General features: G+C 42.0%; 11 protein-coding genes across 62 annotated transcripts in view; 3 read left to right on the top strand and 8 right to left on the bottom strand.

Annotated features, from left to right (window-relative positions):
- Nucleotides 1-3,426: 3,426 nt before the first annotated feature.
- Nucleotides 3,427-9,272, bottom strand: LOC118511011 (scoloptoxin SSD14-like). 2 transcript variants are annotated; one of them, XM_036053533.1, is made up of 4 exons: nt 6,448-9,272; nt 4,797-5,534; nt 4,301-4,726; nt 3,427-4,230 (listed from the first exon to the last, which is right to left on the bottom strand). In XM_036053533.1, exons 1-4 carry the CDS (start codon nt 6,462-6,464, stop codon nt 3,693-3,695), a joined length of 1,719 nt encoding a protein of 572 aa, XP_035909426.1. In that variant the 5' UTR covers nt 6,465-9,272; the 3' UTR covers nt 3,427-3,692. The 2 variants fall into 2 exon arrangements, with proteins under 2 accessions (XP_035909426.1, XP_035909425.1); XM_036053532.1 differs by lacking the exon at nt 6,448-9,272 and adding an exon at nt 5,772-6,433.
- A 21,128-nt stretch (nt 9,273-30,400) lies between these two features.
- Nucleotides 30,401-31,520, top strand: LOC118511013 (brachyurin-like). Its single transcript, XM_036053541.1, has 2 exons — nt 30,401-30,530; nt 30,613-31,520. The coding sequence occupies exons 1-2, from the start codon at nt 30,483-30,485 to the stop codon at nt 31,375-31,377; spliced, it is 813 nt and encodes a 270-aa protein (XP_035909434.1). The 5' UTR covers nt 30,401-30,482; the 3' UTR covers nt 31,378-31,520.
- A 96-nt stretch (nt 31,521-31,616) lies between these two features.
- Nucleotides 31,617-52,697, bottom strand: LOC118511012 (dnaJ protein homolog 1). 6 transcript variants are annotated; one of them, XM_036053538.1, is made up of 5 exons: nt 52,458-52,697; nt 34,421-34,774; nt 34,126-34,348; nt 33,694-34,051; nt 31,617-32,597 (listed from the first exon to the last, which is right to left on the bottom strand). In XM_036053538.1, exons 2-5 carry the CDS (start codon nt 34,641-34,643, stop codon nt 32,361-32,363), a joined length of 1,041 nt encoding a protein of 346 aa, XP_035909431.1. In that variant the 5' UTR covers nt 34,644-34,774; nt 52,458-52,697; the 3' UTR covers nt 31,617-32,360. The 6 variants fall into 6 exon arrangements, with proteins under 6 accessions (XP_035909431.1, XP_035909433.1, XP_035909432.1 ...); XM_036053540.1 differs by lacking the exon at nt 52,458-52,697 and adding an exon at nt 52,365-52,428; XM_036053539.1 differs by lacking the exon at nt 52,458-52,697 and adding an exon at nt 41,899-42,026.
- Nucleotides 52,698-57,661: 4,964 nt separating this feature from the next.
- Nucleotides 57,662-65,390, top strand: LOC118511017. Of its 8 annotated transcripts, none has more exons than XM_036053550.1 (6): nt 57,662-57,750; nt 61,107-61,507; nt 62,338-62,686; nt 62,761-63,155; nt 63,250-63,371; nt 63,444-65,390. In XM_036053550.1, exons 2-6 carry the CDS (start codon nt 61,222-61,224, stop codon nt 64,218-64,220), a joined length of 1,929 nt encoding a protein of 642 aa, XP_035909443.1. In that variant the 5' UTR covers nt 57,662-57,750; nt 61,107-61,221; the 3' UTR covers nt 64,221-65,390. The 8 variants fall into 8 exon arrangements, with proteins under 8 accessions (XP_035909443.1, XP_035909444.1, XP_035909445.1 ...); XM_036053551.1 differs by lacking the exon at nt 57,662-57,750 and adding an exon at nt 58,488-58,574; XM_036053552.1 differs by lacking the exon at nt 57,662-57,750 and adding an exon at nt 58,577-58,682.
- LOC118511025 (PITH domain-containing protein GA19395) lies at nt 65,004-66,766 on the bottom strand. Its single transcript, XM_036053603.1, has 3 exons — nt 66,479-66,766; nt 66,190-66,416; nt 65,004-66,089 (listed from the first exon to the last, which is right to left on the bottom strand). Exons 1-3 carry the CDS (start codon nt 66,671-66,673, stop codon nt 65,879-65,881), a joined length of 633 nt encoding a protein of 210 aa, XP_035909496.1. The 5' UTR covers nt 66,674-66,766; the 3' UTR covers nt 65,004-65,878.
- Nucleotides 66,767-68,605: 1,839 nt separating this feature from the next.
- Nucleotides 68,606-88,392, bottom strand: LOC118511018 (GTPase-activating protein skywalker). 17 transcript variants are annotated; one of them, XM_036053562.1, is made up of 12 exons: nt 88,293-88,392; nt 86,917-87,503; nt 82,606-83,700; nt 75,332-75,534; nt 75,045-75,249; nt 73,820-73,944; nt 73,420-73,751; nt 73,169-73,337; nt 71,929-72,015; nt 71,174-71,332; nt 70,879-71,099; nt 68,615-70,799 (listed from the first exon to the last, which is right to left on the bottom strand). In XM_036053562.1, the coding sequence occupies exons 3-12, from the start codon at nt 82,727-82,729 to the stop codon at nt 70,658-70,660; spliced, it is 1,767 nt and encodes a 588-aa protein (XP_035909455.1). In that variant the 5' UTR covers nt 82,730-83,700; nt 86,917-87,503; nt 88,293-88,392; the 3' UTR covers nt 68,615-70,657. The 17 variants fall into 17 exon arrangements, with proteins under 17 accessions (XP_035909450.1, XP_035909455.1, XP_035909454.1 ...); XM_036053561.1 differs by having other exon boundaries at nt 88,252-88,374; XM_036053558.1 differs by having other exon boundaries at nt 88,053-88,368.
- A 384-nt stretch (nt 88,393-88,776) lies between these two features.
- LOC118511014 (microsomal triglyceride transfer protein large subunit) lies at nt 88,777-92,711 on the bottom strand. The gene is given in 7 exon segments (XM_036053542.1): nt 88,777-89,338; nt 89,411-89,520; nt 89,522-90,646; nt 90,649-91,488; nt 91,561-91,730; nt 91,861-91,881; nt 92,402-92,711. Coding segments are annotated over 7 exon segments (2,634 nt in total). The 5' UTR covers nt 92,457-92,711; the 3' UTR covers nt 88,777-89,025.
- A 27,071-nt stretch (nt 92,712-119,782) lies between these two features.
- LOC118511015 (integrin beta-nu) lies at nt 119,783-124,436 on the bottom strand. Its single transcript, XM_036053543.1, has 7 exons — nt 124,028-124,436; nt 123,841-123,935; nt 123,095-123,293; nt 122,070-123,025; nt 121,831-122,003; nt 121,564-121,761; nt 119,783-121,487 (listed from the first exon to the last, which is right to left on the bottom strand). Exons 1-7 carry the CDS (start codon nt 124,110-124,112, stop codon nt 120,740-120,742), a joined length of 2,454 nt encoding a protein of 817 aa, XP_035909436.1. The 5' UTR covers nt 124,113-124,436; the 3' UTR covers nt 119,783-120,739.
- A 1,283-nt stretch (nt 124,437-125,719) lies between these two features.
- On the bottom strand, nt 125,720-136,118 carry LOC118511022 (estradiol 17-beta-dehydrogenase 11). Of its 7 annotated transcripts, none has more exons than XM_036053599.1 (10): nt 135,597-135,844; nt 132,992-133,119; nt 132,643-132,922; nt 130,531-130,684; nt 128,455-128,579; nt 127,762-127,872; nt 127,353-127,478; nt 127,158-127,279; nt 126,779-126,895; nt 125,720-126,712 (listed from the first exon to the last, which is right to left on the bottom strand). In XM_036053599.1, exons 3-10 carry the CDS (start codon nt 132,775-132,777, stop codon nt 126,508-126,510), a joined length of 1,095 nt encoding a protein of 364 aa, XP_035909492.1. In that variant the 5' UTR covers nt 132,778-132,922; nt 132,992-133,119; nt 135,597-135,844; the 3' UTR covers nt 125,720-126,507. The 7 variants fall into 7 exon arrangements, with proteins under 7 accessions (XP_035909492.1, XP_035909487.1, XP_035909491.1 ...); XM_036053594.1 differs by lacking the exon at nt 135,597-135,844 and adding exons at nt 133,258-133,340; nt 133,808-134,530 and having other exon boundaries at nt 132,643-133,119; XM_036053598.1 differs by lacking the exon at nt 135,597-135,844 and adding an exon at nt 136,092-136,118 and having other exon boundaries at nt 132,643-133,119.
- A 1,449-nt stretch (nt 136,119-137,567) lies between these two features.
- Nucleotides 137,568-138,525, bottom strand: LOC118511026. Its single transcript, XM_036053606.1, has 3 exons — nt 138,392-138,525; nt 137,962-138,320; nt 137,568-137,882 (listed from the first exon to the last, which is right to left on the bottom strand). The coding sequence occupies exons 1-3, from the start codon at nt 138,392-138,394 to the stop codon at nt 137,702-137,704; spliced, it is 543 nt and encodes a 180-aa protein (XP_035909499.1). The 5' UTR covers nt 138,395-138,525; the 3' UTR covers nt 137,568-137,701.
- Nucleotides 138,526-140,481: 1,956 nt separating this feature from the next.
- Nucleotides 140,482-143,507, top strand: part of LOC118511020 (MAGUK p55 subfamily member 7) — a 12,469-nt gene continuing 9,443 nt past the window's right edge. For 2 of the 17 annotated variants that reach the window (XM_036053580.1, XM_036053591.1), the window contains exon 1: nt 140,482-140,756. The gene's annotated coding sequence lies outside the window, so the exon portion shown is untranslated. Of the gene's footprint in view, nt 140,881-140,941; nt 141,140-141,254; nt 141,347-143,040; nt 143,192-143,507 lie in introns of those variants that run through there. The other 15 variants (XM_036053573.1, XM_036053576.1, XM_036053587.1 and 12 more) reach the window with 13 other exon arrangements.

Here is a 143,507-nt window from a genome sequence, read left to right on the forward strand (position 1 = left end):
TTGATAATAATCCCTATAATAACACGCACCCCACGTGTTCTTGCTGCTTGTCAACATCTCGCAGGGTTGATGCTCATAACGCAGGATGAAAACAACACATAGCCTCGGGTAAAAGTGGTCGGAAGTAGAAAAGACCTTAGGGAAGAGAAAAAAAAACCAGCCGAATGCCACAACATGCCAACAGACGCACAATAACTACAACCTTCAAGACTTCAAGACAAAAATGCCTTTGAGCTGATGTGACTGCTGCTGCTGCTGCTGCTGCTATCAGTTTGAAATCACACACAAAAAATCGCAAACGCACAGCTCCTACATCATGATAAGCTCTACCAGAGTCTGAGGAAAAAAACACATGCAAAAAAAAGGAACCAAAGGACAACGAATTGCTGCCACCCTGGCAGCATGGTTTGGTGCACTGTCGCAAGTGTCAACCTGTTTCATCCTCCGTGCACAACAACAGGGCCGCCTGTCAGGGTGAACCCAGCGGAGCCACACGGAATCTGAAGTATCACGAATATTTTTTCGTAAATAATTTATTAAAGCTAAAACACGCCAACATCAGACCATGAAAATGTGCAGAATCTCGCCTTCCGTTTGTGTGCGTTCGGTGGCGCACGCTGGGGGAAATATGCCCCCGGCATGAAAGTGCCACGTTGCGCGACAAGACAATGGCAACAGCACCGGCACAATAACAAAAACCTTTTAAAGCTTTTGTATTGTTGAATGTTTCCGAGTGTTTGTGCCATCCGCGGACAGACGGCAGCCAGGCAGGTGTTTAGCGTCGTAAATTCATAAACTTGAGCAAATGCTTGACAGCGCTTTTAGGTTAAAATCCTACAGCATACAATTTATGACATTTCCAAACTAATGATGCGCGAGATGATGGTGCCTTGCTAAAGTTTTCGGTTACCATTACTCTAATTTTCAGGAGAAATCCTTCTTCATACGCACTTGTACCTCGCAGTCCACAGCTGATGCGTTCAACAGACGCGAACGTGTGTAAACAAAAAATCCAACACAAAAACACACACTAAAGTTAAAGCGTTACCAAGGCAAGGCAGATATTGGCGGCAAAGGAAGCGGTAAGGAGGTAGGCAAACAGTTCCAGTTTTCCCCCTAACATATTTTGCCCGAAAGTCTCCACCATCGATGGGATTAGATCGTTACACTTCCGGCGGCTTGAATGCTACGGGGACCCTAATTCGTCCCCCGCTGTGAATTCGCCGCTTGCGATCTGGCCATCGAAAGATAAACCCTGCGGATGATACCGCTTTTCCAGTGCGGCATGAATTTAGTGTGCCATAAATATGAGTAACAAAGCAGATTAAAAAAGGGAGAATTTACGCGTGAAATTTTATATTCTGCGCACTCGGCTGTTTCGCCACCCTCGTTCACCCTCATCCGGGGCGTTGGTGTTAAGGTGTGAAACAACTCATTACCTTGATTAAACGGAAAGGTACTACTGCGGGATAAGGTAGCTGAACAGGGGTTCAAAAAACAGACGGATGTACAAAACCGAGGGGTGGTAGAAAATGAGACGGTTGTTTTCGATTGTATAAACTGTTTGTATTTAAAGTTGCTAGAACTAGTGTAGCGACATAAGCATAGCTTCCCCGTGGTTTTGAGTGGTTGTTGAAACAATCTTACTAGTTTTTTCTAGTTATGGTTCTTAAAATTTCGTTCGAAAAAATCTATTCTCAGAATGTTAGGAGTGAATGTAGTAATCACATCGAATTATTTCAACAAACCGTGTGGTTGTGTGGTCCAATAGGGTTTTTCTAGGGTGTACAACTCGATCAGGTCTCATTATCTACGCGTGCGACGGTCTTCACACGACAGGACCGGAGCTCAAATCCCATTCAAATCATCTCTCCGTACGTGGGGCTGACTACTATACTACGGGCAAAATTAAGTTACAGAAAACCAGAATTGATAGGCCAAAACCTTTCGGGGTTGTAGTGCCAAAAAAAGTAGGAACAAAGTCCAATTTGATCTAGTCATACAAGACGCGCTATTGTCGAGTAAGCTTATTGCTGATATAAGAATATCCTCCAATTACAGACTCGCTGAGATTCCTGCAAAATAAAACATATCCTTGAAATAAAAAAACTCGCCTTACTATCGGTGTACCAAAATTACTGTTCCAACTCATATCAGAAACGGGTTCTTCGCGCCGATCTTGGCAACAGTGTAGGCAGTTAACTAAACTCGCAAGGTTGAACATAATTTTTAATAAAGAGGATAAAGAGCGAAAACAGAGGATTCTTTAACTTTTTATACAAAACTCCATCTCCAAATAGGACTGTAGCTAACTAAAAACCTAGACAAATTTTAGTGAAAATTTAAGCAGCAAGTACTTTTGTATGGTGATTCCAGCTTTACTTTGCAACCTCTTCCATGAATTTTGTGACATTAATGCAAATGATTGTCAAAAATTTCATCACAGTGATTGAAACACATTATGCTCAAACAGGTTTAAAATTAAAAAAAACCATTAAAACAAATAAAAGGAAAATTCCAAAGAGACAAGCGTCATTCTAGAGTCATACAATATACGGTTTGCCATCTCCAATACTTTAAACCTCCGATAATTTTGCATACTGTGTTTCGCATAAGTGTTTCAAGACGAAATGGAAATGAAACAAAAACGCTACCCCGCCAGCTTCCAATGGTGATGTATTTTGCGCTAGCTCCGGAACGACGGCGTCACGCCACATTATTCATTATTCACTGCACTCCAATACCAAACATCACATCACTGGTTTTGTTTTGTCAAAGTCGACTAAATTTATTGCTTAAATTAATTTCATTACTTACCCCTCTTGAATTAAAATGCTGCATGCCGGTGCACTTGGGATGGGATGCACTTTACGAAAATGTACCCACAAAAAAAGTCCGTGACAGCTGTAGAAGGATCATGATTCGCAGGCACGTTTCAATGTTACGGCAAGACCGAAAAGGACCTGTCGTATCAATCCTACCATGGCAACAGCGATGCTTTCCCTTCCGAACTGGCCCGGAACTGTCATACTTTGTAATCGCGTCGGCAAAGGTACGGGAACTGTGCCTATGGAAACCTGTCGCTCGCTTTCCTTTATTCCTACCATTTCAATGACGCCGAATGAGCAAAGAGATCGGGCTTTTAAAATTTATGATCTAGTTGAGTTTGATGAATTGCATGTCGCATGTGTTGTCATAAAACAAATTACATCAAACCTTTTGGGTTGCGTACAGCAGGGTAGCGTTGGGCTTAAAATTCTGCCGCCCTCTCATGCCTCCAACTCCAACACCCACCCACCCCACACCCTCTCCTCCTCCACTCTGGATCGTACGGAATCCAGCACGAGAATCAAACAGCAATTCTATTTTATCCCGTTCGGCGTGGGTTGACTTGGGAGATTAATGAAATAAAATATGAGAGCAAATTAATTTGACCGTGATTTTAATGAGGGGAGCAAGTGTTTCTAGCGCATGCTAAATAGTTGGTGTAATTAGTGCTTGTTAAGTAATCGTTTTTATGCAATGGCTGGGACGTCGTTTATACATTTGGGAACGAACGATGATAACCGTTTAAAAACGCTACCAATGGTAGTATTCGCGTATTCTTTTCAATCTTCTCTGTGAATATATTCTCCTTCTAGCTTTGCATACATTTATATTTTACGGTATCAGCAAAACATTTCAGCCCATGGCTAATAACAATTACCTACACCGGCTCTGTGCGGCCTCACCGACACACTACCACTCCGCCGTCCGTCGTAGACAGCAGAAATGATGTTATCCTTTTTAGCGATTGCCGTTAACGCCGCAAAGCCAAAATCAGCTTTCGACTCCTGCACCTTGTGACCGCGGGCAGCAAGCTCTGCCAACACGTTCGCATCGAAGCCCTTCTCATATTCGACCTGCATCGGTGCTAGCTGGTGATGGATGCGCGGTGCGTTGATGGCATCACAGAGACTCTGTTTGAAGTACAGATGCCGAAGAATAAGCAAGGTCGTGGCAGTGGTAATCCTGGAACCACCCGCTCCTCCGACCACCATTCGCACGTCACCCTGCCGATCGGTGATGATCGTGGGCGACATGGAAGAAAGTGGCCGTTTCTGGGGTACGATAAAGTTGGCCGGAGAGGGCGATAGTCCGTAAGCGTTCACAACACCTGGCGTGGAAAAATCGTCCATTTCATCGTTCAGGATGATACCGGTCGAGGGAGACACTATTAACGAGCCAAACCTGCAAGCGTTAAAGCGTAATGATTAGTCCACCAATCCAGCAATAAATTATCGCTCCTCGCACTACACACAGATAATTAATCGTGCTCGTTACGGATACGGCGTCTCCGTTCGCTGCCAGCACCGAGACGTGTGCGGTTCCTTGATCCTGCAAGCCTGCAAAATCTGCCCCGTAATAGTCATAACTGTCGAACGTCGTGTTGGCCACTATCATGTCCCGAATGTAGGCGACATAGTTTTTGTTTGTCATCTTCTGCAGTACCGTATTAACGGAGGTAACAAACCGTGGGTCGCCCACCTTCGTGCGTAGTCCGTAACCATGCTTGAAGCTCTCGACAATCCGGTGCCACGTGAGGGGATCGTTTATCGACAGATCCTTGTATCCGTCCAGAATTGACAACATGTAGCTAAGAATCGGTCCACTGCCTGGGAGGGGCATAGAATGTACGTTGAGGTTACGGCGTAGCCTAGCTCGCGCTGGCTTTACCCAATCAGGCCTGCAAAACATGAAGCATTTCTTACAGATCAGGTGTTTCACCGTGGACCAAGGCATGATGGATACGATACCTGTAATTGTAGAAGTCATTCGCCGTCAGGATGCTGCCAACATTCTTTAAATCCTCCAACAACTTGGGCAAAAGTGTACCGTTGCTACTGTACAAAGCGTCCGCACCTTCCACGGCAATCACTTTCAACGATTCTGCCAGTGCTGGTCGCTTGATGCGATCTCCCATCTTCCAGGTGTCGTTAGTAGCGGGATTGATGAATATTTTCGCCAAATCCGGGTACGTTAAGATGAGTGCCTTCTTCGAAAGCAGAATTTTCTCCAAGTAGCCCGTAACGAGGGATCCACGGGTGCATACATCAATCGTTGGCTTCACGAGCGCTTTCCAGGGCAGTTTGCCGTATTTTCGGTGCAGCTCCCAGTAGCCCTTGAGCTCGGCAGGGACCGCAATCGATAGGCCACCCTCAATGGCGGCCTTACCGTTTCCGACGTACATGTTTTTGGTAGCGGCCGCCGGTGCAACCTCCCGCGAGTCCAAGGACTCCACGATGCCGGATGCCTTATTGTAGATGGTCAATACAAAGCCGCCACCGATACCCATGCTCTGCGGAAGCGAAACACCTTCACAGAAAAGGGTGGCGATGGCCGCATCGGCTGCGGAACCACCTTGATCGAGCATACTCATACCGATTTCGGCACATTCGGCCGCGTTCGAGGTTACCGCAGCGCGCGCATTATTTGTTGACTGTGATCGGGCCGTGTGCCACACCATACACAAGGCTATCACCAAATTACGCCAGCTAAAAATATAACACCAATAATGGACAGTTAGATTAATGAAACATTAATAAGCTCACCAAACAAAAGTACCACCACCATTTGTTTTTTTTTTTTATTTTACCAACGGTGGATTATGAGTGCTAATTGTACGACATGGCTAACTTTTTATCACATGCATCGTTTCCAACTGTATCATCAGCTGCCTGAACGACGTGACATTGAAACAAGGTGCAAAGACACAGATGAGTTCGACTCACCGCTTCACGGGAGCGCTGGTGGAGGATTGCTTCCAAATTTGCATTTCTGCTATATCACCAAACTCTGCACCCCATCAACCACGGCTCGATACTGAAGCGCAGATATCGTTTCGTGTATGTTTTATACCCGGCTACTAAAGACGAAACTGTGTCGATCCGTGTCGAGCCGGTCGAACACAGACACGCTGGATCTTGTTCACCTGATACAATTGATGAGGAGTGAGCAGAGTGAAACTAACCAAACCCGCAATAATTCTCCGAATTTAGTTTCTCATCAACAGCAGCCACAGCAAAAACCCTGGATTCAGACAATGACATGGCTTTTATCTACACCTCTGGTGTAACGTAGAGTTCAGTGGCTCGGTAATTGTGTTACACGAATCGCGCTGTGGCGTAGGGCCATTAAAAACGTAAAAAATACCAATGTTATAATCCATAATCCCGCATTTCATTGAAAGAAATCGGGGAAACTGTTCTCCGGAAACAATCTCCTTTTGTTCAAGTTTACAGGTAACTCAAACCTCATGTCTGCCAACGGTACGAAATGTAATTGACAGCTGTTTACACATATACTCGTCGGTACGTGAATGAAAATGTATGTTTAAACATAAATTCATGTCTTTAGTTGCAGTGTTGTTACAGTGTTGTTAATTTAATATAATTCCTTCCATGCTACCTCTTATCAGATAACATTCTACACAGGCCAACTTTACACACGCACACACACGTTTGGTAATAATCTTTTTGGAAGGAAACAGAAACCAAAATTAATACTTTCTATTCACTGATCAATATTGAATATTCATCAAGATCTTTCGAGCACTGCCACTTTCACGTAGGATGTACATTACTCGGTATCCTCCTCTGAGCCCACTATACAGAAGACTGGCTGAACCGCACCCCGGCATCGATTGTGGAAGGTCGAGCCTCAATGTTCGCTGTCGTTCGTGTTGACCCGCTTCTCCTTGTAGGTAAAAATACTACATGTCACTGCGGCTGGTAGCATCAAGGTCTGCCGCCCGTCCGAAACAACCCTTTCCACACAAAATTCGTCCAGAGGCCAGGCCCCCAGAAGTGCGAAGCAGGGGTTTCAAACTCTGCTGCATCGCTAAACGATCGAGCCGATCAGCTTGCGAAAGCCAGTTTGTTGCGGTAGGTTTTTGAAGGTTGTTGCATCACCATCGGGCCGATACAACTACTACTCTCCGCCGTACGTGTATGTGCTGGTATGTCGGGAGTTTCTCCAATTTGTAGCTGAAGTACTACGTGCGAATACATAGGAAAGAAGTTGTCAAGCCGCGGGCTTCCAAACGGATATTGGGTTTTTTTTTGGTTTGTGATTATAGTGCAGCCGGTAGTATCGCCTGAAAACCGTCGATGCATGAGTTGTTTTGCTGTCGAGTTAAATGTGTAAGCGTACAATTAAAGCATTTTAAAGGGATTACACGTAACAATACAAACTTGGAAATACCTACAATAGAATGTAACAAGCTGAAACTTCGTCTCCATCTAATAGCACTTCGAATAAAGATTCTCTACTAAATTCCAAAGGATGCTTCTATAAGAAAAATTGGGGCAACTGTGCCACGCCAAATACTTCCATCTGTAACTGACATAAAAACTGTTTAAAAAAATGGATTTATCGTCATTTTACAAAGACCTGTTTTATATACGTTTTTTAAAAAATGGTAAAAAATTAGGTAATTGTTTGAGCTATGGGCCCAGATTGCCCCTCGTATGGAGCAAGAAAGCCACTTAGATAAAATTAAATAACTTACCACCAAACGGCCTGTAGGAAGTCACTTCTATCTACCAGTTGTATTTCAGTTGAAACGTTGCGCTTAAGAATTCGGGTAGGAATCTGGGATTCGTTTTCCAGTTGAATCCGGCCAGGATTCTAAATCAAGAAGCGATTTCTCCAGATTTTGATCAACAATTTTAACGTTTTCAATAGCTGAAAGGGTGTGGCACTTTTGTCCTTAAAGATATTTTAATTTTTGAATTTAGATTTTTCCGTGTTTTTATTTTTGTTTTTTTTTTTTTTCGGAAAACCCCACAAACCGATGTTCCTTTTGCGTCAGCTTGTGTTGTAATACCTTCTTTTTTATTTTTGCGTATTTGACATGGATGAAATAATATAGGGTTACACTCAATGTCGCTGCTCAGCAACGGTGATAAAAATAATAAAAAAAGATCTATTAAGCATGGAATTCGGTACAATATATCTACGCCACAGGTACGAACCACTTTGCTCACGGATTTGGTAACCTAGTTGAATGTTTACTAAAACAGCTCTAGATGGCTCACTTGCTCCCATGCCACACCTGCCTCAACTTCCGGTACCCTGTTACTTTTTCTGATATAACCAGAGTGATTTTGGCAATTAATTTTTCACATTAAATCCGTGCAGCCTGCAACAGCAAGCCAAAAGATTAAGTATGTTGACACACTTTCCACATGGAAATAATTACTTTTCTCTTCACTTTTCTTTGCTTTTCAAAAGTAAAGGACATAAAACTTTGCATTTGCTCACACCTTATTGCTAGCACTTCATTCCTCGAGGGAAGACTCCTAGTATTGACAATAATGGATTTCGAAAAGCACATCGTGGGTACGGGTGAATGATACTGAGCACAGAAAGTTTTCATTCAAAACTCTTTCCAAACAGCAAAATTTCTCAATACAATTAATCCTTCATCCTGGAGTTCCCTAAAAGTTTAACAATTTCATAGCACATCAAAAGCTCAACTTGTCCTATCTTGCCCTGTCAGTCGGATAAGCGGACGAGAGAGGCTGCCTTGGAGCTAATAAGACATTTACATACATTAAAATGCAATGTGAATGGATTCGTATCAAATGTATGGCTTAATATTTTAATTGAAAGAAAGCGTCATAAATGCATAACGCTCTCAAGAAATTTGATTAATTTCCATGCTTGAGCACACAAATTTACTGTTCTAATACCTGTTGGTACAAATAAAAATCACCCAATTTGAATTTTTCACTTTTAAACGCCCACCAGTAAACATCTTGAAAAGTGTGTACCAGTCATTTGTATGCTCTTAATAAATCAAATCTGATGGATCATGAGCAAAAAAACAAAAACGGTTTCCTAGCTGTTTCTAGCTCTTCGCCGTCGAACCATTCGGAAAGCTATTTCTCATGCAAAGCTGAATTCAATTCGATGAGTTAAGTGCTTACTTTCATTGAAAGCGATGAATGATTACCCATTCATCAGCTGAAATCATTCTTATGCACTTCCTATGTACAAGTTCTTAGCAAACCTGGCAATCCTGGCCGCCAGTGCTGGAGTGTGTTTTGTCCTGCTGCTGGCTTTTCTGGATCCACCAGTCTGCTGGTACCGCTAGCAGCAAGCTATAAATTTTTATGATTTACGTGGCCAACGTCCATAATTTTTCTCGCCTCTTTCAACTTTCTATTTTGCCGTATTACGCCCTTGGTCATTGTGGGCTTGGCGGAGGAACGCCACACCTGCTGATATTGCTAATTTTTCATGCTTACCTGAGCTAGGGCAAGGACATGATATTTTCACTGTTTACGGTTGCTGAGTGAAAATCGGAGCCATGCTGTAAATCCTGGCGCTGATACGAGCGCTGAACACTAGCACAACCAATCGTTCTAATGTATTGATTTTTGAATTTTGAATCTCAATGTCTTCGACGTTCGACCGCTCGAATTTCCAGGGAAATTGGAATCAAAAACGATATTTCATTCCAACTAAAAACGATACATGCGGAATAATCTGTATCATTTAGAACTTTTATAGAATTTTTTTTGTACAAGCATGCTTTTTTTGCAAATGAATCAATAACATTGCACACAAACTGTTACAATTCTTGCGTACGATGCGCAAACCACACATTCTGAATTTTCCAATATTTTCCATCCCATAACATCACCTTACTTTAAAAATCATTTCCACTAAAACCTTTTTCTTGTTTTCTTGGGCAAAACAACAAAACACCGTCCTTAACCGTTTTCAACGTCTCCCACATGTGGCATCGAACTGTGGCTGGTGGCTGGGTGGCACTCTTGCATGACGCAAATGCACCATACCTTTCAACATTATCTACTTTGCTTTCATTCCGAAATAGCTACTTTACATCGCTAGTCAGCTGCTACCTCCGAAAAAGGCTCTATTTCGGACTAGTTTTTTTTTTTTTGTTCCTCTGCAGATTGCACAAAGCCCTCGCACAGTGTGCCCGGGCGACGAAACCAAACCAAAATCGATGCAAAGTTTACAACTTCCGCGAAAGAATCATATAAAGAGGAACAAGCTGTTTCCCCGGACTTTTTTCGTGCACTTAGCCCTCGCTCTGGCTCTTATTCTCTCTGTGTGGGTGCGCTTTAAAAAGTTGTCATTTTTCTTATAATTTTATGATTATGGAATTTATTTCTTCCGTTACCTTTCGGCGTGTACGAAGGAGGACCGTTACTGGGAGGTGTGAGATAAAACCGAAACTCGCTAAAAAGACACTCGGTGGCAAAAATATGTGTCCTGTAACAAGTTTTGACTAGTACTTGGCGTGGAATAATAAATCATTTATACCTAAAATTGGAATAGCGGGTAGGTGACTAACACGAGTAAAAACCAGACGAAAGTTTTCCCGGTTTTATGTTTAGTTTTTGAATTTTAAAGTGTAATGAATTTTAGACACCGTTACATTTTTCTTACCAAAGAAGTAAAATGTGAATGTCAAAATGTATTTTAATTTTTTTGTGTTTGAAAATATATTTTAACAAATTGGTTACCAGCATGCATTCAGCGTCGGAAACAATTTAGACGATTTATTTAAATCTACCAATAAATTTATAATCGATAAGCAACACACACACACTCAACGTCCCAAAGCCCTGCGTTGGGCAAAATGGTAATTTTATTTACAACCCTGATTTTTTATTCAGTCACTATTAGCACGGTGAGTTTTTACTTCAGCACAGGCCAAGATGTTGCCGAGATCAGACGACCATCCTCGGCTTGAAGTTGAACTTTCGAGGAGAATCGAGGTTGAACTTTCGATTCCCCGCATCCATCTATCTTCGGCGCAGGGCTAAAACCTTCTTCTCGGCACATTCTAGTTCTTTTGCCAGTTAAAGTTTTTCTCCCCCACCAGACCATCGAACCTCTATTGAAAAAGAAGGATGTAAGAAGGCGAAAAACCCATCGACCCCGAGAAAACCGACAACCGGAATGATAGTAAAACGCAACCCCAAAACCATGCGAAAAATCACTCCGCCGAAGGAAAAATCTACCTAGGCCATATGGCGAAGTGGTTCGCATCGCATCGGTCGGTAAGTTAGGATGGCATTTACAACAAACGCAGGTCGGAAAAGTTATCAAAGTTATCATCAAGCATCCCCCACATTACCTTTGCCACGCCGAACGAGTAGGGAGAGGGCGAATATCTATCTAAAAAACACTCACACATACACACACACAACTCACAAATAGGCACACACAGATGGGAAAGAACGCCGTACACGACCGATCCCCACCAGCAGAATAAATCTTAAGAGCTTTTGGTAGTTTAAAGTTTTTTTTTTGGTTCGCTTCTCTTCGAAATTGCATTCAAAACCTTTGGCGCCGCAGAAGACCATATTCACCGCTCGTAATCTGTCGAATATTTTATGGGTCCTGGAAATTTAACTTCTTTCACACGAAGGATTACATTTGGCAGCATTTTAATGGTCATCAACTGCTCGATGCTGAATTTATCTGCAAAGTTAAGTTTACTATGTGGAATGCATAAAGTGGCTTCAAGAGTTGCGGAGAGTTTTTAAAGTCATAGAACAAAACCCTAGAGGAAATAATCCAATTTCTCATGACTCATGAGTCAGGATGCAAAGGTGAATATATTTTACTCGCATTGGTAGGCATCGTGAAAAATGAGTATATTTAATCCTTACTTAGGTAAGGACCTATTGAATCCGAATAGAATGTCTATAAATCCCTTAAGCAACCCTAGCAAATTCCTATTGAATCCCTGTCGATTTCCTTTGAATCCCTGTAGAATCGCTATAGCATCCCAATCGAATACGAATCGAATCGAATCCCAATCGACTCCAAATTCCAATAGAATCGGAGTCTGAATCGAATCCAGATCAAGTCGAATCCCAATCGAATCTGAATCGAATGTGACAATTAGGATCCAATGCGATTCGAATCTTTCAAGATATTGAATTTTCGAATCTTCCGAGTCTTCAGATTGTCAACACTACATTCTTGAGGATAATGCAATCAAATACTGAACGATTACTAGATCTAGTTAAACATGAAACACTCTTATTACCTTCGGAACCCGTTGGCCAAGGACGAGTTGCTTCGAATAAATTATTTAAACAAAGATTTAGTAATCCTTGCAACAGATTTAATCAAAGCGAAACCATGATCAGCTTCCCTAGGCATGTCCTTTCTTAACTATGCAAGAGTTTCTTTTCCGTTCGACATCAATCTTAATCGAACATGTCTTAAGCTTGGCTTTAATTACAAATTCCCTCACTACACACACACACACACACACACACTCGTACACTTTATCGTCATGTTCTGCTCAAGAGAAACCCTATTTACGTGAAGCTATAACAAACACTAATGTTGCTGAACGGACTCATTTCACTGCGCTACCATACTCGTTATTGACAACTTACCCTAGCTGTTCGTCTATGGTCCTTGAGCGCATCCTCTAACCATGGTAGCCCGAGCAGACCGTTTGATTTGGCACATTACACACATACACGAGAAGGGTGCAAAATTTCGGCTGCACAACGACAGGGTTTACAACTTTTGTTCTCTTATTATCGGTCCTTAGCTAGAACATTTCATCACCGCTCGGATACGATGGAATCTCGACGCACAAGGGAAGTTGTAATCTTTAAGAGTACCCTCAGTAGGTGTGCCGCTGCTGCTGCCACTGCTACTGCTCCTGCTACAGCCAATTCTTTGCCACATGATGTTCAAGAAGCGGGGGATTAGTGCACAAAAACACCTTCTTGCGTGGGATGCCGTCGTTGATTCGCACTAGGGCGTACTTGAATGGCCTATTTACAACCTTTCCGAGGTGCCCAAATGGCACACCTTTTCCCGGACCCCGGCAAAAATGAGAGATTTCGTAAAAGCATAAATTTTCTTATGAACGAGCACGGCAAAGCAGAGTGGGGCACCATGAATTGATCGAGGAGCCGTCCCACTGCTTCCCCCGCCCAGGACTACTGGGCGCTCAGGACGAGACTTGCAAAAACCCAACGAGTAAACTCCAATACGATTTGCTATTTTCGGACAATGATTTACGGTTATGAGCTTAAGGCTTCGCTCTGCCTTCATAAATACTGTTGAATCGTTTCTGGCTTCGTTCGCCACGTTCTTTTTGGGGTTTTGGCTGAACTGTCTGAGCGTCTTGCGGCCACCGTGTTTCGCACAGGCACACAGGTCGGGAAACGCGAACCCATAACAAAAGCATGGACCAACACCTTGGATCATAAGTAGCACTCGTAATTGTTGCACTGGACGATGATAGTGTAGTTGTTCCGGTGGGAACCAGCGGTAAGAGCAAATAGTGACCACCAGGTGCAAAACCAGGTGGCAAACGCTGAAAAAGGTTGTATAGTGGTGTTATGTACTAGCGACATGAATTACCCCTTGATGGCCTCTTCTGTGTCTTATAGCTTGATCAACGGACCTTCCATTCCATTGCGCCTTTGCTTGTTGGTGCTGTAAACGAAGAAACTGTGAAACATTGAAATTATTGTACCGTTGCATCGTTTTGCGAACAGCACTAGCAAGCTGTGAGAACCAAAGCCGCTATCACAGTGCTGATTGTTCTGTTGAAATTGCAAATAATTCTCAGACATGCTCAAGAGCTTCTTTTTATTTCCTTTTATTTCGTGGTTGCGAGTTTCACACTCAGATGGAAAGACTTATTATTCTTATCGTCAAACAAGCTACATATGTCAGTTGATGTCGAGTTAAACCGTTCTAGCCAAACATTTGGCCAAACATAATTGCCAAAAAAGGCAATTACATCGTTCGCAATTGAAAAACTATATCACATCGTATGTTTATGTAAGGACAAACTAGGTCCAAATCAAGTCCAAAAAAGTTTCCAGTCAAACAGTAAATGGAGAGACGGTTCGGTTGAGATTAGGACCTCTAAAGTGGGAAAAATAGTGTTAGAGCGTTTCGAAATCGAAGAATGTATTATGTATTTAATATAAACGGCAATTATCTATTGACAATTATCAATTTAATGCTACAAAAAAGAAGGCAAATATATTTATCACATTTGTTACAATATGGCTTAAATAGCCGGTCTCTACATTAGCGTTATAAATTCTTGGTGGAATATTTGTGGAAGGCCCAGGATTCTACAAGCAAACACAATCATAATTACACAGACCGGCGTCAAGACATATTTATCATGAGAGTTATAATTATAATAGTTATACAGTAAACTCAATATCTATATCAATAAATTGACAACAGAATAGCGCGTAAAGGCAATCAGCAATAGATAAACTCATCTAACGGAAACATGGCTTGTAACCACGTCTTAATGAACAACAACTCCTTTGACGTCTTCATACACAAAACATTGTCTTTTAGGGTTTGACAGAAGGGAAGCAATAAGTTGGTACCCATTGTTCGACAAGTTAAGAAGTTATGATACGGATTGTCGATCGACAGAAAAGGTCATCGTGGTGTAAAGAAGATTAAATAAAATGTTCCAATTTCAAGCATCTATATTCTCCGCCCATCGCCACCCCACAGCGTAAGCGGATGGATGCGCCATTTGGTATCATCATAAATGGCCCCCTTTGTTTTTTAGTAATATTCCATCCCTTCTAAATAATCGCTTTGCTAAAAAAGGCAAAAACGGCAAGACAACGGAAAGGAAACGATCTCAACGAGTCGCCGTACAAAACTTGCTCCAGCAGACAATTTTTCTTCTGTTTCTCCGCCATTCTCGCCACTCAAACTCGCCACTTCCACTTATCTGAAAATGTTCAAGCAACCCCCCAGTTATCTGCTGAAAGCAAAACATCGCAGGTTATAATGCTCCCCGAGCGAAAGAGTGCTTTAACGGGAACGAATCAAGAAAAACATTAAAAACATCTGCTCTTTATTATTTTAAAATTTTCCACCGAGAAAACGAGATGAAGTGTGCTTCACAACGGTTCGGTTCGGAATGGGTAGTAAGCGCAGTCGTGTAGGGGAATAGTCTAGCCAGACCTTTTTTATCCCAACCTAGTGCTACCGAATTCCTCGCAAATTTACAAGGAAACAGGATTCCCTTTATCAGATAACGTTCGTGCAAGCATCACTTCCTTATGGTTCACCAAAAGTGAACGGCAAATGTGTTCCGGACTCACATCATCCTGAAAGAGAGAGAGAGAGAGAGAGAGAGAGCGAGAGAGAGAGAATAAGCGAGAGAGGAGGATTCCAATAGGGATATATTCGAAGAAAGGCACACCAGAACAGCAGTTACAATGACTGCCACATGACTACTTCTCTTCTTGATTACTTGCTGAGATGGAGATACTTTTCCTTTTGCTAGTATATGCTTGCTCTTGGCAGTCTGTATAGAAGTACATATGGCTTGTATTGGCCGTCTCATATTGTATATAATTTACTAATTGTAGTAATTGTTGTTTGTTGTTGTACACAATTGTTGTAATTGTCTAATATTATAATCTTTAATTTTATACATTTTCTTCTTTGACTTTGTGTTATCGTAGTTCAAAAGCTCAAGTTCTGCTCACATTAGAAGCTATAAACAAGTTAATTACTGACAAAGTAAATGTCGCAAACCTTAACTCCTGTCACAAGACGAAAAGCTGGAAAAATAAATCACACTACGCTAACAATACTAAAAGCAGGATGAAAACACAGTTCGCTGATGAAACAATCCCAAGAAATATGATACGACAAGCGAAATCATCTCAAAAGATATTACCACTGCGGTAGAGCTTTCCTGCCAGTGCATCGTTATACAACACGACGAAGAGGAAGTACATCTAAACTTCGAGAGTCAAGTGAAAATGATTTAATTAAAATTTTCCACCACGTATAACCGGGCGGAAAATTTAATAATTTCCTACAATCACGAAACTATTATGACATTAACGCTTTGCACGGGACGGGGCAAAAACGTAGCGTACACTCGCGGGGAAGGCTGGAGTGTCGGAGTTATCTTGTGTCGTCAGTGGAATAACTTTTATCACATAAAAACGTATCCTTCTGCACCCGTTCTGCGCCGCCCGGCGAGGAATGGCAGGAAATGCGCACAAAGGAAGATACCATCATATGTCTTTAATCGTAGAACCACGATAAATCAGCCCTTTTGCTGCAGATCTGTTGAAACGTAGAAAAACTTTTCCCTCCAACACTGTACGCGTGGATGCTGCTACAACTATAATTCGGCATTCTAACGGCGAGCGCACAGGTTTAAACATTTGTTTGACAAAGTATTTGACGACGTGTTTTGACTCTTTTGAAACTGCAGATAAGAACTAGATATGAGGAATAAGTTGAATTAACGTAATACGAGATGTGAAGTAATACGCTGCATTCATAGTATTGCACCATATAACACATGGTTTTGTTAATAGGATCAGGCTCTCTTTCCAGTAACCCACTTCCGCTACTATTGGTTATGCTACTCATCTCAGCTTGCAAGTAAGAAACAGGCAAACATTCCCCGCGGTGTGGTTTGTGTGGTTTAGTTTCAGCTCTACATGCGTTACGAAATGCTTACGAGTCTTGACTAACTGCAGGAATTTTGCGCGCTCCTACCGTTTGCGCTACTACTGAGTTCTTCCACCGGCTGGGTACATAATCTGCGTCTTGCATATGTGCCGACGTGTGCAGGTCGCTTCGAGCGAGTGCTGAAAACCTTGCTTTGCCGCACGCACATTTCAGCCCTGTGCAAATCATCATCCTTTTACACGGAGCGGGAAGATCCACACAATGGGTTCACTAATTAAAGCTGACTTTGTTTATTGTTAGTCTAATGGTGGGTGTTCGCTTTCCCATGGTTGTACCGGGTCTGCTCGACATGGACGCTTACATGCGTCCGAAATGAAATCACCCACAAGCTTGTCCGCTGCTCCCGCTTCGGCACCGGACCTACTCTCGTGCTGGATGTGGTTTTGACATTTCAGCTGGCGTTAAATCCTTCACTTGGCAGCCTTTCGATGCGTTGCCATGGGACGGCACATAGAACAAGAACAGTCCAGGGTGTCAATAAATTGTCCGTGTACGGCATCATCATATCAAAAATAGGTGCTAGAGAAATAGAAGGAAAAATTGATTAATGGCTTCACAGGCAGGAAGGTCCCATCGATGGGAAGGTTCAAAATCAAGAGGGTAGTACAACACCGGCGTCGTACGTACTCCCACATGTGCTTACACATTGGCAAACATGCTCGCATTGTTCAGTTCATTTTGTTCTCGTTTTCGTCTCGTCCCTGCGCGCGCACACACTGCGTCCCTTCAAACTCCATAAAATTGATGATGATGAAATCCACAGAAGCCGCCGTAACGCCATGCGCCGGGAGCCCATCGTGCAGCAGCAGCTCATTGTTGATTGGGCTTCGTATTAACGAAAACACTGAACTGCACTTGATCTCTGCTTGTATCCCTGCGTGGCGCTGTACTGACGCTACACGGCGCAAGGATGGAGGATTACAACGGCAGCAGTAATTAGAATACTTCACACGATGTTCGGTAAACTTCATTTTCCATTGATCATTTGTGATCCAGTGAAGGGAGTTGGAATTAGCTATATTTTGGCTATTGTAACAGCGGGTTATCAGGGTTTTACAGAAATTTTAAATTAAACTTAATGTCAACCATACTTGCGCCATCGTATCAAAACTTATATGCTTACTATATATGGCTTTTATCGTTATCGTGCTGAAACCTTTTAAAGGGACTTAGTTTTACGTTGCAAACAACGGGACCATTGGGGATTGCCGGATGCTCGGACCTTAACCGCCACTCTAAGATTAACCTAGGGAATAGTTTTCAGAATGATTGTATAGACGTATTTGTCGATACGTCTGGCCAACGCCCGATGCAGCTACGTATTGGCTGTACCAAGTGTGGCATCTAGCGCCTTCCAAGATCAGGATAAGCAGCGGTATCATCTCTGAGACCACACAGCAAGAGTATTATGCGCTACACACTTGCTGTGTTAGCGGATGGAACAAAGATTTCAGTGCTCTCCGGCCACCTTTGAGGCCACAACTGTAGCGATTACTTTTCGTCGGCTGGCACGGGGGCCCACAAGATTTGGTATTATGCGCGTTAGCGTATTCAGAAGCAAAGTTGATTTCGCCAAAGCGTTCCTGAGATGTGGCCCGAAGATGATACGATGAACAAAGATCACTCCCAGTTACGTCAACGTTTTCTTGGAGTGAAAAACCGCGCCACCATCGCGGATACTGCTCGGCTGCCTTGAGCGATGTGAGCTGACCAGGATGTTCAGTTCAGTGGTGTGTTGAACTATGCGCACCAAGTTATGCTCTCTTAACTTACTCCTTCCAATTCTAACCTACTCTATTCTACCTAAGATGCATTTTGTTCGAGGAATCCAACTGGCCTCCTTCAAACCAAATACTAGCCCATCGCGGCGAAAATGTGGAACTCATTCAACTGCAAACGATCGGAATGTCTGATGCCTGTTTACTGCCTCGCTTTTACATGGAATCGACGACAACAAAACCACCATAACTTGAAAATTAACTTATTAACAAAATCTCATTAAAGGCAACCACCGAACGCAAAAAGTTTCCATTCTCCCGTCACATACCGTGGCCCACGACCCTAAGTACACTTCCAGACTTCTTCGAGATGAAACCATTTTTAATTTCATGCTTCAAATCAAATCATTTCGTTGGCGTACACACTATCAGCCTCATTTGACTCACCGACCGTTTGTGTGCGACAAAGTTTTGTCCAGCTCCATTTGCCACACCACAGCTTCCCCACAGTTGCTACACTTTGCTGCAGGAAGGAACTCTTGCGCCTTGCACAGCAGGCGATGTTTTTCCCGTAACTTTGGCTATTGTTGTAAATGCCCGTCTTTTTCGGCTAATCGACTTTGCACCGTCCCTTCGACAATTGTAATACCCAACCAAGCATGTCTTGCCTCGCTCGCAGTGGAAATCGATGCTATATATTTCATGTGGTACATTTTTCGCTAGTGTTGTTTGGCGCTAAAATGAGCAAGCAAGTCATTAAATCCGACAAAATGTAGCTCCGCTAGCCACCGCAACATGATAATGTAATCAGAGCTTCTTCTGACTGTGATGGTACTAGTACACCCAGGGGAGAAAACAAAAGTAACAACGCTTGGTTGATGACGGAAGAATGGGATATTCTTTCATGCTTTTCGGTGGTATCGATACCACACGGAAATGTTATCAACTTTCATCTTTATTGTTTCACGCATGCCTTTCCCGTGCGTGTGCCACACGCAGCTCATCGCTGTATTTATGTACTTTTCATTTCGGGATCGATCCTTTCGTGTACTGTACACAGTAACTGTGTGTAGGTATTGAGTTTGTATTGATTACAATCAATTCATGTAATGTTATTCAATCGATCGTGTATTCCTTGCCGGGTGACAATGCATTAAAGGTGCCTTGTGTTGATGAGTTTATGAGTTGGTACTGTTTAATCAGCTCATGCACGGTAATTATTATCAATCATAGTTTCCTCAACGGCCAGGTCTATGGACTACTGGTGACCAACAAGCACGACAACCACAGGATTAAATGTCAATTTAAACAGTGCGACACATACCGGAACCGGCCTCCATTAAGATTCTCTACTGGTCCTTGGTTCGGTCGGTACAGGAGTATGCCTCCATTTTATGGAGGCCCTCTGCTGCTTGCCTAATAGCCAGCTTGGAATCCGTCCTTGCAACGCCTAGAAACTATTTGTTGCGGGACTTTTGGACTGCCGGATCGACTTCCCAAAGCTACTCTCTGAGCACATAACATATACGTCCCACCTAGGCCGCTACGCCCTCGGATCGTTGCTCGATGTAGAGGTTTACACAAGTCAATACGACGCATAAGATCCCTTTCTTCGTCGTGTGTGCAACAATTTTATTGTTTGTCATCAACTGGAAATTTCCTGCGCCACACTTTTGAACTCTAAACGAACCGTACGTCCTTCAAACTGTAAAGTGTTTTAACTATCAAATTTGCCATTTTTCAAACACTCATTGAAATGTTTTTTTTTTTTTGTAATTATAGTATGGTAAATTGATTCAAACGATTGACAATAAAGTTTTTCAAATATTTATTGTAAGTTTTACTGACAACAAATAACCGAATGTAGATTTTCGTTTGGCACCTCACTAACCCAGCCTTTTTGATAGAGGCATCAACGCCATCACTCTTTATAAGTTTGGGGTAGACTCAAACACCTCTTCCGTCGGTAGACGGCCTGAAAGGGTTTGACGGTCTAGATCATCCGGTATCAATCTCATGACATTACCAGCCTAACAAAGCCTGGCGAGTATCATTCTTACAGCGATGCGCAACCTACAGAAATGAATCACCAGGATCTTCCATATATCCACTGAAATATTGGAACCGATCAAACTTATCGTGAGATGGCTTGCTGTGTTTATTTTTTATTTTTTAAGATTTAAACAAGTTGTAGTATCTGTAATAGCGGTAGGTCACACGGCTCTTTTAACGGATCGGCCCGGAGCCGAGTTCGTCCCTAAGGGAATCGAACTCGACTCGTTTGTGCTACGCGTTTGAGTTGATCCACAAGTGCAGCTAAGCATATGCGGGTTCGACCTGTAAGTATAGGTACAAGGAGTTCAGGCCAATCCCTCTAACTCGTCTCGTCAACAAATCGACCCGAATTTTTCAAACCTATCGGTTACCACTTCTGAACATTGCGGTTTATTGCTACACTTATGCGAAAAAGTATGATAGAAACATAAAAAAGTTTCAAAAACTATAAATCAACAAATACTCGCAAAAAAGTAAATAAAGAATCGGATATGAAGTTTTTGGCTTCAGTTCAGTTTGGCAGTTTCGGATATAATGTGATACAAGTTTGATATGAAAATTAGGACAATTCAATCAGGTTTCATTACAGTATTTTCTTCCTTTTAAATTTACCACCCATAATGTACGTGTTTGTTATGATTTTTGCGCGCACTCAGATCTATATACTCCTTTTAGGATCCGATGCAAACAAGATTCAACTCACGACAATCGATCCTCTCGGTGCGGGATATTGGAGGATTGTCTCCACAGCCGTAAAGCTCAACGCTAGTTAAATTATTTTCAAGCATGTTTTGCTGTACAGTTTTCCGCTATAAAACGATTGTCAAAGCTTAAGTACAAAAATTGTGCCAACTTCTACGAAACGTCAATGACTACGATTAAATTTAAGTCTTTATAACCTCAACAACAATCGCTTTTGTTTCAACCACCCTCCCGAAATCCTTTATGTTTGTGGGATCAAGAACACCCGCTTCAAACAAAACAATCTCCCTTCGCTCACCAGCTCGTTTATGGTGTGCAACGGTTCGGCAAAACTCCTCTTCGTTGTTGTTTACGCATCAAACCGACGCGGGGAAGCTCATCTGCATATTTTACCTATCTCCTGCCGAACAGAGGAGCCCCAGATGAGCGCCCAGGACGAGCGGGAGTATACAGCAAGTGTTCCCTGTCCGAAAGGGGATGATGTTGAGCAAACAAGCGAGAACAATATCGGTTAGAAGCAAAATAACTGGCTCAAAATAAGTAATGCAAACGATGGAGGCGACCATATGGAAGATGACTGAGAGGGAAATGGTAAAGAAGGAATTTAAATACAACTGCCCATTTAGTTAGCTCCGAGTTACGGAACGCCATGCTGCGGACCGAACGATTGGGTGGAATTTTCAGCAATCAAAATAATCGTAAAAAAACATATGCCAAATTTCGGCCCTGATTAGATCTTTATTGATTCTGTGTTTCATGAAACATGAATAAATTATTTTATTAGCCATTTTACCCATTCTCAGTCCATCTGCTAGCTTAGGGCAGTTAGAGCTACGCCCTTTGATTGTGAGAAAAGTGACGGATGCTGTGTGCAGCAAAATGCTTTAAACGATCCTTTAGTCTTCAATGTGTCGTTTGGATTTTTTTATCTACTTTTACAAAAGTTTAATCTAAATTTATTTGAAATAATTCTTACACAACACACGATGCTTTTGAAAATCACAGTATTATTTTGTCTTGCATCACAACAACACTCTCCGTGGATCCAAAGCCCGTAGTTATTAGTACACTGCACTGAAACTCCCATCCATCTCACCTTCGTTTAATGCGTTTCAACCACTTTTTTTGTTGGTATATAACCATTACTAGTAAATAGCGATGGCATCAGCAAAGGTAACGCAATGCCAATGTACCTCAGGCGTCATCAGCGGAAGCCTAATTACTAGCACCGGTTGTGTGCATGTTGTTTAGGGGGAGAAAATCGTTTAAAAATACAATAAAATTTGAATAATCTTCGCATCAATTTTAATTTTGCTCGAGCGTGACTTGAATGCTCTTCCGCTTAACATCGTCTACGATCGTGTCCATTAGAGGATGTGCAAAACTTTTAAGAATCATCATGCAACAATACGAAAAGATGTATTGACCGGTAATTTGATGCAAACATGTTCAAAATAACAAGCTGTTCAATTTAATAGGTGGTTCAGTGCTAAGTTCAAACAGATTTTGAGTCCCTAACTTCATTCGTCTCTTACACTCAGCCTACTGTTATAATGCAATTGTAGAATAGCTTTAACATTTTCCAAAATAACAACTTATTTATATTTCCTAAAGGTTCTATCTGAATATGTGATTTACATTGCATTTATCTGTAGCGTATTAGTGATAGTGAATGTCAATTAGCTGGAGTGGCCGATTGGATTTTAAATGGTTTCAAATCTTTCTTCAGATTGTAAGCGCATTTAAAATCCTTCCTAAATCGAAATACGTCCTTCGTAAATTTTCACGCTTTCGGTAGGAATTGGCACCAATCTCATATAGATAAGATTCTTTACGTACTTCTTTTTTGCTTGCTCTTCAACCTCCTATCCAACCTACCAATTTTGACTGCCTTTTGTTAACACCTTCCCATTTTACTCCTTTGGCACTAGAAGTTCAAGAATTCTGATATTTGGCCGTATTTGGCTCCCTTGATTTGATAAATCAGTCCTGCGTACGGTCCATTTCGGGCTGCCATTTCTGGCTTTCTGTGACTTTATTTCACCCGTAGCAAGGTAGTCAGCCCTGCGTCCGGGGAGACGGTCTGGATGGGATTTGAACCCTGGTCCTGCCGTGTGAAGACTCGCGCCACAGTCGCCTCAGCCCTCAGGCCACAGTTATGCTCGTAAAACGAACTTAAAGTTAACACACAAATAGCTGGTTCATATCTGAAGACTTACGATTACAAGGACTCCCGGAACAAATACTACTTAGAAAGGGATCGCGAGTCAAGTAAGACCCGTAACGTTCATACTAAATGTCGCGTGTGATTCATAATACATTACTCGGAACGAGGATTCGAACTCCATAGCCTTATATAATATCACCACTTGACCTTTGACTCTAACTATATATGGCCATGGCCAACACATCCGACGTGTTAGTTGTAGGTTCAACTTTCATTCTGCTTAGGGCCCCCAAGGGGGTCTTAATCCACTACTAGTACTAAAGTATTTTGTGCGTTATATGATCTTCTAGATCTCGTGCCTGATGCCACAACAGACCAATGACCTCTTGCCGCTAATAACGATGTACGGTAACTGGTCATCGAAGCTTAACTTATCATTAAGAAACACTCCAAAGTCCCTTAAACTGTGTGTGAGAAATATTCTCGTATCTGGTGAAATTATTGCGGTAAAATTCGTTGTAAAGTGAAACCCGTGCAGTCTTGGCGTCGTTCCGTTTGTAACTGTTTATTCATTCGTCCTAGTTCATTTTACATACATAATTCATTCAAAATTCATCCTTATTTCCTGGTTGTCAATTCGTGTAGCGTCAAGCAGTGTGTGTTTACATTATCTATGTGTGTTCTCTCGTCTTAGTTCGAAAATTTAAATTCATGGAATGTTTCGTATTCTAAAACTAGCAGTAATTCTCACACTGTGTTTTCAATTTTTGATAGCATCATCCAGATTATAACAACAAAATAGGCAAGCTACTCTATCCTGCGAAGATAATGGAAACATACTTCTTGACTCATAGCTCCAAGCTTTTTGCGAAACACCAGAGCTATAATTTCTCCAAAACGATCTGAATCAGCAGATGGTCAGCTGGTCTGCGCATCGAAAAAGAAATTTTTACATCATTGGCGTATACAGTTTACATGTTGGCTAATGGGCAGTGTATTTTTTTCCCCTTCATTCTAAACCGTCCGTTAAGCCATGGGTGCAAAATCGGCTCCAAAACCAACCATCATATGAAATAAAGATTAGGCTAAAAATAAGTTTAGATACGTGATCTTTCTAGGAATTTGCTAACATCCTGGTAGTGTTATCGGCTTCGGATAGACCGTTGGAACGATAAGATAAAGCTGCATCCACTGCATATCAGCGATCTAGTATACGTTAAATGCATACAAGTTGTGTTTACTGAACGAGTGCACTAGGTATCACTATGCTCAGCGTGCGGCTTAAGTAACATCGACCTAGAGCTGTTCTTAAAAATCGCAGACATTTTAAACGTGTATGCAAGCGTTATTAAATTATACTTGGAAAAAGAAATCACCATCAAGTCATATAAAAGGAGGAAAAGATAACACAAACATGACGGCCTAAACGTTCCATACGTTTTATTTGAACTTTCGCCTTGAGGATAATTCTTTATTTCGAAACACAATTTTGGAACGCTGTGTTACAGGCGCTTCGTCACGGACGCTTACAACATTTGGCATTGCTTGCTGCTGTTTTGCGGAATATGAACCCCTCCGAGTCATACAAACTTCTGCCGGGAGGAAAGGCATTAAAGGCATGTCTCCTGAGATGAGAGGCACCCGTTTGCGTGTACCCATGTCGGAGCGTATTGCTTAATTAATTGTAAATGGTCGGCCATAAATGGTTTAACATGCAGGAAAATTCAATTGTGCTTATGTACTCACGTGAAAGGCTGCGACAAGCCCATCTTCATGACATCAGCTTCAGCTCGGTAACCGGATCTCACACGGATGGCAGTATGTTTATCAAAGCCCATTCAATAAAACTTTAATGATAGAGGCTGCAAATCTAATGCTATCGCACAAGCCCAAGCTAGACTGCAACAGGCCAACCTATTAAAATGGCAAACGGTTTGGGAGCAAAATAACTATCCTCTTTGCTAAACCCACACTACTAATATAATTTTTACAAGTTTTCAGACAAATTTAGAATATGACTGCTGTGTTTGGAGATATTTCCATACATCTATTTAAGTTACGTCAGCTTACATGCTTTCGGCGCAAAGTACCTCTGACAGATTTTGTTTTTTTTTATTTTGATTTCCCTTCAGTATACCATTGAATAAAATCAATTGGTCGAGCTCTTCCACCAGAGTGAATGCACAGCAATTTCCCATCCTCTGTGCAATTCATAAAATAACAATTTTCCGCTTGAAGCTATAAATAAAGTGCAATAAAATATTTACGTTCAGCAGCACAATTCAATTGAGTAGCCTCGGTAGCTATGCTCAAGTGTTTTCCCTGAGTAGTGCAGTTGATTGAAGCTTGTCTCCCGTGCACGGCGCAGCTAACAATCGTTGCTCTTTTCGCTGAGCATGTTATTTTCTTTGCCGATTGTTGTACCTCATGCTGAGATTTCCCTCCGTACTTGTGTGTATGTGTGTGTGTGTGTGTGTGTAAGTGTTTGAGAAGTTGATATAGTTATATGAAATAGCAATTCTTTTAAATGACAATTTTAAAAGGGGAAAAGAACATAAGGTTAACCTGCAAGTTCCAATTTTACGTACTAAAGTTAAATCTGGGGTCAGCAATTACGAATTAAGAATAGAAATTGTGTCTCCCATTTGAATGCATGATTGTTTAATGTTGTTCAAATCCCAGTTTTATCCTGAAAAACCTTACAACACCGTTAGCAAACTAGTCACAAAATATAATTCCTATTAAAAGTCAGTAAAATGTTATATTTCGTATACAGGGGCACAGGAATTTCCCTCGGATTCTTGACCTAAGTTGTATTCCTTCTGTGCGTCCTAAGTTGTATTCCTGTTCCTTAACATTTAGCAGGGTTAATTTATTAAATCCGAGCTTAAACTAGCATGAACTATGTCTTATGCTTCGATGGAGCTACTCACGTCTCGCTGAATTAAAATAAATTATGATAAAATATTTTTTTTATAAAATTAAATTAATATTTATGGTTTCGTTGCACATTTGTTTGACAGTTTCCGAGGTATTTTTTATTTTATAATATTCAAACAAATGCAATGAAATAATTGTTTTCATTTCAGAAATTATTTGAAACAATTATTTACGCCAAAATAACTTAGCAATTATTTCCTAAATTGAAATTAAATTACACGTACAAATTTGCTTTTGGTGATCAAGTAAAAATATTGTTTTAAACAAATATGAAAGTTTAATAAAACGGGAAACGGTAAAAACGACATCGTGATAAACCAAAAATATAAATAGAGAAACCATGGAAAAACAAACCGAATAAAAATATATAAAAATTGCATGGAAAAAAGTAGAAAAGAACGTTGAGACACCCTGCAGCACTTTCTTCTTCTATTGGTGTGTTTATTTAACAATTTTTCATATTTTATTTTTCAACAAACTATTTTCCTTACCTGTTTTATACGTTCATCAAACATAATTTACAATTTTTTGCCATGTTATTGTTGTATCGGCCCGAACATGAGCGTTTAAGTATTCTGTGGACCAACTTGTCCCTAAATTACCTTCTATTATCTAACAGAGGCCATCACAGGGCAGCATCAACAGTGTAAGTGTGTCGTCATATTTTAACACCCGCTGTGCCTAAAACCCAAAAGGCGACCGCCGTCCCATCTTCAAGACGATGCCAAAGAAAGGCTGATCCCGGGTTTTCGCCCAAAATCTGCAGTCATTTGCATTCATCCACGTTTCGGCCATAAGTTTTATCGTTCTGTCGATGTGTCCTTCCTGCCCATTTTTTCCCCCGGTGGAAACCTCTTGCCAAGATCTTATTACCGTTGTCATCAGTGGTGCTCCCGCAGCCCTCTGATACCTCTTCACCTAACCATGCCAGCAGCAGTGGAGTCTGCTGCTGAAAGGGGCGAGTACCCTGAAGAATGTAAAGGCATTCGGAGGGTTTTCTGCCCGGAGAACCTCACTCTCTCTCTCTCTCTCTCTTTCTGTCAAATCAGAAGCTGGGAAAAGGCCAAACGTTATATCCCTAACGCTTAGCGTCTGATCGAATCCATATTTTTTTGATAGCCATCCACTATCCTCCTCGAAACCCTCCCATCCTTCCGCCTTGCCAGGACCGAAGTCATTTTTATTATACCGTTAGCGGTGGGATACCAACGTGTTAGCATATTCTTTTGCGCCACCACAAGGATACAAGATTCTAACAAGACGCAGCACAGACGGCACTTGGTGAATTTTAAGTACCACGCAGGATGTGGCTCGAAATCAAAATCGAATGTACTTTTACAACGGATGCTCTATCGATGATCCCTTTCCGCTGGGCCGCTGGTTATGGTACGAAGAAGATCCCGTGTGTCAGATGGGCTGGGGAATCGGCTATGATTTTCTCTAGATTTCCAAAATGGGCGAATCTGTCGAAACCTGTATCAAATCACTACTGATACATCAGGGAACACGGCGGAAAGATGTTGCCGCTTCTCGGAAAAAAACCATTCGGATGTATCTCTTTTTTCGTTTTGTTTAAAGCTTTGCCAGCCTTTAGCAGCCAAACCCCGGAGTTATTGAGTGTATTATGGTAAAGCGTCATTTTCCTTCATCGCTGGAGCAACGTTCACTGTAGCAGGGCATTATTTTCGGGGCTGCATCATTTTGCATTACATAGCCACCATCGAACAGATCGGATAGAAAACCGCCAGTGAAACCACTTCACTCGCAACTATCGGCTTCCACAATTTCTCTTCAATGTAATATTAAACAATTAAGTACGAAAAATCTGCCTCTATCTCAGGCGCTCTGGATCACCACTGCCTGCGTAACATTGCTCCGTTTTACAACATACCATCAAAGACTTTTCACGACACACACACACACACACACACACACACACTGTGGTGCTCCGGCAGGCAGGCATTCCGTACTCGATATTGAGAAGGTGGAATAAAATTGTGCGTCCCTTACATTTTATTCATCGCCATTTCGCAGCAATCTGAGCAAGAACTGAGGGAACCCCACTGCGACGGGACGTCTAAATTGTCATTCAAATTAATGTGTAATGAATATATATATCGCAAGCCACTTATCAAATCAAAAGTAAGCAAACCGAAACACGGTCCGTCTGGTGGAAAAAGTAAGGAGTGGGAAGGCACGAATCAGATCGAAACGGACCGGATATAATAGAATGAACGTAAATAAGTCGCACTCGCGTATTTTTTTATATGATTCAAGAACTGAAATCCCTTGGATGCTGTACGAACGTGGAGAGTGATCTGTTTTCCTTAATAACGAAGGCTCACGGTTGATCTGATGCTTTAAATAATTGTTGCTTAAATTAAACCGATTGCTATTTACATAGTATATGAGTTTAATTTTTTTTTCTTTCCCTTTTTTCTCCATATTTCTTACAATAACACAACACAACAACGTATCATAACTTGTGCTTTGTACGAATAAACCCAAATCTATATATATATATATGCATGTTCGACAATTTGACGCTGGAAAACGATTCTCTTGAACTCGCACAGTCCCCTCGAACGACCGATGTGCAATCAAGAAAAACCTCTCAGCATACGTAGCAGCCCTGGGCACGAGGCGATCTCAAGCAGCACTCGCTCCCGATGCATCAGACATATCGTCAGCAGCGCTCGCCGGCGGTTGCTCTTTGGTCGCGGATCAACACCGAAATTCAATAAAAATCCCGTCACCAACTCAATATTTCCCTCATTCGTTCACCCACTTTTACAAATTAATGCATAATACATGAGCGCGCCACGACTTCGACAGGCAAAGCATACGTCTCGGCCCGTTCGTTCGTTCACATCTCGCATGCGGGCCTTTCTTGCCCGAAAAAAGTTTAAGTTGGTCCAATGGCCGCCCCCCAGATCCAATCCGACGATTTCCCCCCATTTCTCTTTTATTTCTGCAATCTCGAGCCTGCATACACCGCGCAACAGACGCACGAGGGATAAGGGTGCTAGAATCTTTATATTCCTTCGATATCGTTCGGTTCTTGGCGTCCCCCACCCGTTTGTTCCTTGGGTACAAACAACGCGCCAGCAAAAAGATAGGTTAAACAAAAAGGGACAAGCATGAGATTGGCATAAATTATACATTTTTCAATGTTCTAGTCCCAAGGCACTCGGGGAAAAGTGGAAACGACCTGGCGCGGTGGATGGATGGATGGATGGTACGGCAATCCAGCAACGACGCATAGCAGATTCCGGACTTTTGTTTTCCGGAGGGTGAAAGGTAACGACAATGCAAAAATCAATAATTGCCCGACGACAGTGGGAAGAATCGCATTTCTCCGAAGTCATTTAAAGATAGCAGTTAATGTTAAATAACTTTAACGCGGCTTTTTAAAGTAGTGGCCAGGTATCAACGAAGGAGATTCCAGCTCTAGATCGTGAGTTATTTTAGTCGTACTAAAATTATTCAGTTTTGTTTTATTGCAGGATCTCGTTTCGGACGGACGGTTTTTCGGCTTCCGATCAGCAGAATCGATGTGATAGGAGCGGCCTCCAAATGCTATTCCGCTTCCAAAGGGGCAAAATCCGCCACTGTTTCGTCAAAGACTCTACACATTTCGCTTTGAATGAGATATTGGTTCAGAGATTTTTTTCTTCGATTTTTTTTTTGCCTCTACTTCCGTCATTGTTCAGGACGTCTGGTGCCACCTTTGGTGCCACCACCAACAAGCTTAGCGATATTTCGGTCAATATTACAACCAGCTAATGTTTCTTGTGATTGTAATGACTCAAAACATTTCACTGTGGGTGAGATAATCATCCAGAGATTTGTTTTAGTTTTTTTTTGCCTCTACTTCCAATGTTTAGGACGTCTGGTTCGTCCACTAGCTCAACCGGGCGATAATTCGGTCACCGTGTACAATGACACACCAGGAATGATGACAATCTAGCCGGAATCAGCAGCCGTCGCGGCTTATTTTGCTGTGTTTTCCCGAGCCGGGTTTATAGACTTCTCTCCCAATAACGCTCAGATAAGAAATGAGACTTTACAAAATACTCTTAAAACCGTAGATATGAATAGATTTTACACACTGCATCTGCCTGGTCATGTAACAGCAGATTGTAGGCAGTGGTTTAATATCTTATCAAACAAATAAACCGTCACCATTAGAAGCTGATATCAAATCGATATCACAGACTACGCCTTCACAACGTAATTCAGCAATCTCTCTCGAGTGTCAGTACTGACGCACGGCACTGCTTATGTATATAAAAGAGCAACCGGTAGCACCGTAACTCAGTCGTCGGTAGTGGTCAGTACTAATCATGAAACTATTCATCGTTGTCGTTTTGGCGTGTTTGGCCGCGGCCCAGGTAAGATCCGACTCGGTACAGAGCTTACGCTGAGTGGGAGAATAATCAATAACGGTAATCGTACGAATCCTTCGTTTCGCAGGCCCGCGAGATCGGTTACCAGTCGATCGTGCCCCAGCGTGAAGCTCCTCGCAGTGCGCGCATCGTGAACGGGTTCCCGGCAACACTCGGTCAGTTCCCGTACCAGGTGTTCCTGTCTGGCCAGACCGCTGGAGGAACCCTTGCCTGCGGTGGTTCGCTCATCTCGGCCGAATGGGTCCTTACCGCTGCTCACTGTCAGGTCGGTGTCATCCAGTTCACTGTCCGTGCCGGAACGATCAACATCAACGAAGGAACCGTGCGCACTTCCAACCTGATCGTCATCCATCCTGCCTACAACGCGCAAAACCTGAACAATGACATCGGTCTAATCCGTCTGAGCGAGCCGATGCCGCTCGGTGGCAACATTCAGACTGTTGCCCTGCCGGCCGCTGACCTGTCCGAGACGTTCCTGAATCGTGAGGCTACCGTGTCCGGATTCGGACGTGTGAGCGACTCGATTCCCAATATCTCCACCACGCTCAACTTCGTCCACCTGAACATTATCTCCAACATTCAGTGCATGGGCACGTACGGTGCAGCCACCATCATCGACTCGACCGTGTGCGCCGTCGGTCGGGACGCCGCGAACCAGGGTACGTGCAACGGTGACTCGGGTGGCCCACTGACCGTCACCGAGAATGGCCAGTCCGTACAGATCGGTGTGGTATCCTTCGTCGCTGCCGTCGGCTGTGAAGCCGGATTTCCTTCCGGCTATGTGCGCACCACTCACTTCCGCGACTGGATTCGTGATCAGACTGGCGTCTAAATTCTGAATGTAACACACGCAACACCCTCCACTGCACCACTTTAGTTTATGCCCGTTTAGTGCAATCAACTAAACGTGTCACATAAACACGAGCATCTTGCACACCTTTTTTGTAATAAAAAAAACTCTCTGTACACCTTTTACAAACGGTTTCCCAGTGTTGTTTCTCGATTAATGGCCACTGCCTGAAGAAAATGATCCCTCTTTTTTCCTTCTATCATACTACCTAGCAAAACGTATTTTACTGTCAAGAGAAACAACTGACAAAGTTTAATTATTTTATTTCTATTATTATTATGTTGGCGCGAGTTCGTGGTCATAGATTAGTTGTTTCGTGAATTCCCCTCAACTTGCGAAAGGATTGTTACAGAACTTCTCAACAAGGATACACGGTTAAGCATCTCTTCCCTACTCCGGCTTCGAATAGCGTATGTTAAAGTATCAACATGATTCTTTTCACTATCGCTGAGAAATTTCCATTCCAAACGCACTGCCAGCTCACACGCACAGTCATGTGCATTAGTAAATTATAAAACCTAGCTACTGGTTTTACCTTTAACAAGCAGAATTACACGTCTACGAGAGAATTTGCCACCATTCCCGTACAGCCACTATCATTACTCTGCATTTCAACTGACGGAAGATTGTGCATGATCGCGGTGCAAAAGCTTTTCGTTTGATAGAGTTTTTGTTGTGTTCAATTTCGATCTTTAGCAACGCTAAATTACAAGTCCAAAAAAGGCTTAGCTTCGCTCGCATTGGAACAAATGAAGGTTTATGTTGCTCGCATTAGAATGGCACTATATACAAATGCTTCGAATGGCCTGCCCGCTCGATGTCGATGGTATGCTACGCATGCTCTAGTACATCACATCACAAAATGATTCAATGGTTGTATTATGATTGATGCATTTAGTCTACGTATGCAACACAAAAGGTAAATCAAACAAGTCAAACAAACGTGTGGCGCGTGAGCGTTAACACTACGAGTTGGGAAGCATATTGTTAAGCATTTCCTTTTCCGCCGTACTAAGCTTATCGGGGAATTTAATATCGAACGCTACGAGCAGATCGCCCTTTCGCGACGGTTCCTTCGGAAAGGGTAGTCCGTAGCCCTGTATGCGCTTCACCGTGTTGGGTTTGATGATTTCCTGCTTTGTACTGATACGCAACTTTTCACCTGTCATAGTGGGTACTTCAAAAATCACCCCACAGAGAGCCTGAAACGAATGAGAAAATGGAGAAGGGAAAAATTAGTACATTGTATGGTTTTAAATTTGAAAAACAAATCAGAATAGGGCGTTAAGTTGACACGCAAACACTATCAATTACAAGATCAATTTCATAACACATTGCTTTAGCCTAGCTTTTGGACTTGGTGAATATGCCTAGTACATGTGTCATATTTTAATTTGTAACACAAGGTTTCGATCCATATACAGGATTCACTCCGATAATCGTTTCAACTGGATAGTGGAATATTGAAATCCCGTTGTGGAAGGTTACAATCATACAGTGGAATGTTGCATTCAGTTAGTTCAGTTCAGTTCAGAATTTCAGCTGAGCGATTGATTTATTTCTGTCGAACTAAATTCCACAGACTGTTTGAAATAATCCTTTATAAAATGGCAAAGTTCCTTACAATATTCCACTGTTCATATGAACCATTCAATTTGAAAATGAACAGTGGAAAATTGTTCAAAAACAACAACATTTTCGTTGGCCTGGACGTAGAGACACACAAGGCAAGACCGGGGTTCAAGTCCCCAGTATTAAAGACTGACTATTTAACTTTACCCTGAAAGACCGTAAGTCCGATTAGAAGAAGCTGCTTGAACCATAAAAATATCAGTCTTCTAGCTACACAATATTGACTAATTTGAATGTTTTATATTGGTAATGTACAGAACAGTAATTTCAAGAAAAGATTCGGTTAATGCCTTCGATAAGTGAAACAACTACTAGTTTGCTCGATAGAGCTTCAGCGGCTACCAGATAAGAGTTAAACCCGATTGATCCAATTCTTTAGATTGTCTCACGGCCACAAGCTTGGTTTGCGTCCTTCATCTGTTGTATTCTCGTAATAAAAACCCACGTTAACACGATAACACGTTTCAATCAATCTGCTACCATGTGTGTTTCAATTGAATTTAAGTCGCGAAACGTAACAATAATTGTAACTCTAATAGAAAAATCTGGTTATCATAAAAGCATGTTAGCTATCATATCTTGACAACGTCGATGGTGCGATTTGATTCACAAACGGCAGTGTATAAAACCTATCGTCTATACCAGCCCCATACCAGCAACACTTACCTGTTTTAACGTTAATCGAGCGGTGTATCGAAGATCACTGCCTTCGCGGCGAAACCAGACGTGTGGTTTGTCCCGCACGATAAATACAATGTCAGCAGGTATCTTGCCCTTTGTTTGGTCGCCCTCCTTCTGGAAGGTTACCTTTGTGCCCGATTTCCACCCCGGCTTTATGGATATGGTCACGCATTTGTCCTCTTTTTTCGATGTACCGTCCGGCTGTAAGACACGGCGCGAAATCTTCATCTTCTTCACACAGCCATGATAGATCTCCTCTAGCGTAACGTACAGATCGTGCTCGATCGGAGGATCCTGAACTTTCTCCTTTTTGAGTGGCGAGTGAACATTGAACGAGTGCGACCTACAAGTAGCGCAAAAGATTAATTTTAGTATGTGTCGGTGGTGGGACCGTTCCAGTGCCACACCGCCCCATACCTAAAGGCACCGCCCAGACCGTGCCGGTTGCCCAAACCACTGAAGGGTGTGAAGAAATCGTCATCGTTGAAAATACTGCTATTGAATAAACTATCGTTGTGCATATCGAAGAACGATCCGAACGGATTGTTTGAGCCGAAAAATTGTGCAAACGTCGCTCTGGGATCTCCGTGGAACTCGTAAGTGAAATTCTGAGAGGAATTTGATGTGCCGTTCGATGCTCCTGTGGAGAAAAAAAACGTAACGGTAAGGGAATTGCCTTGCCATTCCATGCACCCTTGCGCCCAATACTCACGTCCTTTTAATCCTTCCTCGCCAAACTTGTCGTACATTTCTCGCTTCTTCTTGTCGGATAGCACTTCATACGCTTCCGCCACTTCCTTGAACTTTTCCTCCGCGTCAGGTGATTTGTTTTTGTCCGGATGATATTTCAGCGCCAGTTTTCGGTAGGCCTTTTTTATGTCCTCATCCGTGGACCCTCTCGGTATACCGAGAGTTTTGTAGTAATCCTTCCCCATGGCACCTATTTTGTATCAAATCGTCGGCACAAAGGTTTTTGTGATAACACTTTTTTACAATTTTCGCAGCGAGATTTCTGTACTGCCTCGGTTGCTACTGTGCGCCTAGTATGAATATTACGCGATTGTAGCTAAAAATGTGCAAAACAAATAACACATTAACCTTCACACGAAACAAGTAAGGTTCACAGCTTATTTAATTGCTATGGCGTAAATGCAGATCACCATTATCATCCATGTTCGAATTACGAAAATGTTTATAGGGTAGAAATGAATCATGATGAATTTGTAATGAACTCTAATTAATGCATAAGAATAAAGGACAATTGAATTCACACTCGCAAAGAAACCAGACGTATTACATCTATCGCTCTACAATCACGATATCACAACCAGTAAAATCTCTACATTTTGGTCCTTCGAACCGGATCGTGTGTCGTGACTTGTATCCTTGTACAATAGTGAATTAGGGCACTACGTGTTACCAATTCTCATCCAGTTTTGTGCAAGCCAGTTCCGGTTGTACTAGGCTTACGGTGTAGTACAATCATCGCCCCGCTATCAAGGGCACGAACATTGAGTATCCTACTCTACTGTAAAATTCACGATACCCATCCATCGTGAATTCCTTTCGAATCATCGCGTCTGTTCGTTTCAACATCCGTGTGTGGTCACTCTGCATCAAGAGATCGAAACATTCCCACGGAGTGTGCATGTATGTATATGCGTGTGAGTGTAACTTTCGTACATCGTTAGTGCTGTGCTCAGTGATAGAACAATATTGTGAACAATCATTATCACGGACCTTCCTGCCAGCCGATTACTAGTGTGTTTTTGTGTCATCCGTGCTCGCGTGTGAAAGTGAACCGCGTTCCGTCAACCCAGACTTCCGTGAACAATCGTCCTTCTCATCCGCTTTATATTTCGATAATTGTGTTAGTGGAAGCGTCGCTTTATCCAAGCTTCGGTCGACAACCTCATCACCATCGCGCGCCTATTTCATAGCGTCATCTCACCACCATCTTGTAAAGTAAAGGTGTTGTTACTACTGCAACCGTGCTAAGTGAATCGCGTACTTGGACTTGCGTACAATTTTGCATACAACAAAGCTTTCAGTGCGTATCGAGTGCGAAATATTTCATATTTCACTATGGATAAAAAAATTAAAAATGTGCTGTTGAAGAAAAGGCAATCCGAAGCATATATTGCGCGATTAGAGGATTTTATGTCGAGGTACGATGAAAATCAAGTCGATGAGTTGTCCACATGCCTAGAACAGTTGGACTCACATCATAATAGTTTCATAAACGCGATCGGGAAACTAGAGGAACTAGATGACAAAGAAGATACTATTGAAGCGTGCATCAACGATAGGTGTGATATGGACGAACGTTATAGAAAGTTGCGTGGTTTCTTCCTCAAACATAAACCAATGGAGAACCATACAGTGAACAATTCATTGCTGCTTTCGAGCACCGCAGCTCTAAACAGCTCAAGCACAGTGAACATTCGTCTTCCCAAAGTCGAGCTACCGACTTTCGACGGTGATGATACAAAGTGGTTGACTTTCAGAGATCGATTTGTTGCTATGATCGATTCTTCGCCCGAAATCCCACCGATCATGAAGCTGCAGTACTTGCTCGGTACCTTGAAAGGTGATGCTGCTCGGCCGTTCGAGCACACATCGTTGACGGCTGACAACTATGCCGTAACGTGGAAGATGCTTCTGAAACGATACGACAACAAACGCATGTTGTGTCGCGAGTACTACCGGAGACTACATTTCCTTCCATCGGTGGACGGAACCAACGTGGATGACCTGGCCTCACTCGTGGACGAATTCACGAGAAACGTGAATGGACTTCGGAAACTGGATCAACCCGTGGATTCTTGGGACGTGCCGCTGATAAACATCTTGTTCTTAAAACTGGACTCCGAATCACTATGGGCTTGGGAACGACACTCGTCAACGTCGCCTCAAGATAAGTATTCGGAACTAATCAGTTTTTTACAGGACAGAGTTCGCATTCTACGATCAACACTCAACCTGGAAAGGAGCAAGGAGCTGGTTGCGATCACGGTGGCCGGGGTGAAACACAAGTCGAGTGCCGTGGTCAAAGGAACTACATCATCCCCATCACATCGTCGTTCGCAATCCTATGCTGTGACCACAGGGCGTGAGAAGACAGTCGCAGTGAAACCAACATCGTGTTCATTGGGTTGCTCGGACCGACACCCACTGCGCACGTGCCCAGCATTCGATAGAAAGTCGGTGAAGGATCGTCGGGACATCGTGGCAAAGCTGCAGTTGTGTTTCAACTGCCTGTCAATGGATCATCAGGTTCCTGAGTGCAATTCAAAATATTCGTGTCGGTTTTGCAACGCGCGTCACCATACACTGCTGCATATTACATCACCAGCACCAACAACCACACCTTTCGGTCAACCGAATTTTCCGGCAAAAATCAGCATGTCAGCACAATCAGATGAGGTCCAGGAAGGCGACATGGTATTACTAGAAACCGCCATAATCACCATTGTAGACGACCATGGCCAGCAAATCAAAGCACGAGCGCTGCTAGACTCCGGATCTACTTCAAACTTCATCACGGAGTCATTGGCTAAACGTCTGCAAACGCCGCAGAAAAGGGTCAACATCGTCATCACTGGCATTGGGCAAGCAGTACAGCAAGTTAAAAACTCTATCGTGGCTACTATTGAATCTCAAAATCAAGAATTCAGCACTAAAATGGAATTCTTTATTTTAAGGGCACCCACATCAGACATTCCTTCGGCTCCAATTGATGTTTCTTCATGGCAGGTTCCTGACGTTACACTGGCTGATCCAAATTACCACACTCCAAGCCAGATCGATGTGGTAATTGGTGGGGAGGCCTTCTGGGAACTGCATACAGGCCGCAAACGAGCACTTGGTCCAGGCAAACCATGGCGTATGGAAACACCGTTTGGCTGGGTGGTTGCCGGAAATGCAACGCACAAGAAAACACCATCCAATAAGACTGCGTTATTGAGTGCCGCCATCGTATCAGAACCACTCGAAGCCATGATACAACGTTTTTGGGAGCTAGAAACTGTTGATGACGGACCAGCATTCTCAGTACAGGAAAATTACTGTGAGGAATACTACACATCAACAGTAAATCGAGAACCTTCGGGCAGGTACGTGGTCAGACTCCCCCGAAATGTTACTAACGGTGCAACCCTGGGTGCTTCACGAGAAATTGCGGATCGGCGCTTGCTGAGCGTAGAACGTCGATTGAGATCCAATCCTGAAATGGCGAAAGCTTACAGTGCATTCATGGAAGCATACGAAAACCTCGGTCACATGAAGAAGCTTCCCGAGCCTGTAGATGATACAATCGAACATTGTTACATACCGCACCACGCTGTCGTCAAAGATTCCAGTACCACTACCAAGGTTAGGGTAGTGTTTGATGCATCATGCAAGACCTCGTCCGGCTACTCCCTCAATGACACATTACTAGTAGGCCCGATTGTCCAAGAAGATCTGTTTTCCATCATCCTGAGATTCCGTACACATGCCATAGCTATAGCCGCTGATATCGAAAAAATGTATCGCCAAATACTACATCACCCCGAAGATCGAAGTTTGCTACGCATACGATACAGAAAATCCACCACAGACCCAATCTCTACTTATGAACTGGCTACAGTAACGTATGGTACAGCATCAGCACCCTTTTTAGCCACCAGAACACTTCAACAAATTGCACGTGATCATCAGCAGAGCTTTCCTGATGCGGTCGATCCTGTTCTGCACGATTTCTATGTCGATGATCTTCTATCTGGAGCAAGCAATATCGCAGATGTGGTAAAAAAAGTAACTCAGATAACTGCAATGCTGAATTCAGCAGGAATGGTGCTTAGAAAATGGGTATCAAACTGTCCAGAAGCATTAGAAGGCATTCCTGCAGAAAATATAGCAATACAATCCGTTCACGAGCTAGAAGATCACTCCGTCTCAACATTAGGCTTGGTTTGGGAACCAAGAAACGACGCATTTCGGTTTCAAGTAGATTTACCACCTCCACCAATGTCGTTAACCAAGCGCCAAGCATTATCATTCATCGCGAAGATCTTCGATCCACTCGGGCTACTGGGGCCCACCATAATCATTTCAAAAATGTTTATGCAACGTCTATGGACTCTGAAGAGGAACGGAACGGCGTTAGATTGGGATAGCAAGCTGCCACCACAGCTTCAGGAGGAGTGGAATCAATACCATCAAGGAATATTCCGATTGCGAGAGGTCCGAGTACCTCGATTCGTCTCACTGGTGCAAGCACGTAGCGTTCAACTACACATGTTTGCAGACGCATCACAGTCAGCTTATGGAACATGCGGGTACATTCGTGCAGAAACGAAGGAGTATGTTTCAGTACAACTAATAACGGCAAAATCTAAAGTCGTATCGTTGACAAATACGCATTCAATAGCAAGATTGGAACTTTGTGCCGCAAGGTTAGCCACACAACTCTACAAGAAGATCATCAACGCAACGAGATTCAACATCAAGGTGTATTTCTGGACTGATTCCACCACGGTACTATACTGGTTGCAATCACTGCCGAGTCGCTGGAAACCGTTCGTGGCTAATCGTGTTGCACAGATTCAACGGGACACCGACGGTATGAGCTGGAAGCACGTCCCTGGAAGGGACAATCCTGCAGACGATATCTCACGTGGTGTAAAAGCTGAGGATCTGATCAATCGACACCGGTGGTGGAACGGGCCACATTGGTTGGCACAAAATGAAAGCAATTGGCCAACGTTTATTCCGTCTAACGATGAAGGTGAATTAGCAGATGAAGAGCGGAAGGCTGCTCAACCCATCACTTGCACCACTATCGCACGAGCCTTCTCCAACACACTCTTCGCTAGGTATTCAAGTTACCACAAACTTCGCCGTGTGGTAGCATACATATTCAAATACGTGCGGTGCCTGAGAACCAAGGCATATTCTTCACAACATCCAAAGGGGTGTCGTGCCGAAAACAAACGAGATGTAGCTGATACAGATATCGTCCAAGCAACCATCACAACTGAAGATCTTCATCAAGCCGAAATCGCCCTATGTAAACTCGCCCAACAAGATACGTTCGACGACGAAATCCACGCCTTAACAACAGGAAGACAGGTATCCCGAGCATCAAGACTGAAGTGGCTGAGACCATATTTGGACGAAACAGGAGTGCTTCGGGTTGGTGGCCGGCTAGGCAACATGACAGCATCGCATTCGGTTAAACATCCCATCGTGCTAACTGCCGCCCATCCTATGGCAGTTCTCTTAGCAACAGCATATCACCTCCGGTTATTACATGCCGGACCGCAACTTTTGCTAGCAACGCTCCGACAACGATTTTGGGTGATAGGAAGAAGAAGTCTAGTGAAATCAATCTACCATCGCTGTCTTCAATGCTTCAAGGCCAAACCAACATTAATCCAACAAAGTGTTGCAGATCTACCGGAGTCAAGAGTGACCCCAACCAGAGCATTCTCCGTTTGCGGCGTTGACTACTGTGGGCCATTATTCATCAAATCAAATGTTCGGAATCGCGGTCCAAGCAAGGCGTATATTGCAATTTTCGTCTGTTTCTCAACCAGAGCTGTACATATTGAATTGGTGAGCGATTTGACAACAACCGCATTTCTATCAGCACTTCGTCGCTTCGTAGCACGCAGAGGAATGGTGAAGGAGCTGCACTCAGATAACGCTACAACGTTTAAAGGAGCAGCAAATGAACTACATCGTATCTACAAAATGCTGAAGCAGAATGAGGAAGATCGTAAATCCATCTTCAATTGGTGTGCGGAGAACGGCATGATATGGCGTTTCATACCACCGCGAGCTCCCCACTTCGGCGGGCTCTGGGAAGCAGCGGTCAAGTCAGCGAAACATCATTTACTGCGAACCATAGGGACAACAAGTATAACCTACGAAAATATGCTTACATTGTTAACACAGATCGAATCCTGTTTAAACTCGCGACCCTTAGTTCCAATGTCAGAAGATCCGTGTGATCTTGAAGTGCTCACACCAGGCCATTTCCTCATCGGAGGTAACATGCAATCTGTTCCCGATATTGATTACACTAACATTGCGTCTAATCGTTTAAACGAGTATCAGTTAGTGCAACGCTATGTACGATCTATTTGGCAACGATGGCAAAGGGAATATACACAACAATTACAAGCACGATCGTCGTTCGGTAGCAGGTCAGTAGTTGAGCTTAAAGAAAATCAGTTAGTCCTTATACGAGAAGATAATGCTCATCCCACCGAGTGGCCAAAGGGGCGCATTGTTAAACTCCATCCCGGCAAGGACGACGTCATCCGTGTCGTCACTTTACGAACGGCACCTGACAAGTACATCGTGCGACCGACAGCACGACTAGCATTGTTACCTACTACCTCACCTGAATAATAATTCGAACACGTTTGTTTATTAATTACTCTAAAGAATTTCATTCTTGGTGGCCGGAATGTTCGAATTACGAAAATGTTTATAGGGTAGAAATGAATCATGATGAATTTGTAATGAACTCTAATTAATGCATAAGAATAAAGGACAATTGAATTCACACTCGCAAAGAAACCAGACGTATTACATCTATCGCTCTACAATCACGATATCACAACCAGTAAAATCTCTACAATCCATTATATCCGACATTCTTAATACTATAAGTAAAGAGAGATTTTAAATCATTTTTTGGTTTTTGGATTAAGGTCCGTTATTTCACATGATTACAAACACCTCACCAGGTATGTTGTGCATTTTTGTGCATTAATTTTTCACTAGTAAAATCGCATTAGACTGGACAACGGTTATTTGTGGGAATTATCCTTTCCTAAATTGTCACTTTCACTTAAATCATGGTCCTGCGTAACACTTTTTTGTACCAGAACCGATGAGTTGAGAACATCTCTCACATCTCTGCTTCAGACCGCTGTAATTGCTCAGGTGTATTTCACCACTATTCTCGAGGTGCTGCATGCGTGACGTAGATGCTGATGACGTCGTTTGGTGCGATATGACAATATAATAAACGAGTAGAGAAAACAAAACAAAATCTTTCACTGAAATCACTTTCACTTAGTTGGCGTTCAAGCAAACCAACTGGACGGACGATCCATTGTTAAATGGCCAAAGTTGTAACACTACTCCTTGCTACAGATAAATTACGGAAACAAGTAGAGCAAAAATACTCACTGGAATTGCAACTGAACATGTCCGAGGTACGGTTCACAAGGAAAGTACTAAACTCGTACTGCGTGCATATATCTGCTTATAAACAGAACACACGGTTTCATCGCCGCCGATTAAACTACCACACACTACCCAACCGCGTGCTACACTTTGTGTATGCGTAGACGATGTACTAAAATACTAACACCGTAACGTACGTATGGTTCATACATTCGCGCCTGTGAACCGCTTATATACGTTCTGCGCATGCTATATCACGAACCGTATTTTTCATTCTACCCAACGCGTTCGACCCGCTCCCGTAATAAAGTGTGTGAACTAACAATGCACCACCATCAACCAGCCAGCCAGCCAGCCAGCCAGTCAGTCTGAAAGATGAGCCCGAAGTTCTGAAACCACTTCGCCACGGTCAACAGATTCGGTGTCGCACAGTCCTCGAAAGTGTTCATCCAACTCGCACAGTTATTTTATTCGCACCTCTGCTGGGATCGGTCGAGGATGATTCAGGGTTACTTGAAACGAGCCGTGCCCTGTGTCCAACGATTTCGAGCTGGATTGAAGTGAACAGCGATTTGATTCTCCTTGGTTTTGTACGAACTGGCACAGTTTCATGGCACAGTTCAGACAGTACATCAGGTTCAAGATCAAGACAGCACGTTCGGCTGCGGAAAAATAAGCGTATTCGGTTGTCTTTATTGCCCCCGCGTCTGAATGTCTCTCACCTCTTATTTTAATGCGCACCAATCTTTTGTTAACGCTGTGCATACCGTTGCCATTCACTGAACAACGAAGGCGAAGGTTGTGATTCAACTTGTCATCAACTTGTTGTACATTGAATTCTCCACACCACAGCCAGGTCGTTCGTTGCACCGGGATAATTGAAATCCGTCTCGTTTTTTATATCATTAACCTTGTATAGTATTCATTTACTGGAATGTGCTCTTTTATATGAATTTTGGTATATTTATTTATCTATATCTCTAGTAAGAAGGCTTAACGCCGTATTGACAACATCGCGCGTGATGACGAATACAAGTTCATATAAATTAACAAGGTATTTCCTCCCTGTTATTTTGCCTTATCCCGGGCATTTACGAAGCGCGCGTGTGGCGTGGCGAAGTGGCGAAGAGATTTTAACATAGTTTGTGAAATTGTTAAATACTCCTGAATATCTTAGTTCGCATACGTTGTTTAAACCATTACCGTGCCCTATGTTTAAATTAAATATTATTTCTCTCTCTTGGCACTCCAACTTTGAAAGGTCCTGGCCGGTAGTCAGCTCTGCGTACGGGGAGGCAGTTCGAGGGATTTTTTTAAATTAATATTTGCCTAATGCTCTCTTCCAACCAAAAATCAATCCAAATTTAACCATATTAGCACTACAATCGCGAGAGGTCACATGATTTGATTGTGGAGTAGCTGGATAGGCAGTCCCACGTAAATAAGATAAATGCAGACGAGATTTGATACCATTAAGAACTGGTCCCACTGGTACCACCGGGGGGCCCGGTGGTAGAAGCGACTGCGGCGCCGATCTTCACACGGCAGGACCGGAGTTCAAGTCTCATCTGGGCCGTTCTCCCATAGTGAGGACTGACTAAGAAATGGCAGGCAAGACCTAAGACGTCGTTAGGCCAAGAAGGAAGAAGAAGAACTGGTATCTCTTGTCAAACTAACAAAGCCGCCTTTACTTACTATTACATTACTATTATACGTTTGCCTGTTCCGTGTAGTACACGGAGTTATCAATGTATTTGAATTATTTTATTTCTAATTCTAGTTGTTTGTTGTCACGATTTTGTAATAGTTGCCCCATTTGTTGTGTCGATTTCAATTACCAACCCTATCTGAATTTCATTAGGACGCTCTGACGGATTTTGTCAGATACACTGAGACAGGTGGCATCTATTCGTTCAGTAGCAGACCTACCAGAAATTGATGTGAGTTCCAATTGCTAGAAGGATAATTAAAAATAATGCATTTGATGATAATCACAATCGCATTACCGTTGCTCTAGCCACACACCATTTACGATACGAGTGCAATTATATATGAATAATTGTGTTGCCTGTTCCGCCGACCAGCAAATAGTGTTACGAAAAGTGTAAATTTGATTTTACACCACTCGTAGCATCTTTCATACCATAAGAAGCTGTTGTACTGGTGAGCTCCAGGCTGGGCCAGCAGCGCCTGAGTCTTCTACATCGCTCAATCGGGCACTGTCCGATATTGTTTGCTCGGCAATATGTCATAAGTTATTGCCATATGGCACTGCTTCACCGCGGGGTGACGAGTTGCCTTTACCATATCGGTCAATAGATATGAATGATAATCCAACACACGCTGCCATATTGGTAAGCCGTTCGGCGAAGCCAGTCAGTGGAGTAGCTGGTAAGACGATTTAACAAAAATTCGTTTTTCTTGCTGGGATTTGCAATGTCCGACAAACGTGAACGTGTCAGCCGTCGTGGTAAATTTAGTGAAACAAGTTTCATGTCGATGCGATACAAGCCGCCAAGAAAGGACCACAGAGCAATTCGCGAGCTAATTTTGATTGCTCCGAAGAGTGAGGGCAATCTCTCAGCGCCAATAGTTGCAACCCTACGGACGCACAACCATAGTTTGAGACTTGGTTAATTAAACCAAGGCATCCAACTTGTCTTTCAGATCTAGAAATGTAGCTACTTCTGTAAAATCGCCTGATAATGTTGCTATGCAACCCCGTTCTCACGGATGCCTTGTTGTCTACCAAAAAAAATAAAAAAAAAAGGAGGCCACACATGCACAATGCTACTACTAACAGGCCACATACAGAATTAACACTTAGTATCAATATAAACTACTACCTAAAATTTGATTTTTTTTTTATCTGTGGAGTTTAATCCGAAAAAATATTTATCTATTATATCCCACGTATACAATGGAGCTGTAACTCCAGCTTTAAATAAAACGTTAAGGGATGTTCATAAGGCGCAAGCCGAGACCTCTCGAGGCTCTCGAGTACCAAGGGAGAGAGATTGAGTCTTAATTGTTGCTATTTATAACCGTATTCTTAGTAAAACCCAAACCAGAACAACAACAAAATCTGGTAAAGCAATTTTAAGCGCATCTTAGCTACAATATTCACAAAAGTACCCGCGTTCAAAAAAATAGGACAGAAACTTATCGAAACCTGCAGTAACGGACATGCATTGTAAAGCATGCCGGTTTTTTTCGACGCATCGTGTGATATCAAACTGGCAAAGTGCAATTATGCAAATTTTCATCGCTTTATAAGTCTACAAACACGTCAATTATGAACATTATTTCATCGCCAGACGCGAAAACAGTGCGACAGCGCTTACAACCCGCAGGAAAGGCAATAATTGAAGATCATCTACTAAAACAGCCTTTAAAAATGACCATCACCAGCACCAGCGTAAGGCCGCCAAGCTGCCATTTCGCTCGTGCTGGACGTCGCGGGAACCGATTTGCGAGCCCTGAATCATCAGCCGACTACGTGCAGACGGACTCTCCGCAAGCCGGCTGGCTGAAAACACTAAACTTCTTTCGGCTCGACCTCCCCAAAAAGGAAACCAATCACACCTCCCCGAAAAAGAAGCGGACTCCGAAGACCAAATGATCCCCACGCTACCTTCATGATCGTGATATGCCTGCCATACGGCAACTGGAACGCGACGGAACGACGGCGCACACCAGATCGGATTGGGCGATCGAACAGCATGACTACATGTCTCGCTATTTCGAGCGGACCCGTTTTTGTTCCCTTTCGCCTATGACTCCTGGCCGGCCCGGTTAAAAGATGCTAGTCGAACCGAAACGGCCGGATCGGATCTGTTCAGTATGGTTTGTCGATCACATGTACGGACGACGCACGCATAAGTGTGGAACATATCTACATGCAATTATCATGTGTTTGTGCATGTCTGTATGCGAATTCTGCTGTTTGACACAAAATCGATTGTGAAGATGTTGACCATAAATGGTAACGGAATTTTTAGTGTTGCATCGCGTCACCCTGGCCTCTTCTGGTACCGTGGCAGCAGCAGCAGCGCGGCCACGGTCGTAACGCTTGCGCACACCAAAAACTCGTTCACCACCACCTTTGCGCGTTGTGCTGCGGCAGCGCCGTGAGTTACCCTTTCATAAGCCGGAGTAGGTTCTACGATGGCAATATCACAGCATATCACTGCATCCGTGCCAGATGCGAATAAGCAAACGAGCCAAACGAGCGAAGGCGAAGAAATGAACAAGGTTTTGATCGCTATCGCCGCGCTGCTACAAGTGCGAATACATATCAATTAGCAGAAGGGCTTCGGTCACTACATACCAACGCACCTTATTGATGCATCGCCAAAGGACGGGCTCGGAGCGCACTTGCCTTGCCAGGTGTGCAATACTTCCATTAACGATCGATGATATGTTGCAGCAAACAAGCATATCTCGACTGCCGACTCGCCACCGCCTCTTCGGCAAGCCAGCAAACAACAACAAGTTGTGCAAACAAATCAGATCTGCGGACAATTTGTTGCAGCGTCTTATGGGTATCTGCTGGACTGCATCCCACTTGCCCTTAAAACGACGCACTAAAACAGCGTCTAACGTCGCTCAATGCTACCGTGCATGTGAAGAAAAAGTCAACCTCCGTAATGGTGCAGCCCTTCCCTGTGCCCTCGTGTAAATGTGACATAATTTGGTATTAGTTTTACACCTTTAGTCGTTAGCTAACTACTGGTATTTATTTATTCAGATTTCTTTTTTTAGATTTATGGAGAAGTGTTGCTGCTGTTACGAACGTTCCCTCCGGACTATCGTTTGAATTAAAACATATGCTTAGTCAAATGTTAATATATTTATGGAGCCATATCTGCATGTACAGGGTTTCGAATCATATTGGTTTTTTTTTCGGAAAGTCGCAATCATTCAATGGAATGTTGCATTCAGTTAAGGAGGGGGGGGAGGATGTGCAACTCGGCTCCGATACTATGCAATGAGCTATGGAATTTCTACCGGACGTTGGTTAATAACTGGTAAGGTTCAAATCTCATCTAGACCGTTCCCCATATAAAAGGACTATTCACTACTATCCGACTATGCGGTAACAATAACGTCTAGTAAGCCAAAAATGGTAGACATGACCTAAGTAAGAGCTCGTTGGGCTTGTAATGCACGTTTGCACCGGTGTTACGCAAAAAAATTGAGAGAATATGTTGTGTTAATTACCATCTCCTTAAAGTTTCATTGTATGACTGTCACTTTCCGCAACGAGATTGTTATTTTTCTCTAGCCAGTTTCCGCATTGCACCGAGTGATTTACATGATTTAGTTCCATTACATGATTCGAAACACAGTATTTTACCAATAGTAGTGCCCACTTAAGCGTTAAACCTCTTAGTTGATTTTATCAAGTGTTTTGCTTGATAAATGATAAATGATCTTTCATACTATTTTACTAAGTCCTGCTTCATTAACCACACATTATTTAATATTACTTGAAATATATAATAAACATCTATGTAATAAATATCTAAAAAATTGAGTTCCTGGGTTCAATTTGCATGTAAAGAACACATGGCTCAAATGTACCAATGACATGTGTATGCAACAAATAAAGCAAGATAACATTTTTTTTTTTTTCACATGTAAACCATTCACATTGTATACAGAGAGTTTAATGACTGTACCATATTTCGGTATCACTGTTCTGTACCATCCGAAACGTGCATATGAATGTGAGAAAGTGTTTTTTTCAATTGTTTGACTACGTACGGTAAGCATTCCGGCAAAATGTACTGGACCACTTATCCGTTCTCACGTATACCAAAGGTTAATCCATCCGTGACGTTACGGTACGAAAAACATCGCACTGCTTCACTCGCCCTGCTATTCTCTGCAAGCGCTGGTAACAAATGCACTGGCAACATCGCTGCCGTCATTTGGTCTGCGCTTTAGCCGTGTTTTTTGCTTTTGTTCGTTTCTATATTTTTTGTCCATTCTTCCACACTCAAGTGTCTTCCATTACGAACGAATCGGTTGTACTTTCAGGAAATTTTACGGATGATATTAGCTCTCCGACGAATGGCGGTGCATTTCACCGTCCGAACGAGCTGCACAACTCTGCCATCTCTGCGTGCCGTGGAATAAACCCAGTATCCTGCTATCCAGTAAGTATCCAACGTTCGTTTAAGCATCCACAGTTGTAATTCACATGACTATTGAACATGTGGCTGAAGTCAGAATCAATAAACCGTCCTATTAGCGCTTCTGATCCAACACGACATTTGCATGAAACATCCCGGAATGGTGGTTAACAGCTGAACGTACGTACACTACACACTACAAAGTAATACACTACATATGGTGCTTTGTTTAAACAGCATTGAAAATTTCGCTATTAGCACCATTTAACAAACCGGTATTTTGCAAACTAAAAATACTGTAGGACAAATGATTGATTGACAATGTTGAACATTGCAAATCGAAAAGGCAGCTCTATCTTGTTTTTTTTTTCATAAGGGACGGCCTGACCATATTGCTGTCTTGATTCTTTTTTTCAAATGCAGCACGATATTCATTGGGTTTTTTTCACCGGTGTCAATCAAACTTAAAGCCAACAAAACTCAAACAACATGACAACATAATCCGAGCTAATCACGATCCATTCTCCTATCAAATCTCTGATCTGACCATATCCGCGTACTACTATCTTGTAGCATGTCAGCCACGGTTGCTCAAATATATGCACGCTTCAACAGGTGCCATACTAATATTTGATGCATCGTAAACATTATTGTCCTATGACATGCTACATTTGTACCACCAATTAGCGGAACGGCGGGCATAATTTGATGGGCATTATCTCAAGCTGTATCAAAGCGTGTCAGCTCGAATTTCGAGAGCAATAATTTATATGAAACATTACTGAAACCTTAATTGGTAAGAAGTATGTCTAGTTTAGCCATTATTTTGCCCAGCCGGCTTGACTTAGCGGAGAAGCTATGATCTTTGCTTTTAAGTAAAACTAGGGCAACTGTACCATTTTAAGGCAGTGGACATATTTTTGACAGGTGAACAAACAATTAATAAAAACATTCTTTCAACTGTTTGAAAAGCAAAACACCAATGTTTGTTCTTCTGAAGCTACTTGAAGTGTGATTTTTCTGAACGAAAAATTTAAACAGGTTAAATTGTGATTTCCTACAATTCCCATCTGTTTGATTTAAAGCAATTTTTGAGATCCTACTAATAATAAATATTTACTACTTTTCATCAAGAACATGAGCCCTAATCTAAAACAGGGTTTCATTTTAGAACTCTTGCTCTAACTTATTACAATTTTTAGGCTATATAACATTCTTCATTCGTATTGGCGAAAATAAAAATACCATCCGCCGAAAATAGGAACATTATACACACAACGAACATTAAAAAATATATAGACGCATTTATTTATTAAAATGCAATCTCTCAAGTTTACTAACAAGAAAATAAAAAAAAAATCTAAAAGACCTAAAATATGTGTAACTTGCATTCGACAGTGGGTGCGACTGATATAAATCCTTGTGAAAATAGTTTTCAAAAATAAACCACCCATAAAATATTACTTCCACAAAAATATTAAACGCCAAAACAATTCACCAGTCAAGATCATGTGGTGTACAGCAGCGCTGTTTGGGTGAGAAGAAGGAAAGCACATTCGGGTCAAGGTTATCAAGAATGCATATTTTTCTCACAATGTCCTACAGACACAATACTGCCCCTCCTCATGCGAGCGACGTGGTGGCATTACATCGACGGACGCTAGTAAGGAGTGCATGCAACACATCGTTTTTTGAAGTAAGCTTTTTCAACTATAGCAAACTTTTAGCTTCTGTACGTTAAATAGAGTGATTAAATACTGTACATAACAAAGTAGTAATCGATGTATTTATCATATTTTCTATGCCACGTACTATTCGACTACATGGTTTTGGCTCTTCACACTTTTTTCTAGGGACAATGTGGTGACCACTACAAGATACAAAAGGTGCATTTAAAAGTGTGAATGTAGCCAGTTTAATCTATTCCCATGTCGAAAAAGTTAGCCACCCTACAAACGTTTAACGTTTGCACGTTTGATAGATGCTGTAATTGTCATCGTATATACTAGCGATGAACGTATGACAGATGTCGCATTTAAAAATATGTCCATGCGTGGCAAACGCGGGTGTGCAAAACTGGAAGCAGGCGCCAACACACACACACACACATACACACACACACTCACGGTGGATAAGCAATGCTCATTATTACGATCTAAGATTCTGACCCAAGTTACGCATTCGCGGTTTGCTGTTACTATTACTATGACTGCCGCAGCCACCACTAGCATCGCTGGCGTGATGCTGATTCTTGCTCCACAAACACCATCACCGGTCATTTGCCCGCGTGTAGTGCTGGGGCGAGAGAAAATGAACGATTTCCAAAAATAAAACTCGCCCTGAATTGTAAGGTTACCTTTGGTCTGGTCATAATTTTAAAGTTTTTTTTTGGTACTTTTTACTTTTTCCCGCCTTGTCGTTTGTTGGCTTCTCAAAATTTAGCTTGGAAACAGTCTATACGGCCCGTCGTTTGTACAACCACACCGAATATCTTTAAGAAGCTGTGTGTTTTTCGGTCAGCTCCGACCGTGGGAGTATACCGACACACACATAAGCACACGCACACGCATACCAACATGACGAAGAAGGTTGAAATCACCAGCTTGTTTGGCGGTCAGCCCGTTTGCCAGAATGCTAAGCAGCCAATAAGCCGCGGAACGCAATCCTCGGCGCGTGAATTGCTTTTTTCCACGCACACCGCGTAGTTGAATATGCGAATCAATAACCATCGTCGCCCAAAATCGGCTGAATCGGCGCAAGTGAAGCGTCCCAATACGTAGCGAATCAGTGCGATCGTTGGCGGGGATCGCGATGCGTGCGCTCAGGCCACGATCATGCCTCTCGACACAAATCATCTGGACACGCCACTTAAACTCAATCATAATCGGCAGCAGCATTTGAGACCATCAGAGATGCTCAACACAAACGTTATTATCACATTGATTGAAAGACTGGTTCAGATAAACATGCACGATCCCAGAGGGGTTCGCATATGATAAAGATGGGATTGGTTCTAAATTTAGCTCCGTCGCTTCGTTTCGCGCTACCTAAAAATAAAATTATGCCTAACTTTAGCGTGAATCACATCGATTAGGGTCAGCCCGCCCTGACCTGAGAGCGCCCCTGAAATTCTCTGTCAATAACAAATTGCAGTTTGTCGTGATGGGAAGAGGCAGGAGTCTTCTCAGATCCTCCAGCAATGTACAGGCTATTTTCAACCAAATCGTAACATTTCTACACCCCACGTGACACAAATACACGGTGTATTTCATAAAACGGATTACCCTGCAAAGGAACGTTCGACTAGCTTGTGGGACACAGTAGAAGACGCATAAAAATCTAAACCTTCAATCAACTACAGTAACCGCATGACATCATCTGTAGTGTTGAAAAATGTTATCTTTCGCTTATGGAATGTTTTACAATGTTTCTTTTTGCACTTGTTTAACATTAGATGGTCCAATCAGCAATCACCACCAGCTGGGTAACACGGGAAAGAAGACACACTTGGTAGTAATGTAAAGCATAATGCATCCTTGGAACGAAAGACACCCTTCATCGCGACAAACTGAACTGGCGGTGACCCGATCGGTCTGGGCGTAGTGTATGTTACCTTTTTTGAAGCCGAAAGTGACGTAGGCTTTTTGACTCGCGTCACGGAAGAGCGTACCACCGCTGGCACCTCTCTGTGGCGGCGTTGGAGCAGGTTTTGGCAAGGCCAAACGATCACGTCACACTGCGAACCAGTCAACCCGACTGGTCCATAGTGCCTTCGCGCGTATGCTGCTTTTTTGCGTCGGAGCCGTACGGTTGATTTTGAAATTGCCTATTCGGATGACCGCTGCCGCGAAAGATTCCCGATTAATCTACTACAAACGTTCGGAAGCGATGCTTGGGATGGTTAATCTCTTTCGCATCACCACGCAGAGTAAGCGCAAATCGGCGGCTTAAAATGGACAATCACATCACACATCAGAGGCACCATCCACAACACACCACACACCGCAAGACACCACTTCCCGTACGATCAGCCCTACCTGTAGGCGCAACATTCGTATCACTGATGCTATACAGTGGCTGATTGTATTTTACCACCAAGGTCCCGGCGAGCCAGCCGTATTCTTACAGCACATACAAAGAGATCCCGCACACAAGAATCACTCGATCAGAGGGCAGATTTGTCCTCTGGAGATGCAACGATCCTCGCCGTCGCCAGCCAACCTTCACACAAAACCTGCGTGGGTAGCTTTGTGTTTGTGAAGCGTACGAAACTTGCTCTTCATCGACGGTTTTGTAACACACAATTGTGAAACGGTTCGCAATTCTCACCGCAACGAAAGCACGACACTGTTCCTTCGATTAAGGGGTTAAAACAAAACACATATTTACATACTAAAACATAAACATAACCAAATCACCCACCGATCAACCGATAACTCTCTTTCTCTCACGCCCTCGTTGCGGTTCGCTAACGCGCTAGACACTGTTGATTATCGCCGCCGCAATGGAAGCTGGAGGATGAGACATGCAAAACCCTCTCAGGCCGCACCCGCACGCAAAGAGAGTGAGTGAAACACTAAATGCGAAACACGCACTGCGACTAAGCCAGTTTTCGAGCATCAGACTTCTGCCCGTACTTGAAGGTGGCCAAGTGGTGGCGAGCGAATGCAGGTTTCGATTCGAATCGTCACGATCGAAACGATGAACGTTCGTCACGACGGTGTAGCGTTCATTCGTTCCGTTCATTAAAAATATTCATTACTATTTCCACGGATGGACGTTAACTAAAGCGTCTGATATTTTATCCTCACTGCGAACAAACACGATCTTGAGTTTTTTTACGAATGCAACATACCGATAACTAATCAGTTTGATTACAATAACAGTTAGCTTCTGTGGTGATCCTCAAACCCGCTCAGGATGTTCTGATCTATTCATTAGCACAGTATTGAAAATTAAGACATATAAATTATCACATTCCATCCTCCGGCAACATCCGGCACCGGTTTAAAATTTTCACAGGCACCAACGTTTCATTTCACAATTAATAAAGACAACAAATGAAATGAATGATTGATTAAAATTTCAAAAGTGAAAGAAGACGACATTCATTTCAAATTTTTAAACAACGTTCATGATGACCTTTCGATCGCGACGATCGAAGAAGTCAAAATGAACAAGCATGGATGAACAGCGGCTAGCTGCTCGTTCGTGTCAGCTAAGAAGGGTGAATGCTGGGAATGAATGTCCACCGGAGCATGCGTGCGTCGAAAAAAAAATCGTACCGAACCGGACGGAAAACGAGAGTAACTCCAGTGCGCAATGTAAACATTAGTCATCATGAATGCAGAGCAAAACAAGAGAATATGGGTAGTGGTCTTGTGAAAAGAGAACATTGCAGGGGTCTCTTCGGTTTGCTTTAAAACAACAATTTTGAAAGCAGAGAACATGATCGAACCCCTCACCAAGCCAGCGTCAAACAAACACGATGGTCTAGATGGGTTTTAAACGCAGCGAAGAAATTAAAACGACTTACATTTATTTCGCATTTGCATACATTTTGTTATTCGCACAGATCCCAAAAAACCCAGCAATACAAAGCACCACCACCACCAAGCAGAGAGGTGACAAACTCACGCAAGTCCGCTATCGGCTAGCATGTCTCGTGATTGCATCATTTGCGGTTCGCTCGTACTCACCACTCGTACCACACGCAATGGAGCGGCAAGCCGTTGAGAAAGAACCTACTCTACTCTTAAACTTACTTTCCACTCACCTGCTCAAATAACCGGTTGCGCACGACGCATCCAAATGGCTTCGTTTGTGCGCATTGCATCGAAACACGATGAAACGACCACCAATTACACTTCTGTCAGCAGAACCTTACTGTGTACGTAGGATCTGAGTGAAAATAAAAATACAAAATATGACGTATTTTTGAATGGGTGGTATTTTTAGAAACATTTCACCTTTGCGCATCCAGTGCGTTTACTTCACTCTACCGCCAGGTAGTAAACAAATGGTACACCTATGATGGTTGCGAGCACGGAAACAATTGAAAATTTCAAAACTCTTGCAATGAGTCCATATCCATGGGGTGCAGTTGAAGCATTGAAAGCATATATGCAATGTAATAAGTGTGTAGTTCGGAACCTAAGAACCACATCCTTCCAACTGTGGATGAAACAGCTTACCAACATCCTCCTTAGCCGTACTCTGAAAGATGGTAAGGTTCGTTGTTTTTATTTGGCCATTTGGAACTGTGGGATGTTGTATAAAACAAAATTAGCCAACAAAATCCAAGTGCTTCAGTGACCGGGCAGGTGTTAGACTTGAATGTGACGCATGTTGCTTACTTACTTACTTATCCGGCGCTACAACCGCTTCACGGTCTTGGCCTATTGCAACAATCCTCGACACCGCTCACCGTCCAGCACCTTCGTCTGCCAATCAATTATCCCGGCCATTCTGGCGGACGCATCAACGCCATCGCTCCATCTCAGTTTGGGAGACCACGCCGCGCCTCCTCTGCGTGGACCACCCGACAGGCTCTCTGTGAACGGCCTAGAAGGACTTTACGGGCTGGGTCGTCCGGTGTCATTCTCATGTCGTGAATAGCACACCGGAGCCTGGCGAGTCTAATTCGCTGCACGTGGTATGACCGGTTGGCAACCAGCACCCTTGCGCGTAACTCAACATCAATGTTGTTCTCAGTGTTGACTTTTCACCTCAGGTCCTATCTGTACATCACCCCTGCGTAAATTAATGTTTGTTAGAAGTCGATTCGGCCACCGGACCGCACAAAACATAATTATATTACCTACAATAGAAATAATGTGCGATATTTAGAGTTATAAGTATTAAACATACAGTTTAACACAATGTGCGGTTCCAGGTGTAACAGTAATCCATCAATACAAACTCAAGAAGGATTGACCTCCCAAGTCTAGCATAGTACAAGTCCTAGAAATGGTTCTGATAGAATTTGATACTGATTCCTTCGTGTTACCATCCAGCGCAAATGCCACTAGGACATATTCAGTGGTGAATTTGGCACTTTGGATACCTCAAGTGAAATGAAAGTTTGGGAGCCCCAAAGATTTTTACATTGAAAATGCTGATATCATTGTCTGGCGGGATATCATTGCCATTTTCGGAGCATGAGCCCACTGCCAGTCCGCGTACTGTCTCAACAATTGCTCACTGCAAGTATAATTTACATTATTGCTTTTATGTATTAAAGAACTTCCAAAAAGTTGTTTTTTGTCCCAAACATTGAGAAAGAGTTAAAAAGTTTCAGAAATATAACCTAAAATGAAAGAGCAAATAAATAAAAACCGTAACAGATATCTGGGGCGCATCAATGTCCTAGAGGCGTAAGTGAGTACAGGGACTATAAATGTTCTATAATAGTTCTAGTATTATTCATCCCAAGAGGTGTTTAAGTGAAGAAGTTCCCTCAGCCAAAGGCCATAGCGACCTGCCTGTCTTTCACTGGCCATAGCGGCCTGCCTGTCTGACACGGCATCACATCCGGACTTACTTAAAAAAACTTACTTTTGATTAGGCATACAATTGCATGCCTATAAAAATATATAAAAATGTACAGAAGTGTAAAGAAAACAGTTGTACACGTCGTGTATATGAAGCTTAAGTGTTTAACGATTTGAGTTTTCACATGTAGATGGCGCTACAGGTATAGCGATGCGATAAATCGCCGTTATTTTATTTTCAAAATACACATTTGTTTCTCACGAAATTACATACCTTAAATGTGATGAACTGTACTGGAGATGTTAATTTAATCTCATAAAGCAAAAGCGTTTAGTTTATTAACTTCGTTGAGTAGAAAGTATAATTAATAAGACTAATTCTACACAAAAATTTCATCCATTTACGAGAATGTAGAAGATAATGGTGGCACTACCAGCTGCCATGCTAATAAACACTGAGTTACGCAGGGGACGTATACAGATAGGTGAGCGCACCTTTGAAGTCGTCCAAAACTTCACTTATCTAAGGTCATCCGATAATATCGTAGATGTTGCGATATGCACAAGTGTTTCTGGCTACCAACCGGTCATACAACAGCCTGTGGAAACTTCTCCACACGAAATACACTCTAAATATCACATACGCATCTGAGACATGGACTCTGTCCAAAACAGTTCTCCTCCACCTTTGTATCGTTTTTATTTTCAAACGATTTCATTCAATGCCGTACCGTACCAGATTTTGAAATTAGCATCAGCAAGTTTTTAACTTATTTTGTACAATTCCGTAATTGTTCAGAAATGTTCGATTTATGGAGTTAAAATATGTGATCGGCAAATACACGAACGCTGGTATGTTAAACTGACTTGCTCAAAATATAAAATGTTAATAGAATACAATATATAAAGTAACACTATATATTTGATGAATGATTTTACTTTACTGTGCCACGTACCTTATTTAAAAAAAAAAATTGTCTTGTTGCAAAGGACAAAGCCTCGGCACTTGCATTACTGACGTCCTATTCTTCATTACATCCGTAGCTAGATGATCACACAACCGTTTCTCCACAAAGCATGGCATCATAAGAAAGCCTAATCAATGTCCAAATCATTACACAGTTTCGTAGGCTATTGAGAACTTATATACACAAAAACTTTGGTCAGAATTCGCATTAACATTTAAATATTATAATGAAGATATTGATAAATTTGCAATCTACTTTACACAAAGCAAATCTAATTTTAGCTGAGCACCAAACTATCCGAACTAGATACTCAATGCGCAATGAAATGAGTTAAAATTAAATATCATAGTTTTGGCTTAACATTTTTACACAATCGTTTTTTAGTGTTTTTGTCTATGATCATTTTGGCCCAACGGCCTCTTAGGTCATGCATGCCATTTCTGGCTCACTTGACTTATTGATACCACGTAGTTGGATAGTCAGTCCTCACTACGGACGAGCGGTTTGGATGGGATTTAAACCCTGGTCCTTGCGTGTGAAGACCTGCCAAATGATCTGGCCAGTTTTTAGACCATAGGGTAAGGATCTCTTTTTATTTCCTAACGATTCTCACTTTTTTTACACGACTAGTGCTTTTCGCTAAGCCAAGAATGCCCGGGATAAGCCAAATAACAGGGAGGAGATGCCTTGTTACGTGTTGTTTTTTTTTTTTGTATTTTTGTGTGAAATTGCATTTAGTCAACATACGTGGTGTTGGCTATACGACGTCGAGCCGTCATACTCTAAATAAATAAATAAAAAAATAAAAAATGCTTTTATCTAAATAATAAAAAGTATAAAGCAAGAAATTTAATGACTGTTATGTTTCACACCTTTACCACTGCGTTACTTGGAACTTATCACCTATCTCAGGATGGTATTCGTCCCGATAGATGTTATTCATTGTTCAAAGGGAATTTTTACTCCCGTTTTGAAACGTCAAAGCTGAACGTGAAGTTGGACACTATTTTTTTGTTATTTCGCTGGTCAGGAGGAATCTTCCAAATATGAAATGCTCTCACAGATATACACTCTCCCCGGCACTGTGCAATCTACGCGTATATAATTTTTTTTTTTTTTAATTTTCTTACTAACAGGACCTCTTTCGGTCATGCGCACCATACAACAATGCTCAGATTCTCAAACCGCGGATTGTCGTAATGATAAAAGCTACATCCAGTGCCCTATGTTTGCAGCTTTCAACGCATCTGTGAGGTAATTCGTAGACCGAAGGTGCATTATAGCATATCGAAGCATAGATGGTTCCAAACCGATCAAGACCTGCAAGAGTGATAAAGTGTTCAGAGTTCAGTTTCTCTGTTGGATACTGTAGTGAACTATTGTTTGGATGCCATGGGGGTTTCGTTACATGGCGATGATGACAGTCTAAACTAAAAGCTAAGCTTCGCTAATTTGATAGACGTGTGTAACAAAATAAGGATTCAATAGTCTTGAAGTTTGCAACAAAGTTTCCATAAACACATATTTACGGTAGCGTGCGGTCAGTTTGCTTGGAACGTGAAGGCTCTCGACACAGGTGACTCTCTCTTCGAGAATGTTTACACTTTTTCTTTGTAAAAATTCATCATTCAAAGGCATGTTACCCAAAGAAAAAGGCTTTATTTTCATTAAGGAGGTGTCAAAGTGCTGTCAACTGTAAGAAAATTTTAGAAAATAGAAAATAACACAAGCACAAGCAAGCTGCTAAATAGTGTTTGTGGACAAAGCTGAATCGGTGTACATTATTTTCACCTGCAAGCCGGTAAGGTGTAATCCTCTCGTTTTCCCGTGCGGGATGAATTGGGGAACCGGCGGCTGGACGGTACAATGAATGAATCGTGCTTCCAGCAGTTCTCTCCCGCGTTGCTCCCAGAGCGAACGGTCGCTCTCAGTCATCATCATTGTCTTGTAAACTTGGCAAGAGAATCGCATCGCCAAAGATTGTAAGCATCTTGCAAATAAACCCTGTCTGCCGATCAAAACACAACGGATCTGGTTACGGAGTGCAATTGTATCGATCGATCGAATGTGTTCTGCTGGTCGGTCTGGGGGTTGGGGGTAGGGAGGGGGGGAACTGTGTTATTATCTAAATGTGTTAGCTAAAATTGTGTGCAAAAATGCGAAGCTGTAGTTTGAGCAGCCATCAGGTATCAGCTGAAGAAAATGTAACCTGTCGTCTATTATGCGAATCGAATCCGCCATCCGTTCATCCGTGATGTTTAGTGATAAATTCTTAAAAAATTCTACAGTTTTTTGTTCTGTGATTCTTCCACCGAGCACGGTGGATCCGGTTTCGGCAGATCCGGTTTGTTGGGGTACTCCAGCCAGCAAACCGGTGCACTTAATGTTAGATCATCATCACCTTCCATTTCGTTGCGGGTTACCGTTTGCGGGGTGGATTGTGATGCTGCAACTATGACGTTCGCACGTACTGTGACTTACATTCCGGTGCACACGTTGCAGCAGTACGGACGCTAATGAACAATCAAACAGTAAATTCTTGGTATCAGTAAATGGTATTGGAGGTGGGTGGTGATGGTGTTACTAAACCGATTAACAGCACTGCGAGGTACATCTGAACGCCAATTACGTGAGCGTATTCACATTCACTTTCAGTTCCTTCCGTAGAAAGGAATTAGAAGTGTTAGCGAGGCAAAGCAGTAACGCACTATCGTGGGTATAGGTATCGATTGGCGTCGAACAGTTTTTGTGGTTAAATTATGCAACCTAAAAATGTGAAATCAAGCACAACACCATTCCTCAAAAGTTCGAATTAATTACAAATGTTGTTCAGATTCACAAAGCGTCTATAGCTCCATGTGTTTCGTATGGCAAATCGATAAGTATGCAATTACAAACTGTTGTACAACTTCACGATTAGTTTGAAACAATCTTAGAATCACTCGCAAAACTCATTAAGAGCAAATTAGCCCAGCGAACGAAAGCGCACGGTTAAGCCGCACGTGCTCCTGCAGGGGCACGAGCTTGTCGGCATGCCATCGAGGTGAGATGCTGCTGCTGCTGGGTGGGGTAAAACAGTGGAAAGTTTCAAGGTTTACTTTCTTCCGCGGTGATACAATACAATCGAACTTTAGGTCAATGCAAATGCCAGCCAATCGATTCCGCTTACCACCAGCATCGGCTATATCAGTGCACAATGTCCTGCAAGTATCTTCACGTGCCATCATTTTGTCCAAAACATCGCACCATTTTAGCCACTGTACGATACTGTCCGTGACGACACGCATCGACACAGTTTGCCGTGTGTATGGTTGTCTACGCGAGCATCGACACACCGTCGTATAAAATCAAGCGCGCACTTGCAACAGCTTTTCAGTCCAGCTTGAAACGTGATCGCAAGCAGATTTATACATATGTTGATCTTCTCGGAGTGATAGTGACAGTGTCGCCAGCATGATATAAAGTAGTAAGCGGATATGCTAAGGAACTTCTCGGTTATGCTCTGACCCCACAGAAGCATAGCTAGTTTGGGTGATTTGAACGATGTTAGTGTGCGATAGTGGGGCATTAGGTTGATGCAGTGCTAGATGCTAGAACTAAAGCGTGTTCGAATGAACGTGTTCCCCTTTCGATCCAACCGCCAACGCCCCGTACAGGCAGGTGCAATTCAACGTGTAACCCACACAACCTTCAGTGATAGTAGAAGGACATTCAGTGTACCTGCTCGGAGTGAATATTTCAAAGAATTTACCTGACTGTTGGTAAGGTTCCGTTTCCATGAGAACCTTCAACGTGGCGTTCGCTGGTCTGATATCTGTTCTGGGTCTCGTGAAGAGAAAAAAACGCAGTGATTCTAATAGTGACATTAGCGAAGGCAAACTGGAAACTGGAGCTATCGTATTTATTCATGAAAATCGACAAGTGCTTCCAATGTACGGCGTAACAACATATATCCCATGTACCTACACGTCGTCCAATTATCGTGCTTCTTTTTTGCGCAAACAGTAAGGATAAGCGACTGCTCAGACTACTCGCGCAATTTCGCCGGTTCTCCAAACAGATATTGACGACCAGGCGACAACGGTTGCAGTGCTGGCACAGCGTCATACATTCGGTCTAAACCGGGCGTGCTCATCGTTCGCTATTATTCAATTGAAGTTCATAATCAAACCCCTGCTTGCCTCCAACCAAGCAGCTTGCTACTGCTCGCTCGAGGATCGCTGATGGTCGCACCAGACGCGCCAGCGTCTTGTGAAGCACACAGCAATACCTTTAGCATAAGAACGTAAATGCGATACGCACTTCCGCGCATCTTTTAGTGAGGGGACCTACAAGCAAAAAGTTGCATCACCAACAGAAGCATGATCACATGAATATGGTCGTTTATGCTAATGGTTAATGGTGGTTGAGGTCGCCCTCAAAGGAAAACTCGTTTCGCCTGTCGTTCGAGACAACTTATTCGCGTTCGCCGGGTTATTCTGGCCAAGATTCTGGCATTATACGATTTCACGTTTTATCGATGTAGAACGAATGACTAAGTTTGATGCTTACTTTTCCATTATGTTTTGTGCATAGTAAAAATAACGCATGATAATATTGAACCCTTCCAGTGCGTTGCTAATACAGTACAGTAAACATTCAATTACAAAAGTGTCACGCCCGTCATAGTGCCAAACCGCTCGTAATAACAACAATAGAAAGAAAAAAAACAATCCACAAAAAAACATGGCCAACAGTGCCAGACGGAAAGTCGCCGCTAGGTTACGTGTTTCCGTGGCCATCATCTTTTGCCTTGCAGTTCAACTTGCCGAAAGTGTGCAGGCAGGTGAAGATGAGTCGCCAGTCGTCAGCTACATCAATCGCGAAGCAGCGGGAAAGAAAATTCTACCCGATTTTACCACGGTACAGCTCGGGGAGAGTGTTCCGGAACAGTATCGGGCAGCGGCAAACCGATTCGCCCGGCTATGGAAGGAACATGTAACCGGAATCAAAGGATACGATACAGTCAAAGGTGAGCAGCTTGACGAGTGGTATAATTTATCATAAGTCTAGATTTTTGTTTGTAGTTGCAATTTGTGCGAAATTGCATATTTACCCGATGAACGTGTGGCTTAAAAATAGAAACGCTTCTAGCTTCCCTTGGCTCGTTTGTTTTCCGTCCTCTGCTGTAAATGGTCGAAGTGAATCAGCCAAGCTGAAGTGCACAACCACCATTCTTGATTAAGCATTCTTCACACGATCTCTGCATTGAATCGCTTCCACCAAACACGTTTCATTCAAAAATGTTGGGAAGCCACTGTTGGTACTGATGCCGTGTGCTTCGGTCACCTTTAAGACTAGATAACGTGATCATACAATAATGTAGGCCAGTAGTGCTACACTGCCGCCTTGATTTGGTGGGGCGTAGAGTACCCGTGTATGGAGGAAGGGATGAAGTAATGGTTAAAATTCTAATTGACTTCAACGCTCAGTCAGCGCAGTAATATTTTCGAATAGCATTTTCTAAACACATTCACAACACAAACACAGGCTTAAAATATTGGATTCATAGGTGCTACGCTGCAATTTAAATAGCTTCTAAGCTGTAATACATGCATCAAGGAAAGCCAGTCTTAGAAAGGACAACCGCTTTTTCGAGTACAACTTGCAATGGTGCTTTGTGGACATTCGTGGATTAGAATGCAGCAAAGTGCATGGGCGGTTGTTTATCGGGGCACGATGTTTAAGTTGCATGATCGTATCGTTTTCACACAAATAATATTTAAATTGAAATTGTTAACAACATTAGTTCAATGCTTGCCTATTTTTAATGCTTTATTTGTTGTTAATATTTTCTAACAGATGTGCCCTTCACGCTGATAGTACCGGACAATATAGACGATGCCGCTTTCGGTGGCAATGAACCAAAAATACGAGAATTCTTGCTCGAGCATGTGGTGCCCGGTGCGCTAGTTGAGGTGAAAGATCAAAACACATACCTTAACCTGAACCAGCACCCGGTGCATGTGAATCTGTCCTGCTTCGACATGTTGATGGCGTATGAAATTAACCAAAGCGCCAAAGTTCTCACCAAACGCAACATTACGGAGCATCTGAGTTTGGTGTTCATTGTAGGCAACCTAACCGACTCGGATATTCAGAGTTCGTCCATCAATAAATTCAACAAACGAAACATTCAAGAAACGAACCGGTAAGCTTGGTGCTGTTCAATCGTACGAATGTACCTAAACGATATTAATCACTACGATCTGCTTCTGCCCATAGCTACAATGAACCGCAACGACTGGAAATGAAAAATGCCACGAAGGAACTGGCGTCGAGCAAAGAAAATCGCATTGGACAACACTTGATGAACTTCCTGAGCGGCATGAAATCGGGAACCAAAGTGTTTCAGCACTTTTTCTCCAGCTCCAACCTGAGCAACCTGATGGATGACAGCTCGTACATGGTTTTCATACCATCGGACACGGCCTTCCAGCGGTGGCACCCCATCGACTGGGGCTTTTATCCCTTCAGTGTGCAGGAGTTTACGGAAATGGTGCTGCGCAATCACTTCGTGCGTACGAAACATCCGCTTCGCATGGCCGATCTCCGGACGATCCATGCCGATCAACGGTACAAAACGCTTGGCGGGGAATACATTGTACTTAAGAACAAACGTAAGTAAAACCCGCCAGTCTACGTCGTACTGCATTAAACAAGGCAATACTGAACGACACATTTTTTTTTTGTCTCCCAAACCACACTTTCCAGCTACACCTAACGTGAACAACGTTACCATTTTGTCCGACTACACCCTCTCGAACGGCATCGAAGTATATATATTGTCCGAAGTGCTCTTCGTTTCGGAAGCGGTAGTCTCACGCTTGCATCAGGTAAACCACTCACTCACAGCATAAGCCTTTAGAAATATTAAATTGATCATTTGTCTCGGTTTCCGGTTCTAGATGCACAAGGATAAAGAAACGCCACCCCTGTTGGCTTTCCCCTGGTTTGGCGCACAATTCCTGTCCCACTCATTTCTGGCCCTAGAGCGTGACACACGGTTCACACAAATTACACGGTTTCTTAATACGGCCGAGATTGCACAGTTCATTTCTGGCTCTAATTACACCTTTTTCGTCCCAACCGATGAAGCGTTCGAGCGGTACAGTTTGGACCTACTCCCGGACAGCGTACTCGCCTCGGAGAAAGGGATCAAAATGTTGCTGAACCATTTCGTTCGGGGCAGGCTGTACGATCGCGATCTAAAAGATGGAGAACTGATCGACACGATCGGCGGTATGCCCGTAAAGATACAGCGATCGTTCGAAAACACTGTCCGGGTGAACAGTGCCCGCATTGTAGAGTCCGAAGTCTTCGTGTACAACCTTGGAACGATGTTCTACATCAACGACGTGCTTTATCCTGATTTGTTGAAGGATGAAGTGAAGGCAGTCACAGATTTGAAGAACGTCGATAGGAACGTTCCCGACAGTGTTGGTGGTAACGATGCGTACACAACGGAACAAAATCCACCAGCGACCGATCGTGCGACATCCACCACCTTCCGGTCATCGCTGTACGGTCTACTCACGACGAACGCCGACGTAGAGCTCGTCCCGCTGGAGGTTACCGAGTCGAGTAAAAGAAACAGTGACGAAGACAGCGCTCAACTGCAGGACGATGAAATCATTACACCGAAAGCCCTTCCTTTGCGATACTTCTACAACCCCAAGAAGTAAAACCACATATCGTACATTTTCCCATTTCTCATCGTCTTGTGTCGACTCGACGGGGTTTTATGTCTCGAGGGTAATATTAGCTATCCACACGCAGTGTACAATCTGCTGTAAGCAAATAGAATGTAGAAGACAGAAGATGTTTGACTGTCGCACAACCGGATGTTTGCAACATTCGATTTCAGTTGAAGTATAAATTCTTGTGCGTTTCCCTTCCATTCATAATCCCTTAAGCCAGTACATAGAGCGCTGTTAGTGCTGTTTGCCTTTTAAACAAAAATGTCATGAATGAACGAGCGTCTTCATAACAACAGTAGGTACACTCGAACGAGCATAACCAATGCAAATTTTCAAGCCCAAAACTTTAATGAACAATAGAGTAGCAATTATGATTACCAACTAGCCGCCAACAGTAAGAGTTAATAAATGCTAGATCATTTTATAAAATGGTTCCAACACGTAGATTAAAAACGCCTATCTGGGAGAGAAAAAAATGCTCACATGAGGCATGCATGGTTATTTGAAATAGGGATCGTAACGAACCAATGCATTTCATAGTAGCGAGGCAGCACGCTGCTTCGTTTATAATCAGTTCGCTGTTCCAGAACTTGCATGAAAGATTTCAACAAGCATTAATTGAATAGCTGACGGTACCTTAGTACCTCATAAACTCGTTCATCGTCCTACGGGAAGACGGAGGGAGCATCAATTCGGTGAACTTCACACATTCAAATAGGTACTAGCAATAAGTATCTCATTAAGTTAAGTGCAATTTGGCAGTGCATCTTCATCTTCGGCCACAACAACATCTTCGTCTATTTATGCTATTTATTTCTTGTATAATTTGAATATTTCTTGCTCGAAACGAACTCGCTCGGCTACGGTTCTCCTATTAAAGTTTTTTTTTTGTTTTCCTTTGTTGTGATCCATCAGATCCCACTATCATTCATGTAATTGCTCTAATTATGCTTTTTTTTATTCTTATATCGAAACATATCAAAAGCTATGTTATGCAGTATCAATTATCATTAGAACGCATCTATACATGATATGTGCAGTTGTTTACACAAACCTGAAGAAAATTATCACACATATTTTGATAAAGTTTAGTTACTTCGTACGGTTTTTAAGACATTGGAAACAAGAAATCAATAAACATTTATGAAAACATGATTGGTATGGTTTATAAATCTCTAGAGAAATTACTTAGAAGTTGACTGACAAAACAACGTTATAATAAGTGTAGTTATGAGTGTGAGTAAATGATGCTCATAATATGACTTTAATTAAATATGATATTACATTTGAGTCCGGATACTTAATTAATCAGATGGAACAATCTAGGCAATATTGCAACCTATAAAACAAGGTACAACTAACCTGTATTACACGTTCTTACATTTTGCACAGTAATGTAAATAGGGAACCGAATCCATATTTTTGCAAATTTTATTTATGCTGTACAGTCTTCAATGCTGTCATTTTATACTTGATTTTGTAATTAGAATTTAAACTTGTTCATCTATTTCATCAAAACTATTTTAGATGATTTCGTCGGTTCAGATGCTATTGCTAACATGTATCAAGTAACAAACATAACTCCTGCAGTTGCAATTCAATGTATTTCACAACTGCTTCATCATTCTAAGCCAAATCACACATTACTGCACACGATGATTCACCGAATCAAACACATTATTTTTATGGTCCGACACGTTGGGACGTGCCTCGTAAGTGCAAATAGTCACACCATGATGATGTGCTTCACTAAATTCACCTTTCAATCCTATATAATACACGGTCGTATTATCGCCCCCGTAATTGCTAGGAATATGCAGTGAAAGGTGATGTACGTTGGCAAATGTTACCACTCTAAGATACAAAAAGAGATAAATATCATTTTAATTAAGGATACAGTCTATGCGCATTGCAGTGTGATGAGCAAGCAGCATGGAAGTGTCGTTATACTTACTTTGTGGAGTATTCAATCACGCCATTCGCATCCCTCTCTAATGCGAATTCTTGATCGGCTTTTACAGATGTATCATCGAATGTCATCTTTGGGCGATTTTTAAACAGACGCATTTTCTTTGGATGTGTTTCATCGTCCGCCCCTATGATGATGATGCCTTTCAATTTCACGTTGCCGGTGAAAGGTATGTTAAACAGCAGCTCCTCGTCGGCATCGCTCTTGACGAACTGAAAGTGCATTTACAACAATTAGCCTCAATTAAACTCCCACTTTACCGACCCTAACGTACCTTGTCGTGACTCAAGCGTTCATTGTACGGTTTGAATACGGTTTTCCCGGATCCTTCCAGCTCTTCGTTCAGGCATTCCACATTGTGCATGTCAATTTTCTCGTACAAGCTGTAATGTATACCTATCTCTAGCTCGTTTTCAATGCCCAACGCTTCGTGGCCGCAACCACCACCATGCGAATGACCGTGCGACATGGTTTAATAATGTAAAAGCCCTTTTTATTCGCGACAACTAACTTTCCGGAACGATTGCCTACGTTTGTAAACAGCCACTTGAAGAACAAATGATGACAGCTCAAAATGTGTTCTTTTGTTTACGTTCCCACTGTCACAATACGTCTTAGTTTATGCTGTCTTAGATTGAGCTAGAGTTGAAATTCAATTCGCGACATTGGATTCAAATCCAAAGCGGCTGAAATAGTTGCCCTTGCCCCTGGATCGTTTTTATGAAGAAGCACAAATTAAATGAACGAATTGCACATTTTTAGTTATTGCCACCGAGTAAGAACACAAACTGTGCATACACATTTTCTGCTTTAGCTGTTACAAAATAAATGTGTTATTCAAAATAGCCGATTGCAATACGTACAGACAAATGGACTGTTTATTCTCAAAACATGTTTTATTTTTGCACCTACTCCGAGAAGTTCTCTGAATAGTTCGGATGAGTAAAACTGTGATAAATGTAGAAAAGTGGCTCGTGAGTTGAGCATATCGCAATATGACATTCGGCGAGGATCGAAAAATGAGCTCAATTCCTGAGATACTGATTCACACAAAAAAGTTAGACACACAAAAGCAAAAAGATGCTACGCTTGGCCGAAGGAGGTGGACTGCCGAACTGGGTTTTCTCCGATGAGTAACCATTCGTTATCCAGCAGTTTGTGAACGAACAAAATGTTTCCTTGCCAGAGAGGTCAGCTGAAAATTTGCAACTTCGGTTTGCTACCATCACTGAAACGCCGGCCATGATGATGGTGCGGTCCGTCATAACCGCCGATGGTCGCTCATCAGCATTCATCAAGTAAAAATGAATGCACAAATCTATTACGATTTTTTTTATACGGAGCTCTAAAGCTCTTTCGGCCGAAGACCTCGGACATTCCAAAAGGACTCAAGACACAGCACCACCGGATGCTCATATCCACCGCACAACGGCCATCAAAATCATCAGATGACAATTCGTTAAACTATTGTGCCGAGGGGGTATTTTGGAAAATAAGGTTGCCATTAAACAATACCAAAAGTTCCCATCACCACAAGCAATCGCTTCGACGTGAATGGGCCAAAATACCGCAGAGCCACCTTGGCGCAGCGTGCAATGCCTTCATCGACCGTCTAAAGGCCATAGCTCGTGCCGAAGATGGCCCAATCAAACAATGGAATTTCATACATTGTTTTGCTTTAACTCAATAAATATAAATAATTAAATATATGTAATAATATATTTAATAATATTTTCAAAATAATTAAAACAATATTCAGTTTTACTTTGTTGCAGGATTTTTTCATCTCCCATTGTACATAAAAATTGTATTTACCTATCTTTCTTTGCTACATGCTACATTGAATCAACATAACAATAAACAAATTGAACAGAGATTTAAATAATCATCTTCCGTGCCCAATAATACATAACCACAACGAAAAAGAAAGTACAAAATTATCCATCTAACTCTAGCTCAATACCTTAAAACAAGAAAAACTCATATGTTAATCCCTCTTTTGATTGCATTCTTTACATTCTTCGTAATGCTGTGATACACAGGGTCAATGAATATTTTAGCTTTTATGTATGATAAGGGAACGCAGAAGAAATATAGATCTTTCAAACAAATCTCGAAACCTGATTATAATATAAGTGATGATATAAGCACAAATATTTAACGACCGATGTTCAGCAAAGTCGTTGTCCGAGCAAGCAAAACACAAATGATTGATAAACAAGTAAGTGTGTCCCTGCGTTTGGAAACGTTCAACACACTTCTAGTCTAACATCAATATGTTGTAGAAATACGTCTAGCAGCACAGGAAATAAGAGAGATGTTAAGTAAAACACACATGCCCATTTACACACATAGAGCTAAATATGTAGCTTTGAATGATTACTTTTGATTTCTTTGAAACTGTAGGTAATTATATTGTTTAGACTTGTTTATTGTTCCATTTCAATATATGTGTATATAGCCTGCTATTTATGGACATGGATTATATTAGGAATTTGTCAAGCACACAGCAAACGTTGAGTTATTTTTAAATAATGTCCAACATAATAGGTACACTTCTTCATTTTTTAAATTTGGTTTGTATCATGTTATCGCTAATTCATTGCTCCTTTTATTCGTTTTTCACATTGTTTTGTCTGTATCAGATTTTATACTGCCGACATATGTTTCGATAGAACATTTACACAAATGTACGCTACAATAAATTACTTTCTTTTATTATATTCTCTTTTCAATGGTTCAAATATGGATACTTTCATACAACGAGGGACGAAGCTAAACTAAACTATTTTGAACAGTTTTGCTTTTAAATATTGCCCTTAGTAAAACAAAAAATCCAACAATGTTCTATTCGATGCATCATTTATTCCTTGATTCACTATTATTATTATTAAATTTTGGGGTTAAAATAGTCATTAATTGAACACACAGCTGGAGGAAAACGCACAAGCTCTCTCGCGTGTGCCAACACATTGTAGGAGGTAACACAAGATTGCAATGGAAACAATCGGATTGAGGTCGTTGATGATAATCATATTGCGATGTTGTGATTGTTTTGTCCAATTGGAATGTAATTCCTTTGCTCTGTCGATGATAAAATGAAGCTGACACTCCTCTTTGATGTTAAGCAGCTCAATGAAGCTATCGATGGTTTGCACTTTTTGTTTATTACCGATTCAATGGAAATGATTGGCTTTAAGCATAAATATGTGACACGTGCATAAAACATTCAATGCATGATTGGCACGCACATTTCATTCCGACAGCTGCTACTTTTACCAGAGTTGAAATGGGCCGGAAAAGGCCATAACGTGCATTGCTATGGAACCGACAATCGCAACAACCAGCCAAGGTAGTAAGTACAGTGCTATGCAAAACAGTTGCCATACACGATTTCGAATCGGTCTAAGAAACATTACTTTTGACTATTTTGCTCATAAACATTCGAAAGTGTTGCATGGTAAGCCAATAAGACAAAGAATAGAGATACACGACAACAGTCAGAAGCATGAATGAAAAGGGCCCATAATCCGTGAAATACTTTTATATGTTATGAATATGTAAGTATGTTATAAGCTACACACAGTTCGTTACTTCGTTGTTCTATGAAATGCTTTGTTCGTGTCTCTCTCTCATGTGCCGCAGGCCACATGTTATTTAAATATATGCGATTATTTAGACATTTTACAAACGCAACAAACGTCTTGAAAATATGTACAACAGGCAAGCATCTAGGTTCAGTAACAAACAGAAAAGAAAACACGGTAATGGGTAACGTAGAAAACACATAACTCAGTTCGTACAATCTTTTACATGCGGATATTTAAATAAACATCTTGAAATCGATATGAAAATACAGTCTCCACCGATAGCGCCTGCACAGTTTTGAGGGGGAGATGTTTTCAAGTCAATTTTCAATCAACAATACACAATCGCTTAGCATAGTTTCCTTCATCGTCATCTTCTCCCATCTTCTTCTGCTTCAGCTAGGCAGTCAATCTAAACAAACATTATTCATATATAACTCTTATATTTGTTCGCCATCGCCCTTGTCCTATCAAACCATCGCGCTGAGGATGAAATACGAAGTACGCAATCACTTGCAGTGAATGTATGCAATCTAGAGGTGGTTTGCAAATATTCCGAGTATTGTTTGAAAATGGCAAAATTACACCGATAACAATGCGTTTTTTTTTGTTTTGTTTTGCTTTGTTTCTTCGGGCATAGCTGCATAGATTGATCAATATGCTGAAATGTTCATATCTGCCAAACATTTACTTCTATATTTTGCTCACATTCCGTGAGAGTTAAAGAACACAATGATGAAATCAACGAGATCTACCAGCAAATCGAGTTTTGGTTTCAGCTTCAATACAGGCTACACTAATACGGACTTTTGAATGTGAATTAAACGCACGTTCCATCAATATACACATTTTAAGAGGTTATTCATTCACGCTCCTACAAATCCGTACACCTCCAAGACTCGTATCTCAAAATCGCCCGAGGCGCAAAGCGGTGGGTTGTTGAATGTTTGGCAGCGGTCCGTTTTGCCAAAGCGAATGTTTTCGTCCATCCAGATAGCCTGTCCCTCTCTGCAAGGTAAACCATAGTCCAATGTAAGCAGTTCTCATGCTCATGCGCATTACCCACATGTGCCGATGTTACACTTACCCGCCGCCGATGGTAATCATCTTCGAATCAGCAGCCATGAAGAGTTCTGACGCATGCCCCAAACCTGTATCCCCCTCCATTCCAACCCAAGGATATTTGGCGCGTTCGGGGTACAGCGAAAAAAGAAACGTCTCTCCCGTGCCAAAGTAAGCCTGGCGCTGTCCACGATCATCCTTTAAATTACGCTCAAACCAGCGCGACGAACAGTAAGCACCGAACACCTGATACGAAAGTAATGAAGCAGACCATCGTTAAAGCACTTCAAATACTTTCTAACTAGTTCAGTTATACTTACTTCGTTGTTACACGTTTTAATCATTAGCAGTGTTGGTTCATGTTGTTCCACCCGAACGTAAAAAGTTGTCAATGAACATCCATGTTCCTCAGTAGTGTACAATAGAACGGGCTGATACATTGTTATTCTTACTGGCAGCCAGGACCAGAGCGTAAACAGCTAACGAAGATGTAATACAGATATTAAAAAACGTATTCGAATATTTGCTTTTCATACACATTAAACATTTCACGTGTAAATTTACACATAGCATTCTATTATATTAGTTTGAATAATCAACCACAACACATGGCAAACACATGGCTCGAATGACTCTACAAGCAGCATGCGATAGTATAATCAAATTGGATGAAATAATAAAACTTTTGGTAGTTAAAAAAGTTGATTAAAAAATCGTGTAAATCGTGATAATAGGGAATGTGGAAGGGTAATGTTATAGTTTAAGTTGGATAGGAAAAACACAATTAAAAACCCAATCAGTATCCTTCCATCGACAAAAGAACGATATAGCCATATTTTGCTAACGCTCACACTCATTATGAAGCAAGAAAGAATATAAAAAACCATAATATAGAAAGCATAAACATACGAGCTAAATTTGATTTAACTTTCAAAAATGAAAAACAAAAATGAAACCAACCAATAAAGTTCTGAACACTTTTGCTTCAGAGAGACTACATCCTACGCCTTCAAATCACGCGTAACACTAGTTCTATCGCATTTAGACACGCTTACAGCTTATGTGCCCGACTTACACTGTCCTGATCACAAATTTTGCTTTTTATTGCTTGAATTGGAAACACTCCCATGGACAACACTCGTACATCAGGAGAATGAGCCCCCTTACCAGCGAAAAAACAATGCAAAATAACAAGTAATTCACCCAGTCATGAAACCCCATTTGTTTTAAATTTATCGAGCGAAATGTAATTTTTTAATGGTAAAAACATTTTTTAGTTATAGCATTTTTAAACAATTTTCCCACATCAGCCAACAAAGTATGCCAGGCAACCAGCGAATCCACAAATGCAGCATGAATAAAAAATAAACGGAATATGTAAATTCATTTGTAATCGTAGTAAACTTAGTGAAATTATAGTACTAAATATTACATTCAATTGTATTAGTTTCTGTAGATAATTGTAAAAATTTCAATTAATTTTTCCAATCAATTATTTAAGAAGCATGGCAGTGCTAGATAATGATCATGTTTTCCTAACGATTTTCAAAGTACACAGTGATGTTACAGTTTAAATGGTTAGGTAGAAAATGTATTTTATTTTGCCTTTGAACATGCTCTTAAGCCCTAAAAGTAAGTCTGTATGTTCCCCATATAAACAACAACAATGCTCAGTTAAAGTGGGTACGGATTGAGCGATGATGAGTATTACACGTTTTAGGGCGACAACCAAAACAAGATGTAATATTGCATCCATCCACATATTGTACAACAGTCTACCGAGACACATTTACAATCATACTTTAAAATATCTATTCCATACCATCGCCCGACAGGTTTCTAAACCTTCTCGATATTTCTGTGCTTTTCGATTATCGATTCGAACGCGAGACGCAACACGTTCAATGCAGATTGTCGCATCCCAAAAGTAATTCACCGCGAAGATCATCGTTGGAAACAAAGAAAAGAAAAAATGTTTCAATGTGCGCAGTTCACAAGAGAGTAGCAAATCCAGAATTTGGCGAAAAAATCGCCAACGTTACAGCGCACAAGCGATGCTTACTATTAGTATCAAATGTTTGAGAAGCTCTGATTGCAATTTCAATTTTATTTAAACAATGTCAGTCGTGAACCTAAAAACTGCACATCACATTTTAAGTTGAGTTGCGTTAGTCATCATCATTAGGCTGCTTATTCAGCATCAACATTTGTTTTGTTTTCGTACAACTTTATGGCTTGCTTAAACCAATACTTAGCAAGACTTTAGTTATTACTGTCGCCATTATATCCATTAATAGAACACAATCTGCACTTACCTCACGAATCGTTAAGGTGTGAGACATCATTTGTACGTTGATCTGGGATTGACTCGTTGGTAAATTATCGCTAGAACGTGATCTTACCATCTGTTTTGGCCCACTTAGTACTGACTTACTTTTTAGTAGCATTTCAGTCTTCAAAAAAACCCTAGATATGTACGTAGAACTGAAAGTACAAAGCCAAACAACAGTGTACAGTTAGAGTGGAAGCATTTCATCATTCGTCCGTTGCTTTCGAATCATCTCACCTAAGCGCCCTTATACTAAAAGCCGTCCGTAGTAGCTTCGCTGGCGAGACTGGTATGTTTTTGCAGAACTTTGGAAGGGCATTATCGATGTCATTTTTTATCGCATCCGCGTCCCAATCGGAATTGCTGGCGGTAACGTGTTTGTGGAACAGTATTAATATAGCCAACGATACGCGGTAGAACACCTTGATACCCTCATGGAAAAAGCAATCCATCACCCGTACGAGATGTGGAAAAGGTAATCCCCCAAGTATCCACCAGCACCAATCCATGAAGATTGATTCCGGCTTCTGTCCGTTGCACATTGTTGCTAGATAATTAACAGCGGATTTCTGCAACGAAATGAAAGATTTCATCAATACAGAAATGCGTCTTCTAACCAACCAACCATCTAACCTACCGCATGTTTTTTGGCAATTTGCATCACAGTCTTCCAGGTGACTTCGTACAGTAACTTCGTTTGAGTAATAAAAACTTTTTCCTTAGGAGCCACTAGGCTGGCCATACAGTGGTAGCATTCTTCCTCTAAAATGAAAAAAAAAATTGAACATGATTTTACGTCATTCCTTTCTATCCACATTTCCTTACAATCTTGTTATGAACAACTGTTGCTGAGTTTTGAATCACAACTTTATCTTTTGGTGGCCAGCCAAATAACCTTAGGAGCGGGGTACTAATGCTAACTAATTGAACCATAGCAAATAATCAATTGCGCCTTTATCTCGAATATCCAAGATTGAGGGTATTAAACGTTGGCGTATGAGTTAACGTACAAAATCTGTGCTGTCGGAAATTGCTGTGCTTTATCGATGGAGCCTAAGGATTATCGGCGTGGATTACTTTCAACGACTGACGATTGATTAACGCAAAAAAAGGTTTTGATTTTTTATGGCACTAAGTTCAAACATTTCCAATGGACTCAACAGTATCGAACCTTGTTTGCATTTTTAACGGCATTCTATTTGATCTAGTTTAGATAGTGGCTAGTATAGTATCGTATTCTACAGCATATATCTTGGCTTTTGTAACCAAGATTCAAGATTCGTTTCGGTATTTCAGATAATATTGATAATAATATATTCTGCATGCAGTATTTTCAAATAATATTGCGATTGAATGATTGACATCGACAATTTCAATGCTACTGCTCGAGTAATGGTGCTAAATCTGGATAGATGCTGCTGTATATAATACGCTGTTCACAAACTGAATATTCATCAGACATAGGATTATGTCAAACAAGATTACTCTTGCTAGCAAACGTAGCATCAGCTGCCATCGTGTGATTCGTGCCAAGAGATAATTGGATGCTCACGACGGACGCTAAATGACTAAACGTACATGAAATGTAAGACGTATTATGACTCTGTTATAAGACGATGATTGAAAGTAACAAACTAGTGGACAATTTTTTAAAGAAAATAAAACGTATGTCGAATTAACTTCAAAAAACGTAAAACTTTTTCTATACCAGCAAATACACGACACGCTGGTTCTAATGATAAAAATACCAACACAAACAAACGTCACAGCGTGTCATGTGTTGAAATTAGATACTATCCGGTTTGATATTTTTGCGAAGCCGAATGTGGAACTAGAGCTACTCTACATTTAACTGTACTTACCGGACATAAAGTGCAGCAAAATGGAAGTAATAGGGTAGAGCGTTGGGCTGTAAGTGATATCTGGACAAGCGTAACCAAGCACACTAACTACCCGATCAGCCACCGCACGACCTTTCCGCGTTAGGTGATAGGGCAGACAGTGCGTTGAATCTACGAACGGCGGGAGCATTATAGGTTTCTCGGGCAGTTCGGTTGTACCAAAAACCTGTCAACAACAAAACGATTATAATATTAGCTTAAGATAACCGACTTCAATGGCGCAGGTGACGACGCTTCACTACACGTACCTGGTTCACCATATCCCAGTAGAACCCGTCCAGCATCGTTTTGCCGACGTGATGCTGGGCACATAAAGCGGGCCATAACTGCGAACGAATCGGTGAATTGGTGGGCCATGAGTTTTCTCTTAACACTATCTTTGCTTCTCGCTTTTTCCCCTGCTGTATGAGTGACTGCACATCTTGGAACGACTTCAAGTTCGGCTTTTTTCCTGAAAGTACAAAAATAGGTGGTCAATATTGGCACTTTGCATTATTTAAATTGATTACTTTACACAGAGAAAAAATAACGTATTCAATCGCATAATAGTACAGATGGACGTTCGTATTGCCTTTGAAGTACATCTTACAATATTACATAATATCTTACAATATTATGGAATTGTATACAGACGAGTAGCACTGTTATACATTTTTGTTATACATTACATACAAATTCTTTTTCTGTATCAATTTCAAGATACAGAAGAGGTATTTCAAGAGAATAGGAAACACCCGGAGTTTTTTGTATTTACAAACCGGAAAAAATATCTTCTATTTGTTTACAGGGGTTTTCAGTCGACAAGGCAATAGCATCCATTTTTATGCTAGGCTTCTTAGATGAAATGGCAAACAAAGCTAGTTGTCCTCAGATGATATTGTCATAGTAGGCGTTGATATTGCACGCACTTACCCGAGCGCAGAAAGGACATGTACAATATCAACGGCTACTATGAGAATATCATCTGAGGACATCACAATAAAAGGTATTTGAAGCCTGACACAAAAATGGACGCTATTGCCTTATCATCTGAAAAAAACCCTGTATTTAATGACCGAAAAAGTTTGTAACATATATTGTAAATAGTTAAAAACGCACAGTATTATGTTCGTTTTATTCACTCGTGAATTGTAATGTTAAATCTGTCAGACAGTATATGCTGTACCTTCCTTTTACAATACACAAAAAAGAATCCTACCTTTCGCTGTTAATAGCTGTATGTTGAAACAGGTACATTTAGTAAGTTTTGCAGATTGTAAATATTGAAGCTCTAAGTACAAATCACATTCTGGATCAATATACACCGATGCCCGTTGTTTGCTAAGGTTTTCTAAAGATATTCCTTCCGGTGTTTTCGCAACCATTCTGATCGCGCTCTTTCTGCACTGTTTAGTTGTGTTGTAGATTTGTTTAACTGTTATTACTATCAAAACTGTTGTTTGTTTTCTTTTTCGCCAGGATGCCAAAGCGTATCGCTTCTAACCAAGTATCTCAAACATACTTATATTCGTTATAGCCAACTGGTAAGTCACGTTAATTTAGCACAGCAATCGTCAATCACACTTCACATTATCGTTCTATCGGATATAATCACAAATGACACATTTAATCACATGACTAACTCTTCTTGGCACATCGCAATTCTAGGATGCTGAATATTATGTACACGACATCCACTACTTAAGCGTTGAGACCTTTCTTCCTCGCAGTGAAATGGAATGTGTTTTCTTACTATCGACGCAGTAATAAAACAGATATCCTTCCACAGTAAAGAAACAATCGATGCGCGCGGCACCGCGAAGCCTTTCCGAACCGTAGTATTTCGAGTGCGCGGCACGATTAGACTGTTGGAATCATTGAGCGATCTCGCATGTTGTATGGAAACGGCCGAATGAAACAACAGTGTTGGTGTTGACGGCGGTTTGCACTGTTTACATATTGCATGTGTCGGTATAGCAGCCGCTGCTTGTGTTCTGATTGATAAGCTCTATTGATGGTTGTGAAGCGTACAACAACGAGCGGCAGCTTCTTTCTGCTAACACTTGCCGCGATTGCGCCTATAGTGGTGAGATGTACGCATTGAATTACTAGGAGATGGTGTTGATGTTTACAATATTTCCGAATACGCCTCGTACCTTATTATTAGCACCTTCTGATCATCCTTGTGTAGTAAATTTGAAAATAAACAAAACACGACTTTTTCCATTCGTTGGATTATTCTGCTTCTACTATTCGGATCATTCCTCATGTGCGAACCATGCGTTCGTTCAGTCGCAATTCAAGCTTAGCGGCGATCTTTCCAGATGCAGCTAATATTCAATACACAGGCGTATATCGTTCAAGCATCATCAGTTCATCTCTAAATCGTGATCAATTAAATGATTCTCATTATAATTCGACCAACCAGAGGCGCACGTGCATCACTTTCAAACAAGCTAATGAACATTGTTGGTAGTAAACGTGTGACAAGAAAAAATAATTCGAATCCTAATTCGATTACGGATAGATGAGAGGATACACCACTTTAAACTTTTATCCATACTGAAACGTTCATTGCGACGTCATTTTCATATACAATAGAAATACGCTTCCCGGGCCGGTGGCTTAGTGACACAATCCCTGTAGCAAAGCGTTGTTCCAAAAGTTTGAGATTCAGAGAAGGATGGAGTTTGCGGTGTTCGAAAAGCAGACGAAGATGAACTGCTCAATGTGGGTTCATGGTAACTTCAATGGTTTATCAATAATCGTACAAATCATAAGGTATCAAAACAGATGCCAAAAAAAAGCAAAGTTATTTTTAATCGCGTTTCCAAAAGCTGCCAACCGACGTTGATCTGCCAGTTAATTTACTAATCATTTGGAACAGTGTGCCCGACGACGGAACCGTGCATGACGTCGGTAGGATTTACACGTAACGGTACCCAGCTTATCGATCGTTACCCGATACGTATAATATTGACGGACAAAATAAGTCCTTTCCATGTTTGTACGGATTCCATGTTTTGTGTTGTATGGCGATATAATTCTTCAATAAAAGACCTTAACAAACTTCGACCCATAGGCCTATAACTATCGTCAACCATTTTTCCAATCGGCTCTCGTACGATGTAAAATGATACCATCAGTTCCATTTACTGTTTGCTGCATCATTTTTTTCATCCAACTATGCTGGTTTAACAAATAACCCTGGTGCATTTCACACTACCGGCATTTTATCTTCTTCTTCCATATAGATTCGACGCAAAAGCCGATGGTCACATGCTCGAACATGTTTTACAAAAGCACCAAAATGCAAAAAAAAACGTGCAACTTTGCATTGATCACCACACCTAGCAAGTGGCGCTTATTAGTAGCGCTGTAGCATGCCCCTAACGATGACTCAAACGTAATCTGATAATCTGAAAAAATAAGCTAAATTGTGACAGAATTGGCTATTGTGTCTAAGCTGCACAACCACTTCAACACCATACACAACGTTTTCGCAAATAGGGTCTAACTAAAACTAGAATACCTTTACCACGTCTCCTTTTTTTTTTCATCCTGTGTAAATACAGATGAGTAAAAAAGTAAGAAAGAAATGCTATAAAATTTTCCACCAATATTAAAATTGCTCTTCCTGTCATTAATTCTGGACATGGAAATCGATGGCGATCGGTAGCACTTAATATCATTGTTATTATTTTATTGTTATAGCACCCCTGCTTCACATACAAATCCACTCAACATGTATCAAGAGGATTTTTGTCTTTTCATATGCATCGATGAGATCATTCAGCCGAACCGTGATTGAACGCAACATTTTTCTTCACAGAACGATCATCCATCTGCATATAGCGTGCATCTCACTAGGCGCTTGTTGTGCACTTGTTGCATTACTCATGGTTAAAAATGAAGCTTTGAAATTGAAACACTCGTAAGCTTGTCAATTCCTTTTCGTTCGTTGCGATTGAACCAAGCGTACTGTGTACGTACGTACATCTTAAACGAAGTGAATAAAATCTCACCAACACTACGCCGCTTCCGTTGGTTCGTGATTTGCTACGGCTTGAGTCTGATGTGTATAAGAACGATTCTTTGCCACATCCATCAATGCAAATACAGAAATAAACCAGCGGGATGATCTTTTTTATCACCACCACCACTATTGCGGTCACTAAATCAGCAAACGCTAAAAACACACTTTAAGTGATAATAAAAAAGCAACCCAGAGCAACCCAGAGTGCAGTGGGCGCGCGGTGAAGAGACGGGCCGAACGACGGCGGACGAGGCGAATCAGTGCTATAAATAATTTTGTTCGATCGGTTTGCACAAAAGTGCCATCTCCGAAATACACAACAGTTAGCCAAACTGTGAACACATAATTAACTGTATGCTGACTGTTTGAATGTTGTATAACTACGCTGTTATTTCTTCAGGTCTGAGAGCGCTTCTTTACGGTAGAAACGCACGCACTCTAGTCTGATAAATTTTATCAAATTTATTCTACACTTTATCACCACTATTTTCTATCACTTCTTTTCTACAATTGCACAAACAATTGCTTATTGGCGTAAACACACGACCAAACGTTTGAAGCCAGTAAAAAACAAAAACGATTCACTAACAGATCCGGCGTAAAGCGTCTCTGTTTGTTACGGTACGCGCGATCCGGTTCATCCAACTTCAAAGGATCATCGCTCCGTTGTGAGGCACACGGGCAGTCTCAATCAAACCGTCGTCACGACTGTAAACCGTTCTTGAAACGCCGTAACTTTGCGTGTTAAGTAAGCGACATTCTTCTACCAACACTAGATCCAACAATCGTAGCTTCGTGCGTAGATGCATTCGCTGTCAACACAGCACGAAAGGTTTCTGGTGCTTTAATTATCTTTGTGCCAGCTGCTTCAAACCAAGATGGTAATCAACTTACACCTCAAACATACCGACGATAGTGTACTGAATTGAGCCTCGGTTAAACTTATCTTGTACAAACAATTTACTCACCGCACAATCGCACATTATCACGGCAGCGTTCGCCTTTCCTTCCCTTCGTCCCTTTGCATCCCATGAAGCGCCTCGTAAATACAGTTGCATAGAAAGGCGAACCAGAACTAGGAGGTCCGTTCAAAATTTTTATACGCAGCGTTGCTGCAACTTTTACAATTAATTCAACGACAATCGGCTTTATAAAATAACACCTGACGATCAATAACAAGAAGTTATTTTTTCTATCAAGTACCAGCATTCTGTGGTGCAAATGGAACACTCCATCTGTTCTTTATGATTTGTTGTTACAATCGTCGTGGTCGCTAGACATTGATATTGCAATGTACATAACTGGATAGTGCTTGGTAAATATCAATCGAGTTTTGAAGCTAGTACGGGTGTAAACATTCAATTCAATGACTTATCATCTTGCGAAACAAACACCAGTGATAACTGCATTCAAGCGTGGATACACAACTTCTTCGCTTGACGGCCTGACAGCGCTCTCCCGTGTGGAGCTATGTTATAATAACGCTTTATGTGCAGAGTTATACGATCTTAAGGTAGTCTGTTTTGTCTCTATATACTGGGTGATGTAAGACGCTTGGAAGTACATGTTGCATAAAACGTGTAATGCCTCAGTTATTCGAGCCCTATTGAAAAAAAAAACGCCGCACAGTTACAATTACACAAGTTCAGACATCTTCAAAGCAAAAGTACCATCGTTCTACGTATACACATTGATGCCTTTGTTATCTATTGAATTCCACTCGAAATTATCAACTGATTATTAGAATTACCACAATTCAGACCCGTTTATTGGACATAGAGAAAGCCTTGCTGTACAAAGCACCTCGTGCATTCCCAGCTCAGCCAACAAATATGCGCCCTTGATTCGTTCAGGATTTTAAGAAGGAAACAAACTGTTTACATTCCTTTCCTTTAATGGGATAAAGCCAATCATACCCAAAACGACGACCCTTGGCACGCAGATGCTTCGGTCACGGTTTTATTCCGATACTAATAACTACTTTTCCATCATCGTAAATTTACCGTACGCATTTGCAACGTCTACGCCCCCCAGGGAAGTTCGCAATGACAGTCTCTTCGTTCTTTGTTTGTGTTGTTGTTTTTTTTTACTAATCTTATTGAGTATCGTACCCATTTCTACGTACCGCTCACACCCTTATCACACTCACCCAGACCTTTGACTTTCGTCTACGGGTACATTTCTCTCGTCGGTCGTCTGAGTCGCGTTATATGTTTACCGGCTTTCAAGCATCTGGTGCTCTGCAACACTTCTCTCCATATTGCTGTCTACTGCCCGGTGCCCGTGCCTTTAACAGTGTGCGTATGTGAGTATCAACGCACTACCACAAGCCATCGGCTACGCTCAACATCGCTATAATTCACGCAAGTCACATATAGCTTCACGCGTACGTGCCGCTCACCAATACTATCTGCCCACGCCTACACGAGCATGTGTGCCAGTCACGTGGCTATAATCAGCTGATACCATCAACAACACACCCAATAGATCTCGCTTAACCAACTCGTCAAGAAAAAAAACTCTCTGTCTCATTCCCACTCGCATTCTCGGATTCATTATCTAACAAACCGCTACGACGACTCTTGGCGGTTTACTATTACTGTGATTTGTACAAAAACTTTATCAATGAATGTCATTAAAAGGACAAGAATTCTTTTCATTTTCATGCTTTTTGCATTCTTGCAGACATCAATATCATAGCAAGCACTATTTCTTATCACAAACCTGAACTAGGCGATTTCAAAACATAAAACTACGATCAGCAAAATGCTAGGTTGAGGGTTGTTTAGCAGTAACATGACACATTCCTTTGCTGGCACGGCACGCAAAGCAATTCCTGTTAATGCATCATCAACGATCTTCTCCGCTTTTGTCCAGAGCCATCTGTTAGAAACGCCGTGTATCACGATTTAAAACTTTCCTAAGCTCCATTGCAGGCGGAATTCGAATGCGGATGCAACAGCAAACGCTTCGAAACTATCGAATGAACCAATCGAACGAGTTGCCTTCTTTATTAAAATAAACTGCAATCTTTCAATCGAAACAGTGCGGTAGATCTGTCATCCAGAATAGTTGGGACAAATTATTGGCAGTTTTTACATTTTTGAGCTGCTGCCAAATTCGGCAAACTCTTGCTTGAAATCCTCGTTACTGAAGGGAGTTGGTTTAAACTGGGGAATTAATTTAAACTCTGAGCTTTGTTCAATTCTTTGAGGAAATATCTAACGACATTGTGTTGATTTTAAATCTTGAAAGGGGTTTAGGAAACAAAGACACGAGAGGCATTTAAACAATTTAAAATTCAATTTCACTCACATCATTGTGTGAATTTGAAAACGGCTTTTGAACTGCCGACTGCTTTATGATTAAGATTCTGTTCCGGAGGTACGTTGGAACAAGAACGATTAACAATGCATGACTCCCTAGGTAATTCTAGCAGTTTCACACGATTATTTCGTCGGAAGTGTGCCTAAATTCATTCATATGTGTAGCTTGAAATTTACTTACCAGGAGGTGTATCGGTAAGCACCGAAATGTTTGTCGTATCGACGTGCGGTGCAAATGCTTCGTAGATGTCAGATTCTTCCTCTATTCCACTCAGCTGTTCGTTTCCGATAGCATTCACTGGCATGATGAAGGGTTAATCGTAGGTCACTTCTGCAACGGTGCTTGCCAGCTGACGTTACACAAACTCTGGATATTGTTTCCACAATCAATGTCCCGCACAAACAGCACAAACGTTTTACGTTTCACACCGGTCACCACTATGCGACACTGAACATATCTCTTCTGCACAGAACGACACTTGTTTCATAAACAGCATGGACACACTTCATAACAGCTACCGCGATTCCAGTTCCAAACCTCGTAGTAGACTCACGTACGCGACGTCCAGTATGCGTAGCACGGGTTCGCTTTTCTAGCTGGCAATCTGCCTATCTGTCGTCTATCTATACAGTATCGGGCCCGTTGTTGTTGAAGCTCAATGATAATAAAGCAAGAAGGCTCTACGCGTTCACACTTCTCGCACGATAACGACGTTCGATTTTGTTGGCGCGCACCAATACCCCACAGCAGACCACTTTTCGACACACAGGATCAGATTCTTATGCGGCAAAAGTTGGCGGAACTGCTTAGTTGAAAAAAAAAGCAGGTCTATGGCAAAACGGCTAGATTTGTTTGGTTTTTTTCTGAGGATGATGAAACAGCGTACACTTTACGACGCTTGCTAGGATTATGTTAAGCAACAAAATCAGGCTTAGTGACGACTGTTGGGTAGTGCCTGTTGATTATTTCCCAAAGATATAATAAACCTTTGGATTATTTTGCATTGGTTCCCGAACGATTTTGGTCTGACTAGACTTCGATGCTCCAGCTGCTTGCGCAGTTTACACAATTACAGTTTTTTGTTAAATCACACCTTCTTCACTTTCACACAATTATACTTAACACAGATCGACGATTGCCGGTTGTAAATGTGCTGACTAAGTCGTAGTTCTTTATGGGGACACTAGTACCCCTGGCCGAATGCGAAATGCATGCATCTCGTTGCGAAATTCTTGAATAGTGTTTATGTGAGATCTTCGAAGAGCATGATGAAACCTGTCAATAGAAATAATACGAATTTAGTTAGCGCGTTATAGTCTTCAAATACAATTAGATGATCATACACGATAAATCATCGATATCACATTTCAATTGTACACCTTAACAACTACTGACTGTCAAACTATAACAGCTTGTTATCACAATAATAAAATCACATCTTCCGAAACCAGAACCACCATACATAGGTCAGTAAGACTGCGATACATCGCATTGTAAATGGAATGGAAATCCCAATACCAGTGTGAAAGTGCTGACGACACCTTTATGAGTCATTTTTCAATCAAGCAAACGTCACTGCTGCCACGGCTGCATAGACAGTTGGATGATGGACACAAGCAATCGGAGCGCTGTACCTAAAATGGTGCTATCATTATAATTGCTAACATTTCTGTCATTCTACCGGCGATATCCACGAACCTTCAATCTTCTCGTGTACAACACGATACGTGCAACTGTTGAACTCATGAATTACTTCACCTGGTCTCCAACACCGAACACAGATCGGTTCGAATCGAAAAATCAATCCATCGTTCGCTAGCACACATCCTTCTTGTGCTGCCGGCCCCTAGCCGATTCCATCTTTGATTTGGTAATAAAAAATCAATCACAAATCAATATAACACCACTGCACGCCAGCTGCAAAAGGACCGTCGATCCGTCGTTCCGAGCGCCGAACATCATATTTGAGCTGCTACCATTTCAGACATAAGTAGTGGCGCTACGTACGTACGAGATTATCAGTATGCCGTGCGAATAGAAAAATCCAGGCTAATGATAGTTGTCATTGCTAACGGATACCATTTAGAGGGAAGCAACCTTAACCACCTGCGACACGATTGTAAACCAATCGACATTTTCTAACTAGTCTGCCTTCAAATGCCGTTCAATCAACACGGCTGTACTTTTGGTCGGGCTTTGTGTAGTCTGGATTAGCTACCAATTTCAGCATACAACAAATAAAGTTGATTTATACTGAAATCCGAACTGTAGTTTCGGTGAGGTGAGGTATTCATAACATAGCTGATCATTTTATGTAAGTAGTATGCATTATATGCAAGTAATATGCCAATATACGGTGATGCATTAATCGAGTCGGTGCAACCTCTGCAGAATCAAACACATTCTTTAAAAAGCGTTGAACGATAATGCGTCATTCTTTCTGGTGCGGTGCACATCAGATGAGAAGATAAGGCTTTGTTGTTACAAAGAGACAGAGTTTCTAGAATTTAAATCTTACTATTTGTAGTTAGTTCGAAACGTTAAAAGATTCCTGAGCTAAGCAATTTTAGTTATTTATTTTATTTATTTTATTTACTAATTAATTATTACGGACTGATGCCGTATTGTCACCACCGCATGTGGTGACTGTGAATTAAATTCACGAAAAACAAACAATGAAAGAAAATTAACTAGGCATTTCCTCCTAGTCATTTGCCATATCCCAGGTATGCTCGGTTGATTTTAGTTATTTATTTATTTATATTTCTAGTTAGACGGCTTCACGCCGTATTGACAGCAATTTTAGTTAATCAAAAAATAAAATATAATAATGAATTTCTCGTGTTTCCGTTTGATCACTGTCTTTTGATGGTTTGCTAAATGTTACTCAGATTCGAAACCAGACTTTCCTGTGTTAAGGATTCTCCCCCTCTTTTCAGGCTAACGATACATCATACCCTAAAAGAAGTATCAAAGGCCGGATCTTTTCCGTAATAGCATTGAATTATGCGCAAAAAGTGTTGATAGTTTGATAAGACAAAGGCCCGTCTACCCAAATATTGGAAAAATCAGATATGTGAAAAACTTAATTTGATTAAGCCACATTGAACAATCAGTAAATTGGTCGTATTGTGAGCTTTTGCTAGATTTGGCATTTATATTCGATCCTTTTCAAGTTCAGTACTTTGACAATTGAAAATCACAATAATTGATTGTTCCACCTAGGTTCGTTCACTGGTTACAACAATATCATCAGAAATTATTTTAATTGTATCACTTTGATACAAATAAGGAACTAGAGTCAACCTTTGTTTCAAACTATCTAAGCAAAAAATGGCTATAAACACATGAAGCATTCAATGCTTAAGTGTAATCAAGATAACAGAAACTCGCGGTGTTAGCTCAGAGCTCAAAGGGAAATAGCACCACTGTCAACAAGTTTCTAGTTCAAACTTCGAATAGCTGCATTTACATTGTAGTGCATATTAATTAATCACAGTTCTACAATGATATGATGTTAGGTGTAATTTCAACATATTTTTAATCATTGCTGAGGCATATGGTACACTGGAATAAGCTGATAACATAAAGCTCGTAAAATACTCTTCAATTATGGTATTATTTTCTACACAGTTCCCGTTATAGCTGCAGATTTTGAACAGCAAATAGGGAGAGTAAATTCTTATTGTACATGTATCATTAAATCATGTCAAATCAAACAAAATGCGCATTTCTTGTATGCTGACTTAATGCCCGGTACAAGTTGCTTAATGCTGAAAAAAGGCACACAAACGCTCTAACAAACGGTCAATGATCCCCCGTAGGATATATAGCATGAGAAAAAAGATAAGTCAATACAAAAACGCTACCGTTCTCTAGGCATTTTTCGCTCTTGCCTGGTGGTGAGTGCGACACGACTAATCGATAAAAGCACACAGCCAAGAATTGGTAACACGCAGGTTTTCCACTTCTGTCCAGTGGCGGCTGCGTGCAGACCCGTGCCACTGACTGACGACAATGGTGACGCCATCGTGGCCAGCAACATCATGCCACACGAAGAAACCGGATCATGATACAACTAATGTTACCCTACCGCCGCGGTGTGTATCGATTTTACTTGCTGAGCACCGTGGGACACCCATCATGCCTCTTTTCTAAAAGCCGAAACTTCCCATCGCTTCGCACGCACACGCTATGGACGCAATTTCGCAAATGATCTTCGTCTTATTAGCCTGCTCTGACGTAGAATCAGCCACGAAGAACATATTAAGGAATGGATAAATTCGTAACTTATTCTTCGTAACACATCGTTTCAATTAACTTAACGAAATCAATCGAAATTAATCGCAAAAGTATCGAACAAAAAACTGCTCTGTACAGTCTTTCAGTTTAGTTAACAACGTAGAACTTGCACAGTAATACTTCCGATAAAAATCTTTGGAATCTTTAACCTAAAAGGGAAAATCCGATGAATGCTCGTGTAGTCCTTACCTTTCACACTTAACTGGAACAAAAAACTTCCTTCCGCTGTGTCCAGCAACACCCGGTTCAATGTAGGAATAGGATAGGGACAGTTTGTTCTGCGTTCAAATCCCAGCTAGATAATAGAGGAGCGTACCGGGTACTAACGTCCTGCCGTTTCGTTCGATTGCTGGCGCGTTTGATTCGTTGTTTCTCCACCGGGAACGGCAATCGCCTTCATGCAGGAGGAGACGGGGTGGGATGTTCTTGGACAACAGTTTACCGGAGGCTAATTAATGAATTGCTGTAGCAATTTGCGCACAACAAATTACCGCAATCAGTAAACAGAGCACCTACTTTCCATATGCCGTTTGTCAGGTGTAGTTAACGCTTTTACACCAACGTCGCCTGTGGCAGGGCACTTGCTTTGATTTGTCGGATGTTGGCCCGTTGTCGCACCAAATTTGGTCAACTCTTCACTGGTTGTTATGATGCTACACTGCTGTAAACACTCACACACTCTTTCGTCTACTGCTGCAGTACACCGTTTCGTATCGCACTTTCTCGGCAGATGAGCAACACTCGGATGAAATTTTGCCTATCGTATTTTCTGGTAGCTGAAAAGAAAAACACGGCTTGTCTTTATCGTCAATGCTATAGCAGCACTTCAACAAAGCATCTCCACCACTAGTAACACAAACAAAACAATTAATGATAAACACGCATTGCACAACTTCATCACCAGACCGGGGACCAGTGATAGTGCAGTGGAGGCACTGGCAAAAGAGATTAGCATAAAAAAAAACAACTGCACTCACTAGTACGCCCACTTCCCGCTATCCATCAAGTAAAATGAAACGAACGACAAATTCTGCGATCACAAAGCGACCAATTTCTATGCCAACCGGGATCAACAAAATCCCTGACAGCTAAAACCTATGGCGCTGCACTTCGAGGGAAAGATTTTCACTTCAGCAGTTTTCATTTTTCTTCGCTTTCGGTATCGATGTTTACGAAATCTTTTCGAACGGTCATTTCGTGGACGGTGGTAGATTTTTTCACTTTTCTGTAGCACGCTTGTTTCACCTTTCGACCAAAAAAACACCACATTACGGACACGAATCAGCCGAAATGCCCAAGAAAGTAAATCACAACAAATTGTTCACCTTAGCTCAGGAATTCTGCTTCCTTGCTGGTTGAAGGTGGTTCAACAACTGGGTGGTTTGGTTTGGTTAGAATTCTGCAATTACGATAGCGACGGTATTCTTTGTGATACACGGAAAACACGGCCCTGGTGTGTGGCGGAACCATTCACAATTCGCTTTCTGTATTCGACGGGTACGGTTGAGAATAAGTTGATCGTACATTTGCCTATTGCGAGCCACTGAAAACGCACCGAGACTGACCATAGTTTAGGATGAAAACGAAGAAGTTTGTACATAAATCTTGCGCACTCGGACGTTTTTTCTTTCGCTTTTTAATGCTTGCACGCACACAGCTGCATTCGGGTGCTGTCAAGCATGTGTGTCAAACGGGATTGTTGACAGTACGCACAGTGGTTCGGGTACTGGGCAATTCATTGTATATCTTCAGTTTGAACGAATCGTTTTTAATTTCATTTATTCATATAGACGTTACTAAAATACCACTCGGCCACAACAGCTTATATTGTACATGCTATTTGCTAAGTATTTGCGGAGTAAAAGCCAGTACTGTTTACTATAAACATCATTGCCGGATAGTGGAGTCTGCTTAGAATGCTATCGCTACTGTTAAGCAGCGTTCAGGTGTCAAACAAGTTCCATTCAGGTTGTTTATTTCCATCTAAGCTACCGTTCATCATATTTTACGATAAATAATACGCAAATAATGCTTTAAGACTCAAAGAAATGCTATCTCGTTCTTATTTCAGTTACATAGTTGGTTTATTTATAATTATAATTGCACAAAAACTATAATAAATCTTTCACAATAGCTTATTATTGTCAGATTTATGAAAAAAAAGATATTGGAATGATTTTCATTAGTTACTGGTCTTTCGAGTTGTACTAGTTTGAACATTCTGAGGTGTTTTTGTAAAGGAAAGATTCTCTTTCTACCATTCCAATACGTCATGGATCATTGATGGCCAGAGTTATATCAGCTTTTTGATATAAGATTGCACATTTCATTGTTTTTCCTATTGAGCACATGCGTTAATCCGTTCAAATTTACAGTTTTGGTGGTTTTGCGTGACGCCCGGTGCTCTGTTCCCACTAATTTGATCGTTCGCACAAAACGTTGTTTGAGCGAACTCTTCGGTTGTACTAGCTGCATGCACAGAGCTGGATCTCCAGAAAAGTCTAGAGCCGACGTCAAATGCAGTTGGGGCTCGTGTTCCACGCTGAACCGAACATCCACTGCCGAGAAGGACGTATCGAATGATAGCCGGCCGGTCATGCTTATGCCACAGCTGGAAATATTAAAAAAAGATTTTGCTTATTCTATTAAAAAAAAACACACGCACAGCTCCTTTCTCACTCACTTTTGCTCCACTTTGGACTGTGCATTACGACCCCAAAGGCTCATAGTAACCTGTCCGTTGAGATCGATCGATACAGCGCCGGTAGCGCTGAGCGCTAACGTTACACCGTTATGAGATGGAAATCGTTCTTCCGTTGTCCTGCAACAACGTGATTCCTTGGTAAGCCGGTGTAGGCTCGGATGCTGTTCCGCTCCAAACGTGTCCCATCAATTCACCCTTACCGTTGAAAAATTCCAACGGCCTCATTGCTATACCCTGTACCGATAGCTCCATTCCCGCCGTCGTGTCTTCCTCTTCGTCGGGATTTTCGTTTGCATCGGCATCGTTAGTGCTAACGAACGATGACATACCACCGGCATACAGTCCAAGGGTAAGTAGGCTCGTTTTTTCATCATCTACGTCTAGCGTTAAATCAACGATGCCCCGCTTCAAAACACCACCGCTCATCTCTTGCAAACTCGTGAGAGACGCGTTAAAAGAGGGAGCCGTCGAAAATTTACGACTCAACGCTGTGGACAGCCCTCTGGGAACGAGCACGTGGTAGTTATTCAGCACTGGATCACTTTCGATAATGCTCTTCAGCATCGTGCCAAATTCGGAACATTGGTCTGCGATCATCCGAAGCTTTTGTAGCAAATATTGCTTCACTTCATACGCCTTGTCACTGGATTTCAAAAACTGCATTAAGTGCGTCAGTTCTTCGCGATCGGGTTTCAAATCCAACAAAATGTCTAGCGCCAATGTTCGTGCGCTGGAATCGTACCGTTTGGACACCTGGAAGAAAATATCCTCAAACCTAGCTCTGAACTCGTCATTCCACAGGTAGACAGAGAACGATCGCAAAGCTTTCATTGCTGCTACACCAACCGCCTTAGATGAGCCCTGTGCGAGCTCCAACAGATCATCAACCGTTCCGGGACATCTGAGGTTTTGTAGTCCACGTATATACTTCAGCTTACAAAAATCGTTTGCACATTCCTTCAGCCTTTCTTGCAATAATGCGGTCACTTTTTTTACAATACCGGTTTCATACGAATTTCCTTGCAGCTGAGCATATCGGCGCGTTACGGCTGCCAAACTCTGGATGAGACTGTCGAAAAATTTCACATTCCTATGCTCGTTCTGGGCCAGTTGCAAAAGATCTTCAATGATTTGCTTCCGCGGCCTTGTGCCAACGGCCAGTGCTTGCAGGTAGCGTTCGCCCAGAAACATCTTATCGTCATCAGAACCATCCAAAATTCTGTTTTTGCCGCTTCGTGCGAGTCTACCGTTTGTACCGCAGCAAGAAGATCTAGCAGTTGCCCTTTAATTTCGTTCGATGACTTTGCCTTGAGCAGACGCAGCAAATCCTCTTTCTTGGCATGGCGCGCAACCTCAACCATATCAACCAGTGCAGTAGCAGATGCTTGTTTACCGACATTTTCATTAGCAAGAGATGCTTTGTACCGTTTAAATAGACTGATAATGCTCTCGCAATGGCTATCTTTGCACGGTGTTTCGAACTCTTGCGTCAACAGCGTTTCTCCTTCCAAGGCCAGCTGTTTAACAATCGTCTCAATGCTTGATCCTTCCGCTGTTGTTGCTTTCTGGGCGCTTCCATGCACGTTCAGCACCATGATTGATTCGTAGTAGGCTCCCAATTGATCGTGTGCGTTAAGCAAATATTTCACATAGTCTTGGCTCCTCACTTTTTGTAATGCGCCCTCAGTAGATACGGTAAAGTCCGTATTCCGAGAAGTCTTCAGACTACTGCGCAAAGCATATTCGGTCCTTTCTAGCCGTTTTTCATCATATTGACAGTTTCCCTTGGACTTGTGGTACCGTGTGGAGGAGTGCGATATGTACTTTGCTTCACACCTGCCAGATGGATCTTCCTCAGTGTACGTTCCATCTAACAGCTGATATTGGAATAGTGCAGCGATGCCCTTCTTCATATTTCTTGCCGGCACCGTATCTGATGGTGCAAAATAGATCTCTCTAATTCGGCCCAAGTTCCACCACGCATAGAACGGAGATTCCATTCCACCTGTCGTTCCAACGTTTCCATCGGGAACACTCACGAGGGTAGGATTTTGAATCTGCAACGGAAATAATTATCGGTTGGCCATGTAGTATTAACCGATGCGGAAATATGATAGGAGATAATATACCTGAATTTTCAAAAGTTTAGTCTCTTCGTCTCCCCATACCGATCCTACGATAATGACGGCCTGAATTCGGTACCCAAAGGAAACAGAGGCATTTTTTGCATTTCCTACCAAAACTGTGTTGGAAAAATCAAACCTCTCCTCGGTACCAACGTGAAAGGCATCACCGAAAGCTAAAAAAGAAGTTTAAAATACATTTTAAATATATTACGCCTAGCATAGCCGCCTATTGCCGAAAAGGCCACTGCTCGAAACAATTGCGTGCACACTTCCATGATGTAAATCGTAGCATGCCGTACTTACCTGGGGCCACGTATCCGAAGTCTGCAATGAGTGAGATTTGAAAACCAGATTAAAAATACGGCAATCTGATTTGTTTACACAACATTAACCAGCAAAACATGACAAGACTAGTGCTATCAGCTGATCACGAGACACGTCATGATGAGTTGGTTCTTCCTACATTTCCGTTTTCCGAGCATGTTCCCTTTGATGAAATCTTCCCGAAATCCCGTTTTGCTTTCTACTCAACCCTATAAACTTCAGATGTTTCTCGCTTTACTTCCCGAATGTTTCTATGGAAGTTCTCAATTGCTCCTAATTTGATGCAGTTTATGCTAGTTGTCGGATTCCGATATGTGTTCATCACATCGATGGGCAGCAATTGTTTCTTCTCCGTTTGTTCCCTGTCTTCATCGTAATTCTTTGGTGTCTTCTCTTTCGTCACTGGGTCTATTCATGTTTCAAGTTCAAGGCGTAAGGTTATCTTATCAGCTAGCTTTCGCTGCAACTATCACATAACCGTACTGCTGTTGCTTGGCAACGTCGTGCCTGCTGCACTTACCGAATGAAGATAACAGAATAGATAGAAACATATACAACTTCATCATCCTGGTCATTCAACTCTTTCGCAGCGAATCGAACAACACAACAAACTATCCGATCACGATCACTCAATAGAACTGATCGGAACCAATCCACTTGCAAATGACTTTAACGTGACACAATCCAATAGAATCAAACCGAAATCTTCATGCTCGTTGATGCCTTCCTCACTCTGAGCCGCGGTATAACTCCGTTGCATCCGTACACAAATCAACCCAAATCACGTATGAACTGGGTTGTTAGCCGACGGGCCGCATTCAGAATGGGAAAAGGAACGATCGCTGGCATTTGACAGTTACCGTATGTGGAGAGCTTTACCAAGATGTATAGAAGCGAGGTGTGCTGCTTACAGTGAAAGCTCTAAACGATAGTTTCGGTCGTTTCTTAAAAACACCGAAGTAGATTTATTCTACAAAACTACTTTATTCACATTTCTGCATGTTTGTTATGCCGAAAATAACGATTTCACAAAAAATGCAGCGGTTTTATTCGGAAATTTAAATTAAACGTCCTGATGAATGTTACCCACTGTGTACATACGAATAGGCCTTTGTCAACCGAATGACAACTAAACTGACAACCGCCGACTAGCTCAAGGTGCGACCTGGGCAAGGCGAACTGTCAGTGAGCCATATTTACGCGCGTTTTCTTCCATTTCGGCCCGAACAGAAACCTTCGTTCTCCTAAAAATACACCATAATTCCTTCCGAAAACCTTCCGAAAGCCTTCCGTGGATGGAAATCCGTTGTGATAACCGTCCGCCATCCAGTTATTACCCCTCAGAAGTGGGATTATCCGCAAAATCGCCAACAAAATCCATTCGAACAAACCGTGTGTGTGTGCTCGCCCGGTGCTGCTGCCGTGATGCTAGGAAAGGAAGAGCTCCTTCGTGCGTTGGTCGAGGCCGGTATCAACGTGTCCGATACGGTGACCATCTCCCAGATTCGGCAATTGCACGCCTCTGTGGCAGTGCCAAATTCTATTCCCGGAATGGCGTCGACCACCACCACCACCCCATGACTCGCTCGTGAAGTGCGTCGTGAGACCTCCATTTTGTGCCAACATCGTGACAACGGCAGTACTGCCATTTTGTATCCAGCCAACGATGTTGCTTGTGCTTCCGTCGTTTCGCTGGAAAGCAACGCCGATGTTACTATTACCTCGGTTGGTGAAGAGGAGAGCCGTCCATATTGTCGCCGTGATGCGCCAGACGCTGGCCGTGCTTCCGCCTCACGTTCTGTCGCGAACATCGACGAACCTCCCGGCTGTCTGGATAAAATGGATGCCCAAATCAATAAGTCGCGTCGGCAGCTTCAACTTGTTGAGCTTGGCCGAAAAATTCACCAGCTGGAATCGCTACCGCCGGTTTCCCCCGGAATAAAGGATTTTGCTTCGTTCATCGAACCACTGGATTTGGTAAAGAATCTTGACGTCGTACGTTGGTTCAACGAGCTGGAGCACATTTTCATGCTTCACCAAGTACGGGATGCCGACAAATTTCTTCCAACCCTTCGGCTCCTAACCGGCACAGTTGCTGTGGTCGCAAGAACGTTCCGGATCACCACATATGACGAGCTGAAGAGTGCTATCATCTAATCTACTAATCGCCATTATACTTGATGGTTTGGGAAACCCTTCGCTCACCGCGGGCTTACCCCAGGTAACAATATCGTATTGCTTTCTCGCTCTACCTAAGTATCAAGTAAACCTACCAAAGCGAGAAAGGATGATGATTTTATTACCTGGGACGTTACATGGCCTGCACGATGGATGAACTGCGCGAGCGATTGAAATGTTTCGAAGTCAGTCGCCGCCTCCGGGCCAATCAGCCTCTTCTCGCCGAAGTCCGAGCCATCCCTGGTTCTCATTCCGGCAAGACTGATGCCCCGCCGGAATCTGCCCGATGTTTCAATTGTTCTTGTTTCGGACATCGGCAGAGCGAGTGTCGACAATCGAAGCGGCCGCCGGGAGGATGCTTCCGCTGCTTCAAGACCGGACATCTATACCGAGACTGCCCCGATCGTGCTGCTAATGCTGTTCTTCATAATGATGTTCAACTGTTCAACGCCAACACCGATGCAGGCAATCTTGATTCAAGTCAGGAGGTGAGTTTGACATTCCTACATCCTTCCAAAAAGCGGGCCAACCTCACCCGCGTCCGTTCCCTTTTAGACACAGGCAGTCCTGTAAGTTTTGTCAGCGACGCGATAGTACCAGCTGACCTTTTGAAACCCATCGTTTTTTTCTGATTATTGCACCCTGACAAGAGGACCGCTTCATTCGCGAGGGACAATCCGATGTATTATCAAGTTTAGGATTTACGCTATTCAACATGTTTTTCTTGCAATACCCGGCCTCGTGTGGCCAATCGTCATTGGACGTGATTTATTAACTTCATTTAACATATCACTTACATATTTACCCCTTTTATTTTCTCATGCTGATCAGCAACCATTGAAGAATTCTAAACATGTTAGCGCAACTTGCTTGCCCAAAGAAAAGCTAGAAGATGCTATTAGAAGTATTTGAACACTCGATATCGATGAAGTCCCTAACAATAAGATACAGGGAAAACGCTTTCTGCGGAACAGCTTTCAAATGTTAAATCCATTATTTCAAATGTAACACCTCCTAACCCGTCAATGAAAATCAACGTAACTCACGATACACCCATATTCACAAAACCTCGTAGATTAACTTACGGACAAAAAGTAAAAGAAATAGTTAACAAGCTATTAGCTGAAAAGGTTATTCGACCCAGTAACTCTCCCTATGCTTCCGCGCTTGTTCTTGTAAGAAAGAAGAGTGGCGAGGTCCGTATGTGTGTGTGGATTATGGACCCCTTAACAAGATCACTGTTCGAGATAACTACCCCCTGCCCCTTATAGAAACTTGCTTGGAACATCTCTGTGGAAAGAAATACTTCAGTTTACTTGACCTAAACTGCGGATTTCACCATTTCATTTCATTCCTATGAGTAAAGATTCCATTCCCCTTACTTATTTTGTAACCCCAGATGGACAATTTGAGTATTTAAAAATGCCTTTCGGATTGCGCAACGCACCTTCCGAATTCCAACGGTTTATTAACTCCATTTTGAGGGAATTTATTGATTATGGTAAAGTAGTGGTGTACCTCGACGATATCTGTATCGCCTCCGTTGACCTCGATTCGCAATTTGAAACGCTTCAACAGGTTTTGGAAAAGATTAAGCCAAACAATCTTGAACTTCGCCTTGACAAATGTAAATTTGTTCACGAAGCAATCGAATATTTGGGCTATAAAGCCATTTTTTCGGGAATTTAGCCCTGTGTTCGGCATATTAAAGCCCTTTCTAATTACCCTACGCCACCAATGTAAAACAACTCAAAAGGTGCTTAGGTCTATATTCCTATTTCCGTCGATTCGTTCCTTCCTTCTTTTGTATAGCTAAAACTATGACAAAACTCCTTCAGAAATACGCAGTTTTCGCATTCGATACCACTTGCGTTCAAGCCTTTGAAACCCTACGCGATAAGTTTATCAATTCCCCTATTCTTGCTATTTTTGACCCAAAACGGGAGACCGAACTTCATTGCGACGCAAGCTCCTCTGGTTTCGGTGCTACTATCCTTCTTCAAAAACAAGACGCTTATAAATTGCACCCTGTAACCACGATTCCGGTTGAGTAGCAGACGCAGTGAAGTGTAGTTTTAGTTTTTATATTTTCGATACAACTCCGATGTACAGTACAATAGAAGGAAAAACTTTAAAACGGTGCCACTTCCTTGTCATTTCCCAAGCGTACTGCTTGACGCACCCCCTTGTCACTTAAGTTAAGTTGAGACACTTAAGAACCGTAATGCTTGAGCTAAAATAGCTCGATCATCGCTGTTTTTGGAAAACTATAACTATACCATCTGTTATGCGTTGAGTGGACTGTATAGTGCCTTATTTCTTTCGGTTAGTGATGTCGTCTCCCGTAAAGGTCGGGAGCCATAAAAAAACGTGTAGTTTCCTTTGGGTTAGTTGACAGACTGCCATCAACGTGTGTGTATTCATATATCGTTCCCAATCAGCAAATCTGAATGTGCCCCTGCAGCAAAGATACCCAAGTAGCACAACATCCTCCCCGGCGTTGAAATACTATGAAAGAGGCGAATGAAGTCTCAAAGACCCAAAGCCTCTATAAATAAACGAAAAAAAAAGTTGAAATACTATTTCAAATCTCCTCATCTAACGGTAGCAAACACAGTTCTGTCAAAGCATGCTTGAATTCAGCTCCATTCGCCATCTTCACTGTAACTACGCGTGTCACGCCGTCTTCTCCCGGATGAGTAGCAATGATTCTTCCAAGGGGCCATTGCAGCGGCGGAGCGTTCTGATCGATTAGCAACACAAGTGATCCAACTCTAATGGGGTTATTACACAAGGGATTTTTTGGTTGGTGATTTTCTGTCAAATAGGGCGTTTGACAGAAAAAAAACCCGCTGTGCGTGTAATAACACAATATGCTGCACAGATTTTTTTGCCATCATCCGAATTATTTAACATTTGAATTGTCCGTTATTCTAAAATGGAATGAAATATTTATCATTAACACGTATCGTACCATGCCGGGCACCGACTGACGATGCCATTATGATAGGGATATTTTTTCGTGACCGACAGCGCTTTGGTCAGACGAACATTCGGTTAGAGATTTTTCGGTTCAAACTGGTCGAACATCACTTTCTAAGCATGATTTTTCAAATGTTTCAAAGAACATATACAGAACAACACAGTCTGTCGTGGTTTTCGTGCTTGTTCTATTCTCTTCGGTCACCGCGTAATGTTCCGCTGGTTACGAAGAATTGCGGGCCGAACGAAAAGCGAAATTGCTGTTTGAAAACGGAGGCACTGGTTGGAGCTGCCGCTGATGATATATCTCAGTGTAGCACTGAGCCGCTCATGTGGTGACACAGCTGATCTCATAATCGTGTCTTCCTTCACGATCAGCGGTGTGACCTTCTCCAAAAGCCACATATATGATTCCTCATCCATTCTGGCGTAATTTAGCCAATCCGTCGGCTCCAGCCTCAGCTCTTCCATCATGTTGAAATGCGATAGGGAACTTCTTTTCAAATACATGGTTTTTACCCATTTCGATCGCGGCTTTATTTCGCTTTGTGTAGCAAATAACGCTCGTAGCATTAGCAAAACATCGTCTTCAATATTCATTTTAAATCACATGAACTAAACTGGACAATAATATTCAATAAAAATTGCGAGGCAAAACAACGCTTCCAAAATGTAAACAATCCTCACTTTGACAGAAAAAAACCAGCGCGATCGAAATCTGAAATGAGCATCTTCTTCTTCTTTTTGTCGAGGTATTACCACGGTACCACATAGGAATCCAAACTTAGGCTTTCCTTAGTTACTCCGTGGTTGAGGCTTATTACCACTACCCCTAGTGATTTATGGACCGGCTGCTGAGGCCATATGTCCTGATGTTCTATGGTTGTTACAATTGTTCTGTTCTGTTTTTCCGTCTCTCGGTTGTGGGAAGGTTCGTGTTTTGCTTTATGACGTTCTTGTGTGCGTGACTGTTCTTTGCATTTATATCACAGGATTGAGCGATTGTGATTTCGATTTATATTTCATGTAGCTATGTAATTCAGAACTTTATCCTATTGTCTTTTATGAATTTGATTATTTTAATCAATCCTAATGAGTCTTTTCTTTTCCATGTTTTTTTGAACGCTACTTCGTTGATGTGGGTTGTTTTTCTTCGTTCTAAGGCATATCTTTCGCAATGGAAGACCCTATGCTTGGCCGTGTCCGGCACATTACATGTACCGCATAGGCCGTTGTCCACTACCCTCATTTTGTGTAACCAGTAGTTACTGTGATCGTGTCCCGATATTAATCTGTTGATCATTTTTATGCCATGAGCTGGTAGTTTTAGTCGGTGATGCCACATTCTTTTCTCCATTCGAGTTTGATACTCCGCAAAAGTTTTGCCTTTGTGCTGGCTTATTTCTTTATACCACGTGTTAGCTTCCTCCTTTGCCTTGTTTTCGAAAATTGTTAGCGCGTCTTTGAGCGGTATTTTATTGTTTATGGTGTTGTTGCTTGTAATCCCTTCCTTAGCAAGCCTGTCCGCTACCTCGTTTCCCTCAATACCAACGTGGCTGGGGATCCACTGTATTCTGAGGTTCACTTTTATGCCATTGTTCAAGATTTCCGACACTATATCGTCCGTGTAAAATTCCTCCAAGGCTCCTTTGATAATGAGGCATGCCGCGCGACTATCAGTGAAAATAATTGGGCCATCTAATCGTTCCTTGATCACAAAGTCTAGAGCAAGTTTTATAGCGTACAGTTCTGTTGAGCATATGGACATAGGATTTTTCAGTCTATAGGATTGGTTTAGTAGTACTTGGCTGCCACTGATGATGTATATTCCTATACCGCAGTTTTCGTCTATCTTACTCCCATCTGTGTAGACTTGTATGGATGTGGGGGTGGTAATTGTGGTGTTAATCAAGTCAAGACTTAGCTGACGTGCTGTTGTGGGGTTATAGCGTTGTTTGCAGTTTTCTAAACCGGGTATTGAGGTGGATATCTTTATGGTACTACTACTTTGGATAGTATTATTGAATTGGTATGTGACTATGGATTGTAGAGTTTCATTGAAGTTTAGGTAGTTTTTTTCTATTTCTGATAGTCTGACGGTTCGACGATGATTTAGCTTGGAAAATAGGGCTTTGTTAGGTGCGGAATATGCTATTGTTTTTGCTATTTGTTTGCATACGAGATATTTGGCTCGAATGTGGAAAGGTCTTTCTGCTGCTATGGCATGGAGCGTGTTGAGCGGCGTTGATCTAGTGCATCCGGTTATTCTTCTTAAGGATTGATTTAATGTGATGTTATCCCTGCGAAGTTTGTTCTTGTTTGCATTGAGGCTAAATCCTATCCCATATTCTATAGTACCTCGTACTATGGCTCGATGTACTTGCATGGCCTTTTCTGGGTTGACGTGGTTAGAATTGTTGCAAATAGTTTTAATCGGGTTTAGTCTGTTTGTTGTTTTGGCGATTTGATTGTCAAGATGCTTGTTGAATTTTAATTTGTCGTCAATCGTTAAGCCCAGGAATTTGTGTTCTTTCGTTTGCTCTATCACTTCGCCATCTACATTTACTCTGATACTGAACTTGCTGTTAGGGAAGGTCATTACTTTTGATTTGGCACTGTTGATTTCTAGATTGAGCTGGCTGAGGCGCTCTTTTAGCCATGTGATGCTTCTTTGCAACGCTGTTTCAACTGCTTTTGGTGTTATTCCGGTTTCAATAATTGCAAAGTCATCCGCATACTGCAATAATCTGATCTTACTGTTGTTTAGTTCATGGCAGCTGCTCGTGTAGATGTTAAAGAGAGTTGGTGAAAGCACATCACCTTGTGGAAGACCGTTACTAACAATCCGTTTGATTGTTTCTTTTCTCACTGTTACTTCTAGGCTTCTGTTATTCAGAAAACTTGCAACCCATGCAATATCCTCTTCAGATATCATGTCAAGTCTGAGAATTTCAAGAAGTTCCTGGGTGAGTACGCTGTTGTAAGCGTTTTTAACATCTATAAAGACTACTCCCGTGTATTTTCTTTTTGCATTGTTGTGAAGAATTTTATGAACCAGGAGGTTTACAACAGTCATCGTGGATCTATGTCTTCGGAAGCCAAATGTGGTTTCCGGAAGGATATTAAATTGCTCCAGGTGCTGTTTTATATTTTGCAGGACTGCTGAATTGACTATTTTAACCAATGTACACAGAAGTGCTATAGGCCTATAATTTTCTACACAGTTTGTGTCTTTTCCAATTTTGCCAATTGCTACTATCTTGATTTTTTTCAGTTTTTTCGGTACCCTTCCATTTTGGTACATGTTATTCAGTTCTTTGATCAGTACCAGAACCACTTCATCATTCAGCAATTTCAGGGCTTTGTATGATATACCATCAGTACCAGGTGTTGTGTTTTTTTTATTGGCTAATATTTTTTTCCATTTCTCCAAATTCAAGATTTCGATGTCTGAAATGAATTGTGGAGCGTACTGCCATCTTGGCCTTTTCGGGCTGCTGAAGTTTAACTTTAGGAATTTTTTCGCATTTTCCGTACTTTCGGCTATTATATTAATGCCGTTATTGTTGATTGGTTTTCCATGACATTTGTTCACAAGGTCCCACAGTTCTTTGCTAGTGCTGTCCGAGTTGACCTTATCTAACCATTTTTCAAAGTTTTTCTTCTTCTCCACTTTTTTTAGGAACTTGAATTTAGCTAGGTCCTTTTTGGATTGAATCAAGTTTTCTATACTACGGTTGCGATTAAAATTTCTTCGAGCTTCGTTCTTTTTTTCCCAAGCCCTTTGGAGTTCTTTACTCCACCAGCTTTTTGGTGTGTATTCAATGGATTTGGTGTTTTGTTTCATGATTTTCTGGAGGGTATTTTTAAGGCTATCTATGGTGGTATTTTCGGTACTACTTATATCACAGATTTGTTGTTCTACTCTTACCATATTTATCACAGATCTTGTTTGTACTTTGGTAGGCTTTTTTAAGGCTATGTGAATTATTCTGTGTCCGCTGTTGCCAATGTGTTGGTTTGTGACCTTACGTTCGACATCTAGAACCATATTAGGTGTAACGATGGTTAGGTCAATGGCAGTATTTTTTTTATTTACATCAGGGTTTATAAAGGTATGTTCCTTACTATGCACCAGTACCAAATCGCTGCTATTAACTTCTTCCAGCGTGATTCTTCCCCTCATGTCACAGAAGTGGTTGCCCCACGCTGTGTGATGGGCGTTGAAATCACCCGTTATTATGGCTTTTGTGTTGTTGACCGTACGAAGTAGCAGCTTGAAATATTTGGCGAATATGTGTTTAGGTGTGGTGGGTTTCACATAGGTGCTGATTACCATTATATTCAGCCCTTTTAGTTTGATACCAGTAGATTGCATGTGTTCGTTCTTAGGGTGTACCTGTACGCTTTCTACTCGATATTTTTTATGTACAAAGATGCTACAACCACCATAGCCATCTTCTCTGTTTTGGTAAAAATGATTGTAATTATTTATTCTTGTTTTGCTTGCAGTGTGATCCACTAGCCAAGTTTCTTGCAGGCAGATCACATCAATGTTTTCGTTGCTTAAGATGTGCTTCAGCTCGTCTATGTTGTTTAGTAGTCCTTGTATGTTTGTTTGTGTTACTTTGATGTTGGTTTGTGCAGCCATTTTAATAGTAGAGTGTATCTTATACTATTTCTCTGAATCGTTTGGCTGCATACTCCTTTCTTTGTTCTTTTGTCATTGCTTTGAATGGTATATTTTCTTCATTATTTTGTGTGTTATTAATGTTATTCATAACTCCTGAGTTGGTCGAGGGGGCTATGTTTGTGGATGAGATGTTATCTTCGTCATCTGATGTGTTGATGATGATCGTTTTCGTCATGGGTGGTGTATTAATTGTTTCCTTTTCTGTGTTGTTTTTTTCTGTACTTTCTGTGCTATTTTTAGTTTTTGTATTATTATTTTCTGTTATTTTATTATTATTTTCATTATTGTTTGCTGTAATTTCTTTGTTTTCTTCGTTGTTGTGATCATTAGGTGCGGTTTGGGTGTTTTTCTTATTGGCTGTGTATGTGGCGTAGTCTACGGTGGTATACTTCCTAGGGATGACAGGAGCAATGTTCCTGCGGATGACTCTTGCTTCGCGCATTGTTACTCTCTTTTCTACCTGTATTTTCTTGATTTCACACTCATCCTTATATATGGGGCATTCTTTGTCAAGCGTGCCATGAGCATCTCCACACTCTGCGCACTTTGCTAGGTTTTCACACTTTTCGTGGAATGGTTGGCTACATTTCGCACATTTTTTCTCTCTATAGCAGACTTTTTTTGTGTGCCCAATGCGCATACAATTCATACAAAGAGTGGGTTTGGGAATGTATAATTCCACTCTTTCAGTAAAGTATCCGATATCGATCTTCCTGGGCAACACTGTGCTGTTGAAGGTGAGTATTGCCGACCTTGTATTTACTATTTTACCAACAGCATTTTTCCTCTTCATAATTTCCACCTTGGTAACTTTCTGGTCCTTTAATCCATCCAGGAGTTCTTCCTCGGTTAGAAACAAACATGCATCACACCTAACAATGCCCTTTGTGAGGTTAAGCGATTCGTGCTCGTATACTTTTACGTTCAACGTGCCGCCCGGGTGATTGAGGTTAAGTTTTGACAGCTTTCTGGCGTCGCTTCTGTTCTTCATCTTCATGAGGATTTTGCCATCCCTCAGCAGCGTCGTTTGTACCGGTTTGCCATTAATGGCAGTCTCGACTGACTTTCGGAATAGAAACGGGTTAAATGTTGCTAACGTTTTCCCCTCTGTGATACTCTCTACCACCATAAATATTTCCTCGTTGTCACACATTTCTTCCAATGCTACTTTCTCCCCTCTCATCTTCCTTTTCCTCTTCCCCATCACTCTATGATCCTCCCCGAGGATCTCATAATATGACCCGGGGGAGCCTCCCCCAGGGTCCACCACCCCCATCCTTAATTACTTATCCTATCCGTATGTCCTTAGCTCGTTTGTCCAAAATCAAGGCGGTTGCTTTTAAATCAATAGCTTTTTGCTTTTTTGTGAATTTAAGGAACTGTCACTTCAGAACGTGCGGGCCACTTGTTCACTTGTCAGAGGTTCACAGTCGAATGAAGAAATGAGCATGTCGAATTCATTTTTTCAGACTGGCATTTATCTGTCAAACGTATTTTGACAGAAAATCACTGATGAAAAATCCCTCGTCTAATAACCCCATAATGACCTTCGTCTTTAGCCACTTGGATCTGTTCTGTAGTTCCGGTAAATATTCAGCGGTCTACCTTTTCCAGAAGTGTTGCAGCATCGTTTGCACCAACTGCCATCGAGAAAGCCTATTCTCCTTCAGCGTCGTGTAGTCATCTTCTGGAACAGTTTGCATTTTTCACGTCCAATCAGGAAATGCGCTGGTGTAATCGCAGTGTATTCTGATGGGTCGTTCGAAGCCTGTACTAAAGGTCGAGAATTTAGTACAGCTTCTATCTGCGTCAACGTCGTGTAGAGCTCCTCATAGGACAATCTTTGTTCTCCAACAATTCGTTTCAGATGATGCTTAACCTGCTTTACGCCGGCCTCCCAAATACCGCCAAAGTGTGGGCTTCGTGGCGGTATGAAGGACCATTCGATTTCCTTGTCGGCACAGTAGTTGACGATCTTCTTCGCAACGTATTTGGTTGATAAATCGCCGCAAACTTGCAAGGAAGGCATCTGTCGTCAGGTCTGAAACCAATTCTAAGTGCACGGCCCGAGTCTGCAAACACACGAATAAACACACCCTCCTTACACACGAATAAACACACCCAGGCCTTCCCAGGCCTTCGTGATCTGGGGTTTGCGACTGACCGACGATTTTATCCAAAATGGACCAGCGTAATCTACACCGGTTTTTCTAGAAGACCGGAGCTGGCTGGACACGATACGACGGGAGGTTAACCATCACCTGCGTTGTTTTCAACGGATTCATCTTGAAGCAAACGATGCACTTCCGTATGATCTTGCGGATTGTACTTTTCGCATTCAGTGGCCAGTACCGTTGACGTACAATCGCAAGCAAACCTCTTTGTCCAATGTGCAGGTTGTCTAAGTGCATCTGTCTAATGACGGCTTCTGAGATGGGGTGCTTAGCCGGTAGTAACATCTGATTGTCGACTGTCGTATGGTACGAAAGCTCGCTTGATACGGCCACCAACTCTTACAATACCATCATTGGGATCCAAGAACGCCTTCAGTCCGTTAAGCCGATGATTTCTGTTGGCGCCGTCCATTAATGCAAGGATCTCAGGCTGGAAAGTTTCCCGTTGTACTAGCCGAACGATAACAAGCGTAGCTGATCGAACCCTTCACCCTTCACCACTTCCCCTTTGCGAGACATGATGAATCTAGCCAGGCGTACTAAATACGCCATGCTTCTAACGATGGTTGTAAAACCGCTCAATGTGTCAAATATCGGGAAACGCTCGACTGGGGTAGTCACAGCCAAAACTACAGCAGCTCTTAGTACAGGTAGTTCAGAATCAGTCACTATGATTTCGCCAGGTTCGGTTGCAAGATTCTGATGTTGAGACAGCAACCATTTCTCCGATTTCATCAATTTACTTGGTGTGACTCTACGTGAAATCCAATCGGCTGGGTTTTCGTGTGTGCCAACGTAATGCCAGCTGAAAGGTTGTGTTAATTCTTGAATCTCAGCCACTCGATTTGATACATAGAACTGCAACTGCTGGGGTTGTTTCTTCAGCCAGGCCAGAGCAATCTTTGAATCGCTCCAGATGTGTACAGATTCAAATTTTAGCTCTGTGGCGACCAGGAATTTATTAACCATTCTAGAGAACAGAATTGCAGCTAGGAGTTCAGCTCGTGGAGTCGTGATGGATTTCTGCTTCGAGTTCTGTTTCTTTGGTAAGATTCGTGATTTACTACAGATTAGTCTTACCTTGATCTCCTCGTCTGCGAAGAAGCCATGTTCATACAAGCATCCACCGTAGGCTAGGACAGATGCGTCCGCGTGCCCGTGTAGTTCAAGTTTCACTACATCCTTCCAGGAGATCCATCGTGGAATTCGCATCTCTCCTAAAGCCGTCATCTCGGATCGTAATTTCATCCATCTTTCTTCGATTTCGCTTGGGACTGGATCATCCCACTCGATTTGCAGTTCTCCAACTTCTCGCAGTATCAGCTTTGCATACGTGATTACTGGCCCAAAGAAACCAAGCGGGTCGTAGATCTTGGCCAGTTGACTCAGAAGTTTCCGTCTAGTGATGTTTTCTGAGTGTTCGAAGTCAGGAACCGAAACCGAGAACCAGTCCTCAAGGAATTTCCACACAGCTCGTCTGGAACATCTATAACGATGTTGGGGTGATTTGCGCACCACTTGTGCGCGCTGAAGCATGCTTTTGCCAGTAGTTCCGTTACGTCTCGTTGTATTTGACACGCTTAACCAAGAGTATCTGCACCCAAGGTGTATGTATTTAGAAGGTGAATTTTTATCGATTTGACAGGGCGACATTTTAGTCGAGTTATGTCAGAGTTTGTTTACAAAAACATATGGTATGGGGCTACCAACATGAACAAACAGCCTCGATTCTCAGTCCCTTGAGCAATTTCGCTAATTTATGGGTCATCTTTGCATATTAAGAGTTGTCCCACAGAAGATTCACGATATTTGGTTGCATTTTTCGTCAAAAAATCGCAAGCGATACCACCACCGGCGCCTCCTCCGATGCTGCTCTCACTCTTCTCAATACCCTTCCCCTCGATCACCCCGGAATTGTTATGTCAGGTCGAGAAATGTCAAATTGCTCTAAACAACTCTACCTTCTATATCTACATACCTTGATCTGCACCCGTAAGGATATCATCCATGTATGTTTCCTTGTCGATGACCTCAATGTTGGGTTTTTAGATATACTCTAACAAAAAACACGGCGATTTAGCAATTCCAAAGTACAATTATATTCCAAATAAAATTCAAGGTGTTCTTTACAGAGCGTAGTTCAGAAGGCAAGTGTACAAGAAGAAACAAAAGAACAAAAGACTGGAAACTGAACGATATTTTGAGCGGCTACATTAAGCGACAGCTAGGCAGGTTGGTTCAACTCGTCACAGCGCCAAGGTTGATAGATGTTGATGCGGTACAAGATGATATTTCAACAGCGCCACTATCCGCGCTTTTTACCGGACGATCTCATTCACTTCGTTCCGCTTTATTTTGAACATCCACTTACTGCCGATGACCCGTTTACCTTTTGGAAGATGAACTAACTTCCAAGTCCCGTTCTCTTCAACAACAAATCGATTTTTCGATGGAAAATCCCATTCTATTACGCCATCAGATGATCCGTTTCCAATTGGTAACTCCTTTCCGGGTGGCACTGATGATTTCATCTTCACCTGAGATGATTCAATGCACCTTGTCTTTTCCTGAGACAATCCGTCACCCATTTCCAGGAACTTTCCGTCACGGCTGACTGTGACCCAATCAGTTGCTGTGTCCACGAACCGATATCCTTTTGTGTTCCTCCGAGTAACCAATAAACGTTAGTTTACGAGATTTGCTTTCAAACTTACCTCGTTTGATATCCGGAATATGAACATAGGCCGGACAACCATATACTTTGATCCCTTGATCGGCGAAAAACCTACGCAGCTCGTCGTTCGCGTACTCTCCTCCATCCGATCGAATAATTCGAGGCTTCCGATCGAACAGGTTTTTAGACTTTTTCTCGATCAAGTAAACGACGATATAACGGCTAAAATCGTCAATCATAGTCTTCATGTATCGTTTTCCACCCGGCGTAATTGTTCGCATCGGTCCACAGAGATCAGTGTGGATTAAATCCAATACTTTTGTCGATTTCCTCTCTGACACCTTGGGGAATGGGATTCTCGATAACTTCACAGGTTCACAGGAAGGCAAGGTTCACAGGTTTGATGAATATTACACTCCTGAACATTCACTCCACTCGCTAGATTCTCCTTTAAAATAATCGAAATAACGTCTATATTTCGATGACCAAATCGACGGCGATTTGTGTTCCGTTTTATGCGATGTTTCAACTACCGTGAGCTTATACAAGTTACCAAATCGCTTTCCTGTAACTACCACATTGTCGTCAGCATCACGAACATCGCATCCATCATCCCGAGAAACTGCTGTAAATCCTTTCGATGTAAGCTTATGAACAGAAATCAAACCACTAGTTAACGCTGGTACGTACAAAACATTCTCCAGTTGAACGCACACCATTTTTCCATTTCCGTTCACGCAATTCACAAAACCGTGTCCTTTTCCTTTCGCTTCAGCGACTTTACCATCAGCCAGCCAGAAATACATTCGGACCAATACATTCCATAAATGTTTCAAAGAAACTTTTCTCGCTTTTCTTTGTCGAATTTTCTTGTCGCGAACCAACCATGAAACACACGCCACCACATTCCGCTTGATTAGCACTCTGTTTCACTCTCTCCTTTTGTTTTTTTAATTTCGTACGACAATTCCGCCTGACGTGCCCTGGCTTACCACATTTGTAGCACGCCATTTTGTTTCCGAGAGCATTGTGCGGAATCACATTCTTCATCGCTTTCGCGTCGTTTTCGTTTTTCCCCGATCGCTCGTTTCGTCGCTCGAACTCGTCGAGTAACTTGGATTTGACCAATGCCACCGTCTAATCCGAATCCGGCCGGCTTTCCAAAGCCGCCACTAGCCCTCCATATGAATCCGGCAAGCTCCCCAGAATCATTGCAACCTGCAGCAATTCCTGCATTTCCTGACCAGCGATCGACAGTCCGTCAAACAGTTCTTCCACTTGCTGGAGATGTTTTCCCATATCGCCCCCCTCCCTAAGGTTCAAGGAACACAACTTTTTAAGAAACGACACACGCGATGTTACCGTTGTCTTCTCGTGTACACACTGCAGCTTTTCCCAGAACTCTTTGGCTGAATTCACATTCTTTACCAAGTAGAACTGGTTGTCCTCGAATAGTCGTATAGTTTGTATTGTTCAGTTTCGGAAACGAAAACTTTCCCGCGTCGGCCATTTTGTTTCAAACTGAAAAAAAGGCACGCCGCCGATCACGTATACACCCAGTGCGAGCACACCGAACCACCCTTTTTAATCGTGCCTTTTTAATCGTGAAAACTTTTATTTCTACTTGAAGGATTACTTCCATACGTCGTTGCCCAATGGCTGGTATGTTAGCAGCTCCGTATACCGCTCTCTTGGGACGGATCAGTCCATGCTTTGATGTGTTCAACGTCAAAACGTGTCGGAATTCTTCGTCAATAGGAAGATGTGCATAGGCGTCTGTTACGTATAGATGACAAAACAGCGCTGCTCCCTTCATCTTGTTAAATATATCTTCGATCCGAGGTATTGGGTGTTCGTCGATGACCATCTTGGGATTAACAGTTGGCTTATAATTTCCTGTTATTCGAATACCTTCATTTTTCTTGATCACGATGTGGGTAGAAGATGCCCACTCTGAAAAATCCACTTTTTCATAGAATCCGGACGCAAGTTTTCTATCTATTTCCGCAGCATAGCGTTCGCGTAGAGCAAGTGGTACATCACGCGTTCGCGCAAAAACTGAAGTGGCATCTGGTTTTAGGTGTACCCTTTGCTGATGGACCTGTGAGCATACCTGGAACATGCTGAACATGCTGGAAGATGCTGTCGAAATTTTTCAGAAGTTGCGATAGTTGCACTGCTTGCTCTGGCGATGATTCAATGCTCGAAAGTGTGTTCACTGTAGTTGCTGCACTGAACAATTCATGGAAGTTGATCTGTTCCACGAAATTTTCGTGCATTCACGCCCGAATAAAGAATCATATTTTCCAGCTCCTACATACTAAAAAAGGTTCTTAGTAGTGTCCCTAACAGATACTAGAACGGCCAGGCGACCGATGCAGTTAATGCGATGACCAGTGTAGCTCCGAGAATTGGCGATCAGATGATTGCAGCGAAAAATTCGGCAGGACCTTCCGCAGCGTCATTTCGCTGATTATGCCACATGGTGCTCCGGTGTCCAATTCCATCTTCAGGGGGTAGCCATTGATATGTACGTCTATCATTGTCTTAGTAACGGACAAAATTGTGGATGTTGTGTAGCGATTGAACCGCGTCGATGTCAGAGATTAGCTGTGATTTAACCTGAGAATTTGATGACGATTTTCGTTGTGATCGACAACCTTTGCGATATGACCCTTCCGGTTTCAGTTGTTACATATGGCGTTACGAAATTTACATTGGCTTCGTAAATGTCGTTCTCCACAGCCATTGCAGAAATTCGTCCGTTGTGTGGTACGCTGGTATGCACTATTCGGTGAACGATCTATCGGAGGGCTTTTAAACTGATGATTCCAATTAGCGGGTGCTGTTCCACGCTGTTCTGCTTCTGCTTCCGGTACAGGAGACACAGTTCATACTTCTCTAGCTGTGTTATGTGTCGCTTCCATAGTGACAGCGATGTCAAAAGCTTCTTTGAACGTCGTTGGGAAGTGTCCATTCCAGCCTGTCGAAGTAATCGGCGACGGTCATTCCTTCGGTACGTTGAAATGGTTCGTGGGAAAATGGTGGTGCTTTTGGTTGGGAAGAAGCTGCGTTGTCTTGTTTAGCTAGTCCGACGGCGGTGCCAATTGCGGATTGCAAAACTCGCGCAATCATAGTGGACAGCGCTTTCATGCTTTCGTTGTCGATGGTAGCCATTTTGTATCCCTCATGCATACAAACAATTCAATGAGTCGCGCTTTTTTCCGCTGGATCATAGCACGTTCCTGGATCGCAATGAATGTTGGACTCGTACTTGTTTGGATTGCGATTGTCTCAATCCCACTTCTAACACCAAAATGTTCTGTATTATGTTTACTTTATTACTAATATGCAGAATGTAACGTAAGAATGTAAGAATGAATGTTAATGCGTCGCGCAGTAGGTGAACTGTAGCTCTCGACTGACAGTTAAGCTGTCAACGGCTAAATTCGATTCTAATCAGGTTGTTTCATTTTTAGCACTGACAGTTTCATACACATCACAAGTGGTTGCCCAGGTTGCATCCCAACAGTCTATTTTCCTTTTTCCGTCGATTCGTTCCTTCCTTCTCCCGTATAGCTAAACCTATGACAAAACTCCTTCAGAAAGACGCAGTTTTCGCATAATATAAAAGGCGGATGAAGTTTTCGGTACAGGTATTAACACGTTTATTCTATATACACGCGAATATCTTGCATGTGCCAATCCTAAAGAAGCCCGATGCTTCTGAAATAAACCTGTTGGCAAGCCCTTGGTCATCACATCTGCTGCGCATCACGAATGAATCGATGTCGAACATCGACGTGCTTCAACCGTCGAGTGTCCCGTTCTTCTTCAACAACCCTCACCGTGGATTGGTTGTCCACATGATAGACCAGTTCTATCGATAATTCCTTCAGCAGATGTACCAGCCAAATTCCATGGCATACTGCGGTGCTCAAGGCCACGAGCTACGCCTCCGTCGAAGATAGCGAAATGGTAGACTGTTTTTTGGTCAACCAACTGATGACACCGCCGTACACTCGGAAGACATATCCACTGATTGAACGCCTACCCAGCGGATCCTCAAACAATCCACGATCGTTTGTTAAATGCTCTGAAGAACCAGAATCGATAATCCAACTCGTTTTGCGTAGCCCTTCATTGTCACTGCTCATAAAGCAAATGTTGCTTCCAGATGTTCCAAAATGTGCACCCGATGTCGTGGTATCATTCTTCTTCTTCCTGTCTTCAGGACAATCCGCTATCTTATGCCCTGTCTGGCTTCCACTTGACTTCCACTGGACGACACTTCCAGTTCGTAAATTTCTTCTTCTTCTTCTGATGCTTTGTTCCTCCATGCGGTTTGCCGGATCCGCTGAATGCAGCCGCTTCCACTGCTGATCCATTCGACCTGCTGCTGTTTTCACCGCTGCGCTTGATTTCCTCATCAAGCAATCTGCATTTGCAGAACTCCAGCGTCAGCTTTTCTTCTGGGATCGTTTCCAGTGCTGTTATCGCCGTTGCGTACGTTGGCCCCATCGTCAACAGCAAATAACAGACGATATCAATCTCCTCCAGCTTTACTCCGGTTGACTTGTACTCCGGGACGATCCGCTCGAAGGTTAGGAAATGTTCCTGCAATTTCCCGCCATCGTACCTCAGCGTCAGCAACCTTTTCTGCAGATGAAGTCGACTCGAAATGGTTTTCCGCTGAAACACTCGTTCCAAGGCCAGCCATACTGCTCTGGTTGTTTGCTGATCTTGAACATACTCCAGCATATTGTCAGAAATCCGGGAGATCAACAGCGACTTGCAACGTCTCTCTTGTTTTAGACGTTGATCTTCCAATATCCCTTTCGACTTCTTTAACTCTGGCGTGTCCCCTTCGTTCACCACCGATGTATGATCAACCGCCGCTTCCTGCTCGACGCACGTCATGAGCTCATGCTCTTCTAGCAGCACCGTCATCCGGTACTTCCATTGCGGATAGTTCGAACCATCGAACAAGGGCACTCGTACAGTTTCCACTTCTTTATCCATTTTATATTCTCTTAATGCAGAAACTAGCGAATTCCTGGACCCATAACTTAATATAAAAGGCGGATAAAGTTTTCTGTAGAGGTATTAACCTTTTTATTCTATATACACGCGACGCCATTAATTCCGTTCAAACCATAAGCTGTCAGACGACTTACAATCACATAACGCGTGTATGTGACCACATACGTTCCTTCAAACATAAGATATTGTTTGCTCGAACATCGCATTCGATACCACTTGCGTTCAAGCCTTGGAAACCCTACGCGATAAGCTTATCAATTCCCCTGTTCTTGCTATTTTTGACCTAAAACCGGAGACCGAACTTCATTGCGACGCAAGCTCCTCTGGTTTCGGTGCTATCCTTCTTCAAAAACAAGACGATAATAAATTGCACCCTGTCAATTATTTTTCCAAAACTACCTCTAAGGACGAGTCTAAGTTACATAGCTATGAGCTAGAAACCCTTTCTATTATTTACGCCCTTAAGCGATTCCACACTTATGTGCATGGGCTCCCCATTAGATAGTTACTGACTGCAATTCCCTGGTTGAGACACTTAATAACCGTAATGCTTCAGCTAAAATAGACTAAAATAAATTGTCTTATTCTCCCGACCAGGCCGATTGGGTACCTTAATTGCGACGCGCAGAGTATGCTTTAAATAACACAATCCACACGTCTACGAACTTCTGCCCTTCTGTCTTACTTTTTGGTGTTGAACAACGGGATAAGGTCCCAGATGAATTAGCCGAATATCTCGATGATAAATTCGATCACACACCCAGGGACTTAGAAGCCATACGGGCTGAAGCGTTAGGAAACATAGAAGTTTTTTTTTATTCATAAGGAACGGCCTGGCCGTATTGCTAAAACATAGAAGGTTCTCAGCGGAAAAATGAGGAATATTTTAGCAAGAAGCATAGACCTGCATGTCAGTATAAGCAAGATGACTTAGTCGCCGTGCGATATGTTGATACAACTGATAGCGAATAAAATAATAGTAGGAATAAAGCCTTTCGCGCGTTCTCTTCCAGTTCGGACCGAACAGAAACCGTCTGTCTACTAAAAATACACCGTAATTCTTTCCGAAAACCTTCCGAAAGCCTTCCGTGGATATAAATCCGTTTTGATAACCGTCCGCCATCCGGTTATTACAAAACTAGTCTTTTAAATGATTTCAGATTGCGCCTGCGTATGTCGGAACACCGCTTAAGGCTGGTGGCACAACTCCCATGTGTGGACAGTGGACACGCATTTGCAGAGCACACGAATTTATTCCGGAACAATCCGAAACCCCAAAGGAGGCAATCCCCAAACTGATGACCCCGACGTGATCGTCGAAAAAAACACAACAAAAAGTGCGTAAGCAGTGTACGTCGTGAGTGGGTGTTCGGCAACACCAAAGGAAAAAGGCATCATGGCGACGGAAGAAACAAAGTGCAGAGCCGAAGAAACAATGGTGGCTAAAGCGAGCTTCCAGAATTTGACGCCGAAGATATAGACACGTGGTTCATCTGCCTAGAAGGCGCGCAAGAATAGTTGCCCTGGGAAATCGCGCCAAGTACTGTCATACCGCCATCCAAAGATGTAACGCACAAGACACAAAAGACAAGTATGAAACGTTAAAAGAAGCAGTTGTAGCATATTTCCGGTCTTCGGAAAATCAACGGCTGACGCATCTTTTGTCAGGAATTACACTCGGCGATAAAAAACCAAGTGCGTTGATGATCGAAATGGGGCTTAGGCGGAGACGGTTGTACCGATGCAGTTTTGGGAAACATTTTGCTCCGGGCATTACCAACATCGGTGCGATCTATAATAACTTCAATGCCTTCAGCAAATCTTGACGACCAGGCAAGTGTAGCGGACAAGATAATGTGCACCGACACCGACACTAGCAGAATCGTCAATCGCCATATTGGAAAATAGAATTGACGCGCTATCCCGGCAATTAGAAAAAGTGCTATCCAACGATCGTGGACGATTCATTGCAACCCGCTCGCCGAATTACCGCAACCGATCATCATCCAGAAACACCACGCGTCACCGCAGTCCTTCCCGGAATCCAAGCAGTAACAATCGCTGGATTTGCGGGTACCACTACTGTTATGGTTCAAAGGCGCAGAAATGTGAAAAGCAGAAGCAGGACGACAACACCAACGTGCAGTTTTTTCGACCAGCGTTCACCTATACAAACAGATCCGACGTAGATTCAGCACCAATACAAACATGTAAGGTAACCGAGCTCACCCGGGATAATTGCAACAAATACTTAATCGACACGGGAGCTGATATATCTGTTCTACCATCAAATGCACGTGAACGGCAACACCCTTCATCGTGTTCACTTTTCGCCGCCAACGGAAGTAATATACGAACGTACGGAACCAAAACACTTCCCGTTGATCTTGGCCTGCGCCGAAGTTTTACGTGGAATTTTGTTATAGCTGATGTAAACGTACCCATCATAGGTGCGGATTTCCTCGACTACTACGATCTTCTCGTGGATGTGAAACGTAAATAGCTGATTGATAACGTCACACGTCTTCAAATCGCAAAAATAAATTCAACAAGCGGACAACCAACAATTTCCACCTTTCGTGTAGATCAGACTTTCGACGAGATAATGCACCACTTTAAAGACATCACTACACTCAATGTTCAACATAAACCGTCACATTCTGTAGAACATCAGATCATCACCACCGGTCCTCCAATTTTCTGCCGTCCTCGGAGGCTCCCGCTGAACCTGCTCAACGAAGCAAAGGCTGAGTTCCGGTACATGATGGAACAGGCCATTTGTGAGCCATCGAAGAGTTGCTGGGCCAGCCCTCTCATCATGGTTAGGAAGTCAAATGGTAATTGACGACCATGCGGCGATCATCGCAACCTTAACGCAATAACAGTCCCAGATCGCTATCCTGTACCACATATCCAAGATTTTAGCAATATTCTCCATAGTACCAACATATTTTCATGCATAGATTTCCAACGCGCTTTCCATCAGATACCTGTAGCCAAAGAAGACATATAAAAAACGGTCATTACCACTCCATTTGGACTTTTAAAATTTAATTTCATGACATTTGGGTTGAGCAACACCGGTCAGATTCTTCAACAACACCTTCATGCTATATTTGGCTACCTACCTTTTGTGTTCCCGTACATAGATGACTTGTGCGTAGCATCATCAAACACAAAAGATCATATTGAGTATCTTACAATAGTTTTTGAACGCCTTCGCATACACGGCCTTGCAATAAACGCGGATAAATGCCAGATAGGCTAATCTACAGTCGATTTTCTAGGATACACCATCACTCCCGAAGGAATCAAACCAAAGACAAAGTCAAAGCAATAGTAGAGTGTCCCAAACCAACAACAGCAAAGGAGATGAAAAGATTCCTCGATACTATTAACTTTTATTGACGTTTTATACCTCACGCGGCTCATGCACAATGCACATTGCAGAACATGATAGAAAGCAATGTAAAAAGTGACAACACACCGTTGATATGGGATGACAACTCGAACAATGCGTTTCAAAAATGCAAAGATGACCTGGCCAATAACACACTTTTGGTTCATCCCTTACCAAACCCTACCCTGGTTTTAGCCGTCGATGCTTCAAGCACAGCAATCGGCGCAGCAGTTCACCAGATTGGTCACAAAGGTCCAGAACCACTTGGATTCTTTTCAAAGAAGCTCAACTCGTCAATGCAGAAAGCCAGTGCCTATGACCGTGAACTCTACGCCATGTATGAAGCTGTAAAGCATTTTAAGTACATGCTAGAGGCACGAATATTCGGCATTTTGACTGACCACAAACCATTAGTTACTGCAGTTCTACAACATCCTGACATAGCCAACCCAACACAAAAACAAGTTTCATCAGTGAATTTAGAACGGACATCCGACATGTTCCAGGTGAAAACAATGAAGTAGTCGACATGTTAAGCCGTATCAATGCAGTCACCAAAGATTCAATTTTTTTTGAAAAAATGGCTCAACTACAAGGAGTAGTCGACGAGATTAACAGTTTTATCAACTGTCCACCAAAAGATACGACAATCATCGTAAAGGAGTTTACTTTACCATCAAGAACAATCTTATTCTGTGATGTATATACACCAACTATACGACCACTGGTACCATCAGAAATGTGTAAACAAATAATCACCAAGCTTCACAACATATCACACCCTGGAGTACGAGCAACAACCCATCAAGTAACGCAAAGATACGTTTGGCCTTCCATTCGCCAAGATTGCAAAAGACACGTATCAGCATGCATTGACTGCCAAAAATCAAAAGTCACACGACACAACCAAACCCCCGTTTCCCGCATCAACACACCTGATCAACGATTTATGCACATACATATCGACCTAATTGGACCACTACCACCTTCAGAGGGAAACGCATATTGTCTCACCATGATAGACAAATTCACCAGATGGCCAGAAGTCGTACCACTACCCAACATCACAGCAGATACGGTAGCCCGAGCATTCGTAGCAGGGTGGATTTCGAGATTTGGTGTTCCTGCCAAAGTAACTACGGATCTTGCAAGACAGTTCGAATCAGAAATCTTCAACAAACTATCTCAACAACTCGGCATAGATCAAATCAGAACTATACCATATTACCCACAAGCTAACGGACAAATAGAGAGAATCCACCGACAACTAAAATTAGCCACTATGTGCCACTCCAACAAAAGTTGGACAGAATCGCTTCCAATGGTTCCTTTCCTCTTTTTCCTTGGAATGCGAACAGCACTGAAGGAAGACTTGCAAGCTACATGTGCAGAACTCGTGTATGGTACAACTCTAGGATTACCAGGTGAATTTTTCACATCGTTTACAGAGATCAGACCTGTACCAGAATACATCACATCGAAGATTAGACCAACTCAACAAAGCAATCACAATACCAACAGAAAAACCTATGTTCAGAAGGAACTTGCAACGTGTAGCGATGTATTCGTCCGAGTACATGCAGTGAACGCAACCTTCCTTGATGCAACCGTACGATGGTCCATTCAGAGTTATCAAAAGAAACGCCAAAACAAAGACAGTAGAGACAAAACATGGTAAATACTCTGAAATATCGATCGATCGACTCAAAGCTTGTTTCACTGATACACTACCAACTGACCAACAAAATAACACATCTACAACAAATCGACATAGTACTCCAATTGCAACTTCAACTAACAATGTAGACAACAGCTTACAACAATCTTCAAGATACGGTCGTGTAATAGTTAAACCCCTGCGATACCAAAACTAAGAGGGGAGTAGTGTAGCGTACCACATTTCAAAAACCATCTTTAAACCTTGAACCCAATCATAAACAACTCTCATCCATCAACTCCTGAATCACCAAATGTATATACCATAGCTGTCACTTTACCATATGAGATCAGAAGAGGCTACGCAATAAACCGGACACGAGTGGACACGCATTTTCAGAGCACACGAATTCATTGCGGAACAATCCGAAACCCCAAGGGAGGCAATCCCCAAACATGTTTACGTGCAAACCAGCGTCCTACGCCAGGAAAAAACGGTCTGATCCTTGAAACTAGACGTATGGAACAAGTTTCCTTAGCTTTTTTACTTATTTACCCCAAACTTATCCTGCTGGGTGGAACTAAAAGTGGAACATTTTAGTAATGGCTCAGTTGGAATACTTCAGGCGGCGCGTCAGAAAGCAGTTAACGGGTGAGTAAATGCAATTTCGATGGGTCTCGTTTCCTTTAAGTTATTTTTAAGCAAGGTTTATTCATTTCTGTTGTAAAAATAATGCTCTACACTTTATAAACTTAACTTCCTGTACCATTGGTGCCATTTTGTTTTCCCAATGATGCGCCGATTGGACCGACGGCACCCTGTCTGTTGTGCATTTTCATCCGAACATAGCATCGGAAGAAGGAAAAGCGTTGACTTTTTTATGCTTTAAGTTCGTTTTAGCTACTGACCGAAAAGCAGTGCTAGAACGATGTGTTTTTTTAAATCATTTTGCTAATGTACCTTCCTGTACTTAATTAGGGCGAATCGCCTCGATGGTAGTGAGAGAGAGAGAGAGAGAGAGAGAGAGAGAGAGAGAGAGAGAGAGAGAGATTGCAGTCCCCGAGGAGAAGAAGTACCTAATGCCTACATTCATGGTAGACTTTGGAATTGTTGTTGAACAGGGGAAGACATGGGCATCCTCTCTCGCCTCATGGTCGAAGCTTAGGTTTCGTAAGGAGAATATGGAGTCATGGAACTCCATGGAGCTAATATAGCAGTTCATAATGTTGAACAACTAACAACATACTCCAAACTGTTTAATGAGCAGCGATCATAGAATATACTAGCCTTATCACCGAGCCATGTTAGTATCCAACAAAATATATAAATAATGGTCGACCTTCAAAAGATCGCTTAAAAAGTTGGTTTGCAAAGTCAACTGATCTTCCCCTTCAGAAGTGGCTGTCCTGGCAATCAATTGGTTTTAAAAATACATTGTTTTTTGCTCGGATGAAGCGGCATTACTTGCTTCCATCCACGCATTTTGTACTAGTATTTAAAAGTGGGATTGGAAATTTGTTCAGAATAATAGTGTTGGGTTACCATTATTGTATATCAACAACTTTTTCGAGCCACCTAAAAATAATAATATATTAAGTACTTAAGTGCTGTTGTTCTCCATCGGCATGATATGTCCAAGACAGCGCAATCGTCCAGATCTGGCGTTCCGGATTATATTCGCCTGTTTGTGGGGACGCTACAGTTCGTGGTTCGTTCTCCTTCAAAGTGGTGAACTGTGTATATGGTGGTAAGGGTCGCTGCTACCTGTCGTATGAACGTTCCGGGAAGCCGTAACTCCTCGTGGTATGCCATGGCTCTGCACGATCAAGGGGGTCTTTTGTAGCCTTCAAATCCCCATACAGGCAGGAGGCTTGAAGAACCTCGCAGCAAACTCTTCGCTTTGTTGCTTTTGAGCTGCTGCTGAGCCTCTTTAACCTTACTAAGCTGCTGCGTCCCGTCTTCTCCATATGCTGGGCTGTTCGTTCCTACATTTTTCACCACCTTTCCACAATCAACGGCCATCTTTGCTCCTTTTAGCTGCTCTTCGAAGTGGCACTTCCAAATTTTCCGCAGCTAATGGTCGTACGTTAGGAACTCACGGTCCTCCAGCGACAAAGCAGGTAAAACGGATAAGCTTGTGGTAGAACATGCAAGTTTCCATTGAAGCACACATACGCTGTATCTATCACTAGTCAAGGAAAATGCGCGTCTATCAACTCAGCGTATTGCAGCACTATAACTCTGGCGGCCTGCGACGACTCGGCAGCTCTAACGATAGCTGCCTGCATCGTCATCGATCATTCATGAAGCGATCCGTAGCCCAGCCCGCCTGCGGTTATAAGGGTCCAATCTAGGGAATGGGCTAAATTATATGTAACTTTTGTATAACGTATCTAGGTTGTCATTGATACCGAGCCCAAGACTTTTACACTTCTTTGAGTTTTCACGTCGGTTATATCAGAGAAATGACGCTCGTCTATCAACACAAGTTTGATTTGAGGTTGTGTCTGCAGCAATGTGGCGAAAATTGAATTGAATATTTTTTACGTTTGTTGTAGTTCTACAAATGGGCGACTTGCAAGGCCATTGCTGTCTATTTTCGTTGAGCACGCACTTTGTGCTGATGCCCCAAGAAAGTGCCGGAACATTGTAGACAGCCGATCATTACATGGAAAACAGACGCTGGTTCCCACGAGAAAGGCGTTTTGTTTTATCAGGACACCTCCTCTACTTTATTTCACCATATCTTTCATTCTACCAACGTGCGAGAACGTATTGAATGGGAGTATGGAAGATAGCCTATGTTTCCCTAGCTGGGGTCAGATCCATATCATTTGCGAATGAAATAACTATAAGCACTGTAACATAATTTGCCGCCATGTTGAAATTGTGAGCAGCAGATCAGTTGTTTAGTAGTAGCAGTGCTTATTGTTAGCACGATGGGTCCAGGCACAAATCTCAACTGGAGCTGCGACTGATTCAGATCAAGGATATGGCAGGTCAAAATTGTAGTGAAAGTCAAGATTTGCAGAAGTCAAGATATAACAACCATGTATTGTTTTAGGAAGCAAGAGTAAATTCGACACGATTTTAGCGGGTATATGTGACACGATATAAATATATATATCCAGATATAAATGAAAGCACGGTTATTCGGAAAATGGATTGATGAGGGCTGAATGATTTCGTTACAGATTTTCTTACATATTTGGTATAAAACCCTGCCTAAAGAGGCGTTGTGTCTGCTGTACCATACAATTTAAGAATAAACAAAGCTTGTTTTTTATATTATAAATGGGTCATGTTTATTTAATCTGCTCGTAATAAACTATGTCAGCTTTGTGGTATTTTAAATGTTGTCGGTACGTTTGATCAAACTTTTAGAACATTTAAATAATGATCTTCTTATTGAACTCTAAAGTCTTTGTCCTTTTTGGCGAGTTATGCCTAATATTTCGCTGATAGAATTACCTTATGACAGTAAAATATGTCCTGCGTTTGCGTTGTGTAGTTATGTTTCATACTACAGTATATGACAAGATGGTCTAGTCATAATTCGAATATTGTTTTTTTTATGTTGATCTTCTATATTGTTGATCTTGCCTATTGTTATTTTTTATGTTGATCTGCACATAGATTAACTGTAATACTCAATGTTATTGACATATAATTTAAAGACCAAGCAATACGCATCTATGAACGGATTTTTTCATCAATAAGTGGGCTAACGCTATTAAAAAGATATGTTTATCAATCCAAAACACTGTTCGTAGGTATTCAACAATCATACAAATAATTTTAAGGGGTCAACTGTATACCATTTTGCCAAATTGATGGAATATTCTAGTACTCAAACATTTTGTTTAGAGCCATGCGTTAGGCTATGTTGTGTTATGTTATGGTTGAAATCAATTAAAGTATGATTGTTTCTTTTCCATAATAGTATTACCAACAAAAAAGTCTAGTCTAGTCTTTCCACAGTGATGTATGCTATTCGTTAAGTGTTTGCATCGCTGCCAACTTCTGATAATGGCTATACTCAGTATGTTTATCTAACTCACAGTACGCTTGTCTCCATCTCGGCAGGAACTTTAAATTCTGTTATCGGCGATTTGTAGAGCGGACTGTCCATTTGGTATTTCGTTTCCTGTTCCCTTTCCTTCTCGAATTTGGCAAACATTTTTTTATCATCGTACATTAGTTTACATCGGTAAGCTAGCAGCAGTATTAAACCACCGACAAAGATCGACAAGGCGATGCTAATTCCAGCCGCAATCAAGTTAATTTCTTTGCATTGAAAGTTCTGCACCCGAAGCAATGTTTCTCTGTTGGTGTTTGAAAGCGCGTACGAGAACTTATAATCGCACACATTCTTTTCGTCGCTATATCGAAAAGTACAATTGAGTGGCTCTGCCAATGAGTTCTGCGAAGTTTCTTCGTTCAAAGCAACCAGCTCTACCTTGTACAGTCCAATCTTTTCGCGGCACTTTCTGTCCAAGTCCTGGCATGGCATATCATTCAGCTCGTACACTGCACAACGTATGCAATCTTCGTATGATGAGCACAAGGCCGGCTGTTCGCCATCTTTGGTTTCACAAAACGGACCAAAATATGATTCGTTGCAGGTGCAGCGTCCGCAAGTGCACTCTCCCTGTCCAGAGCAAAGTGCTTTAACTGATGGAGCCTTACACCCGGTGGTATCGGTCGTACAGTCACAATTTTCACCACTCCATGAGTCAAAGCAACTGCAGGAACCACACGTGCAAATACCATGATCTGCACCTCCACAGATCTTCCCATCAATCCTGAAAACACACACGCATTCGTTAGTATATTTCGTCCTCCAAGCATCGTTCTTAAAAATCAGTGTTTCATGCATACTTAGCACACTCGTTACATTCGCAATGTTCTCCTTCGAATCCGGGATTGCAATAGCATTGGCCGCAAATACATTCACCTCGATCGGAACAAATTGGGCCGGTACGCAGCTCGTCTCCGGCATTGGGAGCTACACATTGCTCGAACAGCTCTCGCCGGTTTTGAGAGTTTTGTAAATTACATTCACACGTTTTTCCGATCCTGGAAGTCAATAATCTCTTCGTTACCTCTTATACTAGAATCTCGAACAAGCAAACAAGCAAGGCATACCATCCGACATAGCACTGGCACTGTCCACAGACGTAATCCCCTTGGAAATTGCACAGTTCGCTCAGCTCCGTCGGTTTTTTGTTCTTATCACAGTCACAAGTAGTACGTAAATCAATTTCCAGCTCCACAGCTTCATTACTGATCAGTTTTTCCTCAATTCTGACAGAGATATTCTGAAAAAAAAAAAAACTCCCAATAATAAGCTGCAAATAGAGCGACATATGCATCCGGTGGCTTACCGTAACCGACGGGTCTTTGGGATAGTCCAGCAGCTGTAGTTCCACATTGAATTTGTATTCCTTTCCAATTTCAATGTTGTCGCATCTGTTTATCGGTTGCGGTTCGCGATACAATCCACCACAGTCGGTAGTATAGCGCACCTGAAGGTAGTCCGGTGCGTTGTCCGTAAACTCTACCCGTTTGATAAATTCTCGATATCCATCATCCACCAGCTGGATTATGTTGGAAGAATCATCCTGCAGCCGACCGACACTTGTGAACTCTGGCATTAATTCGTTCAGTCGTCGATAGTAGGCTTCCTGGGCCTCGGTTACGGCAAATATGACGGCCGTTTTGGAGCGAAGCAATACACGCCAGACCTGCTCCAACGATGGATAATCGTACTTTAGCACATCCACAAAGTTGCCTTCCTCATCCAAATGGCACTGTTTGTCATTTTCTTCCACGATTCCAGCCAGTAGCCCATCGCCGGCCATATGCAGCCAGCCGTCCGTAGCCACTATTACAATCTTGCGAGTGTTTGAGCCCCAACCGATCTGTTTCTCGCACACGAGCACCTGCATTAGCGCATCCAAGCCTGCTTCCAGATTGTCCACATTGCCCGTCACATTACTCTGTTTGACTTGCGCAATGAAACTGTTAATGTCACGCGTAATCTTCAGTCGATGGCGAAATCCGTACGTTGGTTCGCACTGATCATTTTCCGAATAGCATGGATTCTGGAGCCGATGTGGTTCGGATTGAATGAACGGAACGGTCGGTTTGTCGGCGAAACTGCCAAATCCGAGCTGATAGTTGGCCGTCAGGTTAGCTAGGGCCAGTGCCAGTTGGCTGCCCATACTTTCTAGCGTTGCTTTATCGTCTCGCATCGACCAGGTAAGATCCATCAGGTAGTACATATCCAAGGGATAGTTTTTGGCCGGTTTGTACTGGAACGAGATGGTTTTGGAGGCCACTGAGGAAAATAAAACACATCACATAAATAAGACAACCGAGGGCAGTAAAATGCTTGCGAAATACTCACATTTTCCTAAACGTAGATTCATTTTTTGTGGCGATATTTGTACCGCTTCCAGCTTCGTTGAGTCAAAATCGCGATGTGGCTCGCTTTTCGTGACTTCTAAATAAGAGTAATTCTCATTCGTCTCGATTTTGGATGCGTTGCACTTCGATTCCAGCAATTCGTGTTTCGTCATGCAGCGCGATTTCTGCATTTCGTATAACTGTAACATTAAATTAAAACATCATTCATTGTAACTTTTACTAAATGCACCAACACTAATGTGTATTTTTTTAGTTGTTTAATATCCACCAGTTCAGTTTATATGAAGGAGAACTACATGAATGTGCGATGTTTTAGCAGATACCATGTTAAAACGCAAATAACTTTCTGCAACATTGAATGAACAGCTGCACACACTTAATGAAACTTCAAAGAGAATGGTTGGCTAAGGTCCCAAGATCATACGCAGTATATTTTTAATGAATGAACAATAATAATTTCAAGAATGAGTTGTGTGGGTTCTAACTATTCGAACGTGCATAACATAGTGTTGAGATGGCCTGAAAACGAATAGAAATGAATGAGTCATGTCTGAGCAAAGAGACTCCAAGAACGCAGGGCTTTCGTTGTTTATACGAAACTTTTTAAAAAGATTTTACAAAACATTTGAAATGAGTTGCTTGATATTAGACGTTTCCCCGTCCCCGCACCAAAGGGTGTGTCCTCATGATAGTTTAATCCGAGAAACACACACAAAATATACTTACTTCATCCGTACACCATGCACATTCTTTATCAGCGTCCAGGCATTCGATGCAAGTTTTTTGAAAGAAACACTTCGCTTGAATTATGGAACTAGACGCTGAAAATAACGTAGAACCACGGAAATTAACGATTCTCCTTTCCCGGATACACTTGCACACCATTAACTGTAACGCATACACTCTCTCTTACATTGCGCAAATGCTGAAGCAAGCAGGAACGACGCCACGAGAAACGTTGGTATCAGTTTGAATTCGGTCATGGTTGACAGTAACATAAGTGAAAACCTATGTTGCAATAAAGAATGCTTAACCGTGCACGTTTAATTTCTATATAACCGGCATATTTCTTATGGTCTTGTGACGCGAATTGAGAGCTAAATGATATTAACTCTAGCTGCTGCAACCACTCACGTAAGCACTCTGACAACGTTTGTACAGCTTTAGGATAAGTTCCAGCACCGGCGACATGTCTTATTTATCGATGGAGAAACGTGCTGATAAGATAACAGGCCTCCAAACAAACAGAGAAGCGAATGAATCAAGCGCGAGCAAACATACACACTCGCTAAATCGTCGACGGTTCGCTCACAACTAACGTAGGGAGACAATATTCTTATGCCTGTTTTGCTACCACGAACACTACCTGAGGTGAGCCGATGAAAATGACACGATCGTTATTTCCTTTTGCAGTTTGTTTTGTTTACCTCAGCATTCACGATGCCCGGGCGAATAATGCTTTGCTGTGAATTTGTTAAGTGAAGAAAAGATCGCTTACATCCTATGGTACCTGCGAGTTTATTGCATCGTCGAGGCACGAGACAGTTTTGGGGGCTTGCGTTAAAACATGATGCTTTAACGCTGCTTAGCGGTTCCTCAAGCAACAAAGGGATGGTTTTGTAGATCCGTAGCATGTAATATAAATTAAGTTCCTTGAAATTTATTGCTATTCAAAACGTGCTTACGGATGTTGCATCAAGGATGTTGTGGCAATGAAATGAATGGCATATCGTGTTTTGTGTGGTGTTAAGTGCAGTGCAGCTTCTACGCTGTTTAATGGCGTCAAAAACATTGGTGATTTGCTTACGTATTTGCTTTACTGGTGCCGTTTAAAATAGGGTCCGCTGTTTTTTTGTTTACCATATTTGATCATTCCGGTGGCCGGTGGCCGAGAGGACAGCGGCACCGGTCTTTACACGGCAGGGCCGGGGTTCAAATCCCATCCAGACCGCCTTCCCCGTACGAAAGGCTGACTACTTTTCTACGGGTAAAATTAAGTCACAGAAAGTCAGAAATGGCAGGCCGAGGCCTCTCGAGGTTGTAGTGCCACAGAAGAAGAAGAAGATATTTGATCATTCTGGTTGCTCAAACATTCAGAAATGTTTTCGGTCATCTCGACCTTTCGACGAATTCCGTAGCTTCCTGAGTCTTGGACAAATATTTCAAAAGGCTGAAACACGACTGCTGCACCCATATGCTGCTCCACTGCTAGTGCATTGAAATGTTATAACTTAGAGAGCCGATAAGCTTTTCGGATGTGACTCTTGCGTTTTCTACATCCGGTGGAACAATCTGCAATGATCGTGAACATATTTTGATCTTATCTACTGACGCTGCACCCTCGTATTTAAATTACAGATGAATAATCTTTATTTTGCTTCTTCGATTTCTTTCAACGATCCAGCTGCATACGTCAACAAAAATTGCTCATTGATATAAATGATAAAATGTCTAACATAAAAAAGGGCGGAAAACAGACAGATATAGTTACAAATACTACAGTAGTTTTGCAGTGAAAGTGAATGTTTCAAGCAGCTGTAGAAGATACACAGAAAGCCAGAAATGGCAGGCCGAGACCACTCGAAGTAGTAGTGCCGAAGAAGTCTTTTATGTTTTCTTACTAATTTATTACATCAAGATTTATTTGTTGGATCATAATTCAATTGCCTCCAATGGAGTATAAGGTCCAGCCATGGAAAATAAAGTCTTTGAGTTTTTGAATCTGTAGGTAGATTGGGAGCAGTTACAAATTGTTGGGCTAATTCGAATAATATTCGTTTGACTTTAATATCATAAACAACATGTTTGCGTTACTTATGGTTTACTGACAGAGCATTAATATTTATTGTGTTCATGTATTACAACCGTCGAATATGCAACAGAACCGGACACAGCAGCACTTTTGGCGCTGTACTACTCTATCGGATCAGAACGGCAATTCAAACGATGCCTGAATTAAGTCACAGGTAATCACGATTCTAACATTAACAACAGGGCAAGTAGCGATGCATATACCCGTACTTAACCGATATTCCGTACGCCCGTTTGAAATTTAACAAATCTTGCATATCTCGCGATTCATCATATTTTGTTCCCCAAACTAATTAATACAGTTCTACCATATTTATGTCCTATATTAAACCAGCATTTTCATTACATGCCTTTGAATCCAATTCCTGTGCATCACTGTATGTTATCTCACTCCCCGTTCGAAATCACCCAGGGTATATCCAGCAGAGCCTGGTTTCATCTTAAGACAAGTTGAATTGTTTTGAAAATGGCGTCCAGATACATCGCTCCTGGTTTGAGCGTTAAAATGGGTTTTATCCTCCATCCGTGCTGGCTGTCTAATTATCATTACACTCTAACGCATCGCGCAGTTTCTCCGATCGCTTATAGCACACGTTCGCCAGTGCATTGTCTGTGGACGAGTAGGGGCGATGGTTTGGTGGTATTATTATTATCACTGGCAAATGTGCTGGCCATCTCTTTTGTGGTATCGCATTCCGCGTTGCTAAACGTTGTTATAGTATGTTGCGGGGCAGCGTCCGGCACCAATCGTCGCAAAAATCCGGAATTGCATCCCCACGGAAATACCCTGCGAAGAAGAAATTCTTGTTATAACACCAAACAAAACATTTACGGTACGCTGCCGCACACTTACCATTTGATGGCCAACATTAAACGCAAATATCCTGGGATTATGACGTATTTCTCATTTTTCTGAACACCTTCAATGATTTTATCTGCTACGTCGTTCGAATCCAGTGTAGGAACCCATCTGTATAAAATGTTATTAAAACAAATTGTAAATAGTCCACATAAAAAGCTTCGTCCAGTTTGTGAATGTACAGTTTGAAATCATACGCTATCAATTATCAATCGAACGTAGTGCAAAATTCAAACTGAACTTGCAAGATATTAGATAGATTCTAACGCAGACAAAGAAGGAGTACAAATTGTTAATGGTAAAACATGGATTATTGATGCAAGTATGTAACACATTCACACTTTTACCGGATCATGTCGAATGATCATATTACCTGGAGTTAACGTCGTCGAACATTCCAGTCGATTGGATAAAATATGGGCAAATGACTGTCGTAAATACGCCCTGAGCTCGAAGATGCTCCAATTCCAACCGTAATGCTTCGTCAAAGCCAACCTATAAAACAAGTAAACGATACGCTTAGTAAGACTATAAATCACCGTTCTCGATGTGCGCTTCCGTTACTTACCGCAGCAAACTTGCTGGAACAATAATCGACCAGCTTCGATATACCGACATGGCCGGCCAGAGAAGCGATGGTTATAATGTGCCCATGGTCGTTTTTCAGCATAGCCGGAAGAAATGCCTTTGTCGTCTACAGTTGATCCATCATTGATTGGTAGCGGAAAGGACAAAAAACGTATTTAAGCCATTTTGTTTTCGATTTCATTCCAATCACTCCGTTGCTTGTATGGTTTGTCTGTTCAAGATATTTCACAACAAGTTCTCTTTTGGGTATAGGTAAAAAAAATCACGTACTGTCGATTGAAAGTTCATTCAAATTCTAAGCATATCCGTATTTTATTTTTTTTTTGCTATACTGCTACGGTAGAATCATCGTCAGCAACGAGACAAATACATCACCCATTTGTGCTTACCCAGAAATGTGCAAGTACATTGACGCTGAACGATCGCTCTATCAAATGATCCGGTGTGTCTAAAAGGGCACGTCCGGACACGACACCGGCATTGTTAAATAGTAACGTTACCTGAAAGTAGAAGTATACAGTCATATAAGATTTATTCTTAACCAGGCGCTATGATATGGCTTCCTAAATATTTGCTTTTTCACGTAGATAGGTTACTGAGTGCACCCAAGATTAGCAAGTTCATGCGAATATAACTATAACTAGTGCTAGTATACAGGAATTTCTCTCAAATTCCCCGATGTTCTAATCCATATTTAAGCAAGTTTTTCACCCTTGCAACAGTGTGGGCAGTAGTTTTAATCAACCTAATTAAACACTCGGCTAGTAATTAATGGCACAATAACCCGTCATGTTAGCGTCCGCACAAGATTAATCTAATGACAAAGTCCTTCAATCGTTTTTGCATGCACGTGGTTGAATGATTCCAGCACAGTTGGAGCAACGTTATGAATGAACATGCTAATTAAAATGTGTGCCACAAGGAAACTCAACCGTGTGTGTGCATGTTGTTCATTCCCATTGGAACGGTCCGGCGGGTATAGTACTGAGTGCATTTGCGTTGAACCCCCCCAGCAAATGCTGCTTTCTACCTCAGGGGATAATATTAAACGATCGTGTTAGCAAGCGACACAGCATACTTACATCACCAATATCTTCCTGTATGATTTTCGCATACTTGTACACCTCTTCCTTGTTTGAAATGTCCACTTTGTAACCTTTGCAGAGGCCTCCCAGGGATTGGATCAGCTTTACCGAGTCATCTAGCCCTGTATAAAGGTAAAAAAGTAGAAAAGAAAATTAACTCAATCATTGAACCAATGCCCCGACCTTAATGCGTTCATACCACAGAAAGGGTCATTGCTGCACGAAGGCAAAGATCATAAATGTGCCCAGCCGTAAATAAGATATATTGTGGCAAGAGTACTACTTTTCCAAGGCTAGTCACGACGGGATACACGGAGTCATAGTTCAAAGCTGACAATGTACTCTCCGTACAGTCATAAAGAAGGTAAAGTTGTTATAGATATGTTGGCAATTACCCATAGCAAACGGAGCAGGTCCATTGCCATGGTTGACCTGAACACACATGCCATCTTTTTTATCAATCCCGATGATCTTGACCCATTGAAGAACAATCTTCGCGTGAAGATCGAGCATCTCCACGTGCATGGAGTTGGCGACCTCGGTCTGGTTTTCGGGTTTGCTGTTTTTCGTGTTTTCTTGCTCGCTCGCTGCTGTTGCTGCACTTAACAAAAACCAGTTTATGAACCAGCTTTATAATTTCATTTTCTTCGGTTGCCCATCGTCATCGCCCAAAAGACGTCACCGGTTGCATATGACCGTTCGTCTGGAAGCAGCATCCACCACGATTATCACCTGGCGAAGCGAGCGTTTGTTGAAACGAAAGTCAACAACGGGAAAAGTAAGAGTAAACATAAAAGGGTAGAGCGTGTCTGTCTGCGCTCCAGCGACCTTGAATGTGTTGCAGTCTGTGTTGTGAATTTACCTCATCAGGCTAGTATGCATATCATATGGTCTTCGTGTTTCGTCAATGTCAGCTATTTTCTCACACTCAACTGAGCAAAAAAAAAAACGAAAAGAAACATTACGGAATATTATGGCAGTTGTGGGGGAAAAAAAATAGATTTTTGAAAGTTTTAAATTAATGCAAACGAACCGTTTTTCAACGATTTATGTAAAATCGCAAGAGGTTAACACATCGTCGTAAAATAATATTCCCACTGTATCCTTCAAACCAGCATCACAGACAATCACACGGACAAGATCTAGTTTGAAAACTTCATATAAGCTCACGGCAGAGAATTTCATCATACCCAAATGACTTTGAGCTATTCAACTCAAGTCAAGATGCAATATTCACGCTACCACTTTTTAACCTTCAATTAAGGCAAGAAGTACAAGTGTGTAGCTATGTCCGCGCATCGTGCAATCGTCATCGGTAATCATCGATTCAATGGGTTATTGAGAGCTTTAACACATTTGCTCGGCACGGGGTTGTTGGTGTAGTGCAAAGCAAGATCTTTTGACCTTCGCCAGCGCGCTTTGTAAGCTATTAGAAACGAGATGCCAAATTTCAACATTATCCACCCGTCGTTAGGGGTTGGGTATGTATCAAATACGAGTGCTGCATCAAGTGCGGCTCATCCCATCCGTGTAGTTAAGTGATGAAAAAATCACATGGTTGTGTCGTGTACAGCAAATGGTAAACCCGTGCGGCAACGAAACCGAGCACTATTAAACCCGTCGTGGGCATATTTTATTGCTTTTCGTATTAAAATTTTCACACACCCTCGTCCGGCGTATAATGAAGCCAAAAGGGTAAGAGTCGATTTATCCAGCTGGGGAATGTATTGACCCATAGTGATGGGTAAGATATTTCTGCCAGCCCAGGGAAGCAAGTATGTTGTTGAAATCTTGATATTTCCTTTTTTTACCATACAACCGTCTACGCGAGTCGGTGTACGCTTACACAAGAAGTCTTCCATTTTCTGAAGCTTCATGGTGACGCTAAAGTACTTTTCGCGTTGCTTTATACGTAGCGAGAAAGAGCAAAAAAAACAGCGTCATTCGTGACATTCCGTCATTGGTGGTGCAATAGCATTACACTTACACAAAACCGACAGCGGCACGGTGCTTACCTAAGCTGCCTTTGCTAATGCCTTTTGGACTGTTGGATCTTAATTGTCGAATACATACCTTCCTGATTTATATCCCACAGCACAACCTTGGCGCCGAGCTTTATGAGCCGAAGGGCTAACAACCGTCCAAGACCGCCTCCTCCGCCAGTCACTAATGCTATCTCTCCATTCAAGTCTTTCTTTGGTACGCCGAATATTTGATAGTAAAATGCCTGTAAGCAAATGGGAAAAACGGGGAAAAAGAGGAAAGGAAACGTTTAAACTCAACTGAACGGCTCTAGCGCTGGAAATAAACAGAAAATTTATCAAAACAAATACAACCACCATCCTCCTCTGGACACATTCACGGTCAATTGTCACCGGTAAGAAAAGCAAACAAAGGTTGAAAGTAAAACGCCTGCAAAGATGCACAGCCTTTACTGCTGATCGGTGACCATGGTCGTGACATTATTTACTTTCCAATTACTACTACCCTTGCCCAACGTAATCGATTGCGCTGTTGAAGTTGACATACGAGCCAGAGTTTGAGACAAGCACCAAATCCACCAATTTGAACATTGCTTCAACGTCAAACATTTCTTCCTTTCAGTACATACTGCCTTGCCGCACTCTCCTCCACACGATAGCGTTTTTGTGAGCGCTGGCAACATTGCAAGTGTATTGAATCACAACTATAGCGCTCCTTGAAGACGCAACACAGACTTACGCAATTTTACAATTTGGTTATTATGTTCAAGGTCAGTCATGTGGTACATGCTGCTGCCCAGAGATTTAGCTACCAGAGCAGATATTCAACGAGAGTTAGGTAGAGAAAAAACAATCATTTGCTGCTGTATTGCCGACATTAGAAACAAATGCGAACCCCGACGATGCGCCTATTCATTCTTGCCGCTCCTCGCGTACTACAATCCCCTTAATGTACAATCGCTGGGCTCGGGCGCACACATTATTGCGTACTCAATTACTTCGCCCATTTTATAGCGGGAAGAAGTCGTTTTAATAATTACTCCTTGAAAATCATCTCGAGACGCTTTGTACGTGGCAGTTGCATGCAAACAACCATTTCAACGGCAGGCACACACACACACACACACACACACACGCAACGCACGTTGATTGCTGCGAATCTCGCATAATATCATTAGTTAGCTTGACCGATGGCTTGCCGGGCATACCGGTGACTAGCAATCTTCGAAGGATGTGGGAAAAAATTACCACCTGTTGTTACGAATCACGCTCATTTAATTCGATTTCGCATACTTTGAACTCTCGCTCACGCTAGAAGTCGCCTTCTAATAAACTGCGGTGTGAAATGTACGGTTCAATGTTAAATGATCTTAGATGAAACAGTTCCAACAATTGCAAAATACCAATTTTGAGATTGAGTTTCCATTGAAGACGAAGCATCACGAACAATATGTTATCAATATTATCTGACTACGATGCTAATTTAGTAGCATAACTTTTTTAGATTTTTGACTTCCAATATTTGCATGCGGATTTTGTATTTAGAAATAATCAATCTTCTACCTCAATCCACTGGAGTGACGACTCTATCGTGGTTTCGTGATATCTCGCAAGATCGTACAGCAGCACATATAACCGCGCACTGCATTTCGATCAGGCGCTCGCCATGCTAGCCTTATGTTGCTTAGTCGAAGCATAGTATGGCGAGAGCATGTTTGCACAATACCGTCTTGCTGTACTCAATGCCTCAAATAGTTCGTAAAATGCAATGGCTTCAATGATGGAGAAAAAAACGTTGGAAGAGTTTTTGCATTGCATTCGCTCTATCGGTTAGGTAAGGCTAAGCTGCAAGCGTTGCATAACTGTAGGAAATACTAGCGCCTAGCCCGCACCGTGGGGGCTAGATCAGTGTAACCGGTCTTCAGGTGAATGAATCTTTGTGTTCTCGAACGTACTGCAGGTACAACAAAAAATGTTAATGTAACCCACTTCTGATCGAATGTTAGAAAAACATGGTAGCTAAATAATAGCTAAATAATGCATCAGTAAATAGGACTAGACTAGGACGCAATGAATGTGTAGCATTTGGCATAATCACATTATACTGTTAAATAAAAGTGATGTTTGTTTGAAAAGTGTTGATATCTATTTATATGAGCTAAATGTTAAAGCGCCTTACACTACTTGTTCACTCACTACTCACCTGCAATATGTATCCTAACGACGTTAGCAGAAATACTATCACATCCATCATCGTTCTTCGAACAGACGGCTTATTCCTGGACGGATTAAGCTCAGTCTGATCGAACGAGAAAGGTTTGCCTTTGGATGCTAACATGGTTGGTTTTCTGCAAATGGTACGAAACGCGCGCGCGCCAAGCTGTTCTGCAAAAGTGTCGGCTCCGCTACCGCAGCCGCCAAGCCACACTTTTTCACTTTCAACTTCCGTCAGAGTGGCAAATCGCCCGGGCGTTTGAATGCGTCTAATAACGCGGCAAATGAAGTAAAAACTGGTTTTGCACTACACCGCTGCACCAACAAATTTCACTCACTTTTACTTCCTTCTGCTGTGGCTCACGTGTGTGTTATCTTCGTCTGCATGCACTGCAGCGTATGTAGCGATTACTCCAACACATGCATAGCTGGAATCGAACCCGCTACTCGAATTGTTACTGGCGAGCTGTAGATGAAGAAGTGTGAACCATATGTAACAGACAGCGTTGCACGGTACTAGGTTACCTCTGCTGTAACCGTGCACAGCTATTAATTGCACTATTGTTTAGCAGTTTTTTTTGTTTCTCGTATGCATATGCCTTACACAAACATGATCATTCAAACCGGGGTGAATATGAAGCAAACACACACATACACATACAGCCGTACTAAATGGCACACATTTCACTACAATTAAAAAAAACGCTAAATGTAACTTTACATTCAACATAATCTTTTAATCCTTGACTCAGACCGTCTTCCTGATTCACTTCAAATTCAAATAACAAAAACATTAAACTACCAATGTCGGACGGGGGCTGGTTTTATTTTACATTTAAAAAAATATGTAAATATTCTAACGGGTGATTTTTGATGGAAGAATGCCACAACATATCCTATAGTTTAATACATTAATTTGATAGCCTAAGAACACTTTTTAAACTTTACTGGTAACAAAGATAATATGGTTACAGAACTAACAGACGTTTTGTAGGCAGATATTCACAACACTGATCACTTGTGACACAATTGCGTTTCACGGTGTATGAGAATTAAAACGATAAACGCACACGACAAGCGACGAACCCGCGCTGCAGCACCGTTCACGCATCTAGAACAAGCGACAACACAACAACCTCCACGGCGAAGCTCACCTATCACATTCGCCTAGCAAAACGCACGATCGCGATCAACGGACGATCAAACGCGCACCACCACTCTACACTACGACGGCTGGCAAGCATCTATCTGGCCCCATCTGACTGGCAAGCATCTGGCCCCGAGGACGACGGTGGTAATTGAAGTTTGTAATAACTGTTACCGCTGCCGTGCTTCGTGTACTTGAAGTGGAAACCTTTCGCGTGGCTCCTGCTTTTCGAAGCTTCGACCGCACCGTTCCGTGTCTGGTCGCAACGATACAACACCCCAGCATGGATATGAAACGTGCGCTGCTTGTTTCTTTTTGCCGCCCCGATGCGAACACCCCAGCTATCCCACTTTTTGCAGCATATCCCTGTCGCTCGTCTGTTTGTGGTGCTTTCTGTTTCGATGGTTTTCTATGCGCGTGCTTCTTCGTTCGCTTCGTCACACTCGTATCATTATAATGTATTTTGTTCAGTCCCCCCCGCCCGGGTTGGTGGCATATCTCTTTTTATGCTCCGGTGTCACTGGACGGCTGATGAGTATTCATGGCATTTCGTTTATCCGACCGGCCCCGCGCTTACAAGGACACGGTGAAGTTTTGCATCTTCACTTGTCCGACGAGGGGTTGTTTTATTCTGTTTGCCGTTCTTGCGACAGAGATGCAACGATATTGCCGTGTACACACTGCATGTCAAAGATATTCGTGGAAGTGCATTAGATTTAGGCTTTGCACTCCTTATAACTAAATTCCTTTGTTTTTGCGAATGGAACTATTCTTCTTCTTTGGCACTACAACCTCCTTATAACTAAATGCACTCCTTATAACTAAATTCCTTTGTTTTTGCGAATGGAACTATTCTTCTTCTTTGGCACTACAACCTCAAAAGATGTCGGTCTGCCAGTTTTGGCTTTCCTTGACTTTATGTTATCCATAATTTAAATAACAAAAAGAACTAAACATTTATAACATTACTATGCATAGTAGAATCAGATAATCCAAACAATCAAGATTTAAAATATGAGTTTTGATTAACTTTTACAAACATTGCTAGAGAGATCGTATACGCCTTGCGCAACCTAGTAATACTGCAGACAAAGAAAATACAAACACCACTGGTTGGAGAAACACACAGTGATACTAATTTCATTATGCCCCATTATCGACTTGCCATGTTGCATAAGTCATCGCTGTACACAACATGTGCCATCGTAAGATAAGAACTAGTGCAAATTGCTTCTACGTGTATGCGGTTTCCGAATTAAGGTGTTTCGGTGTACGATGCTTTAAAACTGACCGCCCTGAAGAAGGAGGGAACGTGTGCAACCTGTTCCATGTTGTTTGGTTTTATTTACATACCATACTTTGGCAACCACATCATTTCACACATCGCATCGACGACCACAACGTTTGATTCTCTACGCCTGCTTGCTTTGCAAAACTTTGTATTGGCATTACGGCGTGCTCTCCCGCATGCGACTCTGCTGCAAATCCAAAGACCCATGTTTAACAGGCTAATGTATACATAAATTCGTTCCCATCCATCCACACACACACATTGTACGCAATATACACCATCGTTCTGAACAATTCACCAATGTTTACGCCATTTGTGTCCGTCCCGTCTTGAACCTAGTGCCGCTTTTTTGGGGTTTGCTTCCAATGTCAATATTTATCGAATTCTTTGTGAAGAATTTTTCTCCCAACACTATAACCATTGCTGCCCCGGTACTGCCTGCCGGTACATTGTGTCTCGTGTTGCGAAAGAAAAACAACAACTGTGGCACACCACCATCACCTACCGCAAGACTAGAAGACTACCGAGGATCGCGCGATGAGCACAGGCAAATATTACAGATTGTAAGGAATGAAAACGAAAGTAATCACTTTCCACACGTCTGGCAGCGGTCTAGAGCGGTTCGATTATCGTACTGCGACAGTGCGAACGATGCCGGTCGTGGTACCGTTAGCGTGTCATCACAAACAATTGGCGAATATCAAAACACACACAAACTCTCGGTTTGACTGTTCGAGTCGTACTGCGCATGTTTGCAGCATTGTTCAGCGAAAAGGATATGTTCTGTCAGCCAGTGTCACCCCTGATGGCACACATTTGTACGGCCCGTGCAAGCACTCCGTCACTCGTCGTTGCTCGCTCGCTAGGGCTATTAAAGCTGGTTAGCCCTGAGCTGCTGGATTTGAAGCGGAAGGTAATCGTTAAACCGTTAACGAAAGTGTACCGAGTTTAATAGTAATTTATATTTTGTTGTTAATCGATTGGCCCCCGTTCCAATTACCCTTGCTTTGGTCACAAAATTCTAATGACATTGATCTGCGGTCCGGAGCGACATTGACAGCGCCCGCCGCATCCGTGCGTGTACGTACGTACCGCAAAGGAGCGTGATAGTGGTAAAACCAAGACAACTGTAAAAATGTTGCGGAGAAGTGCAATCGCTACTTCGCTGGTTTGGCTGGCGCTGGTGGCACTGCGCGTGGCTACAAGTACAAAAAAGCCTTTCATTACAGGCCCGGGGGTCCGTGTACATAACCTTCTCCAAGGCTTCGGGCTGTGGTCACTCGTCATTCAAATTCCACTCTTTGCTCAAGTAATCTCTCGAAAGCCATACCAGCCAACGGACCAACCGACCGACCGTTGCTGATCACACATGGCTTTCTTACAAACGCTCCGAACGTGGTCGTCGCACAGGCACATGCAGAAACGCACCTGCACGAGAATTACCATTAGGGAAAGGAGGTCAATTTCATTATGACTTCGGTGGCGATGCTACCTACCAGGCCCAGGTACATTGGATAGAGCGAGTGGATATGTGTGGTCTGGTGTTCGTGAGACGTCTTCAAATGCTCACGAGGGCCGGGCCGGTGGTGCGGCTGTATTCAAACGAGGAGCGGCACAAAACAAGCGACGTGAAGATACATCTAAATTGCTCGACTAATCATTACGAATCATAATTGCAGTTGCCAAATGCGGTAACCTTCTTTCTTACCACACGCGACGCTGAATCTTTGATAATCGTAACCTATTACTCGAGAGGCGTCGGTTAAGTTGTTGTAGCACGATCGTTTATTGCCAATGTTTGGCTATTATTGATTGTAAAATTATGCATCAATTGAATTCATTTTACTGAATATAATTGTCCCTTCGTATAAATAACACACTATTGTTGTGTATCTAAAAAGTTAGTAAAAGAGTGTTGAAAAGTAAATCACGTTCGAAAACTCTAAAACAAGCTGTTCAGAGGTTCCATTATATCTAATACCGGTGTGTGATAATGGTAGCTACACCGGTTTTTACATGACAGTAACAGCATCAATTCCTATCTGCACCGTTACATCTGATAATCAAACACTGAACATTCGGATACGAGGTATAGATACATAAAAAAGTCACTAAGAGTGTTATGGGACGGTCGGTTGACTAGGGCGATGGCGGTCAAGGTTTTCACGAGGACCGTCTATCGAATCCCGTCCGGACTGGACCGCTGCCTCGTACTGCCAGGTTTCAGATACGGGGACAATAAATTTAAGGGAAGCAAGTAAAGTCAGACCACGATCACTCGAGGTTGTAGTGTTAAAGAATAAGAATAAATCATTTTGTGACCAACATGACCTAACAACTCGTAAAGCCTAATAGACAAAGAGAACGAAAATTTCATTAACTTCGTTAAAATGTTAACCGATCTTAACGATTTTCTTAACCTAATAAAACCTATACATCTTAGCAGAGTACACTGTTCAAGCCATACACTGTGAGCTGAGGTCAATTAATAGTTGTATTTATTTGTACATTTGCAAAATAAATAATTACATAAGAATTTGTATACAAGAAGAATATAAATATTAAAGTTTAATTTAAAACTTCCACTCTCGCAGTTTGTAACTACCAGCGTCAATTCAATTCTCTCACCTCATTTTGCGTTTCGGAGAGCTGTGGAAACTCTTCAAATACATTGAATTTACTTTTCGTTTTGAATGTTAACACCGTTATTGTTCTTCCTGATGGTAGAGTGATAATTAAAGACTGGTGTCCATGCCCATCAATCATATCGCTCTTTGTGTAGTACACATCGCTGGAAACGAATGAAATTATGAATGTAAAGATTTTTCTGAGACAAATTTGTTGTTTCTATTACGCTTTCTCATGCTTACCCTGTCTGGAAGGAAATGTTTTCTGTTGCATACTGTGAGATGCTGTCGATGGCTCTGTTGGCACTATCCAGATACGCACCGAACAGTCCCGAAACCCATTGCTCAACACGTGGCCAAAGCATGCGACCGATTGGTGTTAGAACAACCTGCAATATTGGAACCACCGTATCGTACCGCAGCAAGGGTTTGGAGTAATCTTGCCGAGGTTCGATCAGCTCCATCGTGGTTGTATCCATCCCTGCAGCCTTATCTTCGGTAGTGTCCACTCCGGTAAAATAATCCCACAAAGGAAGTCCGTTGGCACTGGGCACTATAAGTAGCAGTGCTACGCTGCCAATAAATATAGCCGTGTGACGATGCTGAAATTTTGGCACAAATGAAAATTACTTTCGTTACCACAGTTTGTACACCACACTGTGTTATACTGTACCATTTGGATGTAATGGATTTCACTGGAAGCTTTATATTTGAACGACTGAATTGTTAGTACTTTCGCGAGCAGAACACAACTGAGGTACAGAAATTGTCGTGGTCAACAATTTCCCTTTCTCATTACGAGCAAAGGAGAGGAAATGAGGTGGGGAAGGAGAAAAGGGGTTCTGATGGAATGTCATTATGTGTCGAGACAGGTTTTACCTTTTACCTGCCATTACGGTACAAAAATCTATTTCCATAACTGTCTCAGGTGGGAGCGGAAGAGTTATGTAGATCGGAGAATTCGGTTTGGTCGTAAATTTGTGCACATCTTTTTGTTTAAATTAATGCACCATATAAAGCTTAAGTTGGCTACGTCTCATACATTGTTAACATTATCATTAACAGTTATAAAAAAAAAATTAAAAAAAATTATGATTGTAGACATTTTCTTGTGTATTACATATGGCTAAATAATATTGTGAACAATTACAAATTATGTTTCAGGATATGGTAAACAACCAGGAAAAAATGCCTCGTTAATTTTGCTACTTTTGTTTTCTCGTAAATTTAACATTCACCGCCATCGCACGCGAAGGTGACAATACGTAAATAAATAAATAAATACAAATTGAGCTAACTCAGAGTTTTTAAAGGGTGTAATAGGATTTCAGAAACATTAACATGAGAAAATAGACTGCAAAGTGAAACATTTTAGCCAAAAGTGTTTTGATGAAAGATTGTTAGCAAAAGTTTAGCGCAACGCTAAACGGCCAAACGTTAGCAAACGTTGGAATGGCAAACTAGTGGCAAGATGTTTGACATCCCTGCCTTTACTCGCAACAAAAGGGAACTCATGAGTGCTAGTCGGTTGATTCGCCTCGCCGCTTCATCGCATTTTGAGCTTCTGCCAGCATGCGCTAATACGAATAAAACTACAACTTACAATAATTCTTTTACATTTTTTTTAAATCATTTATGTTTTCGTTTGGAATAAGCATAGGAGTATATCTTCTTCTCCTTCTTCTTTGCCCTAACGACCTGTTAGATCATGCCTGCCAGTTCTAGCTCACTAGATTTATTGATACCGCTTAGTTGGATAGTCAGTCCTCACTATGGGGCAATGGCCCAGATGGGATTTGAACCCCGGTCCTGCCGACTGGATTGGAGTATGTACACACAAATTAAATCATCTATAAGGTAAGCATGAAGCACACTACTATAAATTAATTGTATTTGTTACTACATATATCATCTGGTATACCATAACGAGATAAACGAGGTGTGAAAATAACTGATAGGAGAACAAAATCGGAGGAGTATAAAATATAATGGTTTTAGCAACTTCTCACTGGAACTGCGACCTTAAAGGTCTTAAAGGTCCTGTAGTTAGGTAGTCAGTCTTACATACGGGTGGATATAAGCAAGATTCGATATCGGTCCTGTCCTGTGAAAAACTGATGTCACTTTCACCTTAACTACGGGCCGCTTCAACTGTTACTAATATAGTTTAAATAAATAATCTATGGTTTGCAGATCGATATAATTGGGTTAAATAAAACTTAAATAAAGCTCACTAACCTTATAGAACCTTAACCCTCCGTCTGCTCATCTAAGAAGAATGAATAACCATCTTTAGAAGTCGTTCTGGTAAATCAATCCAAATATCCAATTTTAATCTGGCAAAGAAAAAATCGAACATAAAAATGCAATAATTTCGTTTAGCAATTTTGCACGGTTTTAAGATTTAGTTTGAAATAAATTTTGACGGCGTACACAACACAAGTGTAACACAAAGTTAACCCGTTTACGAGATTTATACCACAATTATTGTTCATATATTTCGTTAAAATTATTATCCTTGATATTTTAAGAAATGATAAACAGTAATACATTTCTCGTATGGCATGTGATAGGTTTTATTAACATAGTCGCATGCAGTGTTCAGCAAACGATTCTGACACCTTGCTTGCTGTGTACAGAAGTATGTTTAGAAAAAGAAAATCCTTACACAGACGTTTTTTCAGTGGGTCGCCAGTGGGTAGGTTACCACTGTGCCTCATTCGTGTAGTCTTCGCGCAGTCGCAGACGCAGCCAAAACGCGTTGTTTTCATATTATGGATGCGGCGTTCTGAATACCACCCCGCCGCTGTAGCGTTGTAGACTTTTTCAGTCCACTAAGCAGATTCGATGCACTCTCACCACCATACAACGACGAAAAACGAAAGCCAAACGACACGAAAGCGGCGTTCTGTCAAATTTCCTTCGCAACGGGGGCAACATCGTGGCCTTTCTACATCGTGCAGCACATTAGAAGCGTTTCATTCATGTTGGGGTGCGAATGTGCGGCAACAACCGTGGCTCGGTGATTCTCTGTCTGGGTATCCCAACCTCTTTCAATCGTGTGAAGCACAGTGAAAATAGATGTGACAAATATGCGTGCGTGTGTAGCATGTCCTGCTGGTGCAATCATTCAGCAGGGTTAGGTGCGACCGCTCGATCGTGGTAGTGTTGCCAACAGTGATATGCTACACCAGCAAGGGGGGGGGGGGGGGGGGGGGGGGGTGGAACAGTAATCGAAGAAGCAGCAACAAACGGAAATTCTTGTGCGGAATGATGGAACGGGGGGAAAAACGTGTCAAAATTGTAACATAGTGTTAAATACTGTTTCTACGTACGATATACGTATTATGTTTCCTCCAGGATCGTGCAATCGTATGACAGTGTTACGCTCCAAGAGCATGCTACATGTGAATATCGATTTGTACGTAAAGCGGATGAAACTCGATTGATTTTTTCTTTCCCTATTTCCTTGTGGTGCTCCGTATGCGTAGAACCTTGTGTACTGTTGGGTATGTCGTACATAGTGAATTCAGGGCAGGTCCAGCTGTGATCCAATGCGCTGTGTGTTTTAACGAAATAGTGTCCGTATGCTAATGTGCTGCACACTGTGAAAATGTTGCATTCTTTGGTGATTATTTACAATTTACTATCATTTTCCCACGACGGCGTTTATCAAGTCGGCGCTTAACAACGCATCAGTTATATACAAATGAAAACGAACGTCGAAACCACATTGTGCTGTGTGTGCGGTGCTAGTGTAAGAATGCAGGAAAAATAATTCCTGGGAAGAAGGTTAACCACGGGCGGCTGGATGAAAAGTGGCAGGGAAATTCATCGATAACGCACTGTCGGACAATAGGAAAAATGGAAAAGAACAACACAACGGCACGCACACACAGGCAGAGACCAAACTTCAAACCACCAGAGGGGAGATTTTCCAAGCGAGCCCTCGCGAGTGTGTTAGTGATTTATTTTCAAACCTAAATGCCGCCATCGGTCTCTATGTGTTTCGGGGGATGTGTCTGGTTCGTCTGCTTGTCCTCATTTTACCCGTGTTGCAGGAAATGTTGCGATACATAAACATTTCCAACTGCACGCTGGTGTGTAGGATTATTAATAAAGCTTCGTAAAGAAAGTGCGAGAGTGATAATTACCCTTGTACACGTAGTTGTACAGATTGCAAAACAGAATAGAGGATGTTGTAGTAAGCCCAAATGAGTCTTTTACTGAACAATGAACTCATATCTTAACGACAGTTTAATTCAAAATAACACTTTAAAATCGGTTATAAGTAAGAGTTACCAATTATGCTAAGAGGTGGTATCATGCTAGTTTTTATATACTATTTGGAAGAAATTTAATTACAGAGTTCAAGGCTCTCATTTATCTTTCTACATAGTACGTGTGATACGTGCTTTCTGCTATAATGTTATTCGAATGGGATTATAAATTTGTTTCGTGGGGCAGTTGTACACTCGTAATGTCGTAATGTCATAATCGTTTCCGCAAAAAGATTGGCACACTGATTTAAAGATCAAAAGTTTAATCTATTTGCGATCAAGTAAGGTGATGTAGTTTTTACACCTTAGCGGCCACAGGCGGCTGTCTATGAACATTTTGTCGACGGGAGCTCCAACATTTTGGCTATTTATAATGCCAAAATCTGTTCCCAGCTCTGGGGCTGTGAGTTAATTGCTAAGGAGGAAACTCTTTCTGACCCTTTTTTTTCTTTATATTTTTCTATTGCCTTGGCAAATGTTTGTCTCCGTGCGTGTTGTTGTACCTTGGTTTACCAATATTTGATCTGCTATCAAATATTGGGAATGTGTTTTGTGTTATGTACTTGATGAAAGCCAGGTTGTGGGTTTATAAAAACAATGATGGTGGATTGATTCTCTATTCAATGTGAAAGGAAAAGATCATGTTCAACTTTTTGCGATTGTATGAATCATTTTTGTTGTTGTTATTTAACGGGAAGTCGCAGGAAAATAGCGACATCGTAATGATGAAAAGGGAACTTTCATCAATATTATCTGATATCTGATCGTGAAAACTTTTCTTCATTACCATTCGATAAATGAATCCACGTCTGCCTGAACCTAGTGTAGTCCCGTGTGTCGCGGCTCACTTACAAGTCCGAGGTCAGCATGATGGACAAATTCAGCTGACTCTTTCTTTCGACAGACAACGCAGAGTACAGACGGCTGAACATTTTCTTTCTACCTTCGCGGGATGCGAGAAAACTGATCGGTCGTCAGACACTGATGAGGTGCTATATTTAGAGCAGCTTCATGTTTATATGGTATAAAAATAAAATGTGTTCTTTCATACGTGATCTTCTTTCGCAATGCACACACACACGCCATGATATGTTGGACCTTTGAAATTTAATGGGCATACATACCACCGATCATTCTGTGCTACGTACGCTACGTACACTTCTCATCAGTTGCTTAGCCGTCACACACTTTGGGTATGATTTCAGTCTGAGAGTAATTTATAGTTAAAATGCACTACTGAACTAGTGAAGAATAGGTTTCCATTGAGTAAATTTATGTCGTTTTGTTCGAGAAAAATAGTACGCACAATATTGTTCATGGTAACTATTTCTCTTATCGGAATTAGTTCTATTGAAAGCTCATCTTCTCGTTACTATTAGCATACAAACAAACGATCGTCCTTCGGCTCCTTTTTGTCATTAAATTTGATTGGAATAAAATAAAGCCCATACCTTTTTAAGGCATTCAAAATGCGATAGGTAAAGAAAGTTATAAATTAGAGTTAAGCGT

Source organism: Anopheles stephensi, chromosome 3, assembly GCF_013141755.1.
Source record: "Anopheles stephensi strain Indian chromosome 3, UCI_ANSTEP_V1.0, whole genome shotgun sequence".
Taxonomy (NCBI): Eukaryota; Metazoa; Arthropoda; class Insecta; order Diptera; family Culicidae; genus Anopheles; species Anopheles stephensi.

Bases quoted from the DNA above. Each gene is read 5' to 3' on its own strand.
- LOC118511017 (XM_036053550.1), top strand. From the start codon at position 61,222: ATGGCCAACAGTGCCAGACGGAAAGTCGCCGCTAGGTTACGTGTTTCC. The intron at 61,508-62,337 runs GTGAGCAGCTTG...ATTTTCTAACAG, and splicing joins AGGATACGATACAGTCAAAG to ATGTGCCCTTCACGCTGATA. The intron at 62,687-62,760 runs GTAAGCTTGGTG...TTCTGCCCATAG, and splicing joins AACATTCAAGAAACGAACCG to CTACAATGAACCGCAACGAC.
- LOC118511012 (XM_036053534.1), bottom strand. From the start codon at position 34,643: ATGGGGAAGGATTACTACAAAACTCTCGGTATACCGAGAGGGTCCACG. The intron at 34,052-34,125 runs GTATGGGGCGGT...CGCTACTTGTAG, and splicing joins GGTCTGGGCGGTGCCTTTAG to GTCGCACTCGTTCAATGTTC. The intron at 32,598-33,693 runs GTAAGTGTTGCT...CATTCGTTTCAG, and splicing joins CTCGATTAACGTTAAAACAG to GCTCTCTGTGGGGTGATTTT.
- LOC118511011 (XM_036053532.1), bottom strand. From the start codon at position 5,815: ATGCAAATTTGGAAGCAATCCTCCACCAGCGCTCCCGTGAAGCG. The intron at 4,727-4,796 runs GTATCGTATCCA...CATGTTTTGCAG, and splicing joins AATGACTTCTACAATTACAG to GCCTGATTGGGTAAAGCCAG. The intron at 4,231-4,300 runs GTGTGTAGTGCG...TAACGCTTGCAG, and splicing joins ACGAGCACGATTAATTATCT to GTTTGGCTCGTTAATAGTGT.
- LOC118511022 (XM_036053598.1), bottom strand. From the start codon at position 132,777: ATGTTAGCATCCAAAGGCAAACCTTTCTCGTTCGATCAGACTGAGCTT. The intron at 127,479-127,761 runs GTAAGCACAAAT...GATCAACTGTAG, and splicing joins ATGTACTTGCACATTTCTGG to ACGACAAAGGCATTTCTTCC. The intron at 126,713-126,778 runs GTAAGTGTGCGG...TCTTCTTCGCAG, and splicing joins TTAATGTTGGCCATCAAATG to GGTATTTCCGTGGGGATGCA.
- LOC118511015 (XM_036053543.1), bottom strand. From the start codon at position 124,112: ATGTTACTGTCAACCATGACCGAATTCAAACTGATACCAACGTTTCTC. The intron at 123,294-123,840 runs GTAAGTATATTT...TTAATGTTACAG, and splicing joins GTGCATGGTGTACGGATGAA to TTATACGAAATGCAGAAATC. The intron at 122,004-122,069 runs GTAAGCCACCGG...TTTTTTTTTCAG, and splicing joins CCAAAGACCCGTCGGTTACG to AATATCTCTGTCAGAATTGA.
- LOC118511018 (XM_036053557.1), bottom strand. From the start codon at position 76,447: ATGGTTGCGAAAACACCGGAAGGAATATCTTTAGAAAACCTTAGCAAA. The intron at 75,535-76,281 runs GTAGGATTCTTT...TTGTACTTTCAG, and splicing joins ACAGCTATTAACAGCGAAAG to GAAAAAAGCCGAACTTGAAG. The intron at 73,945-75,044 runs GTAAGTACAGTT...TTTTCATTTTAG, and splicing joins TTTGCTGCACTTTATGTCCG to AGGAAGAATGCTACCACTGT.
- LOC118511013 (XM_036053541.1), top strand. From the start codon at position 30,483: ATGAAACTATTCATCGTTGTCGTTTTGGCGTGTTTGGCCGCGGCCCAG. The intron at 30,531-30,612 runs GTAAGATCCGAC...TTCGTTTCGCAG, and splicing joins CGTGTTTGGCCGCGGCCCAG to GCCCGCGAGATCGGTTACCA.
- LOC118511025 (XM_036053603.1), bottom strand. From the start codon at position 66,673: ATGTCGCACGGTCATTCGCATGGTGGTGGTTGCGGCCACGAAGCGTTG. The intron at 66,417-66,478 runs GTACGTTAGGGT...ATGCACTTTCAG, and splicing joins AACGCTTGAGTCACGACAAG to TTCGTCAAGAGCGATGCCGA. The intron at 66,090-66,189 runs GTAAGTATAACG...TTTGTATCTTAG, and splicing joins GTGATTGAATACTCCACAAA to AGTGGTAACATTTGCCAACG.
- LOC118511026 (XM_036053606.1), bottom strand. The intron at 137,883-137,961 runs GTAAGCATGAGA...ATTCGTTTCCAG, and splicing joins AACATTTCCTTCCAGACAGG to CGATGTGTACTACACAAAGA.